At 45.1% G+C, this 117,405-nt stretch overlaps 2 protein-coding genes and 2 pseudogenes across 2 annotated transcripts; 1 reads left to right on the forward strand and 3 right to left on the reverse strand.

The window, feature by feature from the left end:
- Window positions 1-12,530: 12,530 nt before the first annotated feature.
- On the reverse strand, window positions 12,531-16,623 carry LOC148164949 (histo-blood group ABO system transferase 2 pseudogene; annotated as a pseudogene).
- A 2,896-nt stretch (window positions 16,624-19,519) lies between these two features.
- Window positions 19,520-20,679, reverse strand: LOC114203137 (vomeronasal type-1 receptor 1-like; annotated as a pseudogene).
- A 22,828-nt stretch (window positions 20,680-43,507) lies between these two features.
- On the forward strand, window positions 43,508-102,157 carry LOC114203281 (uncharacterized). Its single transcript, XM_088018956.1, is given in 13 exon segments — window positions 43,508-43,585; window positions 43,960-44,160; window positions 44,858-44,967; window positions 55,538-55,725; window positions 60,439-60,560; window positions 86,065-86,154; window positions 90,732-90,858; window positions 94,140-94,282; window positions 94,895-95,097; window positions 95,942-96,051; window positions 96,201-96,342; window positions 99,304-101,053; window positions 102,074-102,157. Coding segments are annotated over 13 exon segments (3,348 nt in total).
- On the reverse strand, window positions 82,487-83,141 carry LOC114203280 (V-type proton ATPase subunit e 1). The gene has a single exon (XM_028096648.2). It carries the CDS (start codon window positions 83,078-83,080, stop codon window positions 82,835-82,837), a length of 246 nt encoding a protein of 81 aa, XP_027952449.1. The 5' UTR covers window positions 83,081-83,141; the 3' UTR covers window positions 82,487-82,834.
- Window positions 102,158-117,405: the final 15,248 nt, after the last annotated feature.

Genomic DNA, 117,405 nt, shown 5'->3' on the forward strand with positions numbered 1-117,405 from the left:
TGGGTATTAAGGAGGGCACATGTTGTGATGAGCACTGGGTTATATGCAAATAATGAGTCATTGAACACTACATCAAAAACCAAAGATGTACTATATGTTGGCTAACTGAACCTAATTAAATAAGTAAATAAATAAATATGCTTTCTACATGAAAAACAAATAATAATGAGTACAGAATTTCAGATTTCCAAATGGAATGTTCTCAAGATATGTATCACAGCAGTGTAAATAGACTTCACACTACCGGACTTTATACTGAAAATGTTTACAATGGCAAAATCAATGTTATGATTTTTTACAATTTTTTTCCTTTTTTTATTATAGTATGTTAATCACCATATATTACATCATTTTCCCCTTCCTACTATCTTCTTCTTTTTTCTTAACATATAATGTATTATTTGTTTCAGAGGTACAGGTCTGTGATTCAACAGTCTTACACGATTCACAGCGCTCACCATAGCACATACCCTCCCCAATGTCTATCACGCAGCCACCCCATCCCTCCCAACCCACCCCCACTCCAGCAACCCTCGGTTGGTTTCCTGAGATTAAGAATTCCTCATATCAGTGAGATTATATGATAGATTTTTTAACATTTTTTAAAAGTACATTCTGTATGATTCCATTTTTATAAAGATTTTATTAATTTATTTTAGAGAGAGAGTGTGTGGCACGAGAGAGGTAGTAGATGCAGGAGGTGGAAGAGAGAGTCGTGAGCCCGCGCTGCCCTGAACACAGACCCTACGTGGGGCTCGATCCCACACCATGAGATTACATCCTGAGCCAAAATCAAGAGTCGGCGGCTTAACGGACTGAGCCACCATCCATCTCCTTGGGCATTAGTACTGGTGCATTGCCTGCTCTCTCCACCACCGCTGTGCTGAACACTCCTGAAAACACATCTGTGAAAAACCGGCCAGAGTTTCCGGGGGGGAGTCTGAGGCCAAGCACTGCCAGGTGATGGGTGCACCCGTGGCCTGGGATGGGTGCTGCTCACTGTTTTCCAGGCCTGGGGTGCCCAACACCCTTCTTTCCAGGGGACCTGCAGGGGACCCCAATGTCCTCAGGTACCTGAGGGCAACCTGGCCCAGGAATTCACTTTCTCTAGCAGAGGACAGATGGGACTTCTTTCTCTGGCCAGGAGTGTGAACCCTGATCTCGGGAAAGGAGAGCTCTCCTGGACACCTCACCCAGCCAGGCAGCTGTGGCCATGATGTATGTGACGGAGCCAGAGCGGCTGGGACTTGGAGGGAATGAGTGCCTTAAACCAGCCTTGTGCGGGGCATGCGGGAGCAACAGCCCCTGCTTCTTGGGGGGCAGTGATGTGCGCGAAAGGAAGGAGGCTGGGGTGGAGCCTTCCAAGCCACACCAGTCTCTCCCTTGATTCTGAAACCAGCAGGAAGGGACCTCCAAGGGCAGAGACCAGACTCCAGGAGGATGCCTATCCAGGGAAAGGGGGTCTGCTGGAGGGCAGTGAAGCAGCCAGCCCCACCGACCCACAGGCCATTTGCACAGGATCACCTCCCACATTTCCTCAAAACGTTGTCTGTCTTCGTGTGTGGACAGTGACTGGCCCACTCAGGGCTGGTGCACTTCCAGAGGAGGACTAGAGACTTTTCAGGGCTTGCTCATGGGTCAGAGGACCCACTGCCAAAGAAGCAGAGGACATCCCTCTTCCTCAGGAGCTGGGAAAGGCAGCCACCGTCCTGGGGCGGGACCCGGTCCAGGAGTTGTGTTCTTTCTGAAGCCCCTGCCTTCCGTGGGCGTTGCTATGCCTGAGAAAGGCCCCCTCAGCCCCAGAGTCAGGAGCAGTGAGGAGCTGTCTCCAATCCTGGCCCAGGATCACGACCCGAAACCATCCTGTCTTTGGGAGGACAGGTCTCCTGCAGGAGCCAGGGAGGGGACTGTCCCCTCTCCCCTCCCCAGGTCCAGGACTCCCGGGACCTGCAAGAGCTCTTCATCTGAGGAGGAGTCATGGAGAGCAAGTGTGTCTCGTCTGCCCAGCAAGTGAAAGAACCAAACCCCAATGCTCAGGTTCTAACACAAGCAGAATTTCAATGTACTGTTTGGGGGCAACCTCCTCCCCTCTTACAGGGCGTTGGAGGACCCCAAGGAAAGTCTTTGTTCTCCTTCCCTCAGAGAGAGGAGCTGGCTCCGTGTGCCGGGGTCCCCACCGTGTCCCAGTGCTGAGGAAGAGCCACACGCACGGGCCTGGTGTCAGGAGTGTGGTCGGCCACTGCTCCTGGGCTCCCAGCCAGGGCCCTGGCAGCTGCATGGAAGAGCTGAATTGCTTTTGGGGGAAGGAGTGCTCACTGCCCACACCGCTCGCCATCCCCCTCTGCACTCTGCAATCCAGGCTCTGTGCCCAGCTTACGTCAATCACCAGCACTCCACATGTTCCTGCCATGGGAGGGATCATTCAGCATCACCCCATTGCACAGAGGAGGAGAGGGAGGCCCAGAGAGGGGAGGTAAATGGCTCCAGTCCCAGAGCTGGTCAGCAGAGAAGCTGGAAAGCCAGCCCTCCAGAGCCCCTGCTAGACCAGCCAGAGACTCCCTGAGTTGAAAGCAAGCCCTCCCCTGCCTGACAAGCCACGCACTGGCCCCATGACCTTCATGATGGCCTGTTCTTGACCGTGAAGGTGAGCTGGCTGACTAGGAGGAGGAGTCCAGCTGGTGAGACAGGCTGTAGCTACAGGACAGAGTGACACATCTGAGCTAGCAGGAGCCACACTCTGGTCTCCCTCCCAGAGCCTGCCTGGGAGCTGGAATCTGGGTGCCTTAGGGGCCAGCACACAACAGGGTCTGCACTGACCAGGGATCCATGGCCCCCAGGGAGAGTCCACTCTTCCCTCTCCCCGCTGCTGCCTGGCCTCAGCTCTCCTCACTGTGGGGCTGCAGGACCCAGAACCAGGCCCCATAGGGACGGCTCGATTCTAGCTTTTAATGATTTCACAGCCCGTGGAGCCCCTGGAGCCGGAGGGAGGTCTGGCTGTGGACCAGGACTGGGCTGGGGAGGATGCAGGGCCTTGTGGAGAGTGAAGGATGGGGCAGGGGCCGAGTCCTGGGGCCACTGCTCATGTCTAAAAAGGGCTGAAATCCCTGAATGCCCATGGGGTCCCTCATTACAGTAACGACCCCCTTCCCACTCGGGCATCCTGCTGGTGGGCCCCTCCTCCCCGGCTTCCTTCCCGCCCCTCTGACTCCAGCCGGGGCTGCCGCCAGGGACAGGCTGGACCTCTGTCCCGGATCCTGCCTGGAAGACAAGGCAGGAGGAGGAGAGGAGAAGGAGAAGGGGCAGACTGATCTTCTCCCTGTCCTGAGTCGGGTCCACTGATGCCCCCAGGGCCTCTGGCCCAGCCCTGCACTTAGCTGGACCGTGAGAGGGAGTATGCATTCCAGGCCAGCTGGGTGGGAGGGTATTCAATGACCTGTGCGTCCCCAGATGTCCTACCCACCTGGCCTTGCACCCTAAGGCCTGCCGCCCAGGGTGGGTGTGATTGCGGGGCCCAGTGGACTTTGGGGCCACAGAGCAGTTGGCTGTGGTGAGGGAAGGTGGGGGACCGGTCATGTACAGAGCCATGGGTCTCATGTACATCTGCTGCAGGGCTGGTTCACCGTACAGGTGCTGCGTGCAGGTCTCCTTTGCACACCTGGCCATGACACACCTGGCTGGCCCTCTCGGTGGGGAGGCCTGGGTGCCTGGTGCATCTGTCCCCCACCTACCCCTGGAGGAGCGGCCATGTTCAAGCGTTTCCATGTCCAACCCTCAGGGACAGTTGGGAACCTGGGTCAAGAGAGGCAGGGACTGGCCCAGGACAACTGAGGGGTGCAGAGCCCAAGGAGCAGGGCTGCTCTCCAGTCCTGGGCCAGCCCCAACCCTCCCATGAGGGTCGCTTTGGGGGTGAGACCCCCTCAGATCCTCGGGGAGAGCTACCCACCATGTCCCATGTGGGGACATGACCTTGGCATCCCCAGGCATGTAGAGGCATGCGCACCTGCACACCCACCCAGACAAACACACCACTCTGACTGCCCAGCTGGGGGTCAGAAGGGGAGGACACCCTGGGAGCGAGGTGGGGGACAAGGGGGAAAGAAGAAAGAGGTTGGAGACAGCTGGGCCATGGGGCAGGGCATCAGGACTCCTGGCAAGGACTGAGATCCAGAGCATGGGGAGGGGAGACAGGCCAGGCTGATGGTCAGGGGTCCCCAAGAAGCCCGGGGGGTTGCCAGGGCACTGGGAAAAGACAGGGTCTAGGTTCCGGTGTCCACCACCCTGGGCACTTGGGAGTAGGAAGAGATACCCACCCCCAAGTCCAGAGGGCTATAGCACAAAAGGCCTCAGCTTCCTCTGCTGTCACTTGGGCTGCAGAGATGCAGTGTCCCAAGGGTCCCACAGGCTTGTAGAAGAGCCTGTTGGCCTGGGATCTCCATCCCCGACCCCCTGTGATCCCAGTCTTGGGAAAATGTTTTCTACCCCCTCAAGGTCCTTCTCAGCAGAGGACAGACTGGGGGCTTGGGGGGCTGAGGACCTGGCTACGCAGAACATGGCAGAGCCCTGGGCCACCAGTCTGGAGACCAAGGTCAGGGCCCTCCTTGTTGCAGCCTCAGGGTCCCCATGTGGAAGAGAATCCAGAATCACTGCTCTGGTCAGGGGGAGGAGGCCTTAGGAAGGAATGGGGCACCAGGACCGGAGAGGGAAACGGGGACAAGGGAGGCTTCTGAGGTTTCTCACATCGTCCATGGAACCCACAGATCCTGCTCCTGGGAGAGACACAGACACAGAGACAGAGAAGGAGACAGAGAATGAACACAGGACAGAGGGAACCAGTAGAAGTCACAGACTCCACCAGCTTGGAAATGACATCCTGGCATTTTGTGCCATTCCATTCCTGAGAGCGCCGTCACACAGGCCATCCACTCTGGAGGGGAGGGGATTCCACAGGGATGTGTGACCAGGATTCAGCGGTGCCAGGGGCCACTGTGGGGATTGCCCAGCACACGGGCACAGACGAGGCCCTGGGACCTGAGCCTAACCCTAATGGGAGCCCCTGGAAGTCTGTGTTGTGAGAGGACAAGGTCAGAATCAGTTCATTCCTACCTTCCCACGGGGGCTGGGACACAGGCAGGAGGGGGGTGGCTTTGCCTGGACCCCAGAGCAGACCCAAGCCCCTCTGAGCTGTGTTCCATGCCAAGCCCAGCTCCTTGGCTCATCCTTGCATTGCCAAGTATGCCCCAGCCTCCCGTGATAGCAGGTATGGAACACGTGTAGAGGTCCTACCCCTGATGGCGTCCCTAGAACTAGAAGCCAGAATTCCCCGATGTGCAGACGGGGAGCCTGGGGAGGCCCTGAGAGGCACGGGGTCTGTCCAGGGTCATAGCCCTGGGCATGCGCAGGAGTCTGGTCTGAACCCAGCTCTGTGTCCTCACAGCAGGGACACCGGCTGCACCCAGGCCTCCCGGGGGCTGTGGGTGGGCTGTGAGGGTGTCACTGTGTGGATGCGGCATGGGGGGAGGGTGAGCATTGAGCAGCTGGGGGAGGGGGCCCCTTGGGGGGCTCTTGTGTGAGGAGGAAGTTAGGTAAGGGGACCCCAGGCAGTGGTGACCTCACTTCCCTGACAACAGAGCCCAACAGAATTTGGAACCCCGGTAACCAGGCACCCACATTCCACAGACAGCCCCCTGCCCAGCTCATTTCATTGGAGATCTTAATGGCAAAATGTTCACGTGTTGCCTGCCAAGGTCCCGAGGCTGCAGGCGGAAGAAAGGGAGCCCTGCGGACGCTGTCCCCCGCTGGGGATTTCATGTCAGGACTCCCCACCGCCTCTGGCCATTTGGTCGGAAGGACAGAAAGGTGACACCAGGAGGCCCAGAGCCGGCCACCCAGCCCCACTCGCTCTGATGACCTGTGTAGCTCCAGGTGCCCTCCCTGTGTGTGTCTGTGAGTGTGCACGTGTGAGTGTGTGCGTGTGTGTGTGAGTGTGTGTGTAAAGAGTGGTCAAGGGGGTGGGGCCACCCCGAGCAGGTGCAGGCTGATGAGGGGTCAGATACCCAGTGGGCAGGTCATGTTCAAGGTCAAGGCTGGCTGTGTGGGATGGGGTGTGCGGGCGCTGCCCCTTCTGCCCAAGGTTGATCCTGATAGCCCTGCAGAGATGGGTCACTGCACCCCGGGTGCAGGGCTGTGCACGCACAGGTGTGTGTCTGATCTGGGAGCAGCAGGGGGACTGGGTAGGAGGACAGTGCGGATGGCCGGGCAGGGCTGTGATACCTCCGGGCCGGCTACCGGTCCCTGTCTTTGCAGAAGGCCACGGAGGACATGGAGAAGCAGCTGGCGGACGTGCCCTCCTCCCTGACAGAGGGGGTGACCCCAAAGGCATCCCAAGAAACAGGTGCTGGGGGTTGCCGGGCAAGACCTCCGACACCACGCGGACCACCGTCCCAGGTGGTCGTCCACTGGACAGTGGTCCAGGAGCCGGAGCCCATGGAGGCCGAGGCCGAGGGTGAGAAGGGTGGGGCTGGGTGTTTGTGGTGTGTGGGGACGGGTCGGTGCGGCCCCACAGGGAGGAGCCCCCAGAGGCTGGTGTGGGGCCAGGAGCAACGACTGGGCACAGAGCACCCAGCGGGTGGACTGCAGCTGGGGACACGTCCCCGTGAGGGTTCCTTCCCGGCTGTGGCTTCTCTGGGAGGCCCTGGGCTGGGCTCTGTCTCTGCAAAGGCCCATGGAGAGCAGGCACGGGAGTGAGCTTTTCTCCTCTCACAGCTGCTCCACCACCTGAGGAGCTAGAGCCCGATCTGGAGGGAGGGCTGGTGCCTGCAGTGACTTCAGGAGGAGACCAGGAGCCGGCAGGTGACCCGGCACCTGCCCACGGAGAGCCTGGCGCTGTCCAGGAAGAACTGGCACCTGCTCCTGCCCCTGCCCCTGCTGCAGTTCCTGCCACTCCCCCTTCCCCCACCCCAGCCCCTGCCCCTGCCTCGCACCCAGATCCTGACCCTGCTCCTGCCCCTTCCCTTACCCCTGCCTCTGCCCCTGCCTGTGCTCTTGTTCCTGCCCCTGTCTGCGCTCTTGTTCCTGCCCCTGCCCCTGCCCCTGCTCCTGCTCCTGTCCCTGCCAGAGCCACTGTCCCTGACCCAGATCCTACCCTTGCTCCTGCCCCTGTCCGTACTCCTGCCAGAGCCACTGCCCCTTCCCCTGCCCCTGCCAGGGGTCCTGTTCCTCCCCCTGACCCAGATCCTGTCCCTGCTCCTGCCCTGGATCCTGCACCTGCCACTGCTGCTGACCCTGTCCCTCCCCTTGCCCCTGCCCCTGTCCCTGCCCCTATCCTGAGCCCTGCCCCTACTCCTGCTCCTGCAGGGCTCCCACGGCCACATCCAGAGCCCACAGCCCTGCAGGGAGAGCTCCTTGTACAATCACCCTTAGTTCCATCGCCGGAACCCGAGACCCCGCCCGATTGTTTCATCCCCTCCCCCTGTGTTCTTTCTCTCTGGTACATATTAACTGTTATTTTATCCTTCCATGTCCTATATGCTGTTTATTATTTGTTTTAAATAAAATTACTTGTTTTCAATTGAACACGTCTTGAGCATTAAGTACATGCCCAACGCTGTGCCACCACACCCCAGAACATTGCCGCAGAATATCTCATTCCCCAAAGGAGTCCCCGAGCCAGAAGCCCTCCCTGCCCATTTCTCCTGCAGCCCAGACCCCGGTGACCCCTAAGCTGCTTTCTCTCTCTGTTCCTTTACCTATTCCTGATGTTTCTGTAAGTGGAATCACACAATAGGGGCCTTTGTGTCTGCCCCCCTATTTTCAAAGGGGACTCGTTTTCTTTTGTGTTTGTCATAAAATTTCCCTTATTTGATATTGAAATCCCCGAAGGATTACAAATCAGATAGAATCATAGAGGCCACTTTAGGAATTATTGGCACAATCTCGGGGCCGAGACCCCTGGTCCTGCTGGGACACCACAGCCTGAACCCAGACAGGACAGGGCTGGTTCCTCCTGAGACCCACACAGAAACCAGGGAAATGCAGAAAGCTGGAAGACACACCACAAAGGGCAAAAGCATTGCTCACAACCCAAGGCCAGAGAAAGGGTTCACCTGACTCTGGTCCAAACCACGCTCCAAGTCACTGGGTTCCACAGGGACGGAGACCAAACACATGCAAGTCCAAGGCGGAAGGATAGGCACGCAGGGAATATGGGTCAGAGATGCGGGAGCTCCTGGGGAAGGGCTCCGGCAAAGGAAACCCTATGGAGGCAGCGCTGGTCACCCTCAGACTGGCAGGTGCCTGGTCTGGGGACCAGCAGCCCTGGGGAGAACATGAGGAAGTAGAGGTCCCCTGGAGAGAAGGGTGACAGGCACCCCTGTCTGGGAGAACAGTGAGCAGCACCCATCCCAGGCCACAGGTGCACCCATCCTCAGCCTCGGACTCAGCCCCGGAAACTCTGGCTCGGTTTTTCACATACCTATTGTCAGGAGTGTTCATCACAGCGGTACTGGAGAGAGCAGGGAATGGAACAGCACTAATGCCCAGGGAGATGGATGGGATCCACGGTCCCAGTTCTCATGACAGAATGCCCTGCAGCTACTGTCCCAGTGTCATCCGGGGCACAGGATCCGGGAAGCCCCTCCTGAGACCCACCCCTCCTGCCATCCTGCCCCTGGGAACATTGAGAATTGTTTGAGGAGGAGGGGGAGAGGATCCAGGATGACAGCGGGTGCAAGGAGAAGGAAGGTCAGCACGGGGAGAACAGATGGACGTGCCCTGAGCCACCATCCAGGGCCCAGGCTGTGATGCCCTCGGACTTCACCCCAAATAAGGACTCCTGATTTATGGACCCAGCTTCTGTGGTTTTACTCCCTCCCTCATTCATTCTCTCCCTCATTCATTCCCCACCTCCAACCCTCCCCTCCCTCCCCTCCCTCCCCCTCCCTCCCTCATTCAGCAGAGGATCTGGGGTCCCTGCTGTGTACTGAGCACTGGGGCTTCATCAGTGAGCACCCCCCAACCCACATGGTCACGTCCACTGTGGGAGGTGACGGGGGCAGTCCTCAGGGCTAGCACTGGTGATGAGCACCAGGAATCTGCTCCTGAAAACACAGGCCAGTTGCACAAAGAATGGAGAGACCCATGCTTAGCACTTCCTCTGGAAAAATCTGGTCCTGAAAAGTGATGAAAAGTAAGTATATCCTAGACTTCATGCGATATGAGTTCTAATGGCGGGTACCTACTGATTCCTAGAACCAACAAAGAGTAAATCATCCAGTGTCGACTGGGGTGTTGTGACCCAGCTTTTCTGACCAAACGACACGTTTCAGCCAACATCTCCAGGGCCTCTGAGTTTCCCCAAGGGTCTCTGCGATTCTCTGATCCTTCCATCAACCTTGGGAAGCTCTGTCCTGTCGTCTTCCTTGTCTCCTGCCTCTTGTGGGACCCTTCCGTGGCCTCCCCGCCAGGGCCACCCCCACCAGGACTCCCTGTGCCCCCTGGCCTGACGCCCACATCCCATGCTGGGTCCCGTGAGCCCGGTGCTTTTTGCAAGGACTGTGTGCTCCCTCTGGGTCACTTGGCATCTCCCTTGCAGTGGCCTGCGTCTTCCTGTGCTGGGTCTCCTCTGAGCAGTCTGTGAGGCCGGACTGTACCCATGTCACGGGCATGGAAGCGAGAGTCCAGAAGGTCCAGACGACCTGCTCCCAGTCCCAGCGTGTGGAGCCTGGGTCAAGGATGGTCCGCGAGCAGAGGAAGACTTGGGCCCAGGGAGACTGAGGGAGGATGTGGCACAGTGAGCCTGCAGGAGGAGAGTGAGCACTATGGGGGCCTGGTGCTCAGACCTGCTGGGAGACCGCATCTCACCCACAGCAGCTCTGTCCCCAGGGCTGGAGGGTGTCAGGGTAGCCACCCTCCGAGGCTCTAGGCTGACAGTGACTGGCAGGAGAGGAGGTGCACCTGATGCAGGAGAGAACCCTCAGGCAGAGAGGAGGGGGCAGGTGCTCCCCCAGCGGCTGAAGGAACTCGGGGTAGCCACCCTCCCGGGGTGCAGGATAGCAGTGGCCGGCAGGGGAGGAGGCACCTGGTGCAGGAGAGAGCCCTCAGGCAGAGAGGAGGGGATAGGCTCTCCCCCAGCAGCAGGTGCACTGGGGCAGGCTGAGGGGGCATCCGTGGACAGCAGTGCCTGCAGCTGGGGTCTCCACACAGACCCCCTCCTCAGGCTCAGCACAAGCTTCTCTGGATGGCCTTTGTCCCCCAAATACAAAGTCTGGCCCAGGACCCTCCTCAAGCCCCGACTCCCAATCCTTTGACCTCAGCTCAAGTGACAAGAAATGGCCAATAGTTTAGGTGGGGTTGGGTGCACAGGAACCTTTGCTTTTCTGACCCATGCTGTAACACTGCTGGCATTTTAAAGATCTCAGGGCTTTGATTCAAAAACGGTAGGATGCCGGGGACCCCAGTCGGCTTTCTGGAAACCTGCCTCTGGGCCTTGCAGCCCTCCCATCCCACCAGCGCTGCTCAGAATCCCTCCAGGTCACAGACCCGCAGTCTTGGCTCCTCAGATGGCCCGGACGATGCACCTTCAAAAACCGATCCCGGTGGGGCAGCAGGACACACCGCGGATTCCAGCAAATCCGCCTCCCAGAAACTGAGGGTACCGCTGGACGAGCTGTCTGAAAACAGCCATGTCAGGGTTCCAGGAAGATACCAGAGGCACAGGAGTAACTGAGGAGCATCTGAAGGTCAGGTAGGGGCAGTCAGAGCTTCCAGACCCTTCTTCCCTAAAGCTCCTCATTCCTCAGCCTTTCTTCCGGTGATTCTGCCTGGTTTCTATTTGCCCCAACTGTTATCCATTGCCTAAGGCAGCAGAGACTCACATGGGCCTTTAAGTGTTTTGGACATTGAGTATCCTCCAGTAGCCATTTCTCTGCTGGGAGAGTTGGTAGCAAGCAAGAAGTCCCAGAGGACTCCAAGGGTCTGGACTTGGTGTTTCCCTCTTCTGAGATGGGGACACCTGTGGGAGGTGCAGGTGGTCAGCTGGCGGAGGGGGGCAGGCACCTGACGTGGACAGATGGGGCATAGGTGAGGCCCGAGGCCCCCGGGGTATGTGCCTGGCATCCGGACTGAACAGGTCTTCAGAGCTGCAGACTGGCTGGGATCATCTTCAGCTGAGGAGGAAGGTGAAGGGAGCAGAGGGGACTGAGGAGGTTCGGCTTAGACGGGAGAGGGCTGAGCCACACTTTTGGGGGAAAAGCGGGGTCAGGTTCAGGCTCACAGGGACAGACCTTGAGGCCATTATGCTACGTGAAATAAGCCAGTCCCTAAAGGACCAACGCCGGAGGACCCCACTTGGGAGGGACGGAGAGTACTCCAATTCACAGAGGTGGAAGGAGCTGCTGGGTGCCGGGGCTGGGGAAGGGGAATGGGGGCTTAGGGTCTCGTGGGTAGAGGTTCAGTTTGGGATGATGACAAAGTTATGGCAATGGATGGAAGTGGCAGGTGCAGAGGAGTGAATATACTTATTGCCACTGAATTGTACCCTGAAATGTGCTTAACAGTATCAGTTTTATGTCCATTACACCACAATATGAAAGTAGTGAGTCAGGAGGATGGGGCCATCGCAGGTCCCTAGAGGGCTCAAGAGCAAGGAGCCTGTATCTTAGTTCTCGCTCTCACGCTCTGCCCCTTGTTGGGGGACTGAGCTCAGTAAGTGCTTGCTAAGACACAGTGCAGGCAGCTGGTCCAGAGAAAGTGCACAAGTGCAAACCCACTGGTGGGCACTGAGGAATCCCAAGGGGATGTGCATCCAGACGGAGCGAGTGCCCACATTTCCAAAAACACCAGCACAGAAATAGCCATTTAAAACCAAGGTGGGAACCATAAGTAACTGAGAAGGCTCTATGCTCCCGGAGGCCAAGCTAGCAGCCACAGCCAAGGCCTCTAGTGGTCAGGGGACTGGGGGTCTGAGAGGTGGCTCAGTGCACCCCTGACCCAGAAGCCCCACGGCTGCAGTGAGGTGTTAAGGACTGGGAGCGAAGACCCAGCCAGGGCCCATTCTGGCTCCATGGCTGCTATAGGACTGCTCCCAGCCCCACCAGGTGGTGTCTGTTTAGAACCAGGGAGAAAAACCTTTTCCCCCACTTGTCCTTTTTAAAGATGGTTGCTCAGCATTGACACAGAAAAACCTCTGACATAAAACTGGAGCCTTTCACAGCTGCAAATGACCCAAAAGTGATCAAAATGCACCAATCACAAAGAGAAGAACTTGTGCCCCCAGGCAGGCCTCCTGTGTGCTGGTGCAGTGGGGGCCCTGGACATGCCCGTGCGGGCAGTGGTAGAGGCTCCACAGTCTCCCTCAAGGGGACAGAAGTAGGAAACTGCTCTGACGGCTCCACTCAAGGCAACACCCCCGATGGAGACGGGGGCAGCACCTCATGAGTTCCAGATGTAGTGGTGATTCTTGGGCACAGCCACTAATCTCAGCTTCTTCATGACCCAGGGCTTGTGGGTCCCACAGGTCCTCTGGGGACCACCCCTCATTCGTTCTGGATGTCCTGGTGATTCCTGGGCATGGCCACGAATCTCAGCTTCTTCATGATGGGAAGGCAGCCCAGGAGCTGCGGGTCCCGCAGATACTCCAGGGACAGCACCTTGGGGGATTTATGGTCCAGGAGGTACCTGTTCAGGTGGCTCTCATCGTGCCACACAGCCTCGATTTCATTGGTCTGGTCAACCCCTATCGCCTGGTGACAGGCCAAGGTCAGTCGGTGAACCTCCGCCACCAACCCCCCCAAAAAAGGCTCCCAAGTAGTAAAAGTTGCCCTGGTCCCTGGGGATGTGCACTTGGGACTTGCCCACATGTGCACACACCAGGTAGTCCATCTCATGAAGGAAGCTCTGCTTACAGAAGTGGCTGATCATTGCCATGCCCTGCATGGACACATCCTCCCAGTACCTCCCAGCCGGGTGCTGGGGACCTGGAGGACCATCACCCTCTGGCCCTCCCAGAGGGGTACACAGGGCCCAGCAGCCGGCTGGTCAGTGAAGACGTAATAGATGACCCTGTGTCCCACCATGACATGCCCTCTGCAGGAACAACTCCAGGGAGACCACATACCTACAGGGACAGGGGACAGAGCTGGAGGAGGGTCACTGTCAGAGGCTGGCAGCAGGACCCCAAAATTTGGGCTGTGTACATGTGCACCTTCTTCAAGGGGGCAGGCCCTGGGCTGCTTTAAGCAACTGCCACTCTCCTGGTCTGTCCTGAGTGAGTCTGCTGGCAGGGTCTCCCTAACTTCTGCTCCTAGAGATGGGGGCCATCAGCACCCCATCGTACAAAGGGGAGCCTGAGTCTTCAGAGGCTGGAAACTTCCCCCCCGGCATGCTGGAGCCAGGAACTCTCCTGTGCTGAGCTCCCGGGCGAACCATACAGGTGCCCTCCCCTGGCCGACCCTCTGCAGGTCCTGTCCCCACCTGTCAGGCGTTAAGCACCTTCAGGCACAGCCCTTGTTTCTATGCCCTACAGACGGGTAGAACAAGCAGGGCTGTCCACCTGCCCCACTTTGCTTTGAGTGGGCTGTTGCTGGCCCCCACAGAGCTGTCTCCACCCCCTGTAGGGTCCTCCCTGGAAGGCTACTCGGCATCTTGCTGACAAGGTCCTCACTAAACCACTGGTATTCCTAGGAGGGGTCACCCTTGAACTGCCCCAGATCAGGAATCAAGTCCCGTATGTGGGCATGGAAGGGGACAGAGGACCTCTGTAAGAAGAGGGCGCTAGCCTTGAACCCAAGAGTATAAGCTTCTGGGTCCAGGTCTACATCTCCCCAGACCCAAGATGTTGGAAGTCTTGTCCAACTGCCTCATATGGCTGGTCCCCTTTTGAGGGGGCTACCTGCTCCCCACTGTGGGGACAGTAGCTTCGCTATTGTCAGGTAGGTGTGATGAGACTCTCTGAGACTGATGATTTTGTGCACTACTTCCCTGTTTCTACCTCATAACTGTCAGGTTAGTAAGTAGCTCACGCGGAGGAGGACATAAAATAGAGGACAAGCAAACACACCCAGCTGACAGGATTCAGGTCCCCGGGGGAGAAGTCCAAGCCCAGCCAATGGGAGAACAAGCCAGACATGAAGCAGGGGGAGAAAAGAGTGCACTGGCAGAGGGCACAACACATGCCCATGTGGCACAACACACTCTTTGGCAGAACACAAGCGGACGGCGGCAAGAGAGAGAGCAGAGGCTGGAGAGAAGGGAAGTTGGGGAGCAGACCACAGAGAGGCTCAGAGGTTATGTTCCGAAAATATCACTCTGGTTACCAGAGGAGAATGGGCTTTCAACAGCAGAGGATAGGGAAACCCTATCCCTAACCAAACACTGACCAAACCATAACCCTAACCTCTAAACCTTAACCCCTAACCCTAACCCCACCCCTAACCCTTAACCCTACCCCTAACCCCTAAACTTAACCCCTAATCCCTAACCCCACCCCTAGCCCTAACTCCTACCCTTGGAGCTTCTTAAGGAACCAAAAAAAAAAAAAAAAAGATTGGAGCTAGTTACCAAATTCACCAATGTTACAGGAGAAAAAAAAAAATCACAAAACACACAAAAATCCCTCTTACTTGTATACCCTAGCAATGAATTATCCAAAAAGCAATTTAGGAAAATAATTCCTTTTCAGGTAACATCAACATTAATAAAATAGTTAGGAATAGATGTAATCAAGGTGTAAAACTTGTACACCGAATATTGTAAAACATTTCTGAAAGACATTAAAGGAACCCCTCAAAAATGTGAAGACAATCCATGGTGATGAAAGATGTTCAGTCATAAGATAGCAGTAGTATATAACGCAATGTGCAATTTCAGTGTGCTTCCTAGGAAAATTCAGAGGCGTCTTGGAAGAAACACACAAGCCAATCCTAACCGTTATATGGAAAATCAAGGGAATCACAAAATAGCCAAAACAATCTTGAAAAAGAAAATCAAAGGTGGAAGCTCATACTTCCCAATTTCAAATCTTAACACAAAGCATCATTTAATAAAACATTGTGGTACTCCCATAGATACACATAAAGATCAGTGTGATTTATTTGAGAGCCCAGAAATAAACCCCTTCCTCTATGGTCCACTGAACTCTGTCAGTGGACAGGGTGGACAACATCACATTGGGGAAAGAATGGTCTTTTCCACAAGTGGTACTAGACAACTGGCTATCCACATGCAGAGGAAAAGAATCGGACCCTTACCACACACCACATAAAACATTAACTCAAAATTAATTAAAGGCTTAAATGTAAGAGGTAAAATTATAAACTCTAAAAGAAATAAATGGGAATAAATATTCATGACTTTGGATTTAGCAGTGCTCTTAGATTTGACACCAAAACACAGCAAAGAAAGAAAAAATAGAGAAATTGAATTTCCTTAAAATTAGAAACCTTTGTGCATCAAAAGATGCTGTCCTGAAAGTGAAAAGCCGGTCCCCCAAAGTGGAAAATATTTGCACATTGTTTGTCTGATAAAATCTGTTATCCAGAATATATAAAGAGCGTTTACAACTTATCAATAAACGACAACCCAATTTAAAAAATGGGTGAAGGATTTGGATAGACCTTTAATGATCAGTAACACATGAAAACATGTTAAATGTGATTAGTCATTATGAAACACAGATTTAAAGTGCAGTGACATACCCTTTTACACAAGAACCCCTATAATCAAGAAAACTGAGAATAACAAATCTTGGCAAGGATGTTAAGAAACGGGGCGCCTGGGTGGCTCAGTTGGCTAAGCGACTGCCTTCGGCTCAGGTCAGGATCCTGGAGTCCCGGGATCGAGTCCCGCATCGGGCTCCCTGCTCGGCGGGGGGTCTGCTTCTCCCTCGGACCCTCCCCCCCTCTCACGTGCTTTCCCTCTCTCTCATTCTGTCTGTCTCAAATAGATAAATAAAATCTTTAAAAAAAAATTTAAAAAAAGGATGTTAAGAAACTGGAACATTTAACCTTACTTGTGGAAATGCAAAATGGTGCTGCAGCCTATGTGTAAAATACTTTGCATTTCCTCAGAAGGATAAAAATAGAATTGTCGTACAGTTCAACCATTCTACTCCTAGATATATACCTGAAATAGCTGAAAACAGTTGTTCAAAGAAAACCAACAACGTGTACACAAATATTCATAGCATTTTTCACAATAACCCAAAGGGGGAAGCCACCCACCTGTCCGCTCCCGAACTCCCAGCTGCGTGATGAAGGGACAGGAGACAAAACACGGAGCCGCCGCGGGAGCAAACGCAGACGCGCGGGCCGCGGAGCGAATCCGAACCCAGAAACGGGCGACCCGACAGCCGCGCGCACAGCGCCGCGCGGGACCCCGCGTCACCGCACACGAGGCCACGGAACCGCGGCGTCTACACAGCGCGCCGTTCCTCCGCGGGGTCCGCTCAGGCGGCTTCCCCTCACCTTCTCCTCCCGCTGCGGGTCCTGTGAGCACGGACCCCCTCGGCTGTCCCCGCTCACCTTCTCCTCACCTTCTCGCGCGGCGGATCCCAAGGAGGCCGGCGCTCCTGTCCGTGTGGACGCGGCCCACTCCTCCACAGCGAGTCCTGTCGGTGTGGACGCAGCCCATGTCCTCCCCACATCTTCACAGAGGGTCCTGAGGAGGACAGGCTCCTGTCGGTGTGGACGCGGCCCACTCCTCCACAGCGAGTCCTGTCGGTGTGGATGCAGCCCATGTCCTCCCCAGGCCTCCACAGAGTGTCCTGAGCAGAATGGGTTCCTGTCCGTGTGGACGCGGCCCCACGTCCTCCCGAAGCCTCCACAGCCCGTCCTGAGAAGGCCGAGATCCTCAGCATGCACGCGGCCCCAGGTCCTCCCGAAGTGTCCACAGAGGGTCCTCAGGAGGCTGGGCTCCTGTTAGCGTGGACGCGGACCCACGTCCTCCAGAAGTGTCCACAATGGGGGCGGCTCCAATTACTACGGGCCGATAAGGCCTGCGGAGCACGCATGCCCTGCCCCGGTCAGGGAGCTGTGCTCGGGCGCCCCCTGCGGGCGGCGCAGGTAGTGCAGGAGGCAGTGCCGGATGTGGCGCGCTCAGTTTCATGGATGGAGTCCCCTTCCCAGATCCCGCTGAATCTAATACACCTTGGAAATTTCTAACTGAACTGGAGTACAATACCCCGGCTTCTCCCGAAATACCTAAGGAACAATGAATTGGAAACCATATGATAGGAAATGAAATGTAGACAAAACCTTTACAAGTTCCACCAAAATTCCCTCAAAATTGTACATAAATTTAAAATATACAACTATCAAAATATCAAAAAGAAATCATAAAAGAGAATGTACATTTTTGGTGATGAATTTTTCTGCTTAAGATTTGTTTATTTATTGGTCAGAGAAAGAGAGAGCGCAAGCAGGGGGAGGGGCAGAGGGAGAAGCAGGCTCCCCACTGAGCAAGGAGCCTGATGCCAGCCTCAGTCCCAGGACCCTGGGATCATGACCTGAGCCGAAGGCAGATGCTTAACGGACTGAGCCACCCAGGCGCCCTGGTGTTGAGTTTTAAAACACAGCACCAAACATGGATCCAGAAAAGAAAAAAATTGATAATGTGAACTTTATAAAATTAAAACTTCTACTCTGTGAAAGACCTTGCTCAGAGAACAAAAAGACAACCCAAAAACTGAGAAAAATTTTTGCAAAACACACATCTGATAAAGGATCTATATTCAAAATATACATAAAAACTGTCAGAACTCAACAGTAAGAATACAAATAACCTAATTAACAATGGGTAAATATCTGAACAGATACCTGGACAAAGAAGATGTACAGATAATAAATAAGCATACAAAAATATGCTCTACATCCTCTATCATTAGGAAGTTACCAATTTAATCAAAAGTGAGATAGTGTAGCCACCTATTAGAAATGCTAAATTCCAGAAAATGAGGATACCAGTTGCTGAAGGGTGAGGAATGACAGGAACACTTCTTCATGCTGGGGATACATGTATGGCCATTTGGAAAACAGTTTGGCAGATTTTCCAAGGCTAAATAAATCTCACCAGAATATCCAACAATCACACTTGTAGTAGTTAGACAACTGCTTTGAAAAACTGTTTCCACACAAAAACTAGCATGCAATTATGCACAGTAGCTCTATTCATCATAGCTAAAAACTTGAAGAAATCGGGGTGTCCTTCAATAGATGAATCCCATAAGCAAACCACGGTGCATCCAAGTGAAGCGTGCCAGGAAGGCCCCATCAATCTGCAAGAAGGGTGCACATGGGGACTGCTGGGCGCCAGCACCCAGTCCTGTATAAATCCATACATGTCTGCTGAGTGCTCTCCTGGGTCAGGGTTGTGCTGGCACCTGGAGCTGCCCAGGTAGAATGGGGCCAGCAGCACTCTTTCCAGATGGGAAAGTGGAAAGAACAATACATGACCTCCGACACCCTCCACAACCCTTGACAGGGGTTGGGTTGGATTTGGGGTCAGGGAGCTGGGCTCAGTGACCAGGCAGACATTTCACTCTTCTATTAGAGCCCAGGACTGAAGGGTAGAAAAACAAGTCTTCAGGTCAATCCTGGACTCATGTGTGACCCTAGGCAAGTCCTGTCCACCGTGGAGGCCCAGGGAGATAGAGGAGGGGAAGAGGTCCAGTTATGTTTAAACTTAACCCTGACCCTGACCCCAAACCCCTAACCCCAGACCCTGACCCTAAGCCCAAACCCAAACCTACACCTTATTTCCCAACCACATACCAGAACCATCTGATCTTCACTATTCTACTATGCCATAAGCCGAGCATGTAGCCTTTGTAATAATGTGTAATTGTGACAAGCGGTCTTATTTTTCTCTGCCTGTGGGAGATACCTAGTTCTTGGGTGTGGACCTTTATGCCCCCTTCTTTCTACCTTCAATTCAAACCTCAGGTGACCTATATTCAACAGTTCTCAGGACAATAATCTAGATGTTTTGAGATCTTGTTTATTTTTTAGTGTTCCTTCTTTATATTAAATGTAATTTAAAAATTATTGCAAATTTGATTTCTGAATTTATATGCAAATATTAATAATTCTGTTTATTTAAAAAACTAAATATGACATATAAAAGTATATGTCACAATTTAATAAACACACATATTTTATCACCTTGCTTAGGATTAGGGTTACCTTACACCAAAAAGTAACCACTATTCTTTTGGGGGTTTACTGATTTCTGTAATTTATGAATAATAATGTTTCCTATGTTACAAACCATTCTACATTTACATGTTATTATTTTATAAAATTTAAAAACTTACAGACATGACATCATAATCTAAACCTTATATCTGATGTCTAAAATGTTTCATAATTTGACAATAACTTAATTACAGCTCTTTGGATTGTTAACTCAGTTCAATGGGGACTATAAATGTAATTCATGTCACTGATAAGCATGTTAAGTATATTCATACAAATGACTCCTGTGGTGCAGAAGAATGCTAAGGAATGTTCCTATGATGAATGAATTTTCTTTAAGAAAAGAAAATTCTGATTCTTGTTTTCATGAAATTTATTCTGGAAATTCTATTTTCACTTTTAACGAGAAGGAAAGAACAGATGATTGGGTAACATGATGAAAAAAGGTCACTAAGGGGCGCCTGGGTGGCTCAGTCGGTTAAGCGACTGCCTTCGGCTCAGGTCATGATCCTGGAGTCCTGGGATCGAGTCCCACATCAGGCTCCCTGCTCGGCAGGGAGTCTGCTTCTCCCTCTGACCCTCCCCCCTCTCATGTGCTCTCTTTCCATTTCTCATTGTCGCTCTCTCAAATAAATAAATAAAAATCTTTAAAAAAAAAGAAAAAGAAAAAGAAAAAAGGTCACTAAATTTCTCCAGTTGCTGCTTTTTCTTACTTGTATAAAATAAACAAACATTAAGAAAGGTGTTGGTCCAGTAAAAGAAAACAAAGTAGCTCACCAATATGAGAACAACATGGGTAGCTTTGTTTCAAGAGGGCATGATGAAGACTGGATGGCACTGTGAACATTCTGAGCTGTTTTGTGGTGTCTGTAAAGTATATTCACCATGTAGATACTATTACATGTCATCAGGGAGAGAAAGAACAAATCTCGAATGAATACCATACTTAGAAATATTGGTGTTATCTGGCTATCAAATGCCTTGTTTTTTACGATAAGCACTATAACACCCAAGTCCATCACCAGTGGTATTCCTGTTGGCCACAGTTTGTAAAACAACCACAGAATAGGTGGCCATGTTGATCATCCAGAAGTAAAGTAAAGAGGGTTGAATGAATGTAGAAATTCTGTATCTGAGCCAGGCTCATTTAGGATTACTTGGAGTAATAGTCACTGCCTGAAATGTACTCTGGAGGGCAGTTGTGCACAGAGAAATACTCTGGGTAACTCTGAATATAGAGCACTATTTTACATCCAGTATCGCCCATCTCCAGCCTAATTCCAAAGGACGACATTATATTTGGAATCCCTCTGAATATAAGTGTCAGGGCATTAGCCAAAGTTAAGTGGGCAAGAATCATATCTACAGGCTTCTTTTTATGAGGAAGAATTAAGAAGGTATACATATATAATGTAAAAAACAAAGAATTCCCCATGAAACCAATACAAGTTAGAAAGCTGAGGAAGATCCCAAAAAGTATGTCACTGGAAATCATTGTCTTTCAGTCTCTCTTAGATCCTTAAACCAAGTCCAGGACATCCTATAGACAAATAATTTGATTATGAATGTAAATATTAAAAGTAATTGAGAGCGAAGAGTGAGTTTCAGGAAGTCTTCCTGCAGATTCAGCAAATACACAGCTATACCAGACCAAGGAATCATCGAGATTCTTACTGAACAGAACTGTTAAGGAACAGAATGCAATGTTTATGAAGACAGAGAATATCATGTGTTCTGTGAAAATTAATAAAAGTAAACTTTGTTTTAAAAGAAGTTGTGGGGGGCGGGAGGTGCCTGGGTGGCTCAGTTGGTTAAGCATCTGCCTTCGGCTCAGATCATGATCTCAGGGACCTGGGATCGAGCCCCACGTCAGAATCCCTGCTCAGCCAGGAGCCTGCTTCTCCCTCTCCCTCTGCTGCATCCCCCTGCTTCTGCGCTCTCTCTCTCAAATGAATAAATAAAATCTTTTTAAAAATAAAAAAAATACACATCAAAAACTAATGATGTATTGGGACACCTGGGTGGCTCAGTCGTTACGCGTCTGCCTTCGGTTCAGGTCATGATCCCGGGGTCCTGGGATCGAGCCCCGCATCGGGCTCCCTGCTTGGCAGGAGGCCTGCTTCTCCCTCTCCCATTCCCCCTGCTTGTGTTCCCTCTCTTGCTGTGTCTCTCTCTGTCAAATCAATAAAATCTTAAAAAAAAAAAAAAACTAATGATGTATTGTATGGTGACTAACATAATAAAATTAAATTTTAAAAAATTAAAAAATAAACATACATATAGAAAATAAAATATTGGTTCTCAGTGGTGAAAATAAATAAATAAATAAATAAATAAATAAATAAATAAATAAATAAGAAAAAGAAGTCAGGGGACCAAAAGGGGGGAGCTCTAACACCCTACCATTCTACATCAGCTGCAGACCCAACAGGAAGAAAAGCACCTTACAACTTGATGCTACTTTAGCTACTCCTTTACTATCCCAGCAGGAGAAAGGACAGTCTCTTGCCAAGGCAACAACAGCCCAGCCAATGAGCCCAGCCAATGGGACACTATTTGGCCAATTCTGGAGACTTAATATATTATGAGACAATTTCATTTCAAAAACCTTAATTTTTAATCTGTATATTTTAACATTCCTGTCTTTCTATGCACATTGAATACCAGTAACATCTGTGCAATATCCTTCCCAAAAGCTTACTGTATTATTATGAACTGTATTACTGTAGCATATATAAACATGACACACAGATTCTGCTAAACAAAACTTATTTCACACTAATTATATTTTGTTATGTTTGTTGTAAGGTTGACTAATTTAAGAAACATTAACGTATATACAGTCAAATGCATAGTATCAAAATCAACAGTCAAGTTATAGATTTCCTCCATCATATTCTAAATCTCTTACCTCCAGCAAGTGGACCCAGTGATCTGCTAAAACTGGAAAACTTGGAATTACCATAACCTCACTCCATACTCAGTTCACTTACATGGACTGAGATGTGTCATATACTGCCTACCTATGTGTCCCATGACGCCCTTGTCCCTCCACTTGAGTATTTTCTGAAGTCACGGGTCAAGACTGGAGATGCCACAGACAGACCAAGAGGTAAGAAAAGGCTTGTTAATCACTTAATGAGGCTCTGGAAAGATCAGGACAAGCTTCCAGAGATGATCCAAACATAGCTCGGGAATGAATGAATGTAAAGGAAACTGACCTGATTTCTTTTTTATTATTGTTATGGTTAGGGGTGTGGCTGAGGTGACAGTTGACACATGTCAGCAAGGGTTGCATGCTTTGAATCTCCTACTGGTGCCAAAGGAGGGAGAACTTGGGATTTCTTATCACTTTGCCCAGAGTTGAGGCACAGGGGGAAGAATGAGGAGGGAAGCCTGAAAACTGACTGCAAACATTAAAAAAAAAAAAAAAAAAAGAGTCAGATTTATTATGACAACTACCCACCGATCAGGATAGCTACCATTTTACAAGTGACCACACCAAACTCACCATCTTAGACATCTAGCTGTAATGTAAACTCTTACAGGCACTCCTGGAAGAGTTCGGCAGTTTCTTCAACAAATACTTCACATACAATTACCATATAATTCAGCAGTAGCACTCCTGGGAATTTATCCCAGAGAAATGAAAAATTATTTCCACATAAAAACCTGTATGCCACTGTAAATAGCATTATCTACAATAGCCAAATTATGGAAACAGCCCAAGTGTCCATCAACTGCTGAATGCATAAAGAAGATGTGAGAGATATATATATATAATGGAATGTTACTCAGCCATAAAAAAGAACAAATTCTTGCCATTTGCAAGGACACGGGTGGAGCTGGAGAGTATTATGCTAAGTGAAATAAGTCAGTCAGAGAAAGACAAATACCATATGATTTCAATCATATGTGGAATTTAAGAAACAAAAACAAATGAGCAAAAGGGAAAGAAAGAGAGACAAACCAAGAAACAGACTCTTAACTATAGAGAACAAACTGATGATTACCAGAGGGGAAGTGGGTGGGGGGGAGGGGTTAAATAAGTGATGGGGTTTAAAGAGTGCACTTGTTGTGATGAGCACAGGGTGTTGTATGGAATTGTTGAATCACTACATTGTATACCTGAAACTAATACTACACTTTGTTAAATGCACTGGAATTAGTAAAATAAAATGAAATGGAAAAAAAGTGAGTTTGAAGGTGTTCCTGTCCTTCCATTTTTTTGAAGAGGCTGTGCATAATTAGTATTATTGTATAAGTATACACAAGGTTTTAGGTCATAATTTCAATTGTTAAAATAGATTATAGGGCTACCCAGTTTATCTAGTTCTTCTTTAACGAATTTTGATAGTTTGTCTTTCAAGTAATTGGTCCATTTCACCACTTTCTTATACCATACACAAAAATAAATACAAAATGGATGAAAGATCTAAATGTGAGACAGGAATCCAACAAAATCCTAGAGAACACAGGCAGCAACTTCTTTGACCTAGGCTGCAGCAACGTCTTGCTAGACAACATCTCCAGAGTCAAGGAAACAAAAGCAAAAAGGAACTATTGGGACTTCATCAAGATAAAAAGCTTCTGCACAGTGAAGGAAACAATCAACAAAACTGAAAGGCAACCTACAGAATGGGATAAGATATTTGCAAATGACATTCAACAAAGGGTTAGTATCCAAAATATATAAAGAACTTATCAAACTCAACACCCCAAAAATGAATAATCCAATTAAAAATGGGCAGAAGACATGAACAGACATTTCTCCAAAGAAGACATACAAATGGCCAACAGATACATGAAAAGATGCTCAACCTCACTCATCATCAGGGAAATACAAATCAAAACCACAGTGAGATACCAGTTTATACCTCTCAGAATGGCTAAAATTAACAACTCAGGAAACAACAGATGTTGACAAGGATGCAGAGAGAGGGGAACCCTCTTGCACTATTGGTGGGTATGCAAGCTGGTGCAACCACTCTGGAAAACAGTATGGACGTTCCTCAAAAAGTTAAAATACAACTACCCTATGATCCAGCAATTGCACTACTAGGTATTTACCCAAAGGATACAAAAATACTGATTCAAAGGGTCACATGCACCCCCGTGTTTATAGCAGCAATATCCACATTAGCCAAAATATCGAAAGCCCAGATGTCCATCAAATGATGAATGGATAAAGAAGATGTGAGATACATATATATATAATGGAATATTACTCGGCCATAGAAAAAGAATGAAATCTTGCCATTTGCAACCATGTGGATAGAACTAGAGTGAGATCTAGCCCCATGTCAGCCTCCACACTCAGCATGGAGTCTGCTTGAGATTCTCTCTCCCTCTCCCTTTGGCCCTCCCCCTGCTCATGCTCTCTCTCTTCTCTTTAGATTTTTTTTTAATTTCTTTAAAAAAAGAAATGTGTTGTTCAATTTATTTTTTGAGTTTTTATTTAAAATCCAGTTAGTTAACATACAATGTAATATTAGTTTCAGGTATACAATATAATGACTCAATACTTCCATACATCACCCAGTGCACATCACAAGTGCACTCCTTAATCCTCATTATGTATTTCACCCATCCCCCCACCCACCTCCCCTCTGGTAACCATCACTTTGTTCTCTATAGTTAAGACTCTGTTTCTTGGTTTACCTATCTCTCTTTTTTTTCCCCGTTTGCTTGTTTGTTTTGTTTCTTAAATTCCCCATGAGTGAAATCATACGGTATCTGTCTTTTCTCTGACTTATTTCACTTAGCATAATACTCCCTAGCTCCATCCATGTCACTGCAACTGTCAAGATTTCATTCTTTTTCTATGGCTGAGTAATATGTTTATATATATATACATACCACATCTTCTTTATCCATTCATCAGTTGAAGGACACTTGGGTTGTTTACATATTTTGGCTATTGTAGATAATGCTGCTATAAACATCGGGGTGCATGTGTCCCTTTGAATCAGTATTTTCGTATCCTTTGGGTAAATACCTGGTAGTGCAATTGCTGGATCATAGGGTAGTTCTATTTTTAACTTTTTGAGGAACCACAACTGGCTGCATCAGTTTGTATTCCCACCAAAAATACAAGAGGCTTCCCCTTATCTTCACATCCTCACCCAACACCTATTGTTTCCTTGAGATCTTGATTTTAGCCATTTGGACAGGTGTGAGGTAATATCTCATTGTATATTGATTTGTATTTCCCTGATGATCAGTGATGTTGAGCATTTTTTCATGTGTCTGTTGGCCATCTGCATGTCTTTTTTGGAAAAATGTCTATTGGGGAAAATCTAAGAGCTTTTTCTCTACAGTCAGGAACAAGAATGGGATATTCACTCTCACCACTGTTATTTAACATAGTATTGGAAGCCACAACAATCAGATAACAAAAAGAAATAAAAGTCATTCAAATCAGCAAAGAAGAAGTGAAACTCACTCTTTGAAGATGACACGACACTCTCTATAGAATATATGCAAATAATGAATCATTGAACACCACATCAAAAACTAACGATGTACTATACATGTGGGCTAATTGAACTTAGTAAAAAAAAGAAATCTTGATGGGCATTAAGGAGGGCACATGATATGATGAGCACTGGGTGTTATACGCAACTAATGAATCATTGAACAGTACATCAAAAACTAATGATGTACTATACATGTTGGCTAATTGAACTTAATAAAAAAAAGAAATCCTGAAAGACTACCAAAAAATTGCTAGAACTGATACACAAATTCAGTAAAGTCACAGGATACAAAATGTATGTACAGAAATCTGTTGCATTTCTACACACCAATAATGAAGCAGCAGAAAGAGAAATTAAGAAAACAATCCCATTTACAATTATACCCCAGATACTAAGATACCTACAAATAAACGTAACCAAAGACGTCAAAGACCTGTACTCTGAAAACTAAAAAATACTGATGAAAGAAATTGAAGATGACACAAAGAAATGGAAAGACATTCCATGCTCATGGATTGGAAAACAAATATTGTTAAAATGTCTATACTACTCAAAGCAATCTACACATTTAATGCAATCCCTATCAAAATACCAACAGCGTTTCTCACAGACAATCCTAAAATTTGCATGCACCACCAAAGACCCTGAATAGCCAAAGTAACATTGAAAAAGAAAAGTATTGCTGGAGGCATCATAATTCTGGTCTTCGAGTTATAGTACAACATTGTAGTGATCAAAACTGTATGGTACTGGCACAGAAGTAGACATATAGATCAATAGAGTACAACAGAAAAGCCACAAATGAACCCACAACTATATGGTCAATTAATCTTTGACAAAGCAGGCAAGAATATCCAATGGGGAAAAAAGGTCGTCTCTTCAACAAATAGTGTTAGAAAATAGGACAGCAACATGGACCACTTTCTTACACATACACAAAAATAATTTCAAAATGGACTAAAGACCTAAATGTGAGCCAGGCAACCATTAAAATCCTAGCGGAGAACACAGGCAGTCACCTCCTTAACATTGACCACGGCAATTTCTTTCTAGATATATCTCCCGAGGCAAGGGAAACAAAAGTAAAAATAAACTGTTGGGATTTCATCAATATAAAAAGCTTCTTCACAGGAAAACAAACAATCAACGAAACTAAAACGCAAGCTCTAGAATGGGAGGAGATATTTGCAAATGACATACCTGCTAAAGGGTTAATATCCAAAATATATAAAGAACTTATCAAACACAACACCCAAAAGATGAATAACTGAATTGTTTAATTCAAAAATATGTTTTTTAAAGTTATCTTTCTGTAAATGCTTTCTAATTGAATTATATTATAGTCCAAGAATATGATTTCTATATAACATGCCTGGGTGGATGGTCTGTGTGCACTTTTTTTTTAATTTATTGCCTTAGAGTTTCAATATACATTTTTTAAATTTTATTATGTTATGTTATTCACCATACAATACATCATTAGTTTTTGATGTGGTGATCCACGATCCATTGTTTTCGTATAACATCCAGTGCTCCATGCAGTACGGGCCCTCCTTAATACCCATCACCGGGCTAACCAATCCCCCCTCCCCACTCCCCTCTAAAACCCTGTTTGTTTCTCAGAGCCCATAGCCTCTCATGGTTCATCTCTCCCTCTGATTTCTCCCCCTTCATTTTTCCCTTCTTTCCCCTAATGTCCTCCATTCTCTTCCTTATACTGTACAAATAAGTGAAACCATATGATAATTGACTTTCTCTGCTTCACTTATTTCACTTAGCACAATCTCCTCCAGTCCCACCCCTGTTGATGATGTAAAGTTGGGTATTCATCCTTTCTGATGGCTGAGTAATATTCCATTGTATATATGGACCACATCTTTATCCATTCATCTGTTGAAGGGCATCTTGGCTCTTTCCACAGTTCGGCTATTGCGGACATTGCTGCTATGAACCCTGGGGTGCATATGGCCCTTCTTTTCACTACATCTGTGTCTTTGGGGTGAATACCCAGGAGTGCAATTGCTGGGCCATAGGGTAGCTCTAGTTTTAATTTTTTGAGGCACCTCCACAATATTTTCCCAAGTGGCTGTACCAACTTGCATTCCCACCAAAAGTGTAAGAGGGTTCCCCTTTCTCCACAACCTCTCCAACATTGGTTGTTTCTTTCCCTGTCCAATTTTGCCATTCTAATTGGTGTAAGGTGTATCTCAATGTGGTTTTGATTTGAATTTCCCTGATGGCTAATGATGATGAACATTTTTTCATGTGTCTGTTAACCATTTATATGTCTTCTTCAGAGAAGTGTCTTTTCATGTCTTCTGCCCATTTTTTGACTTATTTGTTTTTTGGGTGTTGAGTTTGAGAAGTTCTTTACAGATCTTGGATACCAGCCCTTTATCTGTAGTGTCATTTGCAAATATCTTCTCCCATTCTGTGGGTTGCCTCGTTTTGTTGACTGTTTCCTTTGCTGTGCAGAAGCTTTTTATTTTGATGAAGTCCCAAAAGTTCATTTTTGCTTTTGTTTCACTAGCCTTTGGAGATGTATCTTGAAAAAAGCTGCTGTGGCCGATGTCAAAGAGTTTACTGCCTATGTTCTCCTCTAGGATTTTGATAGATTCCTGTCTCACATTGAGGTCTTTCAACCATTTTGGGTTTATCTTTGTGTATGGTGTTAGAGAATGGTCGAGTTTCATTCTTCTGCATGTGGCTGTCCAATTTTCCCAGCACCATTTATTGAAGAGACTGTCTTTTTTCCATTGCATATTTTTTCCTGCTTTGTCGAAGATTATTTGATCACAGAGTTGAGGGTCCATATCTGGGCTCTCTATTCTGTTCCACTGGATATTACAAAGCTGTGATCACCAGGACAGCATCAAGGAAATCAAGGAAACCTGGCTTCTAGTTCCAGCTTTCTTGGGGCCCTGGGTGTGGGCTTACAAGCCCACTGCAAAGCCTCAGTCTATCAAACAGGCACATTAGTCTCCATCTCACCAGCTCCCCTCATCACTGGTTTGCTTGAATATTGAGAATATCTATAATATTCTATGAAATGAGAAACGTGTGGTGGAAGTCTGAAAGCTCAGCAGAGTGAGCTCTGGCATCGGCTACCAGCTCCGCGACAATGGGTGGACCTTTGGCTATGAAACGGGGATGGTAATAATAATTCCTACCTCATAAGAGTGCTGAAGAAACTAAATGAAATAATGTACATAGAGTGTTTAGTACCATGGCAGGTATCTGCTGAGCGCTAGATATTGGTTATTTGAGAGGAAAAGGGAAAGATCCAGAAGAAAGTGTTAGGAACAGCCCTGGAGAGCGCTTGTGAGGCTCCAAGTGCCTGATGCTCTAGGAAGACCAGGCACCTGATTAAGGCTCTCTGGAAAGTCCCTACAAAGACTGGCTCAAGGTTCGGACCATGACTGTGATTCTCTTCCTTACTGTGCCTTGTAGAGAAAGAAAATACATCTTTGCCAAAAGAGCTGACAGAATGGCAGGAAAGAAAAATGGAGAAACAACCAGAGAGAATGCATAGCCACGTACTGTGGCAGGAGTCAGGGGACGCAGCCTGGGACTGCAAAGTGGATCAGGAGTTAGAGTGTGGCCCGTGTAAGTGGAGCTGTGGTTCCTTATTTGTTTAGTATGAAGGAAAGGAATTCATTGTGACAGGGAGGAATTAAGAGCACCCAGGATGGAAGATATGCAAGACTGCAGAATTAGCACATGTGGGCAACACCAAAAAAGAATGACACAGAATTGTCATCAATTCTCTCATGCTTCTCTCTACACACACACTGTTTCCAGAGCACACACTGCAGGCACTACTCTAGGCACAAAATAACAGGAGCATCACAGTCTGATGAGGGAGATGTTCAAGCAAATGTTTACAAAGTAGATGTGCATGGAGAAAGCACCTAACAGGACAGAAGCCCAAATGTCATACAATGAATATATATGATTCTCACATCCAGGAAATAAATTATTTTTTTATAGGGTTAAATCAGTATACCAAGAGCTATATGGAGGGATATACTAAGTCCCAAGGGAGGTGGAGGGACAGACAGTGCCTCTGACTTGTAATGTTTGGGGGAAAGGTCTCAGAAGACCTGAGTTGCATTTTGAAGAATGAATAAAAATTCATAGGTCAGATAGAGGTCAGGACAGAACATTATGCGACAAGGAAGACCATGTAAGGGCACTGGAGACATGTGGAGTCTGGAAACCGTTTTCAAGCACAAGGAGCAGTGTGTAGCTAGACCCAGTGGGACCTCAGAGGCATGTGAAGGACAGACACAGGCATCTACAAAGGCTCAGAAGTGCGTTAATCCAAGTCATGGGGACCTATGGAGGGATTTCAAACAAGAGGGCAGTATAATGATCATTTTTTCTTAGAAAGATGACCCCTCAGACCTGCAAAAAAAGATGAATCATTAAGAGGACAGTGTCTCTGAAGACGGACAGACTAACTGGCCAAGAGTCCAGGGCAAGTTTGCTGACTGAAGAAAACAGAATCTGCTCTGGCTGGTTGAAGCAGAAAGGGAATTGCTTATGTGATACTGGGAAGCTCAAATGATTTCTGGAGGGCAGGCAGTGCCCAGCACACTGAGGGGTGAGCTCAAACAGAACACACAGCTCCTGCCACCACCCAGAGACCATGGTTCCCTCCAGTGAGTGTCAAGAAGCAGGTGGCCCACCTCCATGGCTGGCAGTGAGCAGCTAGCTCCCTAGCTCTCTGCCACCTGCTCACATCATGCCCTCAGAGCCCCAGGCCTGTAGACACCTCTGGTGGGCTCCATGGCTGTGTGCCTGAGCTAGCACCAAGGAGTCTGGAAAGCTGAATTTTCTGACCTCTGACTTGGTCTCCTGCTGTGGAAAATGGCCAAAGTATAGGAAAAGCATCCACAGGTAGGGGGCTGCACCAGGTGAAAGGTCTGAGCCCCTGAATGAAGGCAGTGTTGGTGGGGTTGGGTTTGAGGGAACATAAGGGAGGCCCCAAGCGGTGGAGTCAGCTGGACTTGATACCTCATGAGATGGCAGGAGAGGGTACAAAGGAGCAACTAGGTGACTCCTAAGTGACTAAATCAAGAGCAGACCACCCACATCTAGAAGGAGAAGGTTTACATAGGTAAAAAATCCTGAACACATGTTTCTAGAAGCAGATGGTTTTTGTCTAGTTGAGAGGCCTAATCCAAATGCCTTGCTGACAATTATGTGCCCCTATATATACAACTGGCTCTGTAAACAGCACCTCCCCAGGTGCTCCAGGGTAGGATTAGAGACAGGTGTCCTGATAAAAGTTTATTAATTACCCAAATCGTGCTGTTTATGTGTTGATGAAAAGCGATTTAAAATATACACACTTCTCGGGCGCCTGTGTGGCTCAGTTGGTTAAGCGACTGCCTTCGGCTCAGGTCATGATCCTAGAGTCCCGGGATCGAGTCCCGCATCGGGCTCCCCGCTCAGCGGGGGGTCTGCTTCTCCCTCTGACCCTACCCCCTCTTGGGCTCTCTCTCTCTCTCACTCTCTCTCAAATAAAAAAATAAAAACTTTAAAAATATATATATACACACTTCTCTGCCTTGTCAGTGAAAGTATTCCTATAAAGTTGTACCTAATTTACTTTTGCTAATGAGTACAGCTGATCCTTACACACATTGGGGATTTTACTAAGCTGTGACTGTTGGATTCTGGAGGGCTCACTCTTTAGGGAGAGAATGTTCAGCTTTCATGCTCCAAGGTTCCACGAGCAAAAGGGAGCTTCATTCCTATCTTGGAGATTCCAAGACAACCATCAAGTTTGCTGCTTCACTAGGATTCCCAAGACTTAATTTCAAGTTATAGTGGGGGTTCAGATTTATTACAGCAATGGGATGAGTGCAAAGCAAGAGGAAGAATTTATGCTTCTGGATGGGGGGAGGGCCAGATAGACCAAGTACAAGCTTCTGAGCTCTTCCCTGTCCAGGAACACTCATGTTTTCTCTCTATGGACAAACTACAGAGACAGATGTGAAATGTCACTGCCCAGGGAAATCCATTTGAGTCTTGGGGTGTAGGGGTTTTACAGAGAAAGTCTGGTCACATAGGCACATCTGGCTCCAACTAGCCATGGTAAATGAAACTCAGGACCCCAACAATGAAATCAAGTGCACCTCATCAATCTTGATGTTTATGCAAAGTAATTCTGACAAGTTGATGTGGCATGGCCCACTGCTCCAGATGTACACAATAAAATCATCAACAGTTAGCATAAAGAACTCTCCCAGGGTCACATCCGCCAGAATTGAGCCAGTCATGATTTCAGGCTCCTGCAGATCGTGCAAAGACTGAGCAACCAGACCTGCTGTGTTGGCTGTTTCTTCACAATCCATGCGCTGACCCGGGTCAAGGCCTTTCCACAGCAGAGTGTAATAATGACTTGGTCATTCTGATTTGTTTTCTTTTTTTGCCCACTTTTCTCTTTTCTTCTTTCTTTTTTGTAATCTTTTTCTCTCTGGAAACTCATAGAAATGTGTCCTAATCTGGGGTGTCATTAAATGCCGCCATAGTCAAGATATTTTGTTCTGTTCTTATTTGCTGTTTATCCATCTACCGAGTTTTTTTTTTTTTTTTTTACAACAATTGTATTTTTATATCCACTATATCTACTTGGTTCTTCTTTATAAGTTTTGTGTTGCTTTATGTTGCTATGAGCCCCTTATCCCTTGACAGATACTATTATACATACTTAGAACCTGAACTGCCTGGGACTTTATTTGCCTTCTCTACGCAGTTCTGCTCTCCAGATGCTCAGGTACTTTCCTCCCCAGCTGCTGGGGGCTGGCAGCCTTCTCTGCTCTAGCTCATGACTGTTCGCAGATGTCTTCATCAGCTCAGGCTGACATAACAGAGTACCAGACCAGCTGGCTCAAAAAGGCAGGAATTTATTTTCTCACAGTCCCAGGGGATGGAAGTCTGAGATGCGGGGTGGGGTGGGGGGGCAGCACTGTGGGGTTTTGGTGATAGCTCTCTCCCTGGCTTGCAAATGGCCACAGCTTGCACTGTGTCCTGGCATGGATGAGGGGAGGGAGGGAGGGGAGGGGGCTCTCTGGTGTCTCTTCTTACCATAGCACTAACCCCATCTCACAACCCCCAACCCTCCTCTAGGTGCTTTCATTGAGTGGAAAGTCCATGCAGTACTGAAAATGGCTTGAGAGGCCAGGAAAAGGAGACTGGCCTGGACTTTTACTGCAACTGGGGTGAGCCAGGGGGAGAGTTCCTGCTGCGGGGCTTTCTTGGTTTGAATCTCCCACCTGCCAAAGGAGGGAGCACCTCACTTTCTCACCAGCTCACACATACATGGGACAGAAGGAAAGAGGGAGATAAGGCTGGGATGCTGTCAGCAGTGCAACCTCAAAAACTGAGTCAAGACTCTTAATTACAAAATCTTCCATCAACCTGGCAAGTTTCAGCCATATTCATGTAAATAATGCTCCCTCCACTACCCACCCTGAGGAGGTCACTCCCCTCAGAGCTGGCCGTGTGACCTGCTCTCAGGGACTCAGCCCTCAGTGCCCTTCCTTCAAGTCCTGCCCTTCTCACCATGTCCAGGCACGTCTTCCCCCCTCCCACAGCAGGGTCTGGAGCACCCGGATGTCAGTGAGAGGTGCTGGTTACAAGCAAGAGAAACTCACTCTGACCACCAAAGCAAATGGGGATTTATTGAGGGGTGAGGGAAAGACAGACACCTGGGAAGACAGAGTCCAGGCTGCTTCGGGAATTGGGGGTGCCACCTTCATGTCCTCTTGCTGCTACCTTTGGTCCCTGGGTGTGTCTGCTCAAGATCTGAGTTCCAGGAAGAAAGAAACTGATTGGTCCAGCATAGGTAGTATGCCTGCTCCTTAATCCAATGACCCCGGGGGCTGGGGTCCTCATACAGGCCCACCCCGGCCTACGAATGAGAAAAGGGTGGGGAAATTCTTACAACCAACGTTGCAGGTATTATCCTCCGGAAGGGTGTGTGAGGGAAGTGAGGTTCAGAGCAGCCAAGTAAAATGCCCAAGGTCACACAAGGAAGTGGTGATGTATTATTCCTTTTATAGATTGCTGTATCAATTTGCTGATATTTTGTTGAGGATTTTTCTGTCTATGTTCGTGAGGGATCCTGGTTTGCAATTTTCTTTTCTTGTAATATCCTTGTCGAGTTTGGCATCAGTGTTATCCCGGGCTCATAAAATGACATGATAAGTATTCCTTCTTGTATTTTCTAAAAGATTTTGTGTAATATTGACTTTAATTATTCCTTAGGTTTTTGATAGAATTTACCAAATGAAGCCAGTTAGGCCTGGAGTTTTCTGAGTGGGAAAGTTATAAATTCAATTTATTTCTTGTAATTTTGAAATAATCACAAACTTAGAGAAAATTTAGACATACATTTGTGAGAAAGTTGCATCACTCCTGAAGATTCTGGCATGTATTTCCCACAAACAAGGACTTTTTCCCACACAACTGCTGCACATCCGTGAAAATCAGGGAGTTGTCATGGATGTAGAGTTGACACCTAATCTTCTGGCTGTCCTTGAGTCTCATCTATCATCCCAGTAACACCCTGCAGAGTGACAAGGACCCTCTGGATCCCTGCTGCACGGCGTGTCTCGTCTCCGGTTCCTGGGGACTTTCCAAGACCACAGGCCAGCTGTTTGTGGAACATGGAAGGTCCCTCATCTGGATCCTCCAATATGTCCTCCTGAGTAGATTAAGATCATGTGTCTTTGGCAAACATCCTGAGTTGATGCTGTTCCCGTGTCCTAGCAGGAGACACACAGGTTCTCCTCGTACCACTGACGATCACCCAATGAAGCTGGGGTCTCCCGGGGTCTCCACCATGATGATACTCTTCCTCCTTTGAAATTACTAAGCATTTTGTGGGGAGAGGTACTTTCCAACTATATAAATATCCCCTTCCTCATAGAATTTTCAATGTAATCACTTAGGTACTTCTATCTGTATGCTTTTACGACTTCCTATTTTATTCAGTGAGTTACAGTCTGTTATCTCACTGTTTATCTTGACATTCAAACTATCTTAGACTTGACCAATAGGAGGCCCTCCACGCTGGCTCCTGTGTCTTTATGACTTGCCTCCAGTCTGTGAGCCCCTCCTTGCTTTTTTGGCACAAGATGTTCCAGGCCTCACCTTGTAATTTCCCTAACATGGCCCTGGAATCAGCCACTTCTCCAGGGAGCTCTGGTTCCTTCGGTAGAAGCCAAGATCTGGGCTCATTGTTATTGGGTGTTATAGATAGGTACTTTCTATCTACTATCTATCATCTATCTATCTATCATCATCATCTATTATTTATTATATACCTTATTATACCTTATGTATCAATATACCTTGGTACTGCTTTCTAGCTTCATACTGTTGTGGGCAGAGAATACAGCGTGTGAGGCTCACTTTTCTGCAGAATCATGTCCCAGAATTCCAGTTTCTGTCTCCCCAGGTGCTGGAGCTCACTGCTTATCATCTGCTTCTGATCAGCTGCATTCTGCCCAACTTCTCAGCCCAAGGAAACAGTGGGCACTTTGAGGGGAAGCAGCAGGAAGTCACACTCACTGAAGCCTTGGGATTCAGGCCCCTCAATTATTTGTTTCTTAGTTTAAAGCATTTTTATTTAAACTCTTAACAAGCCAAGGATAACAGAGGAACAAATGAGGGAATTTATAGTTTGATAGTTGATGCTGGTTCATTCAGAGGAAAGTCGGCCACTTACGGGCACAGGTTTAGAAAATTTTCCCAGGCCTTGAGATTCAAACATTTGCCCTTTTTGTGTGGAGAGGAGCCAGATAGCTAACATACTGTTAAGTCCTGTCTTTGTTTCCTTCAGATGCCTCCTTCTATCTCTATTCCTTGGCTCCACTACAGGCAGGTCCTGCATCCCTTATGCCTGGGTCACTTTCTTTTTTTTTTTTTAAGATTAATTTATTTATTTGGTAGAGAGCATGCACATGCATGCACGAATGAGGGGAGGGGCAGAGGCAGAGAATCCTCAAGCAGACTCCCTGCTGAGCACAGAGCCAGACTCAGGCCTTGATCCTGAGTGATCCTGTGAGATCATGACCTGAGCCAAAATCACCAGTTGGACACTGAACCGACCGTTGGACGCTAAACTGATGCTGAAAGCACCCCGCCTGGGTCACTTTCTAACCAAAAACTCCAGGCTGGGTAGCTGTACCACGCACTTAAGGTCAAAATAATACAAACTTACATCAATATACACAGAGAAAGGCAAGAAGAGGAACACTCCCAACTCAATATCTGAGGCTCACATAACCTTGATACAAGAGCTTGACAAAAGCATTAGCACCAAAAACCTTAAGATAACCTAAGAATAAACCTAACCAAAGAGGTAAAAGATCCGTACTCTAGAAACTACAGAACACTTATGAAAGAAATTGAGGAAGACACAAAGAGATGGAAAAACATTCCATGCTCATGTATTGGAAGAATAAATATTGTTAAAATGTCTATGCTGCCCAAAGCAATCTACACATTCAATGCAACCCCTATCAAAATACCATCAACATTTTTCACAGAGCTAGAACAAACAATCCTAAAATTTGTATGGAACCAGAAAAGACCCCGAACAGACAAGGGAATGTTGAAAAAGAAAACCAAAACTGGGGGCATCACAATGCCTGACTTCAAGCTATATTACAAAGCTGTGATCATCAAGAAAGCATGGTATTGGCACAAAAACAGAGACATAGCTCAATGGAACAGAATAGAGAGCCCAGAAATGGACCCTCAACTCTATGGTCAACTACTCTTTGACAAAGCAGGAAAGAATATTCAATGGAAAAAAGACAGTCTCTTCAATAAAATGGTGCTGGGAAAACTGGACAGCCACATGCAGAAGAATGAAACTAGACCAGTCTCTTACCCCATACACAAAGATAAACTCAAAATGGATGAAAGACCTCAATGTGAGACAGGAATCCTAGAGGAGAAGACAGGCAGCAACCTCTTCGACTTTGGACATAGCAACTCCTTGCAACACATCTCTAAAGACAAGGGAAACAAAAGCAAAAATGAACTATTGGGACTTCATCGAGATGAAAAGCTTCTTCACAGCAAAGGAAACAATCAACAAAACTAAAAGGCAACCCACAGAATGGGAGAAGATACTTGCAAATGACGTTACAGATAAAGGGCTGGTATCCAAGATCTATAATGAACTTCTCAAACTCAACACCCAAAAAACAAATAATCCAGTCAAGAAATGAACAGACACTTCTCCAAAGAAGACATACAAATGGCTAACAGACACATGAAAAAATGCTCAATATCACTCGGCATCAAGGATATGCAAATCAAAACCACAGTAAGATACCATCTTACACCAGTTAGAATGGCTAAAATTAACAAGACAGGGAACAACAAATGTTAGTGAGGATGTGGAGAAATGGGAATCTTCCTACACTGTTAGTGGGAATGAAAGCTGGTACATCCACTCTGGAAAACAGTATGGAGGTTCCTCAAGACGTTAAACATAGAGCTACCCGACAACCCAGCAATTGCACTACTAGGTATTTACCCCAAAGATACAAATGTAGTAAAAAGAAGGGGCACATGCACCCCAGTGTTTGTAGCAACAATGTCCACAATAGCCAAACTGTGGAAGGAGCCCAGATATCCTTCAACAGATGAATGGATAAAGAAGATGTGGTTCATATATACAATGGAATATTACTCAGCCACCAGAAAAGATGAATATCTACCATTTACATAGACATGGATGGAACTAAAGGGTATTATGCTAGGTGAAATAAGTCAATCAGAGAAGAAAAACAATTATCTCATGGTTTCACTCATAAGGAATAGCATGGAGGACAACAGGGGAAGGGAGGGAAAACTACAGGGGAAGAAAGAGAGGGAAACAAACCATATGAGACTCCTGACTCTGGAAAACAGACAGTTGCAGAAGGAGGTTGGGTGGGGAAAAGGGTAACCTGGTGATGGGCATTAAGGAGGGCATGTGATGTGATGAGCACTGGGTGTTATACGCAACGAATGAATCACTGAACATTATATTAAAAACTAATGATGTACTATTTGTTGGCTAACTGAATTTAAATAAAAAATAAAATGCAGATGATAAAAAATAAAAAGGAAATGAAAGTCAAGTCTATAATTGCTAAACAAAATATTAGAAAACAAAACAAAAAATGTAAAGTGCTATCAAAATATCAAACAATATTAAAGGGTAGTACAATGTGATCAAACAGACTCATTCTAGAAAAGCAAGATTCATTTAGCATTCAAAAATCTACTTAAGTAATTAACCATACCTACAGAACATATCATCATTTCAGTGGAGGCAGAAATATCATTGTATAAACTTAAAAATCCATTCATGATAAAAACGAAAAACTTTTGACAAACTATGAATAGAAAGAAATTTACTTAATCTGTTAATATGTCTTCAAAACACTTACACCAAACATGATGCTTAATGTTAAAATCTTAAAATCTTTCTCCTTGAGATTGGGAGCAAGATACAAAAGGCTGCTCACACCATCCCCATTCAACGTTGTGCTGGAGATGCCACCCAGGCAATAAGGCAAGAAAGAGAAAGGTAACAGGACTGGAAAGGGGTAGATAAAGCTGTTGTTAGTTATTGATTACATCATATGAACACTAAAAAATATCCAAAGAAGTCTATGAGCAACTACTATGATTAATAATCAAAGTTACTAAACACAATTTTGTGTACAAAATCAACTGTATTTCTAAACAATAGCAACAAACAATTGGAAGATGAATTATTAAATGATGCCATTTATAATTGCTTCAAAAATACCAAACACTTAGGAAAAAACCTAATGAAATACATACCAAAAAAAAAAAAAATCTAAGTGTTTGGGGTGCCTGGGTGGCTCAGTCAGTTAAGCTCCCAACTCTTGACTTCAGCTCAGGTCATGATCTCAGGGTGGTGAGATCAAGCTCTAGGTGGGGCTCTCTGCTCAGTGAGGAGTCTGCTTAAGATTTTTCTCTCTCCCTCTCCCTCTGCCTATCTATCTAGATAGATAGATAAATGAAAATATTATTGAGAGACTTAAAGAAGACCCAAATAAAGAGAGATATGCCTCATCCATGAATTAGAAGACTCTATTATAAAATGTGAATTCTTCCCCCAAATTATCTGTAGAATCTAAGCAATCCCATTCAAAATTACAGCAGGTTTTGTGGAAGTCAACAAGTTCATTAAAAAATTTACATAAAAAAAATTTACATGGACATGCAAGACTAAAATAGCAAATACAATCTCAAAGAAGAAGAAGGAAGATTTACTTTGCCAGATATTAAGACTTACTAATAAAAAGCTATATTAACTCGGACAGTATGAGCATAAGAATAAACAAATAGATCAACGAAACAGAATAGTGTTCAGTGAGTACAACCACTTTAGAAAATGATTTCGCAGAATCAGGTAACACTGATCATATGCAGAGTCTACCACCCTTAAGTCCTCCCTTTCCTAGGCATGTAACTATGGCAGGTGGAATGATTGTACCCCAAAGATGGCTACCTAATCCGAGAATCTGTGCATATGTTGTGCTACATGCAAAAGAGAATTAAGGTTACCTTATCAGTTGACCTTGAAATAAGGAAATTATCTGGATTTATTCAAGTGGCCCCAATCTAATGAGATGAGTCCATGGAGAAGGCAGGCAGAAAAGTCTGTGAGGAGGACTGGGCTCACATTGCTGGCACTGAAGATGGAGGAAGGAGCCACAAACCAAGGCATATGATTGGCCTCTAGAAGCTGGGAATGGGGGTGCCTGGGTGGTGCAGTCAGTTAAGTGTCTGACTCTTGGTTTTGGCTCAGGTCATGAACTCAGGGTCATGAGATTAAGCCCCAAGTCCAGCTCCACACTCAGCACAGAGTCTGCTTTGGATTCTCTTTCCCTCTCCCTCTGCCCTTCCTGCCCATGCTTGCTTTCTCTCTCTCAAATAAATAGATAAATCTTAAAAGAAGAAGAAGAAGCTGAGAATGACCCCCAACTCATAACCAGCAAGAAAATGGAGACCTTGGCCCTACAACTTGTTGAATCCTGCCAACAAGCTGAATGAACAGGAAACAACTTCTCCCCTGGAGCCTCCAGAAAGAAATGCAGCCCTGCTAACACCTTCAGTTTAGCCTGATGACACCTGTATTAAACTTCTGACTCCTTACAGAACTCAAAGAGAATAAATTTGTGTTGTTTTAAGCCACCAAGTGATTTGTTACAACAGTGATTGAAAATTAATTCAGCAGAGCAAACAAAAAACAAGACATGTTCAACTACAGTCCATCCCTTGGCTCCTGAGTGTGCATGCATGTGTGCATGCATGTATATGCACACACACACCCTTTCCCTAACTGATAATTCAAAAAATGACTGCACTTACCATAATGCAACAATCCTTCTTTCAATCATAAAAGTACTCCTCCTCTTCCCTTGGAAGATGGCTCAGGACTGGATCCAAATAGATCATACTGCAACAAGCCGAAGACCTGGAGGTGCTGTCCACACATCATGGAAGATGAAAATGTTGAGTTTCATGATCTTGCAACCTCTAGGTGCCACGGATTTAACAGTTACCCAGATACCTAACCTAATCAAGGAGGAAAATAAAACAATCAGAATAAAAACTCTTTCAGAAAAGGCAACATACATCCAGACATCAGTGTTCTGAATAACACATCATGCCCCTCTGGGTAGGGAGGAAGTGAGGTCCTGATCAATGGACAGCTTGGCTGGCTGGGCTCCACCTGCATGGAAGATTTGATTTCTGTTCCCTCTGTTCTCTGTGGCCTTGCCTGAGAGGGGTGCTGGGAAGGGTTATAGCCTGGGGACAACATTCTGAGGGTGGAGGTAACCATCCTGGAGGGGACTAAACAGTAAGAGGCTCCTGAGGCAGGTCACCCTCCGCTGATACCATCTCAAACACCGTTTTGATGCCAACTGATTTATTTGCTGAGTCCTGCCATGACAATTGCCCCTGTCTCTATGACTTTAGTCAGTGGCTTCTGGCCCAGCCTCTTCTCTGCCTCCAAGCAGTGGGAACAAAGAACTGAGGTATCCAGGCAGCCCCAACCTTTCCCAGAAGCCTGCTCAGGCCCCAGGCCACCACCACACCCAGATTTATGGCAGATGCAGAGGTGCCGAGAGGCAGGTCAGAACCTTCATCAGCAGCAGGCATAGCAAGAGGGGCTCAGGGTCCAGGATCCCCCTGACCCTCCAGGCTATCACATCCCAGCTTCCAGAATACTACAGTTTGATGGCCCCTCCCTAACTCTGCCATAGGGCAAATAATTCAGCTTTTGCAATTCAAGAGACAATTGCTGAATTTTAAGTGGCCCTGGTCCCTGGCCACAGGCAGAGTGCATCTCTTAAATCTCAGGATACTTTTCCAGCTGACAGCCTTCTGCCCTCAAATCAACAGGTCTGAAACCGAATGTATCAGTCTTATACTGCCTCACTGATGGCCTCAATAAAGAGCCAACACACCCTAAAAACATTGGCTCCTCCACCAAGAGTGCTAGGCCCCAAGACCCAGCGCCCTTGCTTAATAATGAACATAGCATGTCCAATCATAAAATGAAACACACATCCTGGTTCTTTTAGGAAGCCTATCTACACCCCTTATCTAATTAATTATTACTAAGTTTTCCTTGTTATAAAGTCCAAAGAAAGGGGCCCAGTTTGATATACACAATATCTACCTCACCTGTTTTTTAAAAATAGGCAGAGAAAAACACTGGAGGACACCACAGACAGGGAAGTTAGGCAACACCATTTGAACTCAGGTGGTTCTAGGAATAAAGATGCCGCTAAATCAGAAGCATAAGTTTTACAAGTCTTTTTTGAGGAAAGATTGTAAAGGACTTAGAGACCCCTTTTCGGCACTCCTCGCATTAGAGAGAAAGAGGCTGTCATGTACCAATTCCCGGACCTGCTGAGGGATCGGCAGGCAGAGGGATCGGCAGGCAGAGGGATCGGCAGGTGGAGGCCATGAAACACATTCCCAGATTTTGCAGGAATTGGCCTTTCTCTCACCTGGAAGAAAGGGAAGGAGACAGAGAGAGCGAGAGAGAGAAACCGGGGAAGAAGAGCCAGTGTCTGTGGCATCACCGTGACTTTCTGACTTGTTTGGGGGTCTCCAGCTATGGCTGTGGAGGGGCTGCACCGGCACTGCTGGTCCTGGGGGGGGCGGGGCATGAGAGCCCTTTCCTGCCAACTTCATCTCCTCAGCCCACTGGCTAAACACCTCCCACTGCAGTTCAGAGTTGGCCGAGGTGGCTTTGGGAAACCTGAGCGCTATTTTGAAGTCTGCAACAGCCTGGCTGCAAGGTGCTCTCAAGACTGGGACTCAGTGTTTCTGCCTCTGGTGCGAGCCAAGCTACTCATGCTGTTTGACAAAGTCCAAGTATGAGGGACAATCCTGAAAAGTCAGGAGACTCCACAGCTGGCTCTTGCTACTTCCTTTCGTTTTATTTGCGGCAATCTTTATAATCAATTCTGGGGTTTCATGATAAAATGATTTATAAATTTAGTTATGCCTATGCAAGCAATCATAATGAAACTGATTCCAAAAAGGGCCACGAAGGGCCAAGAAGTAAAAAACCCAATGTCCTCCGATCTGTAAGGGAGCTGTTGGATCCAGGCCCAGTAAAAATTCCTATTGAGTTTCCTCAGGCACCTCTGAAACATTAGGATTCTAGGAAAGAGAAATCTCATGACATTCCACAGCACAGGAACCTCCCTATGTTGTATACAAAATAGGAGGCCACCTTTGGTATGCCCCTCGAGGCAAGCCCCTGGTGTAGGATAACTTCCTTGCCCCTACCCCTCCCATTCCCTATACTGGAGTTGATAATGAGGACATAAACAAATGGTATAAGATTAAAGGAAAAAAGGGTGCAGGCATCATCTGACAGCCTCTGGGAAAGGACTGATCCTCCGTGGTGTCTATGGAGCAAGGACAGGAGACATATAGAAATGGAATAAGTACTTTGATAAGATAGGGTGCACCCATTGTAAGCTGCCTTTGGAGAAAGAATAAACTTTAGATAACGTTTAAGCAGGAGTAAAAGAATGAAAAACAAGAAAACACTAATGAATAAAGAGAGTCCCTCCAAGGCTATCGGGAGGGAGATGCTTGCAACCTGATCCTGTGTCTGTGTCTCCCCATTCGCCTTTGCTGTCCTTTCCTTCAAGGACCCTTGCCCCGCTGGAGCTGGACTCGGGCATGCCTCCAGTACTCTAATCAACTTGATAAAAAGCAAAGTAGGAGTCTGATGCTGCTATGAAAATACTGAGATGCCTATTATGCTTTCTGAAGACTCTAGAGTCACTAATGTATTTTATTACTTTTTAAAAGTGTCCTTTATTATTTTCCATTTTATGGTCAGTTAAAGAAAATAAAAGCACTTCTTGTTCTCATCCCTATGCCAAAGTGAGTAGTTGAAGGTCCTAAAACAGGGGCCCTGGGATGACCTAAACATCAAGGAAGCTCAGCCCTGGGAGCTTCCCGGGAGAACATCTCACCTGTCACCCCTGAGCGCAGGAAGCCGGGAGGCATTTCCATTACTTGCATAATACCTGGCCCACAAAAACATCGGAAGCATCTCACACAGACAGACACACACACACACACACACACACACGCACGCACGCACGCACACACGCAGCCAATAGGATGAAGTATAAAGGCTTCAGGGCACAGACACCCACAGAGGCCTTGGCTTCAGGGGTCTAATGTCAGCCAGTGGCCACCGATGATCTGGAATAGACCATTCGGGCAGGCTCCTCTGGTCGCAGCATGGGGGCCCGGCGGCCCGGCGGGCGGGTCCCTCTGTCTGCATGGACCGCAGGTTGCAAGGGGCTCTTCGGTCCCCGAGTTTGCGCCCCTGCAACGTGTCTCTCCTTGGAGACCTCCCTTTCCAGAGAGCGCGTTCCCGGGCGCTGACGCCGCGCGTCGAGGGAGTCCGTTTGGGGTCCGGCTTTATTTCGCAAAGGACCCGCGGAGGGGAAGCGCGGCTCGTGGGGACGAGGACTTCTCCCGACTCCTCCCGGGGGCTCGTTCGCGGACACGAGCGCTTTCCACTTGGGCTGTGTCGCGCTGACTCGCCACCTGCGTGTATCGCACACACCTGCAGATGAGGAAACTGGCGTTTGTCTGCACACAGAACCCCCGGAGGAAAATTGGCTAATCGTGCGCCGCGGGCCTCGTGCTGTGAGGCGGACGCCCCTCGCCCCCACCCCCGCCCCTAGCGCTCGGGTTCTGGAGAAACCGGTCGGGACCGACCTGTCCGGGTGTGGCGAGCCGAACCGGCAGGCAGCCCCCCGGGCGGGGGCGCCCCTTCCCAGGCACTGGGCGGCTACGCCCTGGGCCCGCGCCCCTTTGTGCGGCCGCGGACGGGCACCATGCTGTCCACCGCCGACAGGTATGCGGTGAAGAAGAGGAAAAAGCCGGTGCGAAGGAGGTACTGGGGTGCAGGGGCGCGGGCTGCGCGGGGCCGCGGGTGTGGGGTGGGAGTCCCGTGTCCGCGGCACCCAAGCCCTTCCCGCCGCCGGAGCTCCGCGGAATCCAACGCCGAGGGTACCGGCCTGGGGAGGATGGAATGCAATGCCAAGATTCCCCGGTCCCACCCCGGAAATCTCTCTGGGGGCCTTGCTCAGGCCTGGGGGAGCGGGATGCTAATGGCAATGGCTGTCTGAGAAGGGCGCGCGGGGGTCTCCCGGGTCCACAGTCCCGGGATCAGGGAGCACACGCGGGCCGGGGTAGGGGTCTCGAGTCACAGAGGGGTGCTGGAAGGGAAAGACCTTGCGTGGTCCCTCACCCCCATTTACAGACGGGATGCCGAGGCCCCGCGGGGTTAAGGACCCGCAGGCCGCCCCTGACCCCTCTGATCCCGGGCAGGGCCCCTTCCACGTTCCTAAGACCTGGCGCAAGAGATCTGTGTGTCCCCTCGGGCTCAGCCGACGTTCCTGAGGACAACAAATCAGAAGTCCTGTAGAGAGGACGCTCCTTGGGCAGAGTCCTTGGGCCAGATATCTAAGGGTCTTTGCGTGGCCGGGAGCGGCTGGGGAGGGGCCCGGGGGCTGCAGGACACCTGGCAGCAAGGGCGGCGGAGACGCTCCCATCCCCCCACGCCCCACCCCCCCGCAGACCCAGGTTGGCGTCAACCGGTCTTCAGAGCGCTTCCCCAGGGGCGCGGAGACCCGGGAGCCTGGCGGCACAACCCCCAGGGGCGCAGGGTTCCCGGCGCATGGGGGCGGGTTTGTGAGAAATTTCCAAAACCTCTCGAAAAATCAATTATAATTCCATGTCATTTAAAAATACATAAAATACCATGATGGAAGCCATCATGAATGCGCAAAAGGGCAAATAGCCCATGATACCATTTATATGAAATGTCCAGAATAGGTAACCCAGAAAGTAGGTCCGTAGTGGCAAGGGAGAGAGAGAGAGGGGGAGTGACTGCTAATGGGTTAGGGGTTTCCCTTGGGGTGATGAAAAAGTTCTGGAACCAGATAGTGATGATGCTTATACAACATCCTGAGTGTACTTAATGCCACTGAATGGTACACTTTAAAAATGGTTAAAATGGTAAAATTTATTGTGTGTGTATTTTACCACAATAATACATAAAAACCATGACACTTCTCAGTAGGGATACATAGGTATCCCAGAACTAAGCTCATCAGAAGTTATTTTTACAGGGCAGTGAAACCAGTCATCATTGGTTAATTGAAAAAGATGTTTAAAATGGGGTGGGGGGGTCTCTAAGAGTCTTACATATACTATACATTTTATTTTAAGTGAGAACACCAACATATACCAATTTGCCAGTCTTGTTCTGCTGATTCAAATCCAAGTGTCGGTGGCGTCACTCTGCTCTACAAACCTTAAGGCTCTGTTTCAAAGCAGTTTATGAAGATTTGACAAATGAATCCACCCAAAGTCCTTTGAAGTTAGTTACATCCTGCAGCGCCCTAATTTTTACAAATGTAAAATGAAATTGTCCACATTTCTACATAGTACAGTGACGGGGACACAGAGACTGACATCGTTAGCAAACTACACAAAGCTGGCACAAGGTTCTACACCATGGCATCTATGTGTTTTCACTGATCCTCAGGCAACCTAGGAGGTAGAGATTTCTGTTACCATCCCCTCTTAGGGCTGAGACACCCAGGCTGGGTGGGTGGTGAGGCGGCTACCCACCTTACCTGCCGCCTCACTTAGACCGGGCCCCTCCCTGTGGCTTGTTGAAAGAGGCTGGGATCCTGCTAGAGAAGACCAGGGCAGACCTTGTGGGACAGGGTCACCTTGTGAGCAGGCTCCAAGAAGCCTTGGGAGGGGGGTGCTGAGTTATTGAGCCCCCTCCTCACTCACCTGGCTGGCTGGTCCCCCCAGTTTGGGCCATTATGAATAAAGTGCTATAAATAGTCCTTTGCAGACATGTTTTCATTTCATTCCAGTAAGTACCTAGGAATGGAATTGCTAGGTCATGTTTAACATTTTAAGAAACAAAGTTTTCCAGTGACTGAGGGTTCCAGTTACTCCAAATCCCCTCCAACACTTGTTGTCACTCTTGAATTTTAACCATTTTAATATATGTGTACAAGTAATTTATTTTAATTTGCATTTTCTGATGATTTATGGTTCCTGTGATCTCATATGCTTTTTGGCCATTATTATATTTTCTTTAGTGAAGTATCTATTCAAATTATTTACCCATTCTAATTGGTTAGTAAAAGTCCTTCATGTATTCTGGATACAATTCCATTTTCAGCTACATGTACTGCAGATATTTTTTCCCATTCTGTGACTTGCCTTTTTGGTTTCTTAATTTTGTTGAAGTCCAGTTTATCAATCTTTTTTGTTATGGTTAGTGCTTTTGTGACCCATCTAAGAAATCTTGGCATATTGCAGGATCATAAAGATTTTCTCCTTTTAATGCCTGTAGGATCTATAACTATCTCCCTTCTTTCCTTACTGTTGGTAATTTGCATTTTCTTTTTGAGGGGAATTGATTACTCTAGCTAGATGACTATCAAGTTCATTGATATTTTCAGTTTTGGGTTTCATTTATTTCCTCCATTTTCTGTTTCATTGTTCTGCTTTCACTTGATTATTTCCCTCCTTCTACATGCTTTGGGCTTAGCTTACTCCTGTGTTTCTATCTTCTTAAGGAGGAAACTCAGATCATTTACTGTAAAATTTTCTCCTTTACTTACATAAGGTTATAATCTTCCCTCTACACAATCCTTTCTGTACCCCACAAATTTTGGCATTTTGTCCTTCATTACCATTTAGATATTTTATTTCCCTTGTGATTTCTTCTTTGGTCCATGAATTATTTTAAAATGTGTTAATTTTCACATATTTGAGGATTTTTCAGATATCTTTTTTTTTTTTTTTGTTACTGATTCCTAAATATCATTGTGGTCTGAGAATGTACTCTGTATGATTTCAATCTATTTAAATGTATTGAGTTATTTTATGGCCCAGCATATGGTCTCCCTTGGTGAATTTCTACATCTGCATGAAAAGAATCGTTATTCTGCAATTGTTGGGTATAGTGTTTTATAAATGTCAATCATTTATAAAACCCAAGTTAGAGGATAGGGTTCATGTCTTGTACATACTTAAAAATTTTCTAACAATCTGTCCTATTAGTTACTGAGAGAACAGTGCAGAGGTCCCCAACTCTAGTTCTGGATTTGTCTATTTCTCCTTGCAATTATGTCAGTTCTTGCTTCAACATATTTTGAAACTCTGTTATTAAATGCATATGATAGTTAATGTTTTTTAACATCTTTGATATTATGAAAATATCTCTCTATATCTTTGAGTCTTCTCTGTCTGATAATATAACCACTCAGCCCCTCCAGCTTTCTTATGTCTAATGTGTACATAGTGTGTCTTTTTCAACCCTTTTACTTTAAACTATCTGTGTCTTTACCTTTAAATTGTGTTTCTTCCAGACACCATATATTCAGGTTTTGGTTTTTGGGCCAGTCTGATAGGCTCTGCTTGTTTACGTTTTTGTAATTATCAATATGGTTGAGTTTAAGTCTGCCATCTTGCTGTTTTCTTTTTGTTCCATCTGTTGTTATTTTTCCTCTTTTCCTTCCTTCCATTGGATTTAATTCTTTTTTAGTATTTCATGTATCTCCTTTTGTGGCTTATTAGCTATACTTGTTTTATTTTTTCAGTGGTTGCCATAAGGCTTACAATGCACATCTTAACTTATTACTATCTACTTTCAAATATTAAACTATTTCATGGAAAACTTAAGCACCTCACAACAATATAATTCACCTGCCCTTCCCATCCTTTGTGCTGTTGTTTTCACAAATTTTACTTCTATCTATGTTGCGAACCCCATGAGGTAACACTGCTATTTTTATTTATGCAATTATCATTTAAATAAATTAAAATCATTAAGTTTTTAGTGTCTATTGTTCATTCATTCATGGAGATCCATATTTCTATCTAGTATCATTTTTCTTCCGCTCGAAGAAACTTCTTTAATATTTTTGTAGCTCAGATCTTCGGGAGCCACATTCTTTGAGTTTTCGTTTGTTTGAAAATGTCTTTACTTTGCCCTCATTTTTATGTTTGTGTGTATGTGTTAATTTTTTTTTAATGTATTATTTGTTTCAGGGGTACAGGTCTATGATTCAACAGTCTTACATAATTCACAGCGCTCACCATAGCACATACCCTCCCCAATGTCCCATCACGCAGCCACCCCATCCCTCCCACCACCCTCCACTGCACCAACCCTCAGTTTCTTTCCTGAGACTAAGAGTCTCTCATGGTTTGTCTCCTGCCGGAGTCCAGCTCCAGCGGGGGAAGGGTCCTTGAAGGAAAGGACTGCCTCGGGGAGTGAGGAGACATGGACACAGGATCAGGTTGCAAGCATCTCCCTCCCCATAGCCTCGGAGGGACCTTCTTTATTCATTAGGGTGTTTCCTTGTTTTTCCATTCTTCCATGTGATCTTTTTTACATTTTATCGCAATCATTTCGGATTTAGAAAACAGTGTGACCTATGAAGGTTATCTACTTTCTCCAAAGGCAGCTTACAATGGGTGCACCCTATCTTATCAAAGTACTTATTCCATTTCTATATGTCTCCTGTCCTTGCTCCATAGACACCACGGAGGATCAGTCCTTTCCCAGAGGCTGTCAGATGATGCCTGCACCCTTTTTTCCTTTAATCTTATACCATTTGTTTATGTCCTCATTATCAACTCCAGTATAGGGAATGGGAGGGGTAGGGGCAAGGAAGTTATCCTACACCAGGGGCTTGCCTCGAGGGGCATACCAAAGGTGGCCTCCTATTTTGTATACAACATAGGGAGGTTCCTGTGCTGTGGAATGTCATGAGATTTCTCTTTGCTAGAATCCTAATGTTTCAGAGGTGCCTGAGGAATCTCATCAATAGGAATTTTTACTGGGCCTGGATCCAACAGCTCCCTTACAGATCGGAGGACATTGGGTTTTTTACTTCTTGGCCCTTCGTGGGCCTTTTTGGAATCAGTTTCATTATGATTGCTTGCATAGGCATAACTAAATTTATAAATCATTTTATCATGAAACCCCAGAATTGATTATAAAGATTGCCGCAAATAAAACGAAAGGAAGTAGCAAGAGCCAGCTGTGGAGTCTCCTGATTTTTCAGGATTGTCCCTCATACTTGGACTTTGTCAAACAGCATGAGTAGCTTGGCTCGCGCCAGTTTCCCTCTCTGGTTCCATCTTTTTCACTTTTCCCTCCCTTCCCCTATGATCCTCCGTCTTGTTTCTCAAATTCCATGTATCAGTGAGATTATATGATAATTATATTTCTCTGATTGACCTATTTTGCTTAGCATAACACCCTCTAGTTCCATCCACGTCATTGCAAATGGCAAGATTTCATTTTTTGATGGCTGCATAATATTCCATTGTGTATATATACCACATCTTCTTTATCCATTCATCTGTTGATGGACACCTAGGCTCTTTATATAGTTTGGCTATTGTGGACATTGCTGCTATAAACATTGGGGTGCATGTGCCCCTTCGGATCACTACATTTGTATCTTTGGGTAAATACCCAGTAGTGCAATTGCTGGGTTGTAGGGTAGCTCTATTTTCAATTTTTTGAGGAATCTTCATACTGTTTTCCAGAGTGGCTGCACCAGCTTGCATTCCCACCAACAGTGTAGGAGGGTTCCCTTTTCTCCACAGCCTCTCCAACATCTGTCATTTCGTGCCTTGTTAATTTTAGCCATTCCGACTGGTGTGAGATGGTATCTCATTGAGCTTTTGATTTGGATTTCCCTGATGCCGAAATCTGATGTGTCATTTGCAAATATCTTTTCCCATTCTGTCAGTTGTCTTTTGATTTTGTGGACTGTTTCTTTTGCTGTGCAAAAGCTTGTTATCTTGATGAAGTCCCCATAGTTCATTTTTGCCCCTGCTTCCCTTGCCTTCAGTGATGTTTCTAGGAAGAAGTTGCTGCAGCTGAGGTCGAAGAGGTTGCTGCCTGTGTTCTCCTCAAGGATTTTGATGGATTCCTGTCTCACATTGAGGTCTTTCATCCATTTTGAGTCTATTTTTGAGTGTGATGTAAGAAAATGGTCCAGTTTCATTCTTCTGCATGTGGCTGTCCAATTTTCCCAACACCGTTTGTTGAAGAGACTTTTTTCCACTGGACATTCTTTCCTGCTTTGTCAAAGATTGACCATAGAGTTGAGGGTCCATTTCTGGGCTCTCGATTCTGTTCCATTGATCTGTGTCTGTTTTTGTGCCAGTACCATACTGTTTTGATGATTACAGCTTTGTAATAGAGCTGGAAGTCCGGAATTGTGATGCCGCCAGCTTTGCTTTTCTTTTTCAACATTCCCCTAGAGATTCGGTTTATCAATCTTTTTATTCTTTCAAAGAACCAGCTCCTGGTTTCGTTGATCTGTTCTACTCTTCTTTTGGTTTCTATTTCATTGATTTCTGCTTTGATCTTGATTATTTCTCTTCTCTTGCTGGGGTTAGGCTTTATTTGCTGTTCTTTCTCCAGCTCCTTTAGGTGTAGGGTTATGTTCTGTATTTGAGACCTTTCTCGTTTCTTGAGAAAGGCTTGTTTGTATCACTATATACTTCCCTCTTAGCTGCATCCCAAAGAGTTTGAACTGTAGTGTTTTCATTTTCATTTGTTTCCATGAATTTTTTAATTCTTCTTTAATTTCCTGGTTGACCCATTCATTCTTTAGTAGGATGCTCTTTAGCCTCCATGTATTTGAGTTCTTTCTGACTTTCTTCTTGTGATTGAGTTCTAGTTTCAAAGCATTGTGGTCTGAAAATACGCAGGGAATGATCCCAATCTTTTGGTACCAGTTGAGACCTGATTTGTGACCCAGGATGTGATCTATTCTGGAGAATGGTCCATGTGCACTAGAGAAGAATGTGTATTCTGTTGCTTTGGGATAGAATGTTCTGAATATATCTGTGAAGTCCATTTGGTGCAGTGTGTCATTTAAAGCCTTTATTTCCCTGTTGATCTGTCCATTTCAGTGAGGGGGGTGTTAAAGTCCCCTACTATTATTGTATTTTTGTCGATGTGTTTCTTTGATTTTGTTATTAATTGGCTTATGTAATTGGCTGCTCCCATGTTGGCATAGAATTTAAAATTGTTAGATCTTCTTATTGGATAGACCCTTTAAGTATGATGTAGTGTCCTTCCTCATCTCTTATTATAGTCTTTGGTTTAAAATCTCATTTGTCTGATATAAGGATTCCCAACCCAGCTTTCTTTTGATGTCCATTACCATGGTAAATTGTTTTCCACCCTCTCACTTTAAACCTGGAGATGTCTTTGGGTGTAAAATGAGTCTCTTGCAGACAGCATATCGATGGGTCTTGTTTTTTTTATCCCATCTGATAGCCTGTGTCTTTTGATTGGGGCATTTAGCCCATTTGCATCAGGATAACTATTGAAAGATATGAATTTAGTGCCACTGTATTGCCTGTAAGGTGACTGTTACTGTATATTGTCTCTGTTCCTTTCTGGTCTATGCTGCTTTTAGGCTCTCTCTTTGCTTAGAGGACCCCTTTCAATATTTCTTGTAGGGCTGGTTTGGTGTTCACAAATTCTTTTAGTTTTTTTTTTTGTCCTGGAAGTTTTTTTATCTCTCCTTCTGTTTTCAATGACAGCCTAGCTGGATATAGTAGTCTTGGCTGCATATTTGCTCATTTAGTGCTCTGAATATATCATGCCAGTCCTTTCTGGCCTGCCAGGTCTCTGTGGATAGGTCTGCGGCCAATCTAACGTTTCTACCATTGTAGGTTACAGACCTCTTGTCCTGAGCTGCTTCCGGGATTTTCTCTTTGTCTCTGAGACTTGTGAGTTTTACTATTAGATGTTGGGGTGTTGACCTATTTTTATTGATTTTGAGAGGGGTTCTCTGTGCCTCCTGGATTTTGATGCCTGTTTCCTTCCCCACATTAGGGAAGTTCTCTGTTATAATTTGCTCCAATATACCTTCTGCCCTTCTTTCTTCTTCTACTTGGATCCCAATTATTCTAATGTTGTTTCACTTTATGGTATCACTTATCTCTCGAATTCTCTCCTCGTGATCCAGTAGCTGTTTATCTTTTTCTCAGCTTCTTTATTCTCCATCATTTGTTCTTCTATATCACTAATTCTCTCTTCTGCCTCATTCATCCTAGCAGTTAGAGCCTCCATTTTTTATTGCACCTCATTAATAGCCTTTTTGATTTCGACTTGGTTAGATTTTAGTTCTTTTATTTCTCCAGAAAGGGATTCTCTAGTATCTTCTATGCTTTTTTCAAGCCCAGCTACTATCTTTATAATCATAATTCTGAACTCTAGTTCCGACATCTTACTAATGTCTGTATTGATTAGGTCCCTGGAAGTCAGTACTGCCTCTTGTTCTTTTTTTTGAGGTGAGTTTTTCTGTCTTGTCATTTTGTCCAGAGGAGAATAGAAGAATGAGAGAAAAAAATGCTAAAAAAATTCTAAAAGGGTAACAATGACCCCAGAAAAATATACACTGAACAAATCAGAAGACACCCAAAACCAGGGGGGAAAGAAAGGGGGGGGGGAAAGAGTATGGTCAGGCTGGTGAAAATAACAGAGCCACACACTAGATTTTGTGTGTATTTTGGTCTGTTAGAAGAAATTGCCTCCCAAAATTTTAAAGAAAGAAAAAAAATATATATGTATATATACAAAAATAAGGGTAAATATGATCAAGGGATGGAATATGACTGTAAAGATGAAAATTTTAAAAAGATTTTAAAAAAGGAATTGATGGGGTGCCTGGGTGGCTCAGGCATTAAGCATCTGCCTTCGGCTCAGTCATGATCCCGGGGTCCTGGCATCAAGCCCCGCATCGGGCTCCCTGCTCTACAGGAAGCCTGCTTCTCCCTCTCCTACTCCCCCTGCTTGTGTTCCCTCTCTCGCTGTGTCTCTGTCAAATAAATAAATAAAATCTTAAAAAAATAAATAAATAAATAAGGAATTGATAAGAAGTTGGTTGAAAAGAGAATGTGATCAGGCGGGAGACTAGGACAATATCATACACTAGATTTAGGGTATATTTTGGTCTCTTAGAAGAAACTGTATCCCAAAATTTTAAAGAAAGAAAAACTTACATATATATACAAAAAATAAGGTTAACTACAATGAAGAGATAGAATATGACTGTAAAAATGAAAAATTAAAAAAGATTTTTAAAAAGAAATTGATAAGATTTAGGTTAAAAAAAAGAAAAATTCAACTAAAAATAGAAAAAAAATAAAATTTAAAAAATTAACTTTGAAAGACTAAAGCATCATGGTAAAAAAAAGCCATGAATTCTATGTGCTGTATTCCCCTAGCGCTGGGGTTTTGCCATTCTCATTAATCAGTACACTGGGTCTTGACTGGATGTTCTTGCTGATCTGGGGGAGGGGCCTGTTGCCGTGGTTCCCAAATGTCTTTGCTGGAGGCGGAATTGCCCCGCCCTTGCCAGTCCGGGCTAAGTAATCTGCTTGGGTTTGCTCAGTAGCTTCTGTTCCCTGAAAGCTTTCCGTACACTTTTGGAGGATGAGAGTGAAAATGGAGGTCTCCCAATCGCTGGTCCTGAAGGAGCTGAGAACTCGGGCCCCACTCCTCAGTGAGCGCTCAGAGAAAAGCAGTCAATACTCCCGTCTCCCTGGCCTCAGGCCGCACTCCGTGCTCACCGAGCCTGTGACTGAGCATTTCTATCTCTGACACATGACCCCGTTTGGAGTCTTCAATCCTAGCAGATTCTTGGAGTGCGCTCCCGCGCCGCTCCTCCCGGGGGAGGAAGGGGAGTCTCGCCGCATCTGCCACTTGTTGGGTCCCTGGTAGAAGAGCAGTGGTCCGACTGTGCCACAGATCACGGTTTATGGCAACCCCGAGCTGAGAGCCCACTCCTCGGCTCTGTCTTTGCAGCTGGCTTCCCCACTATACCTGGGAGCTCTGCCGCATTCAGGCACACCTGGTCTTTCTGTGACCCCGAGGGTCCTGAGACCACACTGTCCCAGTGAGGGATCCACCCCCTGCTTAGCCAGTGGAGCAGACTTCTAAAGAAGTTCCGATTTTGGGGGCACCTGGGTGGCTCAGTTGGTTAAGCGACTGCCTTCGGCTCAGGTCATGATCCTGGAGTTTCAGGATCGAGTCCCACATCGGGCTCCCTGCTCAGCAGGGAGTCTGCTTCTCCCTCTGACCCTCCCCCCTCTCATGTGCTCTCTCTCTCTCTTTCTCTCTCTCAAATAAATAAATAAAATCTTTAAAAGAAAAAAGTCCAATTTTGTGCTCCCCCGCTCTATCACTTGCTGGTAGTGGCTGACGGAGGCTCCCTCCGCCCCCGTCTGTCTTCCCGTATATCGCCTCAGATTCACTTCTCTGCAAGTTCCACCTTCCAGAAAGTGGTCGCTTTTCTGTTCAGAGAGTTGCTGCTATTCCTTTCCTTGATCTCCTGTTGAGTTTGTAGGTGTTCTGAATGGTTTCATAACCATCGAGCTGAATTCCTAGGACCAGAGGAAATTTAGGTCTCCTATTCTTCCACCATCTTGCTCTACCTCCTTTGCCCTCATGTTTGAAGAATCTCTTCTCCAGATATGGAATTCTGGATTAACAGCTTCTTTCTTTTGATACCTTAAAGATGTCGTGCCATTGTGCTTTGGCTTGCATTTTTTCTGATGAGAAGTTGGCATTCATTCTTTTTATTCACCTGTATGAAATGGGTCTTTTCTCTGGCTGTCTCCATCTTTGGTTTTTAGCAATGTAATTATGATGTACCTTGGTCTGGGGTGTGTGTGGGTGTGCGTGTGCAGAGAAAGAAGGAGAGCATATATACAGAAGTATGTTAATGTATGTTTGTGTGTGTGTGTAGGTTCAATTCTTAATGAACTATAATTTCCTAAATGGAATTTCAGCCTTTTTGGTGTTAATTGTGGTATGGAGATTTCTTAATTTAAAAAGTACGTATGGATGCAAATATGTCAGGCTACCAGAGAGTGGGAGGGGATGGCCAGCCTCCAGGCCCTGGTGCTTTCAGGACCACCAGATCTAACATGTGCACAGTATGAAGTGGCCTCATCTCTACCCAGGGCCCACTGGCCAGGAGGGTAATGAGGGCAGAACCCCAGTGCGGCTTCATGGTTGGGCAGAATGTGAAACTGTACAACAAGCGTTTCTGTCTCCAAACACCAGGAATTGAGGCCGAATAGTGTCTGGCATGGCATTGGGGACCCACGGGAGTTACAAGTGAAGTGAAAGTGAAGAGGAAGGTAGAGAATAATTGCTTCTCTCTCTCCGTCAAGTCCTAAACCACAGCCTCCAGAGGGAGCCAAGTCCAGCCCTTCTAAACGGCACCGGGACCGCCTGAATCAAGAGCTGAGCAAACTGACCAACTTGCTGCCCTTCCCCGAGGATGTGCGGGCCCGCCTTGACAAACTCTCCATCCTCAGGCTGAGTGTGGGCTATCTAAAGGTGAAGAGCTACTTCGCAGGTAAGTGGCAGCTATGGTTCCAAAACAAGCTATGAGAGGCGGCTGTGCATACATGCACTTGGAGTTTACCTGCTGTCCAGGCAAAAGCTGCATTACAGTATGTGGGTCTTGGGCAGAGGAAGAAGGCACTATGCTCAGTACAGGTGCAGGAGGGGAACCAGAACACGGGTGCATCAGTTCATACCCAACGTGATCTACAAACCCTGGGCCCTGCACCATCTCTCAGGCTCTCCATGGAAGGAGATGGGCACGGGTCCCAGCCTGGCTATGTTTCACATGAGGCTCATAGATTAGCATGTGCAGAAGTCCCTAGCTGATGACCTGACTTCTTTCCTTCCATTGCTTTGTCATTTCTTGTGATAAACCAAGTGTCCCTCCACCTTGCAGAGCTTTGGCTCAGAACAAAGCACTCATTTTTCTAAAACTAAGACATGAACTGGGATATTTCTTATCATCTTCTGGAGCCCTTATTCTTCTAAACTTCTTTACCATGTGATAGGCACAGTCTGCTCTTCTGTGTCCTTCCTGCTAATGATTCACTGTGTCATTGCTGAAAGATGGTTCTAACCCATTCCTGCAAGTGGAACTTGTACTCAGTAACTTGGGCGATGCACCTGAGCACAGGTGAGCTTGTGGCCTCCTGTTTCCCCTGGAGGAGGAGGCCGTATCCCCCATAACTGATAAGCTGCAGTGCAGTGAGACGGACAGAGGAACACTTTGGGCCTGAATAACATGTTACAAATTGTCATAGCAGCTCAGAAAAGAAACTCAAAAATCAGATGGGTCCAGTCAACCTTGAAAATACCCTGGGAATTAGGAAATTGCCCAAAACGCAGTGATAACTGCAAAGAAGCCACAGCTATGTAGTCAGGTACAACAGTGCTGTGGCCTGTCCACACGGTGGTCAAGCACATCTGAGGTGGTGGCCAGGAGCTGGGTCAGAGGGTTGGGGAGGACTGTTGAACATGTACAACATTTTCTTTTGGGGGTATTGACAGTATTTTGGACCCAGAGAGAGGTGGCAGTCATACCACATTGTGAATGTGCTCAATGCCACTGAACTGCTCAGTTTAAAATGGTTCATTTTAGGCTACATGAATCCCATGGGGGCTGGAATCCTTCGGAGGAAGGAGGCAGGGGCCCTTTGCAGCCCTCTCAGCACTCGAAGGCCCTGAATGGCTCCTCTGCTTGCTTCTGCCATCTGCCTCCAGGTGGCCTGCCCAGGGCTGGGCCAGGGCCTTTTCTCCTCCAGAGAAAAAACCGCTGGCCTGGTTCGGGCCAATGAGCACAGGGGCTTGTCCTCACCCACTCAGCTGTGCTGCAGGCCACTGACGGTGGTGGAGACCTCAGACCCTCTGCCCGAGGTCTGATTTCTCCCCAGGGTGGCCCAAAGGAAAGAGGCACACGTGTGCCTTCGTGCGTTGTGACCTGCTTTCACATGGAAACACTTGATCCTCAGCCGCCCAAGCTCCGAGCTGTGGGTTTCTGTCCTGTCGCTCCCGTTACTTCCGTACACTCCTCCTCTGGGTCTCTCCTCCGAACGGATGAATGACTTCCAACGCTGTTTCTTGTATAGACAGGAGTAGGGAGAGTCTGGGTGACGGACACAGCCACCTCAAGAGCCAGCCTGGGGAAAACGGTCCCCACTCCTGCTGGACCCTCAAGAAGGCAGAAGGCTGGGCCACAGCACCCACCCCGAAGGCTTTGTTCAAGACACGCTGCTGTGTCCATAGGATCCTAGCCTCCCCAAACCACAGAATCCAAGGGCCCAGCTTCCTCCTGACATGGCCTGAGACGGGGGCTGGGGCCTTCCTTCCCCACTGTGGATGGACTTTAAAGCCTGCTTCTTAAGGCTCGGTCGGGTCTTCCTCCCCTGCCCCCAACTCTGGAGCTCTCATGGCCCTGCCCTCCCATTTTGTCCCCTGCCCTGCTCTCCTCCCCCTCTGAGCTAACCCTTGGCCCCTTCATGACACCTTCGGCAGCTCCGGCCATCTAGCTTCGAAGTGTGTGACTCTGTGACCCTCTTTATTTTCCTTCCAAGGTGCCTGAAAGAGCAGGTGCCAGTTTGTCTTTATCATTTAGTGTCCAGTCAATGGAGGAGGGAGACCAAACCCTGAGGACTTGGCACCTATTTAACCCCCATCTGCCTTTCAGAGGCTGCACCAGGCAAGGCAGGGAGTCCAACAGGCAGACAACAAGGCAAAGGGCTGCATGGGTGGGCGCAACCGCTTGTCCCAAGGCCAGCAGCTGATGGCTACCCTGGGTTACATTCTGTCCTCTGTGTTGGTCAGGGGTCAGGTGGGCTCCATGCAGGCACATTGGGTGGCAGGCGCCCAGTGTGGTGTGAAACACAGTCAGGCAGCTGCCTCTACTCCTAGGAGCCCACAGCACCCGCCCCAGGTGAACTGAGGGGGAGACAGTTGCCTGCACACATCCCCAGGGGAGAGGGCAGCTGAAGACCAGCTTCCACCCTTTCTCCAGAAATCTCCATGTTCTAAACAAGGACATATTTTTTTAAATGACTGGCTAAAGTTAAAATTAAAGATTTAAGTAGAAATCCACACTTTTTTTTGGAAAATGTTTCTTAACCTCAACTAGAGGTTAAGAACCAACAAGACCCATAATGGTTTTTTTAAGCTCAAGGCAATGAGATGAACGTGTCCAGTCTGTCCCTGTAACTCTTACCACCTGTCTTAGTCAGGGACAAGTCTGCAGCCCCTTTATGGAGTGACTGCCTGTCCAAACCCAGTAGGGACATGTCCCAGAGAGTTCACCTGCCCCAACCCTGAGGGTGCTTGCTCTTCCAGAGAATGTTCACCAGGCAGAAGGCCGGGTGGCCACCAAGGCCTGAACCTCAGTGTTCTGCAGTTAGAAAAGCACTAGTCTCACCAGGGAGCTGCAGTGATGCCAAGAGAGGCTCTGTAGAGACCAGGGGGCTGCAGAGGAGCCATCTGCTCTGATGGGGTGGGGGTGAGATTTTCCTCCACCCACTAACCACACCCCCCCATTACACTGCCCATTATCACTCCTCCTACCACCACCTTCCCCAAAGTATCTGGGAGCTGGACATGCAAACAGAGGCTCCTGGGAAAAGGGTGTGTGTGAACAAAGCCTCCTGCATGTTCCTGTTGCACCCCCTTCCCAGCGCAAGGGGAGCTCTACCACCTGGACCTTTGCCTCTTCTGAGATACTGTTAAGAAATCACTGGGCCAAAAGAGGTATAGTTGACCTAAAAGTCTAAAGTTGGTCCAAATGGGCTTTGAATCAATATGCTTAACTCTGAGCATATTCTTCAGCACATTCTGATTTTGTTTCTTCTGACCATGTTGTATCAATCCCAACCCTTCTTGGCTACCTTCATGCCATTTCCCTATGCATCCACTGGAAGGTTGGTAAACGGGGTAGATATGTCCAACTGCTTCTGGGGAGCATTTCTCTGCCCCCGCCCACTTCCACAGTCAACAGGACAGGTGCCATGTTTCAAAAGTTTCATAACTAAACTGTTAGCCCATATTCATCCACTGTATGCTCCTCAAATCTGGCTACCCTGCTTCCCTTTCTTTTCTTTCTTTCTCTGTGACTCAACATTATATAATTTTCATATTATGTAATTTATTCTCCATAAGAAAGAACTGCTGTCTATTGAGCATCCTCTGTGAGCCAGGCTTTTTGCCCAGGTATCTCATCTGAGTCTGTGAGGCATTGTCATTTATCCCCCATGCAGATAGCAAAGTGAGGCTCAGAGAAGTGAAGGGTTCCAAAGGTGGCATGGCAGTAGGAGAGAGCCAGGGATGAACCTGCTCCCACAGCACTGGGCAGAGCCTCTTTTGCCGTGTGAAATGAGGTAGTTTGAAGCCACAAACTTGAGCTAGAGGAGACTGGGTGGCCCATCACTTGGGTCTTAGGCTGGGGCCCACTGCAGAGTAAGCAGATGAGAGATTCTGCTGGAGACATGGGGGAGAAGCACATGGCCACATGTCCCAAAGAGACCACTGGCTGAATGAGAACCCACTGCTCACACTCCTCTGGGAACTCGGGGGATGTCCTGGCTGGGGCTGCTCTACCTGGTGGACAAGCACGTTCGCCCTCAACGTGCAGGGAGGTGCAAACCTGAGAAGATGTGGAGCATATCTGTGGGTGGTGCAGAACTAGAGGTGTGTGGGCATTCTGGATCCCTGCTAGCCTGGGCCTGGCCCAAATGCCTTGCTCTGCAGAGAAGAATGTCTTGTTTGTAGGACAACTCAGTGTGGGGCTGCTCTTGGGTTGAATTCCTTCCTCACACCAGCCCCTTTCCCATACCTTTATCCTCCACAGACAACCAGCCACATCCCCAGAACCAGCCTACCCAGGGCCACTCTGGTGGTCCTGAGCCACAGCACAGAGGTAAGATTGCCCTGGTTTCCACAGAGTTCTGCAATAACAAAAAAGGGTGTTTGTTTTAGGCTTACTAAGAAGTAAAATGACTCCCAGACCTCTATGTACAAATGGTTCTCCTCTGATTTCAAGCACACTTGGCTTCTCACAGCTACTCTGTCATTGATGTTAGCTTGAACAAGCATGAGCAGCTCCAGTAGCCCCTGGGTTTCTTTCCAGGAATTGAGACCAGATCACTTAATGGGAAATTTTGTGGCCGTAAAATGGTTTCCGTAAACAAGAGCTATGCCAAAGAGGATCGTTAAACATTTGTTTTCAATAATGCTTTCTCCTCCTCAGCCACCCTAAGGGACAGCATTGAAGACTGCCCAGCTGACCCACCCGTGAATCCAGGAGGAAGTGAGCATACCTCTCCACAGGTCAATCTACAACTGTTTCCTGAAGGGGACTTGCTTCTTCAGGTACTGTATGATATTTTCCATCTCTATTCCCTGTCAGTGGTTATGATTATAACAGAATCAGACCTCAGAGTTTTCCAGAAAACATTTTGTTTCAACTCTTGTTGAATTTATCTTTAATTATCATGTCAAGTTTCTGGTTGAGTAGAGTATCCTATATCTATTTTCCCCATTTTTTTGGACAATTCTGTAACCATAGTGCCATGGGGGTGAGAGTCACACATGGGAAGAGTCAGAAACCCTGAATGTCAGTCCCTGATGGCCACCTGCTAGTCAAGTAGCAGCCACCTCTCCCCACAAGGGTGAGGTTGATTTCCCCGAGCTGCCTCAGGGTTGTGAGACTCAAGGGGAAGGGTGTATATGCAAATCATACTATAAGCCATCAAACCCAAGAAGTGAAACAAATGTACAAAGGAAAAATATATTTTCTGTGTATGGAAATATTAGCAATATTAGCATACCATATTTCATTGTTACTACTTTTGAGCATTTAAAAACTTTCTTTCTCTGGAATTTTCTATTTAAATATAATATATTGCTGGTACCTTAGCAAGGAATCCAGGTTCTGGGTTCCACAGACAGTCCAGGAAGAACATGCATAACCACTGGGTGATTGGCCATAGAAGCTGGTGGATCTCTTCTTCAGGAAAGAGGGGATGGCATGAAAGATTGTTGCATCTTTTATTTGTATAGTAAGGGTTCATTTACCTGTTGAGATAAATCATTAGACTTTTCTCAGAGTAACTTAAAAGTTAGTCTGTTGTCTCCCCCCACCCTCAAGCTGAAAGAACTACATTTTTAATGCTTCAGATCTTTTTTTAGACTTCAAGAGACCCGCTACAAATATTAGCGTATGTTAAATCTAGATACATGACTGTTGGTTAGTTTGATCTCTTTACTTTTTAGTGAGTTTGAACTGTTTTGTACTTTTATCCTTAAGATAGAAATTTTAACACAAAGCATCTCTTATAATTTCAAATGTTTGTTTAGCTAAAAATGATCAAAATTCTGAATTAGTCAGTGTTCTCCAGAGAAATAAACCCAGTAGGTTGTGTGTGTGTGTGTGTGTGTGTGTGTGTGTGTGTGTGTGTGTGTGTGTGTAGAGAGAGAGAGAGAGAGATTTTAAGGAATTGGCTCATGTGATTGTGGGGCCTGACAAATATGAAACCTGTAGGGCAGGCTAGAAGCCTGTATACTCAGGAAAAAATTGATGTTGCAGTCTTGAGTCCAAAGACTGAACGCAAAATTATTTCTCCCTGGGGGATCCTCAGGGTTTTTTTTCTCTTAAGTCCTTCAACTGATTGGATGTAGCCCACCCATGTTATGGAAAGTAATCTGCTTTACTCAAAGTCCACTGATTTAGATGTTATTCACCTTTAAAAATAAATGGCTTTGGGGTGCCTGGGTGGCTGAGTTGGTGAAGCCTCCAACTCGGTTTCAGCTCATCATGATCTCGTGGTCACGAGATCAAGCCCTGCTTCAAGCTCCATGCTGAGTGTAGAGTCTGCTTCAGAGTCTCTCTCCCTCTCTCTCCGCCTCTGCTCCTCCCCCTGCTCACTCATGCTCTCTCTCTCTAAAATAAATAAAGAAAATTGTTTTTAAAAAATATTTAAAAATAAATGCCTTCAGAGAAACATCTAGACTAGTATTTGAACCAATCTCTCACCACAGCCTAGCCAAATTGACACGTAAAGCTAACTCTCACAACTTTATGTTTAGTTGCATTTTAAATGGATATCTGTAAAAATTAATTTTAGTTGCTAAGGAAAAAAATAAACTTCTTTCAATTGATAAAGAACTATTAACCTTAAAAATAAACCTGTCAGTTATTTTACCAACAAAAGCAAGTCTGTTTGGAAATAGCAGAGAATTAAAATTTGAGACAAGCACACTAGGGCAAAACCATAGGCAAGTCCAGAGAACAAACAATAAGAATGCTCTCTTATAGAGGAAAGGGGGAGTTGGGAGGGCTCTTATCAACAAAAAGTCCATTGGAGTAAACTGGGAGCAGTGTAATGGCTTCTCATTGGTTGAGCTGTGACTGTCTCATTGGCTGGGCTTTGATGGCCTCTCATTGGCTGGGCTGTGACAGCCTCTCATTGGCTGGGCTATTGCTAGGGGGATGAGAAGAGCTTCTTTTTCCTGCTGGAATAGTAAAGTAGCTAAAGTGGTATAGACTTGTCTCTTCCTGTTGGGGTCTGCAGTTGATGATGAGTAGCAGGGTGTGAGAGCTCCGACCTCTGGCCCCCCTACTCCATTTTTTTTTTTTAAGGGAATACTAATTATTTTTTATTTTTTATTTTTTAAATTTTATTATGTTATATTATTCACCATACAATACATCATTAGTTTTTGATGTGGTGATCCACAATCCATTGTTTTCATATAACATCCAGTGCTCCATGCAGTACGTGCCCTCCTTAATACCCATCACCGGGCTAACCAATTCCCCCTCCCCACTCCCCTCTAAAACCCTGTTTGTTTCTCAGAGTCCATAGCCTCTCATGGTTCATCTCTCCCTCCGATTCCCCCCCTCTTCATTTTTCCTTTCCTTCTCCTAATGTCCTCCATGCTATTCCTTATGTTGTACAAATAAGTGAAACCATATGATAATTGACTTTCTCTGCTTCACTTATTTCACTTAGCACAATCTCCTCCAGTCCCACCCCTGTTGATGTAAAAGTTGAGTATTCATCCTTTCTGATGGCTGAGTAATATTCCATTGTATATATGGACCACATCTTTATCCATTCATCTGTTGAAGGGCATCTCGGCTCTTTCCACAGTTTGGCTATTGCGGACATTGCTGCTATGAACCCTGGGGTGCATATGGCCCTTCTTTTCACTACATCTGTGTCTTTGGGGTGAATACCCAGGAGTGCAATTGCTGGGCCATAGGGTAGCTCTAGTTTTAATTTTTTGAGGCACCTCCACAATGTTTTCCCAAGTGGCTGTACCAACTTGCATTCCCACCAACAGTGTAAGAGGGTTCCCCTTTCTCCACAACCTCTCCAACATTGGTTGTTTCTTTCCCTGTCCAATTTTGCCATTCTAATTGGTGTAAGGTGGTATCTCAGTGTGGTTTTGATTTGAATTTCCCTGATGGCTAATGATGATGAACATTTTTTCATGTGTCTGTTAGCCATTTATATGTCTTCTTCAGAGAAGTGTCTTTTCATGTCTTCTGTCCATTTTTTGACTTGATTATTTGTTTTTTGGGTGTTGAGTTTGAGAAGTTCTTTACAGATCTTGGATACCAGCCCTTTATCTGTAGTGTCATTTGCAAATATCTTCTCCCATTCTGTGGGTTGCCTCTTTGTTTTGTTGACTGTTTGCTGTGCAGAAGCTTTTTATTTTGATGAAGTCCCAAAAGTTCATTTTTGCTTTTGTTTCACTAGCCTTTGGAGATGTATCTTGAAAAATGTTGCTGTGGCCGATGTCAAAGAGTTTACTGCCTATGTTCTCTAGGATTTTGATGGATTCCTGTCTCACATAGAGGTCTTTCATCCATTTTGGGTTTATCTTTGTGTATGGTGTTAGAGAATGGTCGAGTTTCATTCTTCTGTATGTGACTGTCCAATTTTCCCAGCACCATTTATTGAAGAGACTGTCTTTTTTCCATTGCATATTTTTTCCTGCTTTGTCGAAGATGATTTGACCATAGAGTTGAGGGTGCATATCTCGGTTTTCTATTCTGTTCCATTGATCTATGTTTTGTGCCAGTACCATGCTGTCTGGGTAATCACAGCTTTGTAATATAGCTTGAAATCTGGCAACGTGATGCCCCCCGCTTTGTTTTTCTTTTTCAACATTTCCTTGGCGATTCGGGGTCTTTTCTGGTTCCATACAAATTTTAGGATTGTTTGCTCCAGCACTTTGAAAAATGTCATTGGAATTTTGATTGGGATAGTATTGAAGGTATAGATTGATCTGGGTAGCATAGACATTTTAACAATGTTTATTCTTCTGATCCATGAGCATGGAATGTTTTTCCATCTTTTTGTGTCTTCTTCAATTTCTTTCATGAGTGTTCTGTAGTTCCTAGAGTATAGATTCTTTACCTCTTTGGTTAGATTTATTCCGAGGTATCTTAATGGTTTTTGGTGCTATTGTAAATGGAATTGTTTCTCTAATTTCTCTTTCTACAGTTGCATTGTTAGTGTACAAGAAAGCAACTGATTTCTGCACATTGATTTTGTATCCTGCCACATTACTGAATTGCTGTATGAGTTCTAGTAATTTGGGGGTGGAGTCTTTTGGGTTTTCCACATAAAGTATCATGTCATCTGTGAAAAGAGAAAGTTTGACTTCTTCTTTGCCAATTTGAATACGTTTTATTTCTTTTTGTTGTCTGATTGCTGTTGCTAGGACTTCTAGTACTATGTTGAACAATAGTGGCAAGAGTGGGCATCCTTGACGTGTTCCTGATCTTAAGGGAAAGGCTCTCAGCTTTTCCCCATTGAGGATGATATTCGCTGTGGACCTTTCATAGATGGATTTTATGAACTTGAGGAATGTTCCCTCTATCCCTGTACTCTGAAGAGTTTTAATCAGGAAAGGATGTTGTATTTTGTCAAATGCTTTTTCTGCATCAATTGAGAGGACCATATGATTCTTCTCTCCCATCTTTTTTTTTTTAAAGATTTTATTTATTTATTTATTTGAGAGAGCGAGAATGAGAGAGAGAGAGAGAGCACATGAGCAGGGGGAGGGTCAGAGGGAGAAGCAGACTCCCCGCCGAGCAGGAAGCCCGATGCGGGACTCGATCCCGGGACTCCAGGTTCATGACCTGAGCCGAAGGCAGTCGCTTAACCAACTGAGCCACCCAGGCGCCCTCTCCCATCTTCTTAATGTGTTCTGTCACATTGATTGATTTGCAAATGTTGAACCACCCTTGCATTCCGGGGATAAATCCCACTTGGTCGTGGTGGATGATCCTTTTAATGTATTGTTGGATCCTATTAGCTAGGATTTTGTTGAGGATTTTGGAATCCATATTCATCAGGGACATCGGTCTGAAATTCTCCTTTTTGATGGGGTCTTTGCCTGGTTTGGGGATTAAGGTAATGCTTGCCTCATAGAATGAGTTTGGAAGTTTTCCTTCTGTTTCTATTTTTTGAAACAGCTTCAGTAGAATAGGTATTATTTCTTCTTTGAATGTTTGGTAGCATTCCCCAGGGGATCCATCAGGCCCTGGACTCTTGTTTTTTAGGAGGTTTTTGATCACTGCTTCAATCTCATTACTGGTTATTGGCCTATTCAGGTTGTCAGTTTCTTCCTGTTTCAGTCTTGGCAGCTTATAGGTTTCCAGGAAGGCCTCCATTTCATCCAGATTGCTCAGTTTATTGGCATATAGTTGTTGATAATACTTTCTAATAATTGTTTCTATTTCCTTGGTGTTACTCGTGATCTCTCCCCTTTCATTCATAATGTTATTAATTTGGATCCTTTCTCTTTTCTTTTGGGTAAGTCTGGCCAGTAGTTTATTGATCTTATTAATTCTTTCAAAGAACCAACTTCTAGTTTCATTGATCTGATCTACTAGGTTTCTGGTTTCTAATTCATTGATCTCTGCTCTAATCTTAATTATTTCTCTTCTAATGCATGGCTTAGGCATCGTTTGTTGCTTTTTCTCTAGTTCTTTTAGGTGTAGAGTTAGTTGGTGAATTCGGGATTTTTCCGTTTTTTTGAGTGAGGCTTGGATGGCTATGTATTTCCCCCTTAGGACTGCCTTTGCAGTATCCCATAGGTTTTGGACTGATGTGTTTTCATTCTCATTGATTTCCACGAATTGTTTAAGTTCTTTGATTTCCTGGTTGACCCAAACATTCTTGAGCAAAGTGGTCTTTAGCTTCCAAGTGTTTGAATTTCTGCCAAAATTTTTCTTGTGATTGAGTTCCAGTTTAAAGCATTGTGGTCTGAGAATATGCAGGAAATAATTTCAGTCTTTTGGTATCAGTTGAGACCTGATTTGTGACCCAGTATGTGGTCTACTCTGGAGAAAGTTCCATGTGCGCTCGAGAAGAATGAGCATTCTGTTGTTTTAGGGTGGAATGTTCTGTAAATATCTATGAAGTCCATCTGGTCCAGTGTATCATTCAAAGCTCTTGTTTCCTTGTTGATTTTCGGCTTAGATGATCTGTCCATTGCTGAGAGTGGAGTATTGAGGCATCCTACAATTAATGTATTGTTATCAATATGACTCTTTATTTTGGTTAACAGCTGGCTTATGTAGATGGCTGCTCCCATGTTGGGGGCGTAGATATTTACAATTGTTAGATCTTCTTGTTGGATAGACCCTTTAAGAATGATATAGTGTCGGGGCGCCTGGGTGACTCAGTTGGTTAAGCGACTGCCTTTGGCTCAGGTCATGATCCTGGAGTCCCAGGATCGAGTTCCGCATTGGGCTCCCTGCTCAGCGGGGAGTCTGCTTCTCCCTCTGACCCTCTTCCCTCTCGTGCTCTCTCTATCTCATTCTCTCTCTCAAATAAATAAATAAAATCTTAAAAAAAAAAAAGAATGATATAGTGTCCTTCTGTGTCTCTAACTACAGACTTTAGTTTAAAATCGAATTTGTCTGATATAAGAATTGCTACCCCAGCTTTCTTTTGAGGTCCGCTGGCAAGGAAGATGGATCTCCATCCCTTCACTTTCAGTCTGGATGTATCTTTAGGTTCAAAATGAGTCTCTTGTAGACAGCATATGGATGGGTCCTGTATTTTTATCCAATCTTCAACCCTGTGCCGTTTTATGGGAGCATTTAGGCCATATACACTGAGAGTGATTATTGAAAGATATGAATTAATTGTCATCATGTTGCCTGTGAAGATGTTGTTTTTATAGATTGTCCCTGTAAGTTTCTGTTGTATATCACTCTTGGGGTCTTTCTCCTTTTATAGAACCCCCTTAATATTTCTTGCAGGGCCAGCTTAGTGGTCACATATTCTTTCAGTTTCTGCCGGTCTCAGAAGCTCTGCATCTCTCCATCCATTCTAAATGACAGCCTTGCTGGATAAAGTATTCTTGGCTGCATGTTCTTCTCGTTTGGTACCCTGAATATGTCTTGCCAGCAATTTCTGGCTTGCCAGGTCTCTGTGGATAGGTCTGATGTTATTCTGATGTTCCTCCCTCTGTACATTGGGAATCTCTTCCCCCTAACTGCCCTTAAGATGATTTCCTTGGTTCTAAGATTTGCGAGTTTTACTATTACATGCCGGGGCGTTGGCCTGTTTTCCTTGATCTTGGGAGGGGTCCTCTCTGCCTCTAGGACACGAATGTTTGTTTCATTCCCCAGATTAGGGAAGTTCTCAGCTATGATTTGCTCAAATATATCTTCTAGTCCTCTCTCTCTCCACTCCCTCCAGGATTCCAATAATTCTGACATTGGAACGCTTCGTGGTGTCACTTATTTCTCTGATTCTATTTTCATGGGTTCTTGAGTTGTTTTTCCCTGGCCTCTTCTTTTCCCTTTTTATCTATTAAATTGTCTTCCAGGTCACTGATTTGTTCTTCTGCCTCACTTACCCTAGCTGTTAGATTATCTAGATTAGATTGGATATCATTGATAGCATTTTTAAGTTTTGCCAATTCAGCTTTCATTTCTGCCCTTAGAGATTCTATGTTGCCATTAATTGATTTCTCCATTCTAGCTATTATCTTCACAATTGCTAACCTGAATTCCATCTCCCACATCTTGGTTATATCTGCATCCATTTGTAAATCTGCAGCATAAGTCATAATTTCTGAGTCTTTCCTATTTTGGGGGTTCCTCCTCCTAGTCATTCTGTTGATGGGTTGTTGAGGGAATGTATAGAGTCCAAATTATTGACCAGAACCCAAGCAAGATGCACCTGTTTTCTAGGGACCTTAGGGTTGCTGGCCTCTTGTTCTTCCAGCCTGTCTTCTGGCAGAGGGGCCTGCCGTGCTGTTACTCAGGCAACCCTGTTTGGGCGGAGTTGCCCTGCCCCCCTGTGGCAGGGGATGGGCTCAGTGAGAACCAGTTTTGGGGGCTTTTGTTCTCTGGTGGCTTTCCAGGTCTCTTCTGAGAGTTGGAGCAGAAGAGACCATTTCCAGCCCTCTGCCTCAGAGCAGAGATCGCAGTCTGTTCTTCAGTGAGCTCTCCAGGCCACACTATCTCCGTTTCTGTCTGTGCTGCTATAAACTGCAGTGTCTTGGGTTGTGCGCCCCTCTGCAGTGCCCCAGTCCTGCCTCAAGGTCGGGGCACGTCTCCACCCTTTGTGCTTCTAAAACTGCCAACCACTCCTAGTTCGCACTCGAAACCTGCCGCTCCGGGTTTCTGTCCCGGGGCTGCCCTAAAGTCCTTTCCCTGCCGCTACCAGTCTGCAAGTCTGTGCCCTCTCCCTAGCACAGGAGGCTATTGCCCACCAGTGGTGTAGGGTCCCCATGGCCAGGCTCCCTCCTGCTGCTGTTTATCCTCCGATATCTGCCAGCGGAATCACGGCTCCCTGCTCCGTACCTCGAAACCAACTATCTGAGATATTCTGTTTGTAGAGATCCAGATCTTCTTACATCTCAGGCTGATTTCGTGGGTGCTCAGAGTGGTCTGGTAGATATCCAGCTCAATTTCAGGGACCACTTGGAATAGGGTCCCCTACTCCTCTGCCATCTTTTCTCCCCCTCACCCCCTACTCCATTTTAAATGAGGTTTCCTTTGAGTTTCACACTTCTCACTTTTGGTCAAGATCTTTCTTCAAAAGAACCTCTGACCAAGAATCAGGTTTTCCGTATTTGGTGGTTTTGTCCCTCAGTGCCAGGAAAGACCTTTCCTGGTCATCTCATCCTAAGTCAGAGGGAAAGTGCACAACAGTTGGAAACCACCTAAGACCACATTTGAGTAACAAGGAAGGTCAGAAGGGAAACCTCCCAGGCACCTCCCATCTATAATCCATATTTATCAAGATTGTAAGCACTAAAGATCATCTCCTCATTGGGTACATCATTTTTACAAAAGTTTGACAGGCAACAAAATGCAAAACTTAAAATAATTATACATACAGAATAAGTAATTTACAATTCCAAATTGTATGATGGTACAAAACCAGGACGCTAGGTTTGAAAGTATAAAACTGAAATATTTATTGGCATTTATTCCAACTTAGGGGAGAAAAGTTCTCCATACAGAGGCAAATCTGGAGTCATGCATGCCTCCCAGAAGTCCCCACTTAAAGTGGCCATGAGAGCAGAATAGTGAATACTAGAAGAGTACACTGAAGAATTAACCAAATGTATTTGGGAAGATCCAGTGCAGGTATAAATATGAAGCAATAGCTAATGAACTTTTTGCAAAACAGCAAAACTTCAAAGATGTATTAAAACAGTATTGTTATCTCAAAAGAACCATTTGGAGCCAAATGTGTTACTGATAATACAACCTGTAAGGTTGCAAATTCTAAGGCCATTCATTTGGATAAGAAGCCAAAATCAGTTAATAGTTTGGATGAAAGAAAGACTTTTGTAAATTCTGAACTTTCTAATCCTTCAAAAAACTCATAGAATCATGATGAGGCTGTTTCCCAAAGGCCAAAAGAAGTTTTTCCCTTTCACAAGGGTTTCGGAAATGCAGACAAGGATACACAGACCTGGTCTGGACATAGTAGGAAAGCTGTCTTCCCAGGTGTTTTCTGCTTTAATTCCAGGAAATCTTTACTTTCAGGACACCTGGTGGTGTGCAGGTCCAGTCAGAGTTTGGTGCTTTCTTCAGATGTGTCTCATGAATCCAAGAGTCTATCCCTTGGGTTTTGGTGGCACAAGCATTGGTTTGCAGTCCTGATAAGAGTCCTTCCAGTGAAATTAAAGAGATTCTTTCTGGAGGTGTCATTTCCAAAAGACAGTTAGGCTTTTATAATATTGAAGCATATCTCTTTTTATCAGCTGTGGGTTAGAGGAGGCAGGGACAAGTGCATTGGGTGCCCTGTGACTATCTCAAAGGATGGGAGTCTACACGTTTCAGAGGAGATGGACCTGAGATTTAGGGCTAACAGCAATGCCTTAGCCAGTATATTTGGAGGATCTCTACAAATTTTGCCAGTTGAGTCTTAATAGTTCCCTTAGTGTGTTTTGACTATCCCTGAGAATTAAAGATGTTATGTACAATGACAGTGTTGTCAAACCGGCCAAACATCATAGAGTTGTCAAAGCACCTGGCCAGTAAAATGGATTCCCCAGTCACTATAAAGTTCAAGAGGGACTCCCCAAGTAGGGATAATATTTTCTGACAGAATTCTAAGCCATGATAAAAGCATTGGCCTGTCTAGAAGAAACAACTTCAGTCCAGTGAGAAAAAATACAAACCATGACTAAAACATATTTATGTCCATGAGATGAGGAAGCTGTATGAAATTCATTTGTGTGGACAGGTTTCCCTGGATTATACTTTGGACAAAAGTAGACACTTTTGCAGCCTTATTAATATTTCCCAACCAATTTTGGTTCATGAATGCTATCATTCTGCCAGTAGATCAATGGTTTAATGCATGTACAGTTGTAAGTATTGGGAATTTTAGAATTTCTGGTAAAGTTAGAGAGTTATTTGGTCCAAACCAGAGTTCTCTTCTTATTCAACTGATAATTGTTAGATTTTCAATATTTTTTTCCTTCTCTGGGGCTAATTGTTTGGTATCTCTTGTCAGTTTTTCCAAATTAGCATTTAAGAAAACATCCCTTTAGACCATGACAGAGGTTTGGCTCTTGGTTTTCATGAAAGCAATGTTTTTTTGTGGAAATAACAGAGAAGTGGGCTCCTTTGGCCTCCAAGGAGTCAAGTCTACAATGCCCAGGAATCTTAATAATAATCAGAGCAGCTCACAAAATTATGTCATCTAATAAATTTTGGACATAGGAGACATTTTTCAGATTAAATCCATTGGGGGCGCCTGGGTGGCTCAGTCGTTAAGCATCTGCCTTTGGCTCAGGTCATGATCCCAGGGTCCTGGGGTTGAGCCCGGCGTCGGGCTCCCTGCTCAGCAGGAGGCCTGCTTCTCCCTCTCCCACTCCCCCTGCTTGTGTTTCTTCTCTCACTGTGTCTCTCTCTGTCAAATAAATAAAATCTTTTTTAAAAAAAAGATTAAATCCACTGGAGGTAAGGACACCTCACTTTTTTCCATATATTCCAAAGTCATGAGCTACCACAAAGGCATACCAACTATCAATATAAATGTTTGCACACCCTTGGCAAAGGTACAAACTTGAGTAAAGACATAATAACCTGTTAGGCTGTAGTAGCCAAAATGTAAAGGTGTTGCCTCAATGAATTCAAAAGGAGTTGAAATAACATACCTAGCTTGATGTTTACCATTCTTATCCTCTAAATAAGAACCACCAGTAAATCATGAAAAATCTCCATTGGTTAGAAGAGTCTGCTGTAAATTGCCACAGGTGTCAGATGATGTATCAATGCTAAGTAGCTATGAGGAGTTTCATCTGGATCCAAATGTAGTCCTTGTTCCCTGGTCAGAGGCCCTAAGTGTCAAACTTGAGTTTGAGCAAACTGCAGTTTTTCTCTGGAGATTTTATGTACCTTTAAGGCCAAAAGTTTTAACACGTGGGTGCTCTCTTCCTGTGAAGAAGTTTAAGAAGCAAATCATCTACATATTGTAGCAAAGTAAAGCCTGCAGAAAAGTGTATCATCCAAATCAGCTTTTACGTTTTGTAAAAAGTAAGAAGGACACTGTGTGAAACCTGGTGCATTACTGTGCAGATGTTATTTCTGTTCTTCCTAAGTGAAAGTAAATAGATATTGGCATCCTTATCAACTGGAATACTAAAAATGCGCTGCATAGATCTATTACAGTGAAAAAAAACTTGCTATCAATGGGAATGGATATCAGTAGAACATGGGGGGTTAGGAACAACAGGGTGCTGAAGGAATACAGTGTTATTTATTGCTCAGAGATCCTAGACAAACCTCGATCCTTGGCTGTTGGGCTTTCTCACAGGTAAATTAGGAGTAATATAGGGACTAGTACAGCATATAATGAGACTCTGAGCCTTGTAATCTTCTATTTTGGGCCTGATAATCTGTAGGGCTTCTTTATTTATAGGGTATTGATTAATTCCGGGGAGAGGTTTTGTGGGATCTTTTTGAATCTTGATGGGAGATGCAGTGTAGATTCTACCAGTATCAGATGAAGATTTTGTCCATAAGAACAATGGTAGCTAATTGGCTGTATAAATATCAATCTGAATTCTAGATTTATTTCCCCCCTTTTGCCTCAGTTAATTTAGAAATAATATTTTTGCAAAGATGCAAACTTAGAATCCTGAAAATATTTGGCACCCTCAAGGTACCAATTAAAATAGACACCCCATTCAGTTTGTTACTTTGTTTTGCTTTGTTTGGAGCCATGGGTTTCTAATGTAATTTTAGGTAAAACAAGTTTGGGAAGATCAAAATTCCTCCATATTGGCCACTGAAGTTCCACATTACTTTTGGTTAAGTTAGTCCATGTAGTTGAGGAGAGGCCATGATTTTTAAACATAAACCTGGTTGAGGTCCCAGACGGGGGGGCTCCCTGCACTTTGATGACTGAGATCCCTTTTATTAGAGGTTTTTTTCTAAAGTCAAAAGAAAATTCCTAAACAGCACAGTTCCACTAGGAAGAGCCTCTTTCCAAAGGAATCAGACCAAAAGCCAGCACAGTTCCAGCAGGCATAGTTTCAACAAGAAAAGTTCAGTTCTGAAAAAGAGTGGAACCAAAGGCCAAATGAGCACTCTCAGGAAGGACAAGGACTTAACAGACCCTGAATAAAGCAGAGAGAGCTCAAAACACAAAGAGAGCAGAACTCAAGATCCAGAAGAAAACTTACCCTCACACTCCAGGGTCATCAAGAAAGCAGTGAGCTCAGTTAGCTCTGTGGAGACCAGCATCTGTTTGCTCACCAGCCCAGGAGTTGTTGGGGGTCTTGTCTGGATCCCACTTCTGACACCAAGTAATATTTATCTTAAATAAAACTGTCAGCTATCTTACCAGCGAACATGAATTTATTTGGGAACAGTAGAGAATTGCAATTTGGAACAAGCAATCTATGGCAAGTCCATAGAACAAAGGAGAAGAGAGCAGAAAGTCCATTGGAGTAAACTGCGAGCTGGAAATATAGTGGCTTCTCATTGGTGGAGCTTGACAGTCTCTTATTGGCTGAGGTGTGACTGTCTCTCATTGGCTGATCTGGTGCAGGGGGACAGGAAAATCTTTCTTCCTCCTCCTGGGATAGTAAAGTAGCTAAAGTAGTATCAACTTGCAAGGTATGTGTCTTCCTGTTGGGATCTGCAATTGATGATAAGTGGTAAGACATGAGAGGTCCCCCTCTGGCCCCCTAACTCCATTTTTTAAAAAGAGGTTTCCTTTTATTTTCACAGAAATATTTGACTTCATTTTGTGGGAGCACATTCAGATCTTTGGCATTCAAGACCAAATCAAATTTACGTAATTCCATTTTTCTAAAAATGCATAATTAAGAGGGTGAAATAGTAGACCAGCTAAAGCTTAACAGAGAAAATCAGGGATGGAGACAGCTTAGAAGAGCCCTGGGGTCAGAAAAAGTCTCAAAACTACCAAAACCTTGCCCTTGTAAAGGGTTCAACTGTAATTGAATTATACTCTAGATAGAGCTATCACTTAACAATTGGTGGAGGCTACCAGCCCAAAGCTTAGTGGGGAAATCAGGGAAGGAGATAGTCAAAAACAGCACGGTAAACATCATTGTCACTATTTGGTGGTCAGGGAGACTATGCAGATACCCAAGGCTATGCCTTATAGGGAGTGAGATTAGAGGCTGCAGGGGATGAGGGAGTTAAACTTCACTGAACTAATCCATCCAGGTCATTAAGCAAACAGCAGCAGGGGTGGAGATCAGTTAGTATATTACTTAAAAGATATAGTTCTCAACAATAAATCATGAGACATGTAAAAAAACAAGAAAGTGTGACTTATGTACAGAAAGGGAATAGAAACTGACTGAGAGGTGCAGATATTGAATATGGCCAACAAAATTTCAAATCAGTTATTATAAATATGTTCAAAGAATGAAATAAGGTCATTTTCAAAATTAAAGGACAATGACAAGCTCTCATAAAATAGAAAATATCAATGAAGACAAATAAATTAGAAAAGGAACTCAATGGAAATCCTAGAGTTGAAAAGTACAATAAGTGAAATGAATAATTCACTAGAGGGACTCAACAGTATATTTAAGCTGGCAGAAGAATCCTGGCAGAATATGAAGATAAATAAACAGAGATTATGCAATCTGCAGAACACACACACACACACACACACACACACACACACACACACACACACAAGATATGAACAGAGGCTCTAAGAAATGTGGGATACCATTAACTAAACCGATATGGATATACTGGCAATACCAAATAGAAAGAGAGAAAAAGGAGCAGATTGAATATTCAACAAAATAATGGCTTAATACTTCACAAATTGGATGAAAAACATTAATGTACACATCCAAGAAGCTCAAAAACTTCTAAGTAGGATAAATTCAAAGAGATACACACGTGGACACCTCATAGTCAAAATGTTGAAATGAAGACAAAGAGAAAATCTTGAAAACAGCAAGAGAAAAATGACTCATCATACACAAGGGAACCCCCCATAAGATTAACAGTTGACTTCTCATTAGAAACAATGAAGTCCAGAAGACAGTGCAGTGACATATTTAAAGTGCTGGGGGAAAAACCACACCTGTCAGCCAAGAATCTTATAACCAACAAAACTATTTCAAACTGAAGGTGAAATAAATATTCCCAGATAAACAAAACTCAGAAAATTTGTTACTAGCAGACCCACCTTACAAGAAATACTAAAGGAAGTTTTTCAGTCTGAAAGCAAGTGATACCAGACAGCAATCTGATCCACATGAGAAACAAGAGCACTGATAAGGGAATTATCAGCAATTATAAAAGACAAAATAATGTTTTTTCTCCTTTATTCTATAAACTGATTTTAAAAAGCAGTAACCCTAAAACCCACCAATTGCACTACTGGGTATTTACCCAAAGGATACAAAAATACTGATTTGATGGGGCACATGCACCCCAATGCAGCATTATCAACAATAGCCAAATTATGAAACCAGCTCAAATGTCCACCAAATAATGAATAGATAAGGAGGATGTGGTATATGTATACAATGGAATATTACTCAGCCTTCAAAAAGAATGAAATCTTGCCATTTGCCATGACGTGGATGGAGCTAGGAGAGTATTACACTAAGTGAAATAAGTGAGTCAGAGAAAGACAAATACCATATGGTTTCACTCATATATGGAATTTAAGAAACAAAACAGATGAACATAAGAGAAGGAGAAAAAAGAGAGGAACCGTAAGAGACTCTTAATGATAGAGAACAAACTGAGGGTTGATGGAGGGGAGGTGGGCAGAGGATGGGCTAAATGGGTGATGGGTATTAAAGAGGGTACTTGTGATGAGCACTGGGTAGTATATGTAAGTGATGAAACATTAAATTCTACTCCTGAAACTATTACCTTATATGTTAACCAACTAGAATTTAAATTAAAACTTGAAACTAAATTAATTAATTAATTTGCTTGGAAAAAAAACATGTATATAAATTGTGTTGAGCCTATAACATACAAAAATGAAACAGTTGACAAAAACAACACAGAAGGCAAGTGGGAGAAAACCTGTGTTGGAGTAAGGAAATGACATCAGTAGTGAATTCAAATCCATAAGAAGAAGTAAAAAGAAACAGAAATGGTAAACAAGTTTAATAAGTAAATTCTCTATAAATATATATGTACTCTCTTTTCTTCTCTCAGTTGATTTAAAATGCATTAAATTATATAAAGTAATAAAATATAACATTGTATTGTTGGGCTTGTATCATACATAGTTGTAAAAATGTATTAAAATATAGCAAAAGGGAGAAAAGTAATAGAGAGATATAGGAGTAAATTTCTATATCTCATTGGAATTAAGTTAGCATAGATATGAAATGTATTCTGATAACTCATTATGTATATGCAAGGCATGGAGCAACCGTTTTTTAACAAACTCAAAATATATAGTCAAAATCATTAAAGTAAATGAAATGCTATACTGGAAAAAATGTATAGTGAAGAGGAACAAAAAAGATACGAGACAAAACAAAAAGCAGAACAGCAAATGTAAATCCAACAATATCAATAATAACATTAAATGTGAATGATTAAACAATCCAATCAAAATTCAGAAGTTGTCAGGCTGTATTTTTTTTTTTTTAAATCCCAACCATATATCTACAGGAGATACACTTTAGATTCAGAGATGCAAACAGATAGAAAACAAAGATGGAAAAAGATATGCTATACAAACAGCCATAACAGAGCTAGAGGACTATACTAATATGAGACAAAATAGTCTTTAACACAAGAAAAAATATTGGAAATAGGTATTTTGTAATGATGAAAGGGCCAATCCATTCAAAAGATGTAACAATTATTAATATATATGCACCTAACAACTGAGCCCCAAAATACATGAAGCAAAAACTGGTAGAATCAAAGGGAGCAATAATTCAAAAACAGCAGTTACCAACCATTTTTTAAAGATTTTATTTATGTATTTGACAGAGAGACACAGCGAGAGAGGGAACACAGCAGGGGGGTGAGGGAGGGAGAAGCAGGCTTCCCATGGAGCAGGGAGCCCAATGCGGGGCTCAATCCCAGGACTCTGGGATCATGACCTGAGCTGATGGCAGATGCTTAAGGACAGCCACCTAGGCACCCCAGCAGTTACAACTTTAATACCCAACTTGAAACAATGAACACAAACAACTAGATTGAAGACTGACAAGGCTATAGAAGAATTGAACCATACTGTAAACGAACTAGATGTAACAAACATTATAGAACACTCCACCAAACAATAGCACAATACACATTCTACTCAAACATGGAATATTTTTCAGATTAGACCATATTCCAGGCCATTAAACGTGTCTCAATAAATTTAAAATAATTTAAATCTTACAAAATATGTTCTCCAACTTGGCACAGAAATAGACACATAGATCAATGAAACAGAACTGAGACCCCAGAAAGAAACCCACAATTACATGGTCAATTAACCTATGAAAAAGGAGGCAAGAATATACAATGGGGAAAAGACAGTGTTTTCAATAAATGATGCTAGGAACACTGGACAGCTACATGTAAAAGAATGAAACTGGACCATTTCTAACACTAAACACAAAAACTCAAAACAGATTAAAGGCCTAAAGGTGAGACCTGAAACCATAAAAATCCTTGAAGAGAACACAGGCGGTAATTTCTCTGACATTGGCCATAGCAATATTTTTCTAGATATGTCTCCTAAGGCAAGGGATACAAAAGCAAAAATACATTATTTGTACTACATCAAAATAAAAAGCTTTTGCACAGCAAAGGAAACCATCAACAAAACAAAAAGACCACTTACCAAATGGGAGAAGATATTTGCAAATGATATATCTGATATTTAAGAATGTACACAATTCAACACCAAAAACCAAACAATCCTACTTAAAAATGGGCAGAGAATCTGGAACGACATTTCTCCAAAGAAGACATACAGATGGCCAACAGACACATGAAAAGATGCTCAACATCGCTAATCATCAGGGGAATGCAAATAAAAACCATAATGAGATATCACCTTACACCTGCCAGAATGGGTAGAATAAAAAAAAAGAAGACAAGAAATAACAAGTGTTGGCAAGAACATGGAGAAAAAAGGAATCCTTATGCACTGTTGGTGGGAATGTAAATTGGTGCAGCCACTGTGGAAAATAGTAAGGAGATTCCTCAAAACATTAAAAATAGAAATACCATATGACCCAAAGAAAACAAAAACACTAACTCAAAAAGATAAATACACTCCTACATTGCAGCATTATTTACAATAGCCAAGATATGGAAGCAGCTTATGTGTCCATCAACAGACAAATGGGTAAGGAAATCATGGTAAATATTATGCAGCCATAAAAAAGGATGAGATTGTGCCATCTGAATCAACATGGATGCACCTAGAGGGTATTATGCTAAGTGAAATAAGTCAGACTGAGAAAGACAAATACCATATGTTTCCACCCATAAGTGGAATCTAAAAATAAACAAAAACAAATGGATACTGGGTGTTATACACAACTAATGAATCATCGAACACTACATCAAAAACTAATGATGTACTATATGTTGGCGAACGGAACATGAAGAAAGAAAGAAAGGAAGGAGGGAAGGAAGGAAGGAGAAAGAAAGATGGGAGGGAGGGAGGAAGGAAGGAAGGAGAAGAAAGGAAGAAGGGAAGAAAGAATGAAAAAGAAAGGAGAAGAGAAAAGAAAAAAGAAAACTATATGCAATTTTGCCTGATTTTCATGTAGCCTAGTATTCAGTTCTTAACTGGTCTTCTCTGATTCCATTATGGTAATGACAATAGTGGAAGTGTTTTCCCACCAATTTCTTCTGCATAGATAAAAGCATTCAAACCAAAAATCTAACAGTTTGTGTTTCTCTACTGAAAGAAATGTCTCTGGTGAGTAGGGAAGATGATTTACGTGAATGTACCTGACCTTATAAAAAATAAAGTTGAATTTATATTGCTATCAAAAAATGGATAGGGGCGCCTGGGTGGCTCAGTCGTTAAGCGTCTGCCTTCGGCTCAGGTCATGATCCCAGGGTCCTGGGATCGAGCCCCGCATCAGTCTCTCTGCTCTGCAGGAAGCCTACTTCTCCCTCTCCCACTCGCCCTGCTTGTGTTCCCTCTCTCGCTGTGTCTCTGTCTGTCAAATAAATAAATAAAATCTTAAAAAATGGATAAATGAACAAAAAGCAGAATCAGACCTATAAATACAGACAACAAACTGATGGTTGCCAGAGTGGAGGGGGTTGGAGAGTTGGGCAAAATGGGTAAAGGGGAGAGAGAGATACAGGCTTCCAGTTGTGGAATGAGTAATTGACAGGAATGAAAGGCACAGCATAAGGAAAAAATATATATATAATGAAATAAAATTTCATATGATCAATAGATCTTTTTAATTTCTCTCTGTCGAAGACATTAGGAAAAAAAGATTCTCCAACTACAATAGAATTAAATTAGAAATCCTAACAGAAAGGGAACGCCTGGGTGGCTCAGTAGTTAAGTGTCTGCCTTCGGCTCAGGTCATGGTCCCAGGGTCCTGGGATCGAGCCCCGCATCGGGCTCCCTGCTCCGTGGGAAGCCTGCTTCTCCCTCTCCCACTCCCCCTGCTTGTGTTCCCTCTCTCACTGTGTCTCTCTCTGTCAAATAAATAAATAAAATCTTAAAAAAAAAAAGAAATCCTAACAGAAGGAAAACTGGAATATCTAAAATATTTAGGAAGTAGGCAACACTTTCCTAAATAACCAATGGGTCAAAGAAGAAATCACAAGAAAAATTAGAAAATACTTTCAGATGAATGAAAACAAAACCAACATACCAAAACTTATCAAATGCCATTAAAGCATTTCTTTGAGGAACAGTTACAGCTACAAATGCTTATATTAAAAAAAAAAAAGATCTCAAGTCAATAACCTCATCTTCGGAAATTGTAAAAAGAAGAGCAAACTAAACCCAAAGCACATAGAGGAAGGAAGTAATAAAGACTAGAATGAAAATGAATTAAATAGAGAATAGAAAAACAATACAGAAAAGCTAAGGAACAGTTATTTGAAAAGATCAACAAAATTAACAAACCTTTAGTTAGATGGGGGGGAGGAGAAAATTACTGAATTTAGAAATTAGAAGTGAAACTACTGAAATTAGAAATACAAGAGGAGTTATTTTGATAGGGATTGCATTGAATGGGTAGATTGTTTGGGGGTAGTATAGACATTTTAACAATATTTGTTCTTCCAGTCTATGAGCATGGAATGTTTTTCCATTTTTTTGCGTCCTCCTCAACTTCTTTCATAAGTGTTCTATAGTTCTCAGAGTACAGCTCTTTTACCTCTTCAGTTAGGTTTATTCCTAGGTATCTTATGGGTTTTGGTGCAATTGTAAATGGGATCAATTCCTTGATTTCTCTCTGCTGCTTCATTATTGGTGTATAGAAATGCAACAGACTTCTGTGCATTGATTTTATATGCTGTGACTTTGCTGAATTCCTGCATTTTTCACAGAGCTAGAACAAACAATTCTAAAATCTGTATGGAACCAGAAAACACCCCAAATAGCCAAAGTAATGTTGAAAAAAAAAAAGAAAAAACAAAGCAGGGGGCATCACAATTCCAGACTTACAGCCATATTACAAAGCTGTAATCATCAAGACAGTATGGTACTGGCACAAAAACAGACACATAGATCAATGGAATAGAATAGAGAGCCCAGAAATGGACCCACAGCTGTATGGTCAACTAATCTTCAACAAAGCAGGAAAGAATATCCAATAGGAAAAAGGTAGTCTCTTCAACAAATGGTGTTGGAAAAACTGGACAGCAATATGCAGAAGAATGAAACTAGACCACTTTCTAACACCATACACAAAAATAAATTCAAAATGGATGAAAGACCTAAATGTGAGGCAGGAAACCATCAAAATCCTAGAGGAGAAAATAGGCAGCAACTTCTTTGACATCAACCAACTTCTTACTAGATATGTCTCCTGAGGCAAGGGAAACAAAAGCAAAAATAAACTATTGGGACTTCATCAAAATAAAAAGCTTCTGCACAGCAAAGGAAACAATCAACAAAACTAAAAGGCAACCTTCAGAATGGGAGAAGATATTTCCAAATGACATATCTGATAAAGGGTTAGTATATAAAATCCATAAAGAACTTATCAAACTCAACACCCAAAAGATAAATAATCCAGTTAAAAAATGGACAGAAGATATGAATAGACATTTTTCAAAGAAGATATACAGATGGCTAACAGACACATGAAAAGATGCTCAATATTACTCATCATCAGGAAAATGCAAATCAAAACCACAATGAGATACCACCTCACACCTGTCAGAATGGCTAAAATCAACAACACAAGAAATAACAGGTGTTGGCAAGGATTCAGAGAAAGGGAAAACCTCAATGCCCTGTTGGTGGGAATGCAAACTGGTGCAGCCAATGTGGATATCAATATGGAGGTTCCTCAGAAAGTTAAAAATAGAGCTACCCTACTGCCCAGCAACTGCACTACTAGGTATTTACCTAAAGAATACAAAAACACTAATTGAAAGGGATACATGCACCCTGATGTTTGTAGCAGCATTATTTACAATAGCCAAACTATGGAGACAGCCCAAATGTCCATCTGATGGATGGACAAAGAAGATGTGGTATGTACACCATGGAATATTACTCAGCTCTAAAAAAGAATGAAAGCCTTGTTATTTGCAAGGACATGGGTAGAGCTAGAAAGTATTATGCTAAGTGAAATAAGTCAGTCAGAGGGACTCTCCTGCCCCCTCTGGGCTGGGGAGCTATGACGAGTCACAGGCATCCTCTGGCTCAATTCACCACTTCTTAGTAATCGCTTCACAACAATCACTTCTTAGATCTTACCCAGGAAGAGAGACTGAAAATCTTTCATTATCCTTTTTTTTGGCCTGTGTTTTCTCCAGTTTTATTAAGATTAATTGACTATTGCGATTGCATATATTTAAGGCATACAACTTGATGTTTCTTTTTTTAATTTTTTCCATTTATTTATTTAAATTTATTAATTAACATATAGTGTATTATTAGTTTCAAAGGTAGAGTTAGGTGATTCATCAGTCTTTTTTTTTTTTCCACAGAGAAAAATAATTTATTCCAGTAGATGGCAGAAATAAGAAAGTCATCCTGAAAATATACTTTGGTGCAATTCTGTTGGGTCCGACAGCCCCTCTGAACACACTCTCCTACTGATTGCCCCACTGGATTCTGTCTTGTGACAGTTAAAACACTTTGCTGATTCCCATGTTGTGACCAGGCAGGAGTCATCTTCAAATTCACAGGTTCCAAGGAGAGAGCAATGTATTTCTCAGAAGAATAGCACCTTCTATCTCAGAAGAGTGCATAAACACTTTACAGAGTCAGCACAGTTTAGGTTAAGTAGGCACATAATTCGTCAAAACGTAAAAAAGGTGACAGGAAAAAAACTGCATTGTAGAATAAGATATTCAAACATGGTGTGAATATTTAAGGCAGCTGACGGCCAAAAGAGGTGAGTCAAAGAAGGTGGTCTGGGTTTGGAGTTGATTTTGCATCTAGAGGAATTGTCTTCATGACCTCAATGATGGCGCACTGGAGAGCAGGTCTTCCTCCTTAAGGCCAATGATACTTGAGGTACCAGATGGTTTCATTTTTCAACTGTGGTCCAAAGAGAGGGTTGAGTTGGGCCAGAATTGCAATCAGCCAAAAGAGATAGCAGCAAACTGAACAGGTTACCAGCATGGTGATGATAACTCCCCGGTTGGGACCCTTAGGAATGAACCAGGGCACGCAGAAGCCGACGAAGCCCCAGAACACGCTCATTACGATGAGAGGCACCGTGAGGCCGTTATACGCCATGGTTGCCGCCGGAGCTACCAGCCCCTGCCCAGCCGCCTCACTTTGGTCCCACCCGGAAGTGTCAACCTGATTCATCAGTCTTATGTAACACCCAGTGCTCATTACATCCTGTGCCCTCTTTAATGCCCATCACTCAGTTACCCCATCCCCCCACCCTCTCCCCTCCAGCAACCTTATTTCTTATTATGATTAAGAGTCTCTTATGGTTTGTCTCCCTCTCTGATTTCATCTTGTTTTATATGTATACATTGGTAAATAAGGTAGAACAAGCTAATTAACATATTTATCACTTAAAGTAGTTATCTTCTTTTTAGTAATGAGAACATTTAAGATAACCCTCTTAGCAAATTTCAAGTATACAATATAGCACTGTAACTACAGTCACAGTTTTATACATGAGATCCCCAGAAATTACTCCTTTTTTATAAATGAAACTTTGTACCCCTTGATCAGCATATCCCCATGCCTTGGCAACCACCATTCTGCTCTCTGCTTCTATGAGTTTGACTATTTTAGAATTTACATATAAATGAGATCATATAGCATTTGTCTTTTTCTGCATCTGGCTTATTTCACTTAGCTCTCATTTTCCACCACAGGAGGGTTTATGGGACTTTTATAGTCTGCCATTTTGCTGATGTCACTCCTGAAGTCTCATTTGTACTCTCAGTAACCTTAATCTCTTCGATCATATTTATTATAACATTTTCCTAAAGACATAATTGATATATAACATTGTGCAAGTTTAAGGTATAAAACATGTTGTTTGATACATTTATATATTGCAACATGATACCATTATAACATTAGCTTAACAGCTCCATGTCCCATAATTACTTTTTCTTTTCTGCGCTAACATTTAAGGTCTAGTGTCTTAGCAACTTTGAAGTATATAACACAATATTAACTATAATCACAATGCAGTGCATAATCCCCAGAACTTTTTCATCTTCTAGGTGCAAATTTGTACCCTTTAACATCTTACCAATTCCGCCACCTTCTAGCTCCATCATTAAACTTTGTTTCTCTGAATTCAGCTTTTGCAGATTCCAAATACAGGTCATTTCTTCTAGGTTTTTCAGTTTTTTGGAACACAGATGTTTGCAGTAGTCTCTTATGATACTACATATTTATTTGTTATCAATTTTAATGTCTCTTTCATTTCTGAGTTTATTTGGGTCTTTTTTAAAAGATTTTATTTATTTTGGGTTTTTTTTTGTTTTGGGGCTTTTTTCCCTCCATTTTTATTCTTTTTCTTATGTTCAATTAGCCAACATATAGTACATCATTAGTTTTCGACGTGGTGTTCAACGATTCATTAGTTGCGTATAACACCCAGTGCTCATCACAACACGTGCCCTCCTTAATACCCGTCACCGGGCTACCCCCTCCCCCCACCGCCCTCCCCTCTGTAACCCTCAGGTCGGTTCCCGGAGTCCAGAGTCTCTCATGGTCCGTCTCCCTCTCTGATTCCCTCCTTCAGTTTTCCCTCCCTTCTCCTGATGTCCTCCCTGCTGTTCCTTACGTTCCACATATGAGTGAAACCATATGATGATTGTCTTTCTCTGCTTGACTTAGTTCACTTGGCGTAATCCCCTCCCGTCGCATCCATGTGGGTGTAAAAGTTGGGTATTCATCCTTTCTGATGGCTGAGTAATCTTCCATTGTATATACGGACCACATCTTTCATTATCCCTATTACAGTTATCCTAGGAGACTGAATATACAAGGAGACAATGGCCAGACCATATATAAAAATAGGATTCTGACTCACAGCCTGCAGCAGCCTTTCCAGGAATCCAAACCCTTGTTTACAATAAACATTTATCCCAAAAGTCAGCCTGTTTTAAGTCAGACTTATAGAAAACCCGACTACTATCTCTAGTAACATTCAGGAAGCAGGACAATGACTTCTGTAACAATCAACCCAGAATGGCCAGGACATGATGAATAACTGATAGCTTCCCTAATTTTTCTCCCTGCTTCCAACTTATAACCAAAGAGAGAAAGCCAGATATGCTCCCCTAACCAGTCATGTGGGAGACCCTGCCTTTAGTTAGCCACCTCCAGCCTCACCATGCCGACAGCTTCCAGTCAGGTCACACCCGAAGCCATCCCTCTTCTCCACTATGAAGCTTTCCCTCCTCCTCTGTCTGCCTTTGAGTCTCTGCTAAACTCAAGTGACCACGGCTGACTCCCTTGCTCTAGCAAGCTTTGAATAAATAGCCTCTGCTTTTCTCATTTGTTTGGTGTTCCTTTATTTCCACAATCCTGAATGCATGCATGAGGTTTCTGGAGCAGAGGAGATTAACTATTATTTACTTACAAGCAAACAATAACCATGTGGTTCCCCTGAAAGCTTAAAATTAAAATGCATCTCAGTCATGACCAAAACCATGTCCTTAGATTGGATGCCTCCTCGGGATCCCCAGGGGAAATGGTTAAAAATTCACACTCAGAGTTTCTAATAGGGCGGGTCCCGGAAGGGATGGGAGGATAAATGAGCACTTTTTTTTGGCCACCTGCCCAGGTGAGACCAACATGCAGCCTCAGCCAGTGGAGAACATGGAGCTGCTCTTTCATTTCCTATGGATGAGAAACCTTGAATGGATGTTTCTAACCAAAGGGTGAGACCCACAACAGAGATGCAGAGGGAGAAACAGAATATGTGCGTGTGTATTTGTTTAATTATTCAGTTGGCAGTGTTCTCAGTAGAGTGAAGCTGGAATTGGCTCTACTTTGCTGCCTCAGACACACATAAACACACTTGTCTTCTCTCCAGGAGCTGGTATGAGTGAGTGATATTTGTAACAGGATATCCCAGGCTCTGCTTTAGAAGAGACAGTTCAGGATATGAGTGGCACTGCTCACCACAAGGAAACTCACGGAAACCCCTCACAGAATTGGATCCTGGTCCTTAGGAGGTCCACAAGACTGAGGAATAAGGAATAAACCCGAACTAACTCTTCTCTGCCTCTCCCCAGGCTCTCAATGGCTTCCTCATGGCTGTTACAGAGGATGGCTATGTTTTCTACGTCTCTCCCACAGTCCAGGACTACCTGGGGTTTCATCAAGTGAGTGGTTTTACTTTTCATTTGAAGAGTTTGGGTGAACCTAGTTGGGAGAGGAGGGAGACGGGGCCATGTGATGCTTGTCTCCATGGGACTATAATGGAATTTCAAAGAACTGGGTCTCCATCTCAGTCTCTCACATGCACATCGTAAGTATTCAACTGAGCCTTCCCAGAGTACTGACTTCCTCATCTGGTGGAGGGCATGGTAGCCTAGATCCTCTGAGGAGTAGATGCCCAGGCAGGATGAGATGAGCAAGAGATTCCTCAGGAGAAAATCCTGGGAGGACCTGGGAGGGAACAGGGGTTGGGGCAGCAGGTCTGACCCTTGGGCAGGAGATAGAAGGAATGGAGGTGGGTGGAAGTGTCTTCAACTGCAGTACAGGGTCATTGGGGCATCCTCAATCCAAAGTCACCCAGCAGAATGGGGCATCCTCAATCCAAAGTCACCCAGCAGAAAAGCCCCTCTGCTCCCAGGAATAGGCCTGCCTTGGTGTCCTTGCCAGGCTCAGTCACTGGCTGGGAGCAATCTGTAGGAAGAGTGGCCCCAGCACAAACAAGTGTGCATCCAAGAGGGGCAACCTCACATGCACCTCAGTCAGAAACCTGAGAGGCACATACTCACTTCTTGTGCTGCGCAAATCTACTCCTCCACAGGAGGAATTCCCATGAGCCTTTCTCCCTGGGGGGACCTCAGAAGAGAGAGGTGAGTGGGACAAACTGTAGATGGTCTCAGGGTAGCACCTGGCCCTCCTCTGCTCTCCATTCTGAATTCTGCTCACCCTCAGCCATCACCTCAGCACATCTCAATGGCTTAGCTGCGTAATTGATGCAAACCTTCACTCCTGAGGGGTCTGAGTCCGGGGACCCAGTGCCATCATGGTCCTCACGTCAGGGTGAAGGCCCACTGGGGCCAGATAATACATGAAGTACCAGCTCTAGTCTGGTTCACAGCAAACTTACCAAGTCCAGGACCCACCCAGTGGTCATTTGCCCATTTCCTGAGCATGTAATTGGAATCAATCTAGTTGACAACTGGAGTAACCCCCAGACTAGGTTCTTGGCCCATAGAGTGAGAGATATCATAGTAGAAAAGTCCAAGAGGAAACCCTTGAAACTACCCCCTCCAACTCCAGTCAAGATAGTAAATCACAGGCAATATCATATCCCAGGGAGGTCGTGGAAAGTAGTGCTGTTCAGTAGAAGGCATGGTCAATCTCTTGAGTATCTTGAGTAAATACCTTGCCATGGCATTGTAGGGCCCTTCTACCTAGGAACCATGCCACCTCTTCAGTCAGTGGATTTCAGATCTGAAATTTGTCTCAGGTCCAGAAACTGAGCAAAGGATTGTCATTTTTCATCCAGGTAACAGCCCTCAGTCTCCTGACTTTGCATTGTTGCCTTTAATTGTAGATGTTAAGCAGTGTCATTGTTGGCTGCCCATCTCTTTTGCCCCTTGAGATGCCATGCTCTATTAACCAACCCCACAACTCCCTATGGTCCAAGCCCCCTTGATTATTTCTTCTGCCTTGCTGGCCATCACTGTAATTGAAGCCATCTGGCCTCTCCTACCTCAGGGCTCCATCATCCCAATGGACATTCATGAGCCCAGCCCAGTGTCTTCCTCTCCTTCCATCAACCCCGACCTACAAAGGACAATCACCTACCACCAGATTTCTTAGTGGTGTTGATGTCCCTCCAATATTGCACTCCTTGTGGCCTTGGTGTATAGTTTGTCCCTGGGCCCTCCCATGGTATGCAATCTCTGCTGGGTCTTCTTGACTAATGAATTGCATTCATTCCAATACACCCGTTTCCCTCAGCCTTTTTGTTCCTTCCTCCGCCATCTGCCAGAACAACTCAGGTATTACCACCTCACTGACCACTGGCTTCTCCCAGCATCTAAATCTAAGAGCCACCCCCGCAGTTGGTTTGTCCCATTTCCTGAGGTTCCTGCCAGGGTATAAAATTGTGTGTCCTGAAAATTCTGATATGACCCTAGGGAAGGAGAATTAGCCAACCATACGGCTTTAAGGAAATTGGACAAGGCCGAAGGGGAGCCCTCAAGGCCAAGCTGCCCATCAGAGAAGTCCCGTCTCCCAGGAACAGGCCTGCCTTAGAGTTGCTGCCCCAGTGGATTTCAGTGGGCAGCAGCTGGGACACCTCTGAGTTATACTGCCTGTAGCTGGAGACCTGAGGGACATTTTCATGGCCTGCTGCTAAGGGAAGACAGCCCGTGCTCCACACAACTGCTGTGCAGACTGAAAACAGCAGGGCCTGTGCAAGTGCAGTGTGCACCAAAAGCGCCATGTGGTGGAAGGGGCTCACACAATGCCATGGCAACAGAAGGTTTTCTGAAATCAGGGCAATAGGAAGACTCAAAATCCCCCATCTCCACCTGCCACACGTTCCCATGCCCACCCTGCACCTGTGCAGTGCAGATCATACCCAACACCAGCTCTGGACTTTACCCCTCACTTGTGATGAGAACACACTTGCTGAATTTTACAGTCTTTTCCCCTTTATTTTGTTTAAATATTTTATTTATTTATTTATTTATTTATTTATTTATTCGGGAGAAAGAGACAGAGATAGCGAGAGAGAGCACAAGCAGGGAGGGGAGGAAGAAGCACTTCCCACTGAGCAGGGAGCCCGATGAGGGGCTCTAACCCAGGACCCCGAGATCATGACCTGAGCTGAAGGCAGACACTCAACCGACTGAGCCACCCAGGCACCCCTTCACCTTTCCTTTAGGAAAAAAAAATGTCAGTACCATTGTGCTGTATCTGGTTTTTAGATGAGAATCTGAGAAGGAGTTTTATTTGTCAAAGGCAGACCGGAGGCCTGAGCACTCGCCATACCCGCACCGTCAGCATCGAGCTACCTGCTTCCTTGCTGTTGCTGAGGACAAACATGATGTAGGGGAGGGTTCAAAGACAGGAACCTCTAGAAAGAGGAGCTTCCAAAAGAAATAAAAAATAAACTTGGCTAAAGCCCTTCATCTCAGAGAAATGCTGTGGGTTTTTCTGTGTGGCGTGGTTAGGAGAGGAGGTGCTGCCCGACTGCGATGCCTTTCCCATTCAGAACCTCCAGGGGCAGTGAGCAGAGCTGCAGACAGAATGACGGCAACGCGGGTGAACAGGAGAGAGGTCAGGGTCACAGCCTGGGGCCTCTGCCTGTGTACACAGCTCTCCCATACCACTACTGCATGCAGCTGTTTTTATAGAGCGACCAGGTAGAGGCAGAGAGCACCAGCATACTGGGTGCTGAGCTCCGCTAGAGCCCTGTTGCATTCCTCCACAGGGTCTGTTCTGTGTTGCCCTGGTGGTCCCCCAGAAGCCTGCCTCCCTTGGCCTCAGCTCCCATGCTGCCATCCCTGTGATTTCTCCTCAGGTCTTCATGCCACTGGCCCTTCACCTCCTTCCAGCCTGGAGGCCCACTCAACATCGTGGTCCTTTCATAGATTAGACCAGACCCTTATAAATATTTAGCACCTGCCATGTACTGAGATGGAGATGCTCCTGGAAAGTTCATTTTCCCTGAATTTTGTGCAGAAAATGATTATATACAACAGGTTCCTAAAAATCACGCTGTGTGTGGGTTGGGGGATGCAGGGGAAGAGTGGGTAAACTTATTTGGAGTAGAATTTAGGCCATCAGAACTTTTTAATGCCAACAGAAAACTTTCATCTGCACTTAATTCCTCTCAGAAAATCAAGAAGAATGCCAAACTTTACCCAAATAAAACATAATTTAATAAATGGTTAACTATAGGCAAGGGTAGAGAGACTCATTACACTTTTTAAGTTAAACCTGTTTGACTTACAAGGAACACACTAAGATTTCTCAAGGCCAACTGGTCTGAAAACTATTTAACATTCTCTTTAGGTATAAAATATTTGCAAAATCTGTATGAAGACAGGATACCTTAATTATTGTTCATGTTCAAGTCACTACATTGCCAAACCCCTTTCTTTTGAGTCTACATTAGCATTTATATTCACTCATCTCCTTCAACAAATGACAGAACAAACTTGGATCTCCCTGGAAATGAGATCTTTGCTCTAATTCAGTCTAATTATGTTATCCAGGAGAGCTGATGACTGACTTCCCGGGAAACTCAACATTCTCCTTCCACAAAGCTTTCAGCCAACTCTCCAGGGCTACTTCAGTGGCTTCCTATGTGTCTCCCCACCTCGGACATCTCCCTGATGATGATTTGTGACTTGTATGCTAGGCAGTCTCTCTTTTTTTCCCTTGGCCCCAAGAACTGCCACCCTTTTCAAGACACAATACAGGCATGGCCTCCAACACCATGGAGTGCACATCTCATGGGCATTTTCTGGGTCTGGGGGCGGCAGCCGCCTGAGAAGTTGGCTGTGCAAAACCAGAAGAGGGAAACAGGAAAGTATGCACCAGCCTCCAGGATGGGGAGGGACAAGGACAGGTGGGTCCAGGGTGCCTGGAAGGGTCAGAGGTGCTAGAGATGACTCAGGGACATTTGAGGTGAACAGGGCACACACAGCCTCAGAGCGGCAAGAAGCATCCCCAGGAGTGCGATGTTGTCACTTGGTCTTTGCAGTCAGATGTCATCTATCAGAGTGTGTTCGAACTGATCCACAAGGAGGACAGAGCCATGTTCCGGAGCCAGTTTCTCTGGCCTGCAGATGCAGCACCTGTCAGCAGAGAGGGTGAGCAGGACATCCACCGTAAGTCACCAAGGCTTGTTGGGGGGGGCGGAGAGCTAAACGCAGAATCAACCCTGTACATGTGTTTCAACCCTTATAGTCCATGAGGAAGAAATCAGACCAGGAAGCCAGGCTTTCTCAGCTCCAATGTATATTTTGTTAAGCACTGATGGAGCACTCACTAAGTCCCAGGTGTATGAGGGGAAGAGAAGAGGAAGGGCTGCATCGGGAATCAGGTAGTGTGTGTTGGCATAGGACTCTGCATCCTTCAGAACCATCTCATATCTGTGAGCTCATGTGGTCCTCCTAGGAACTAGAAAATACACATAAGGCATGAGCATCTGTTGATTTTACTACCAGTAGGATACAGGGAGGGATTTTTGCAGAACTTGTTCACTGCTGTATTCCCAGTGCCTAGAACAGTACCTGAGACAAAGTAAACATATAAATGTTGAGATGAGGAAAGTGATGTTTGCCCAGATGGATCCAACTGGTGAATGATAAGACTCACGCTGGAGGAAATACCCTCCCTGCCTGCCCAGGTAAGAGCATCCCCTAAGGGCAGACAGGTGCATCCCCTGAGCGATGATCAAACTGGTAGGCGACTCATATTTGTGTATCTGGTGAGTATACGAGGTATGAGGCCATTATGACCATAGCGTGTTACTCTGCCAACTGGTGGGATACCATAGGCAAAAGGCAATATTGTCATTTACAAGTAAATGCTATTTTGAAAGGACCCCTTTCCAAGTATTTAGAGTACATTTAAGGCACCCACACAGGCTGCAAAGAAAGGCTCTTCCCTGTTTTGTTGTGAAGGATGGTTAGAAAAAAATAAAATACTCAAAAAACAGAGGCTTCAATTAGAAAAAAATGAGTCCATATGCCAATGTGCACACTAATAATGACATGCTTTTGTGATGGATAACTTAAAATACTGAGCACGAAGAAATTTACAAGACTGACTACAAGATATGGTTGTGTAACTTCATAAGACACAGCTTCATTCAGTTCAGCTTTGGCTGCTGTGATTTTAGTCCATCTCTTTCCAAAGCCTGCTCCCACTCCAGACATTCTACCCAAGACTCTGTCTTGACCTGCCATAAGTCCAGCAGGGTAGTTACTTATCGCAAAACAGGTCTTCACTTTTTTTCTTTCCTATTATCAGCTCACCGAAGGGAGGAACCCTCTCCTCAGCATTGAGCTTTGCACCCCTGTGCCTCCACCCCTGTCCCTGTTGACCAGCTAGGGTCAAAAGAGAAAGGAAAAGAAATTTGAGGTCCAGACTTTCATACAGCTCCTGACACTGCCAAGTCTGAATTATGTCCTTAACAATGGATACTCTGGAATTTTGCATATAATTTCATACTTTTAAATACCTTTTACACTGTTATAGCCCTGCAGTAGCAGAAACCATACAGCAGTATACCCACGTTTATAAATGACATTTCTTCAGAATAAAAGTAAAACTTTAATGCCATGCTATAAAAATGCCAGAAAAATGTCTGAAGACCACCCAACTAAACCAAATTCAAGTTGATGTGTGTTTTATACATGTGTGTATATGTTCTAACATTTATTGAGGGTATACCGTGTGCCAGGCACTGTGCTAGGGGTTTTATTAAATGATATTACAGGGGCGCCTGGGTGGCTCAGTCGTTAAGCGTCTGCCTTCGGCTCACGTCATGATCCCGGGGTCCTGGGATCGAGCCCCACATCGGGCTCCCTGCTCCGTGGGAAGCCTGCCTCTCCCTCTCCCACTTCCCCTGCCTGTGTTCCTGCTCTCGCTGTGTCTCTCTGTCAAATAAATAAATAAAATCTGAAAAAATAAATAAATAAGATTACAATAGTAAAACTTATCAGATCATAAGCCTTCCTTTGTTCCTCCCTCTAGCCTGCTTTTTTATTCTTCTGCAGCACTTAAGTCTTAGACCAATCAATTTTCATGTGACACAGGGAAAACCATCCATGTAACCATAATCTGACTTGTCAGGTTGAGAATTACAGCAAAAGAGAACAAATTTGGTTTTTGCATCTTTGACTTTCTAATGAAGCTTCATTGGTACTTCTATTTTTAACCCAAGAGTTTGGGATTTTTCTCATTATCCTTTGCAAAGACTTCCCTACAAACCCCTAGGACAGGAAAGAGAGCAAACTGAACCAGCACTCCAAAACAGGTTGAAAGCAGCATTGTTTTTCATGGATAAATGGGGCAGGAGAGTGCAGGGGGAAGAAACAGCATGGATGCAAAGTCCCCGAAGCAGAAGTGCACTTAGCATAGATAAGCAATGGCCAGGAGGCCACTGAGAAGGGCACAGGGAAGGGGAAACTAACTGGCCAGTGCCTGGGCAGGAAAGGGTGCGGGATAAGGGAGGAAGTCACTGAAGAGTTCTAAACACAAAATGGACATGGTCTGATCTATATTTAAGTCACTCTGGGGGCGCCTGGGTGGCTCAGTTGTTGGGCGTCTGCCTTTGGTTCAGTTCATGATCACAGGGTCCTGGGATCAAGCCCCGTATCGGGCTCCCTGCTCAGCGGGAAGCCTGCTTCTCCCTCTGCCTGCCGCTCCCCCTGCTTGTGTTCCCTCTCTCACTGTGTCTCTCTCTCTGTCAAATAAAATAAAAATAAAACCTTTAATAAATAAATAAAGTCACTCTGGCTACTGAGTGGAGGACAGACCATAGGAGCAAGGGTGGAAGCAGGGACACCAGTTAGAAGGCTATGGCAAATTTAAAGGGGGAAAAAATGATGAGAGTAACAGCCAATTTATATAGAGGTTACAATGCGCCAGGCACTATTCCAACTGCTTTACATATATAAATATATTTCTCCTTACAACCTTATTAAGTCAGATCAGATAACTGGGACCTATGGAGATGTTACATAACTTGTCCAGGGTCCATGCTCTTCTCAACTAGATGTTCCACCCAGCTGATGAGAGACTGACCAGCATAGCAGAGTGAAGTGATGAGAAGTAGTTGGCTCCAAGGAATATTTCAACAGTAGAACCAATAGGGTTCCTGGATATATATGTTATGTGCAGCATCTCACTTTTAATTTGATTCTCATGACACTCTAAGGCATGGAGGCAGGCAGGACTGCTAGCATCATCTGATGAATGAGAAAGCCAGCTGGAGTGGTGGATCAAGGTCATCCTACTGGGCAAGGCCAAGGTTCACTGGGCCACAGGGCTTGTGACCCCACATTCTCTCCACCCACCAGCTTCTTTGGGAACTATAGATATTTCAGTTCTGTGATGATGAGTGTTCTGGTAGAGCTTCCTCATTTGTCTGTCTTCCCAGCTCTGCCAGGAGAGAAGTTTCTCTCACTTAGTGGCACCTCCACCGACAGCCTGCAGCATCAGCCCTTGGATGACCCCTCCTATCTGGAAAGAAGTTTTGTTTGTCGGTTCCGCTGCCTGCTGGACAATTCTTCCGGGTTTCTGGTAATCACACTGTCCTTACAGGCTCAGGAACTTCCTATACCAGTGCTCTGCCCAGATGGGACACTGCCCAAGGGTTGAGCCAGGCTTCCTCACCATCCCAGGATGGTGAATCTGGCCTTCAGCTCACTGCCATTTCAGAATACCAGGTTGTCTTTTGAACCTTCCTCTGCCTGGTTAAGATATGGGATTTGTTTACTTGGGATTTAGTTACACCTGTTACCTATAGTGCATCCTAAGTGGAGATCCCTGGTGAACCCGGGATGTTAACATCCACCTTCTTCACCATCCCCCAAGTAAGCTAAAAGTGCCTACCAATTCCTGGATACCCTCTCACAGCTCAATTAACTCTGCAGCCCTTTGAAAAAGGCTGTGTGGGTCAGGGACTGAAGGGAGGACTGAGAAGCCATGAAAAATAATCAGGGCCTAATGGGCAGAGCAGAATGAGGAAGCTCCAAACCTGCACACACCAATACTGAGTCCTACCTGTTCAACTACAAGGAGGGTAGGGGACCCTATGAGTTCCATAAGAGGAAAGTCATATCGACTATTTTAGCTACTTAACATCCTCTTCTCTTTTCCCTTCTCATTATGTTTGGGGTCTCCTTTTTCTAGGAGTTGAATTTCCATGGCCATCTTAAGTTCCTCTCTGGACAGAACAATAGGTCAGAAGATGGTATCCTCATGTCTCCTCAGCGCACCCTGTTTGCCATTGCAGCACCTTGCCAGCCACTCACCATCCTGGAGCTCCAAGACAAAACATTTCTTTTCCAAACAAAACACAAATTGGATTTCACACCTATAGCCTGTGATTCCAGGTACACCCCTCTGACCAGAAATCTTGACTCCTAGAGAACCAAGGGTGCTCCCAGAGCAATTATGGTCCAAATCCTGAGTCTAGAACCAAAGGCAAGGCAAGAACAATTGGCCGATCCTGTCCAAACAGGTTCTGTAATGAGAGTGAGTAGAAAAGATGCCACTTATAAGGGCAAGGGAGCAAACCTTCCACGTAGGAGTATGGGGGTATGATGCAGAAAGCAAATCCCAGGTAATACTTGTCTCCCTCTCAGAGACTTCCAGTAACAAATCATAGTGAACCCCCAAGAAGTCCCACTATGAAAAACCTAACTAACTAGGTTTGACCCAATTGTTCCCAAATTTTGACCAGTGAACCTTTCTGGGGGGAATCAGTTAACATGCTACGATGCCAGTGCCCCTTAGAACACATTCTAGAAAGCACCGGCCTAAGAGCAGGTGCTTCGGTGTATTGTTAGTGCTGGAACTTGCAAGTTTTATTTCTTCCTCAAAGATGCTGGGGAGTCACAGAGCCCTTTGATGAAGGCAGTGGAATTCGCCCTCAACAAGGTTAATGTGGGTACTGACCCCCGTTCCACAGCACAGGTTTAAAGCAGAATTTTGGGACAGGGGTGCGGTAGAAGTGGCTGACAGGGCACCACGCTCCCGCCAGCGCGGAGGCCTCTTCGAGGTCGGCTCCAGCCCCGAGGCTAGCAGAGGCGCCCCTTCCGGACCCGGACGGCCCAGAGAAGACCGCTGCCGGCGCCTGGGCGCAAAGCTGAGCGGCCTGCAAAGGCTCCCCGTGAGGCGCTGGGAAGGGCGGGCAGCAGGGCTGTAAGCCGAGGGGGTGCCGCTTCTCCTCCGCAGAGGCAAGCTGGTCCTGGGTTACACCGACAGCGAACTCTGCAGGACGGGCTCCGGCTACCAGTTCGTCCACGCGGCCGACATGACGCACTGCGCCGAGAACCACGTGCGGCGTGAGTTCGGGAGGCGCCCTCGGGGCCCGGCCCTGCCCCGCGGCCGCCTCCCGCCTCCTCCCGCAGCGCCGGCTGCAGAGGGCTGGGGGGGCGGGGCCCGAGGCTCCGACGCGCGCGCAGTCCGTCTGTCTGTCTGTCTGTCTGGGCAGTGATGAGGACGGGCGAGAGCGGCCTCACGGTGTTCCGGCTGCTCACCAAGGAGGCCGGCTGGCTGTGGGTGCAGTCCAACGCCCGCCTGCTGTTCCGCGGCGGCCAGCCCGACTCCATCGTCGCCCGACAGCGGGCCCTGACGTAAGTAGGGCCCGGGCGGGAAGGGAGGGCCCTGTCGTAAAGGAGGGCCCGACGTCTGCGGTGCCCGACGGCAGAGCGCACTGACAGAAATGAGGTTCTTGCGCCCTCCCCGCGGTGAGGACCCTGTCGTAAAAGCGAGGTCCCGACGTACGTGCGATCCTGAAACAAGACGTAAATAAAAGCCCCTAAGGGAGGCCCCCCACACAAATGCGGGCCGGAAGGGCGGGCCCGAAGGGAGGGTCCCACGCAAATGCGGGCCGGAAGGGCGGGCCCGAAGGGAGGGTCCCACGCAAATGCGGGCCGGAAGGGCGGGCCCGAAGGGAGGGTCCCACGCAAATGCGGGCCGGAAGGGCGGGCCCGAAGGGAGGGTCCCACGCAAATGAGGGCCGGAAGGGCGGGCCCGAAGGGAGGGTCCCACGCAAATGCGGGCCGGAAGGGCGGGACCGAAGGGAGGCCCCCACACAAATGCGGGCCGGAAGGGCGGGCCCGAAGGGAGGGTCCCACGCAAATGCGGGCCGGAAGGGCGGGACCGAAGGGAGGCCCCCACACAAATGCGGGCCCGAAGGGCGGGCCCGAAGGGAGGGTCCCACGCAAATGCGGGCCGGAAGGGCGGGCCCGAAGGGAGGGTCCCACGCAAATGAGGGCCGGAAGGGAGGGCCCAAGGAAGGGTCCAACGCTAATGTGATTGCGGATCAGTCAAGATCGTTGTCAATATATCGCTGTATTTCCTTCAGGTATGTTTTGACTCATATTTAAGTTTTATACTTGAAATTATATTCTATATATAGTTTTATATATATATAAGTAAATGGAATCCCAGGAAAAGAACCGAGAGAGTGGGCAATATATCTATACCTATATCTATCTTATCTATTTGTGTGCGTGTGTGTATACATGTTTGAAGAAATAATGACCAGAAACGTCTCCAGTCTGGGAAAAATTATAATTACAGATTCAAGAACCTCAGCAAATTCCAAGCAGGATAAATACAAAGAAAACCACACCAAGGCATATCCTGGTCAGATTGTTGAACACCAAAGCTAAAGAGAAAACTTTAAAAGCAGTCTAAGATAAAAAGCACATTACATACAAGAAACAATTCAGATTATTGTGGACTTCTCAACAGAAAAAATGGTGATCAGAAATCATTGGAACAATATCTTTGACAGTGCTTTTAAAAAATTGTCAACTCTGAATTCTGTGAACAGTGAACATATCCTTCAAAAATAATAGCAAACGAAGACATTTTCATTAAAGGAAAAAAAATCCAACAATTTATTGCCAGTAGATCTGCACTATAAGAAATGCTAGAAGAGGGCGCCTGGGTGGCTGAGTTGGTTAAGCGACTGCCTTCGGCTCAGGTCATGATCCTGGAATCCCGGGATCGAGTCCTGCATCGGGCTCCCTGCTCGGCGGGGAGTCTGCTTCTCCCTCTGACCCTCTTCCCTCTCGTGCTCTCTATCTCCCATTCTCTCTCTCAAATAAATAAATAAAATCTTTAAAAAAAAAAAGAAATGCTAAAAGAAATATGTCAGGTGGAAGGGAAATGAAATCCACTAAGAGTTTGAACCTCGAAAAGGGAGTGGACAGGATGAGAAATGGTAACCATGTGGATAAATATAAAATACTATTTTTCCTTTTTGAAAAATACATGTGACTGCTTAAGCCAAAAATATAACATAGCATGGGATTTATAACATATATAGATGTAATATATATGACACCTCTAGGATAAAGGATAGGTGTTAGGAGTACATGGACCATTGCAAGAGGCATATGTTTTATGTAAAGTGGCACAGTACTAATTCTAAGTAGACATTGAAATCTTGAGGGTATATTTCATAATTTCAAAAGCAACCATTAAAAATATAATGCAAAAGATAGAACCAAAAATACAGTATAGAAGTGAAAATGAATTTCTTAAAAAATTAATGTATCTAGGCAGGAAAGGGGTGAATAGAGGGGAAGAAGGGGGGACAAACAAATATAAAAGACCCAAATCCAGACATTGCAATAATGCCACTAAATGTTAATGGATAAAACACGCCAGTTAAAACACACAGATTGTCGAAATGGTTTTTTAAAAAAGCACTCAACCATATGCCTTCTACAAGAGATATATTTTTAGTATATGTGCTGTTGAAGCAAGCACAAGAAATATATTTTTAAATAGTGACACAAATAAGTTGAAAGGAATAAGACATAAAATAAGATATGTGGTACAAGCAGTAAGTACAAGAAAGCCAGAGTGGTGGTATTCATATCATACAAAGCAGACTTAAGGACAAAGACTATGACCAGAGATCTTAAGGTGAGATACCAGCTTCTCTAAAGGTCCCTCCAGTGATGGAGTTTCCTATGCCCACAGCATCCCAGTCAGCTCCTGTCAAAGACACTCCATGTTAGTTCAGTTTTCCTTTGTGGACCTACAAACCAAATGTGAGATTCCAAGTGGAGTCAGGCCAGCAAGTGAAGGTTTTTCACCTTGCTGAGCGTGGTGTTGACATGGCTGTTGGGGCGGCCCTATAGCAGCCATATACCATGTGTCTTTTGGAAGGGAAGAAGGGAGAGGAGGAAGGAGGGGGAAATTATTTTTCACAGTGAAAAACAGTTGCATGTATCATATTTGCATAATGATTCTTTTCGACGTAAACTTGAAGTTTAGGGAATTGCTACATGTGTTTTTGGAAAACTCATCCCACAAATAAGCAGTTTCCTCTGAGACTGCTTCAGAATTCAAGACAGAAAGTATTGGCCAAGATTTTATACTCCAAAGAATGCAAAAGAGAAGCAAGTTCAATATTATGTCTTCTCCCTTGGATGGAAAAACCAGAACAGATGATGTCCAGCGCCTTGCTCACTTGTTCAGTTACTTGGCCATTACTGTCCCCTGACCAGGAGACTCCCTTTCTCACTCATATACCCATTCTCAGATGTGGTCTTGTGTTTTCTTAACCACAGGAATGCAGAGGGGGAGGAGCACCTGCGCAAGAGGGCCCTGCAGCTGCCATTCATCTTCACCACAGGGGAAGCCATCCTGTATGACAGCAGCCCCCTGAGCCCTGTGACTGCCCCCCCAGCCAGGAAGCGGATCAGGGCAAGGAAGGGCACCCCCACTGGTCAGGGCCCTGTGCACCCAGGCTCTCTTCTGGGAGCCATGATGCAGCAAGATGAATCCATATACTTGTCCTGCATTGCCCCAACCCCACAAGGCTCACTCTTGGAGAGGTGGAGGTCCAATGACAGTCATGAGTGCAAGGAAGAGCAAGAGGAGGAGGAAGACCACTCCCTCCTGGCTCTCACTGAGACCCTGCTGGAGAAGGACACAGAAGAACAGCCTGATCTCTGCTCCACTCTCCAGCACCTGGGGGTCACCGACCTCAGCCAGCGTCTGTGGGAAGAGAGCCTTCTCAGGGCTGACTCAGGCCCTGCAGGATCTCAGAATTGCCACCCACTACCACCCAGCCAGGGAGGGGGCGCCCACAGGGGAAAGGAAGTGCTTTTTCATGACAGTGGGAATGTGGCACTGCCCCCACCATCCAGCACAACTGCGCCACAGACCCTGAAGCCACAGCCTTCACTGGGCTCGGGCCAGCTCAGCATGGAAGTGACTCCACCTCAGCACATGGGCACAGTGCCCGGCTACCTTCACACACACACCCAGCATTTTCTCATCTCTGGCCCCACACTCCAGAGTTCTCCACAGTGGCAGCTTCAGCACAGCCAGGATATGCCTTTGAATTTCAGGATATGCCAGAAACCAACAATATTTGACCTCAGCCCCCTCCCTGAGGCCTCCAGCCCCAGCCAACCTGGCCAGGTGTTTCAGCCAAACCACACATCTTCACTCCCTTTAGGAGAAAATGTCCCTGGACACCTGGCTGACCCAGGTGCTCGTGTTCTGGATTTTTGCAAAGAACCGGTGACCTGGACGGCCTCACACAGTGGTCAGTGTCAAGAGCCCTTGATCACCTCAGACCCCACCTCCTGTGGCACCTATCCTTTGGAAAGCATTTGGGATTCCCCCATCCAGGGCCAGCCAGCACTAGTCCCTGTGGAGGTGGAGTCAGGGCAGGTAGCAAGGCAGGCCCAGCCTGACCCCTTCCACCACCTTTGGTCGACCATGGCCAACCTGTGCCCTCCATGGGCAGGGCCAGCCAGTGACATTCCTCCTAACTTGTGCTGGGGTTTGCCCCCATCTGTGCAGGGAGAAGCAGGTAACCCAAAGGACACAGCTGGGAGTCAAGAGCACCCACCCCACTCCCTGGTGGTGAGCCAGTTCTCGGGGAGCTCTACCTGCCCTTCCCAGGAGCTCCTGCATAGACCCTTGGCTATGCAGGACTCTTACAGCATGGACCCCTGCCCAGCTGCCAAGCAACAGCAGTGGGTACAAATGGGGCTACAGACCCAGGAAGCTTGTGGGCCAGTGAGAGAAGGGTTGCCAACTGCCCAGCCCTTGGGTGGCTGCCCAAGAGATGCCATCCCCCAGGCCCTGAAGCTGAGCCCCTTCCTATGCTCCCTAGGCATAGGCAGCAGCCAAGGCAAGAGCCCAGCTGAAGCCACAATGCACAGCAAGGACAGACGGGTCATCGCAGCCCCAGGGGCTGTGGGGAGACCCCAGGTGCAGTCCAGCCTGACCCTGCCTCACTGCCCTCCTGACTCTGCCTGGCCACCTGCATCTATGCAGGGCAGCCGTGACATCTAGCTCCAGGTAAGTGTTGGCAAGCAGGACCACGGGGATTTGTGGGTAGCAGGGAGGGGCACTCTACCTCACTGGTCAAGTGCAGAGCTGCTAGCAAATCTGGATGTGAGGGGGCATCTGCCCAGCTGGCTAGTTTCGGAGGGGGATCCCACCAGCCCAGCTGGTCCGAAGCACAGCATTACTGTGAAGCTGCAGTGCAGGGATACATGGAGGGATTCTGCAAATGTAGCAGGTCCCTGTCAGTGTTGGTCGACTGAGGCTAGTAATGGTGGCAGGAGCGGCTTTACCCCTGGGAGTAGTGTGGTTGTAACCTGGTGGGCCCTCCAGCTGGGCATCACTGAGCCACCTGGACACCTGCTTTGTAATGTAATTTAGCCCAGCTTTGGACCCCCAGAGTTGGATTGGTTGTATTCTGAATTTGACACGCTATTCTGCTGTGCTCCCCCCAGTACCATTTCCAACACCAATAAGCAGGTTAGTGCTCAAGCATTGCTCACTGCCTGGTGCTGGCAGGGAATGAGGACACACATACAGATCCTGCAAATAATTGTAATTCACACCCTCAAATGCAGCTTCGCATAAAAGTCACACCAGCAGTGTCGTGACCCCTCCCACTTCACACAGAGGAGCAGATGTGCCTTTCCGGTGACATAGGGCTGCCCTCAGGGCTCAGCTCAAATCTGGTTTTCCTGAACCCCAGGCAGCCCGATATAGCTTCACTGGGAGCTCCCCTTCACTTCTCTGGATTTTCTGCCCCTTCTCATGTCACACTGCCACCTCTCATTTCTGGCATCCTCGGGCTCCCTCAGCTTACACCCCCTTTCCAATTTTTTATTTTCCAACTGTTGTAAGTTAGAAAATCAGAAGACCGAATCTGTTAGACTTCTATCTGAAACCAAAGTAATTCCTAATTAAAGCCTCAAACTTACATCTTTTATAAACAAGTATCGATTTTAGAGTCCTTGGGTTAACCCTTGTCTTCTGTAATTTTGTTCTAACTGCTCTAAATGTTTCCCATTTTCCCATCAGCAGTGTGACCAAAACAAAGTGCACAGCACCATAGCACTTGGGATTCCAGGCCCAAAAGGAAGCACGTTTTCCTCCAAATTCTGACTTAGAAAGACTGTATTGTGCTTTTTGCCCCTGTCTGTGGACATGATCTGGAGTCTTAACTACTGACATTTTCCCTGGAATTGAAGTATCTTAAATTTTTCATATTGCTGGGTGAATATTTAACTTTTTTCTATGTGTATAAATACACACTTATCTGAAAGCTTAGTCTCTGGATCCCAAAGGGGGGTGTGTGTGTGTGTGTGTGTGTGTTTTACTTCATTTCATTCTGTGTACTTTATACTCAAGAGACATATGGAATTCTCATCTTTGTTTAAAAAGTAACTTTTGAATCACAAAAACATTAATAGGAAAGGGGCACTATGGACATGTTCCCACATTTGCCTTCACGATGACACTTCCAAGCTCAGAGCTGAAGCCAGCATCAGACAACCTGTTTGCAATCAGGGCCATCCAGACACATGGTTCTTACAGCATGGTGACATGCTGACAGCCACACGTGGGGAAGAGATATGTGCCCTTTGGCCTGGACCCCTGGAGAGGGCTTGACTTTCACCCAGTATCTTGGACACAGGAGAAGTGGGTCCTCTGTGGAGCCCATGTGCAGGAGGAATGGTGTTCTGCCCTAGAGGATGGCATGGGAACGTGGTAGATGGAAGATCCATACAGTGGTACACGTTTGAAGCACAGGGTGCATGCCCCTCAGTCTCCCAACAGAGCAAAAGGAAAAAGGTTGGCGGCGACTGCTTCTCCTTCCATAAAGGACTCAGAATGGTTGAGGGTTATAGTAGCACTTCCACTGACTTCTGTGGCTTCCACCACAGGACTCATTGTTCAGGAGCTAAATGGACCAGATGTCATCAAGTATGACCACCATTGGACCTGCTCACTAGTGTCACCCAGAACCAGGCACATAGTAGGTGTTTAATGAATGTGCATTGTATGTATGCATGAATGAAAGCACAGGCGAAGAAACCACAGCACAGAAACACAGAGGCCCAGGAACCAGCCCATTCAGAACCCAACAGAAGGACCCTTCTGATGCCACCAGGTCCACCAGCAGTTACCAGAAACCGTGTGACCTGCACAGGGCAAGCCACCATGTTCATTTTCCACAGCATCAGATCGGGTGATGGTTGATGTTGTTTCATGTATGGAATGTCTGCCATTTTGGACCCTTGGACCTAAAACACTGAAGCATCAACTAAGACCCTGCAGCCTGACAAATGGGAGAAAACACACACAGAAGTGTTCACCAGTACTCATAAGTCCTTCCACCTGCTCTCTCAAACCAAAAATTACACCCTCTCATCATGGGGAAAGGGGAAATTCTCTAACCTCATTTAGAATCTGTACATGGCAGTATGTCTTAACAAACCATGGTCTATTTGGAGTACTTTTTTAATGTTTTTCTGTCCAAAGTAAACAGTTTAATCACAAAACAGTGCATGTTCTTGGACACTCTGAGGCCTGCCTTGATGTGAAGAGTTGTCCTTCGATGGTATTTTCAACTGGGTCACAAGTTTTTTAAAACTACTTAAAATGTTCCGTGTGAAGGACAGACTCATTACATGTGTAACAATCTGTGCATTCCATTTCTCTGTGTTGTTTATATACTACCATGGACTATAATGAAACACTGGCAGTCAATGCACAGCTCACAAGAATATGTGTGTTGTTTCATTCATATATGGAGTAGCAAATTACCACAAAACGTAGGCTATTAAAACAACAATCATCTCTTTGCTTATTATTCTGCAATATGGTGGGCTCCACTGGATGGTTCTGTTATGGGTGTCGCCTGCATCGTTCATGTGACTGTGGTCATCTGGCAGCTCAGCGGGGGCTCACTCACATGTCTGGCAGCTTGCTGGGTGTCAGCCAGGCTCCTTGGTTCCCTCCCTTGTGGCCTCTCCAGTGAGACACTAGGATTTCTTGGCTGCAGCATGCTCCAAGAAGTCAAGCCCCCGTGTGCAAGTGCTTATCAAGCCTCTGCTAGGGCAGGTGATCAAGCCAAGTCACATGGCCAAGGCCAGAATCAAAATGGAGGGTAATCAGGAACATAACACTGGGAGGGAGGCTTCATTGACACCAACTAACAGTCGTCCTCTCCCGCAACACTCTTGGGAGCAGTAATCTCCGGTAACAGGTGAGGGGCATTCACCACATCCAGGTGAACTTGAGTCGTCCAGAACTTGCCCCAGAAAATGTCTTTCAGGGACCAGTGTACAAGTCTATTTCATGGGTGGTGAAGCTGGGCTGGTCCTTGGAGACAGCAACCCATGCAGTAGGAGGGTGGGGAGGAGAGCTCTGTCCTATCTAGGCACAGGGTGCTCTCCTGGAGGAACTTCAGTTGGGCTAAGCTTGGGCATGGGGACTTCCTTTCCCACTCCCTGTCACCTCTCCCTCTTCCCTTCTCTGGAGCCTGGGGTCCCTCCTCCTGCCCCAACCACCACCACACCCCCCACTGCCTCCCCCACGTCTGGATGAGAAGTCAGGGGCAAGGAAGACACTAGGTGAGCATCTAACTGAACAGAGCCCACAAAGATAAGAAAGGCTGGTGGGCCCTCAACCCGACCTGAGCATTTACATTTTTAAGAATTAAAAATATTATTACTTTATTTAAAAAAAGAAAGAATTAAAATCAATTACAATGATGTCTCCTTGGGGCACTTTCCAAACTACAACAGTCACACTGGCCAGCTTCCCTAAGCAGTCCTGCCTTTCCCAGAGACTGTCAAAGCTACTGTTTTTCTGCTTGTGTTCATTGGCAGTAAGGATGATGAGGAGACAGATGCAAGCTAGGTTCTTTGGGCAGCCAGCCTTCAGGGTCGTGGTGGCAGGAGAGATGAGAATGCAGAGGAGTCAGGCCACAGCCCACTTAGGAAGCCAGGCTCAGGATGTCTGTGTACCAACCACCCAGGTCCCAGTCTGTACCCAAACAAGTAAAAAATAACCACAAACATATAACTCATTTTAAAAGCATACAACGTGAAGGAGCTTAATTAGCTAATGTTGCCAAACAGCCAACTTTGTGACTTCCCAAGGTGATGTCCAAATTCTGTAGTTGTCCTTTGCCTCCACAGAATGTACTCATGTTGCCCCAAAGCCTTCAGTTTCTTGTGAATTGCACTCTTGTCCCAGAAGTTACAGGATTCCCATTAGGTAAAGCACAAACCCCTCATCAGTACCCTTGATGCAGTCAAATTGTCCCAGACTCATCAATCATTAAAAGGAAAAAAATCAGCCTTCCTAATAATTTGGGTGTACAGTATAATAAAGACTATATTTGGTTTCATCAACATCTTGGAAATAATAACTTTTAATCAAATATAACCCATACCTTCAGCAAAATATTATTACATTATTAAAAAAAGAAAGTATGTGTTACATGGCCAGTAATACCATAACCTCTTACTAATATAATCATTATTCAGCATATTAAAACAGATAGTAAATGTGTGCACATATATGTGTGTGTTTAGTTACAGGTCTGACTCTGTGGTGAGTGCAGGCTTTCTGGTTCTCTTGTATTTGTGGTCTGGGCCAAGCAGGATGAGTTGAAGCAAATGTGTGTGTGAAAATCAGCCTGACTGATGAGCTCAGATGATTAAACGGTACTCTTCCTTTCTACTGAGTATGACTTGAAAATAATTTGATGATTGTCCTTTTAACTTGGCGCACATGCTTCAGGACACTGTAGACAGTTCCCCAAACATTCTTTTACAACTACCATGATTCAGATTGTGCCAACACTACGAGAGTGCTGCTGTCACTGATTCAGGGGACTGCTTCCTGAGGCCAGGGCAGATGGAGGGGAGGCCAAGTGCTTGACTGCCCAGGGCTAGGACTGGCCACAAGGAGATAGGCTAGGAAGGGTGGAGTAAAAGGGGAAAGAGAGTGGGCAGGCTTTTGAGGTCATAAACAAGCAGTCGCAGGTGGCTAGAGGGGCTGGCTGTACTTGTTCACTCTTACAGGATGTGGCACACACCACCTTCTAAGGTGCCAGGCTCCAACCAGCTCGAGAAATCAAGGGAGCTTCTTCCATCAGAACTCAAAGGGCATAAAACGACCAGAGGGGCCTCCACTGCTGCAGGGTTTCTATGAGTTAGCCTGGGAGGGGCTGCACTAGGCTCCCCTTCAGGACCTTCATGGATTGAATATGCCCCTCACTCAGTCAAATTCATGGACACCACTCCTGGAGCTGGGTCAGGGGTTCCCCCCCCCCAAGCACATGGGCTGAGAGTGGGGTAGGGAGTTTCCTAGAGGGAATTTGGAGTTCTCTTTAGGGGTTATCAGAGGAGATGTTGTTGGAAGACATAAACAGAAAACCCAACCCTGTCTGATTTAAACAGCTAGACGGGATTGCTCCCCTAGCTAGAAGCCCAGTGCATGAGGGAGTCTTTGGGATAATCCAGGGTTGCTGGTGTTTCTCTCTGGTTCTTGGTGTTGCCTTGTGCAGTGTGTTTGCTTCACTCTGGACAGGTAGCAGGTCCAGAGCCCAAACCACAGCCACAACGTGCCACATAGGAGACAGTCCTTCCTTCCTGTCCCTCTCAAGAGCAAATAAAATTTCCCCAGAGTTTCCAGAAATAACATTCCACTGATCCAAGATGGGTCATATTCCTGTGTGTGAACTAATCATGGGAGAAGAACACAGGGAGGGTGGGATTGCCTGGGGTTGTCTGGAACTTCCCAGGTAGATTTGGGAGACCCAGAGCCCAGCACTGGAGCTGGGTTCATCTCACATTCCCAAGAATTGCCTCAATAGAGAAGTGACTACCATGAGCAGAGAGGTCTTGGGGACACAGGGAGTCATGAATCTTCTGAAGGCTTGGTGGGCTCTCCATCTTTACCATCTAATGAGCTTCACTTCCTGCAGCTATGCTAGGACCACAGGTGGCCACAGGACACACAGTAACACAAGAGCTGCAGTCTAGACAGACCCAACTCTGAACATGGAGGCCTGTGAAAGTCCAGGGCAGCTCTCACCCCAGTTCCGATTGGAAAACACAATATCATAAAGTATCAGTATTTCCTAATTGACCTAAGGATTCAGTGAAATCCAGTCAAACTTACCATGTTTCTCATAAAACTTGAAAAGTTGATTCAAAACTGTATAAGGTAGATGAAGGGCCAAGATTAACCAAGACATCTCGTCATAAATAAGAACAAAGGGCCATACTTGCCATATGAAAGCCTAGCAAGGCTTTCATAAAGCACAACAATGAAGAGACTATGGTGTTAGTACATAGTCACACAGTAGAGGACTAGAGTAGGAGCCCAAAAGCAGACCACACATCTATAGGAACTTGATATATGATGGAGGGGATCAGAACTATGGGGAAAGGCAGTATACCTGGCGGTCCCACAGATCTATCTCTTGCTTCAACAGTATTTAGATGGAACAGACCCAGGGGCTCCCCTTCTACCAGCCTCCAACCACCCTCCAACATTTTTTCCAGTGGCAACCTTCGGAGCCATCTTCCCCGGCACCCTCTGCCTCCAGGCCCAGCTAACACCCTATTTTTTTTTTAAGATTTTATTTATTTATTTACTGAGAGAACAAGAATGAGAAAGAGCACATGAGAGGGGGGAGGGTCAGAGGGAGAAACAGACTCCCCGCTGAGCAGGGAGCCCAATGCGGGACTCTATCCCAGGACTCCAGGATCATGACCTGAGCCGAAGGCAGTCGCTTAACCAACTGAGCCACCCAGGCGCCCTCAACACCCTATTTTGAGCTAGCTTCTTATTACCAATCAACAGTGAGCTCCCAGACTCATTAGAATTATTCCAGCCAACCATCTGGAGAAGATTCAGGGGGCGGAGCAAGTTGGTGGAGGAGTAGGAGACCTGGATTTCATCTGGTCTCAGGAATTCAGCTGGATAGGGATCAAACCATTCTGAACACCTACAAACTCAACAGGAGATCAAAGAAAAGAGTAGCAACAACTCTCTGAACAGAAAAGCGACCACTTTCTGGAAGGTAGGACGTGCGGAGTAGTGAATCCGAGGCGATATTCGGGAGGATAGGCGGCGGGGGAGAGGGCCTCCGTCGGCCACTTCTCGCAAGTGATAGAGCCACGGAGCACAAAATTGGAACTTTTAGAAGTTGGCTCCGCTGAGGGACATCACTCCAGTGGCTAAGCAGGGGGTGGAACCCTCGTGGGACAGTGTGGTCTCAGGACCCTCGGGGTCACAGAAAGACTAGGGGTGCCTGAGTGCGGCAGAGCTCCCAGGTATCAGAACAGGGAAGCCACCTGCAGAGACGGAGCTGAGGCGCGGGCTCTCAGGTCGGGGTTGCCATAAACTGTGATTGGCGACACAGTCGGGCCACTGCTCCTCCAGCGGGGACCCAACAAGCCGCAGATCTGGGGAGACTCCCTTTCCTCCCCCGGGGAAGAGCGGCGCGGGAGCGCACTGCAGGGATCTGCTGGGTTTGGAGACTCCACACCGAGTCGGGTACCAGAGATAGAAACGCTGGGTCACAGGCTGGGTGAGCACGGAGTGTGGCCGGAGACCGGGAGACAAGAGTGACTGGCTGCTTTTCTCTGGGACTCACTGAGGAGTGCGGCCCTGAGTTCTCGGCTCCTCTGGGGTGGAGATTGGGAGGCCGCCATTTTCACTCTCATCCTCCAAAGCTGTACGGAAAGCTTGCAGGGAACAAAAGCTCCCGAGAGCAAACCCAAGCAGATTACCTAGCCCGGACCAGGCAAGAGCGGGGCAATTCCGCCTCCGGCAAAGACATTTGGGAACCACGGCAACAGGCCCCTCTCCCAGAAGATCAGCAAAAACCGCCAGCCAAGACCAAGTTTACTGATCAAGGAGAACGGCAAACTCCAGCGCTAGGGGAATACTGAGCATAGAATTCATGGCTTTTTTACCATGATTCTTTAGTCTTTCAAAGTTAATTTTTTAAACTTTTTTTTTTTAATTTTTCTTTTTCACTTTTTCAACCAACATCTTATCAATCCCTTTTTTAAAAAACTTTTTTATGTTTCATTTTTAGAGTCATATTCTATCCCTTCATATTAGTTACCCTTATTTTTGGCATATATATATAAGTTGTTCTCTCTTTAAAGTTTTGAGATACAGTTTCTTCTAATAGATCAAAACATACCCTAAATCTCTAGTGTATGGCTTTGTTCTAGTCTCCTGCCTGATCACATTCTCTCCCCCTTTTTTTCTTTCTTTTTTTTTTAAATCCTCTTCTTTCTTTTTTCAAACAACTTCTTATCAATTCCTTTTATAAACATTTTTTATAATTTTCATCTTTACAGTTATATTCCATCCCTTCATCATATCAACCCTTATTTTGGTAGATATATAAGTTTTTCTTTCTTTAAAATTTTGGGAGACACTTTCTTCTAAAAGACCAAAATACACCCAAAATCTAGTGTGTGGCACTGATCTGTGCACCAGCCTGATCATATTTGATCATATTCTGTTTTTTTTGGTTTTGTTCTGTTTTTCTTTGTTTTTATCTTTTTCTTTCTTTTTTTTTTTTTTTTCTTTCTTTCCCTTTCTTTTACCCTGGTTTCAGGTCTTTTCGGATTTGTTTAGATTATATTTTCTGGGTACGTTGTTAACATGTTAGCATTGTGTTCTCTCATTCATCTATTCTCCTCTGGACAAAATGACAAGACGGAAAAAATCACCTCAACAAAAAGAACAAGAGATAGTACCGACTGCCAGGAACCTACTCAGTACGGACATTAGTACGATGTCAGACCTAGAGTTCAGAATCGTGATTTTAAAGATACCAGCTGGGCTTGAAAAACGCATGGAAGTTATTAGAGAAACCCTTTCTGGAGAAATAAAAGAACTAAAATCTAACCAAGTCGAAATCAAAAAGGCTGTTAATGAGGTGCAATCAAAAATGGGGGCACAAACTGCTAGGATAAATGAGGCAGAAGAGAGAATCAGTGATATAGAAGACCAAATGATGGAAAATAAAGAAGCTGAGAAAAAGAGAGATAAACAACTACTGGATCACGAGGGCAGAATTTGAGAGATAAGTGATACCATAAGATGAAACAACATTAGAATAATTGGGATCCCAGGAGAAGAAGAAAGAGAGAGAGGGGCAGAAGGTATATTGGAGCAAATTATAACAGAGAACGTCCCTAATGTGGGGAAGGAAACAGGCATCAAAATCAAGGAGGCACAGAGAACCCCTCTCAAAATCAATAAAAATAGGTCAACACCCCGACATCTAATAGTAAAACTCACAAGTCTCAGAGACAAAGAGAAAATCCTGAAAGCAGCTCGGGACAAGAGATATGTAACCTATAATGGTAGAAACATTAGATTGGCAACAGACCTATCCACAGAGATCTGGCAGGCCAGAAAGGACCGGCATGATATATTCAGAGCACTAAACGAGAAAAATATGCAGCCAAGAATACTATATCCAGCTAGGCTGTCGTTGAAAATAGAAGGAGAGATAAAAAGCTTCCAAGACACACAAAAACTAAAGGAATTTGCAAACACGAAACCAGCCCTACAAGAAATATCGAAAGGGGTCCTCTAAGCAAAGAGAGAGCCTAAAAGCAGCATAGACCAGAAAGGAACACAGACAATATACAGTAACAGTCACCTTACAGGCAATACAGTGGCACTAAATTCATATCTTTCAATAGTTACCCTGAATGTAAATGGGCTCAATGCCCCAATCAAAAGACACAGGCTATCAGATTGGATTAAAAAACAAGACCCATAGATATGCTGTCTGCAAGAGACTCATTTTAGACCCAAAGACACCCCCAGATTGAAAGTGAGGGGGTGGAAAACCATTTACCATGCAAATGGGACACCAAAAGAAAGCTGGGTTGGCAATCCTTATATCAGACAAATTAGATTTTAAACCAAAGTCTGTAATAAGAGATGAGGAAGGACACTATATCCTACTTAAAGGGTCTATCCAACAAGAAGATCTAACAATTGTAAATATCTATGCCCCTAACATGGGAGCAGCCAATTATATAAGGCAATTAAAAACAAAAGCAAAGAAACACATCAACAACAATACAATAATAGTGGGGGAATTTAACACCCCCAACTGAAATGGACAGATCATCTAAGCAAAAGATCAACAAGGAAATAAAGACTTTAAATGACACACTGGACCAAATGGACTTCACAGACATATTCAGGACATTCCATCCCAAAGCAATGGAATACACATTCTTCTCTAGTGTCCATGGAACATTCTCCAGAATAGATCACATCCTAGGTCACAAATCAGGTCTCAACCAGTACCAAAAGATTGGGATTATTCCCTGCATATTTTCAGACCACAATGCTTTGAAACTAGAACTCAATCACAAGAGGAAAGTCGGAAAGAACTTAAATACATGGAGGCTAAAGAGCATCCTACTAAAGAATGAATGAGTCAACGAGGAAATTAAAGAAGAATTTAAAAAATTCATGGAAACAAATGAAAATGAAAACACAACAGTTCAAAATCTTTGGGATGCAGCAAAGGCAATCCTAAGAGGAAAGTATATAGCAATTCAAGCCTTTCTCAGGAAACAAGAAAGGTCTCAAATACACAACCTAACCCTACACCTGAAGGAGCTAGAGAAAAAACAGCAAATGAAGCCTAAACACAGCAGGAAAAGAGAAATAATCAAGATCAGAGCAGAAATCAATGAAATAGATACCAAAAGAACAGTAGAACAGATCAACGAAACTAGGAGCTGGTTCTTTGAAAGAATTAACAAGATTGATAAACCTCTGGCCAGACTTATCAAAAAGAAAAGAGAAAGGACCCAAATCAACAAAATCATGAATGAAAGAGGAGAGATCACAACTAACACCAAAGAAATACAAGCAATTATAAGAACATATTATGAGCAACTCTATGCCAGCAAATTAGATAACCTCGAAGAAATGGATGCATTCCTAGAGATGTATCAACTACCAAAACTGAACCAGGAAGAAATAGAAAACCTGAACAGACCTATAACCACTAAGGAAATTGAAGCAGTCATCAAAAATCTCCCAACAAACAAAAGCCCAGGGCCAGATGGCTTCCCAGGGGAATTCTACCAAACAATTAAGAAGAATTAATACCTATTCTTCTGAAACTATTCCAAAAAATAGAAATGAAAGGAAAACTTCCAAACTCATTTTATGGGGCCACCATTACCTTGATCCCCAAACCAGACAAAGACCCCATCAAAAAGGAGAATTACAGACCAATATCCTTGATGAACACGGATGAAAATATTCTCACCAAAATACTAGCCAATAGGATCCAACAGTACATTAAAAGGATTATTCACCACAAACAAGTGGGATTTATCCCTACGCTGCAAGGTTGGTTCAACATCCGCAAATCAATCAACGTGATACACTACATTAACAAAAGAAAGAACAAGAATCATATGATCCTCTCAATAGATGCAGAAAAAGCATTTGACAAAGTACAGCATGCTTCTTGATCAAAACTCTTCAGAGTATAGGCATAGAGGGTACATACCTCAATATCATAAAAGCCATCTATGAAAAACCCACAGCGAATATCATTCTCAATGGGAAAAACTGAGAACTTTCCCCTAAGGTCAGGAACACAGCAGGGTTGTCCATTATCACCACTGCTATTCAACATAGTATTAGAGGGGGCGCCTGGGTGGCTCAGTTGTTAAGTGTCTGCCTTCGGCTCAGGTCATGATCCCAGGGTCATGGGATCAAGCCCCGCATTGGGCTCCCTGCTCAACGGGAAGCCTGCTTCTCTCTCTCCCACTCCCCCTGCTTGTGTTCCCTCTCTTGCTGTGTCTTTCTCTGTCAAATAAATAAATAAAAATCTTTAAAAAAAAAAACACATAGTATTAGAGGTCCTAGCCACAGCAATCAGAAACAAAAAGAAATCAAAGGCATCCAAATTGGCAAAGAAGAAGTCAAACTCTCACTCTTTGCAGATGATATGATACTTTATGTGGAAAACCCAAAAGACTCCATTCCAAAACTCCTAGAATCATACAGGAATTCGGTAATGTGGCAGGATATAAAATCAATGCACAGAAATTATGGCATTCTGCAGGGGAGTAAGTCGGAGGGGGAGATGAACCAAGAGAGACGATGGACACTGAAAAACAAACTGAGGGTTCTAGAGGGGAGGGGGGTGTGGGGATGGGTTAGCCTGGTGATGGCTATTAAAGAGGGCATGTTCTGCGTGGAGCACTGGGTGTTATGCACAAACAATGAATCATGGAACACTACATTAAAAACTAATGATGTAATGTATGGTGATTAACATAACAATAAAAAAAGATTTAAAAAAATCCGTGGCATTCCTATACACCAACAACAAGACAGGAGAGAGAGAAATTAAGGAGTCGATCCCATTTACAATTGCACCCAAAACCAGAAGATACCTAGGAATAAATCTAACCAAAGAGGCAAAGGATCTGTGCTCAGAAAACTGTAAAACACTCATGAAAGAAATTGAGGAAGACACAAAGAAATGGAAAAACGTTCCATGCTCATGGATTGGAAGAACAAATACTGTGAAGATGTCAATGCTACCTAGAGCAATCTACACATTCAATGCAATCCCCACCAAAATACCATCCACTTTTTTCAAAGAAATGGAACAAATAATCCTAAAATTTGTATGGAACCAGAAAAGACCCTGAATAGCCAGAGGAATGTTGAAAAAGAAAAGCAAAGCTGGCGGCATCACAATTCCGAACTTCCAGCTCTATTACAAAGCTGTCATCATCAAGACAGTATAGTACTGGCACAAAAACAGACACGTAGATCCATGGAACAGAATAGAGAGCCCAGAAATGGACCCTCAACTCTATGGTCAACTAATCTTCGACAAAGCAGGAAAGAATGTCCAATGGCAAAAAGACAGTCTCTTCAACAAATGGTGTTGGGAAAATTGGACAGCCACATGCAGAAGAATGAAACTGGACCATTTCCTTACACCACACACAAAAATAGACTCAAAATGGTTGAAAGACCTAAATGTGAGACAGGAGTCTATCAAAATCCTTGAGGAGAACACAGGCAGCAACCTCTTTGACCTCAGCGGCAGCAACTTCTTCCTAGAAACATTGCCGAAGGCAAGGGCAGCAAGGGCAAAAATGAACTATTGGGACCTTATCAAGATAAAAAGCTTTTGCACAGCAAAAGAAACAGTCAACAAAACCAAAAGACAACCGACAGAATGGGAGAAGATATTTGCAAATGACATATCAGATAAAGGGCTAGTATCCAAAATCTATAAAGAACTTATCAAACTCAACACCCAAAGAACAAATGATCCAATCAAGAAATGGGCAGAAGACATGAACAGACATTTTTCCAAAGAAGACATCCAAAGGGCCAACAGACACATGAAAAAGTGCTCAACATCGCTTGGCATCAGGGAAATCCAAATCAAATCCTCAATGAGATATCACCTCACACCAATCAGAATGGCTAAAATCAACAAGTCAGGAAACGACAGCTGTTGGTGGGGATGCGGAGAAAGGGGAACCCTCCTACACTGTTGGTGGGAATGCAAGCTGGTGCAGCCACTCTGGAAAACAGTATGGAGGTTCTTCAAAAAGTTGAAAACAGAGCTACCCTACGATCCAGCAATTGCACTCCTGGGTATTTATCCCAAAGATACAAATGTAGGGATCTGAAGGGGTATGTGCACCCCAATGTTTATAGCAGCAATGTCCACAATAGCCAAACTGTGGAAAGAGCCAAGATGTCCATCGACAGATGAATGGATAAAGAAGATGTGGTGTATATACACAATGAAATATTATGCAGCCATCAAAAGGAATGAGATCTTGCCATTTGCAACGACGTGGATGGAACTGGAGAGTGTTATGCTGATCGAAATAAGTCAGACAGAGAAAGACGTGTATCATATGACCTCACTGATATGAGGAATTCTTAATCTCAGGAAGCAAACTGAGGGTTGCTGGAGTGGTGGGGAGTGGGAGGGATGGGGCGGCTGGGTGATAGACACTGGGGAGAGTATGTGCTATGGTGAGTGCTGTGAATTGTGCAAGACTCTTGAATCACAGATCTGTGCCTCTGAAACAAATAATACATTATAAGTTAAAAAAGAAGAAGAAGAAGAAGATAGCAGGAGGGGAAGAATGAAGGGGGGAAATCGAAAGGGAAGATGAACCATGAGAGACAATGGACTCTGAAAAACAAACTGAGGGTTCTAGAAGGCAGGGTGGTAGGGGGATGGGTTAGCCTGGTGATGGGTATTAAGGAGGGCATGTTCTGCGTGGAGCACTGGGTGTTATATGCAATCAATAAATCATGGAACACTACATCAAAAAATAATGATGTGATGTATGGTGATTAACATAACATAAAAATAATAAAAAAAAGTTTCTGGGCGCCTGGGTGGCTCAGTTGGTTAAGCGACTGCCTTCGGCTCAGGTCATGATCCTGGAGTCCCGGGATCGAGTCCCATATCGGGCTCCCTGCTCAGCGGGGAGTCTGCTTCTCCCTCTGACCTTCTTCCCTCTTGTGCTCTGTCTCTCATTCTCTCTCTCTCAAATAAATAAATAAAATCTTAAAAATATAATAATAATAATAAAAAAAGTTTCAACACAGAAATACATTAAAATAAAAGAATAAAAATAAAAAAAAAGAAAGAATGGCTGAAAACTTCCCAAATATGGCCAAAGACATAAACCTATAGATTCAAGGCTGAGAAAATCCAAAAGTGATAAACTCAAACAAATCCACACCAAGACACATTATGGCCAAATTTCTGAAAACTAAAAAAAACAAAATATATTGAAGAATCAGCTGAAAGATGGCATCTACCTGCAGTTCACTGAATAACAGTGACTTCTCACCAGAAATCATGGAGGTAAGAAATGAGCACTTGGGGTGCCTGGGTGGCTCAGTTGTTAAGTGTCTACCTTTAGCTCAGGTCATGATCCCAGGGTCCTGGGATTGGGCCCCATGGCAGGATCCCTGCCCAGTGGGGAGTCTGCTTCTCCCTCTGCCCCTCCCCCTGCTTTTCTCTCTCGTTCTTTCACTCTCTCTCTTTCTCTCAAATAAATAAATAAATAAATAAATCTTTGAAGAATAATAAAGAAGAAGTGAGCACTTCCTTTTCAATGGCTGAAAGAAAAGAAAGGCCAATCTAAATTCCTATGTCCAGCAAAAAATATCCTTCAGAAATAGAGAAAGTCAAAACATTTTCAAATGAAGGAAAATTAAGAGAATTTGTCGCGAACAGAACTACCCTTTATAAAACAGGCTGAAAGACATGCTCTGAAGAGAAAGAAGACAATAGCAAAGGAAACTACAACACCAGAAAGGAAGGAAGAATGATCAAAAATATGAGAAATTAAATAGACATTTTCATCATGAATCATCTAAATTAGGTCTGACAGATGAAGCAAAAGTATAACACTATCTGAAGTGTTTCCACCTAAATTAATGTGGAGGAATTAGTCAAGATAATTATATCATAAATAAGGGAGTGTAAAGGAACATACAGAAATGTAAGTTTTCCACAATTTACTAGCCTGTAAAATATGGACACTGATAAGCAGAAGATACATAAATATAAATCTTATATACAAGACATTGAGAGAGAAACTGGAAACCCAGAAGATCCAGTGGTGTAGCTGATTCTGAATTTGAGTCTGCAGGACAAATACCCTACCTCATAGGCAGGAAGAGAAACAAATTCACCCTTTCTCAGCCTTTTGTTCTATTATGGCTTTCAATGGATTGGACATAGTAATCTTAACCATTCAGGCACCAAACAACAGAGCTACAAAACACATGAAGCAAAACCATGTAGTGCTAAGAGGAGAGCTAGCCAAATTCAGAAATAGAGCTGGAGGCTCCATCGGTCCTCTCTGGAGGGCTGCTGAACTAACTAAACAGGAAATGAGCAGGTCTCAGAAAGAACTCAGCACCACCACCAACCAGCAGCAGCTACTTGACATGAATAGAATGCTCCACCCAACAACAAGAGAAAACAGCCATCAGGGTGCACCTCACAATAGCAGAAAAGGGTGGGCCTCCCCTCTGGACCTCCCCCAGACCTGAGCCATCACTGGGAACAGATGGGGCTCCAAGTTGGCCTCAGCAGTCAGGATTTGTCTAGAGGTGAAAATGGGTGGCCCCTCCTGCCCCACCTGGGGGCAGACATGAGCAGAGTTGGCTCAGCCAGGCACCAGGACACGAGAGCAGTGCTAGGTGTGTGGCCAGCCTCTGAGCTCAGGACTCACGCCCAGTGCACCTGATCCTGTGAGCCAACACACCACCCAGCAGCAACCACACTGACTTCCTAG

Source organism: Eumetopias jubatus, unplaced genomic scaffold (genome assembly GCF_037043125.1).
Source record: "Eumetopias jubatus isolate StellerSeaLion01/CBP00866 unplaced genomic scaffold, mEumJub1_p1.0 scaffold_1, whole genome shotgun sequence".
Taxonomy (NCBI): Eukaryota; Metazoa; Chordata; class Mammalia; order Carnivora; family Otariidae; genus Eumetopias; species Eumetopias jubatus.

Excerpts from the sequence above, each read along its gene's own strand:
- LOC114203280 (XM_028096648.2), bottom strand. The coding sequence starts at position 83,080 with ATGGCGTATAACGGCCTCACGGTGCCTCTCATCGTAATGAGCGTGTTC.